General features: G+C 36.6%; 1 protein-coding gene across 1 annotated transcript; it reads left to right on the plus strand.

Moving 5' to 3' along the window:
- Window positions 1–13430: 13430 nt before the first annotated feature.
- PRDM5 (PR/SET domain 5) lies at window positions 13431–98460 on the plus strand (the record flags this gene model as incomplete). Its single annotated transcript, XM_084285991.1, has 14 exons — window positions 13431–13523; window positions 17914–17997; window positions 28840–28962; window positions 37719–37902; window positions 39602–39776; window positions 41276–41397; window positions 45107–45186; window positions 49959–50043; window positions 51338–51495; window positions 58043–58136; window positions 64684–64844; window positions 66505–66598; window positions 80051–80136; window positions 98296–98460. The coding sequence occupies 14 exons, from the start codon at window positions 13431–13433 to the stop codon at window positions 98458–98460; spliced, it is 1704 nt and encodes a 567-aa protein (XP_084142117.1).
- Between the last annotated feature and the right edge of the window lie 45719 nt (window positions 98461–144179).

The following is a 144179-nucleotide window of genomic DNA, read 5'->3' on the forward strand; positions in this document are numbered from 1 at the left end:
TAGCCAGTTTCATGACAACTGCACCAACAGCAAGATACTTTGCAATGTGGTGACAAACCTTGGTATTGAGGACAAGGAACATACATGAAAGAAACAGCCAAACAACAAGAACAGACACATTTTCTTTAAATGAAAACATCTTAAACGATGACCTTTCTGACAAACCACAGAAGTACCAAACATGCAGCCTTTTTAATAGCAATTTCATACTGGATCTTCGCACACATACCCCCTGGAAGCTTAATGCAGTCCAAATGTCTGTGCCTTGGACGAGGCCAGTGTTCTGTGATGGCTGAGTGAGCAAGTGCAAGTTTGAAAGTTATTCGGGCCAGTCTCAATAAGTAACTGGAGGGAATTAATGTTCCTTCTCCCCATTTGAATGTGATTTCTGCTCACTTGATGTTTTCTTTCTTTCTTTCTTTATTTTTTTTTTTTTTTGTGGGAAGGAAGTAAGGAATGGAGAGGGTACAGAACTGAGTGTGTAATCTGTGTCATGAAAAGCATGCCTGGAGTCTGAGTTGCCAGTGAGTTTGGCCCAAGCCACCTCTAGCTCCTACTGATGCTGAGCTGCTGTAGCACTCATTATACTGAATTTGGAAAAGGTAAATGGTTTGGTTTATGATGCCTAGAATGTTGTTTGCTTTGTCCCATTATATAAATACTGTAAACTGGAGATAGAGAACAAGAATCCTGTGGGATGATACCATAATCATAGCTCTTCCTTCTAGACTATTTAAACTAGTAGATTTCTTATGCGGAAAGTACTTCAGACTTATTTTCATGAATTTATTGAACCTTTTAATTCTCAGTTGCTAACAGGCTTTATCAAAGGGATATATCGGATCAAATAACAATCTGGTTCTTGCATGAGGGGGTTATTATGTGATGTTAATCTGTTATAACCATATCTATTAATAACAAATTTTCAAAAGCCAACTTGAGAGCATTAGTTAGATTAATTGCATTCAGCCAAGCATAGATTACTAAGATCTGAAATCCCTGCAGTGGATGAATACTTCATCTGTGTCTATAAATGTTTGGCTTCCAACCTTTTGGGTTTTTCTATTTTTCCAATAGTTTTTATCATGGTTTAAGATTAGTTATTACAAACAGTCTTCAAACTTCAAAATTTCTTTAGAAATAAACTATGCTTATTGCCTTTAAGTCCATAAAGATGGAAAACACATGAGGTCAAAAACACTTGAGGTCAGATGAAAATAACCACTGCTATTCTTATCTGGTGGTGTTTCATCAGAATTACTGTCCTATGTATCTATCCAGTAAGTTTTACTGCAGTTTGTTGACCAAATGGAAGCAATGCACAGTCAAAAGCTCTTGTGCAAATGACAAAATTGAATGACTCCAAAGAGAAAGAAGTAGTTACTTCTGAAGAAAGCATGAGGAGAGAAATGGATACTCTGCTTCTGCTGCTCTTTGCTGGGAGTTCTGTTTAAATGTGTGCCTGTGCCTACATAAATAGGATGGGTGGCGTCAAAAATCCACTGCTTCAACAGGCAGTACCATAGCATCAGCTGCATACCAAGTACCTTGCATCCACTGTGCTTCTTTCTCTGCCACTTCTTGTTTAGGCTCTCTTTGTGCCTTAAGAATAACCTCACTTAGACACAGGTTGGGAAGAGCCGCGTTTGTTGTGCTGTATACTGTGACACTGCAGGTTGTTTTTATCCATATGAACAGGACAATGAAGCATGTTCAGCATGTAATTTGGCCACAGCCATGTTGTGAAATGGCTAATTATGGTTACTTCTAGAGTGCAGACAGGGCTTCATTCAGCCTTTCTGTGATGAATTATTATAGTTTGTCCAAACTTTCATATAGTTTCAGAAAGGGCATATTGATGTCTTGTACCTCCTGAAAGACACGCTTTTAAATAAGATGCAGCTGCATTGTATTTTCAGTCCATTCCCTTGCTGCTTTATGAGAAAAGATGACTAACTCATTTACAGCAATACTGAATAGTAATAACTTAAAATTTATGGGGCACCCGGTGTCTAGATGCCTTAGGGTGCCTGACAGGCTATAACTTAAAACATAGATTTTAAAAAAGCAGTGTGATTTAACACAATAGAACTGACACAGAAACAGAAACCCTATTGTGTGATTAAACAGAACGGTGTCCCACAAACAATATCAAACCCAAACCCTCTGTAGCCTGACCCAGAGGGGTGCCATTGTTTTCTCTGAAATGTCAGAGAGGAGTACACACTTGAGTTAAGAGAAAGCACTCATATAGGCAGACTTCACACATGGTAAAACAGAAACAGCTACAGCTTTGGCCTGAACTGTAGGATTTGTTGCCCTTGTTAACCCAGGGTGAATACTTCAGTATGGAAGAAACATACAGTGGCAGACATCTTTCAAAGTTATTTTTATAGCTATTATTATTCTTTGAAAAGCATACTGTCAAAATATACTTGTCCTCCTACTAAACTAATTTCTATATGTATGGACATCATTTTTTGAGTTGGTACTTCTCTACCAATTTTAGGTAGTTACGGAACTCCTTCAAAAGTCATTGAGCAGTTTTTTTTATCTATACTTGAGATCCACTTGTGTCCCAACATATGGGTTTAGAGGGTTCTATCAAGCTTTGTCAGGTTCTTGCTGAAGAGCAAGAGTAGTTCCTGAGAAGTTCCACGTGAGATACTTTTCATCAATTAATCTGCTGTTGCCAGACTTCTACTTTGTGAAGCCAAGTAGACCCATAAAGTTTAGACAGAAAACTTTGTCAACAAGAGTTTTTTTTGGTTTGGCTCATTCTGCCATTATTTCTAAGGAAGACAAATATTTCTTTTACCCATTCTAGTTCTGAAAATTTAAAAACAACAACAAAAAACGATGATATTGCCTTAAATCCTTCTATTCCTTTCAAGATTGAGTAACTTCACTATACGATGTTAAGCCACATAAAATAATTGTAATACAACTTAATCTTTGAAATAACTTCTGGCTTTCTTTATTTTCATTTCTTTTGCTTGTTTTCTAATCTGTTAGCCATTTTACAGTTGATCCTTGTAGACCTTGGCAACACTATCTGAAAATCATTTGAGGTGGAGTTGTACATGTGATTATTGCTTGTTACATCTTTTAGAGTAGGAAAGGATTGTCCTGAAGGTGTAGCCTGACATATTGTATAATACAGAATTGGAAATAAGGCTCCTACAGTTAAGCAGATTATCCTACCAAGTATTGTGGAAGATGTTCTTCTGTAAATATTCTTTTTAAATAACAATAGGACTGATGTTTGTGATTTTACTTGATATTGTGACTGTATCCATGGGGGTGTTAGTCTCTCTATTTGGGCATAAAGTTTCAACAACAGTGCATTTCAGTCTTATCTGTCACATATCCTAGTTAAATAATACTAGCAAGAAATGCAATGCCCCCAAAAGCGCTGTAGCTAGAAATGTACATATTACAGCATCAAAAAATACTTGATGTACAGTGAGATTTTTAGATCATGGTTATTTAAAAACAAGCACTACTTACAAAGCTTGATAGAGGATATAAGAGCACAAATTAATTTTACAGAAATTGATGCTATTCAGTGGGCGGTCATAAATCAGAATGGCTGTTGCTGAAATGCATTCCTCTCAATGTTATAACACTTGTTTTTAAATATTGTCAGCATACCATCTAGTACTTAAGATGCATGAGGATGAACAAGCATTGTTAATTCCAGCAAGCATTGGGTTGATGTAAACCTCTGGACTATTTCTTTTTTCAAGCATATACAGCACAGCTCAACTAGTAGCATGCAGGTCTGTTTCTCTGATCCTATATTCTCAGCTGGTTTGACCTTGAATTCTGAAAGTTTTGGATGGAATTACCAAGTACCCACAGTGTCAGATAAAATGTAACATAGAACAGGAAAGTATTTTCAAATATCATAGTGTAATGAAAAACTAATTCCTGACAAATGTGTTTTTCTTTATTACGCTCTGTTCATCCTAAGCATAAATGCATGTGGTGCCAGATTCTTCCCCCTTCCTCCTCCAAAAAGAAGGCATATGCTGGTTCTTAAGGCTGATAAAGCAACTCATGACCATCGGTATTGGTGAATCTGGATAGCTGGATCTGTTAAGGCCTGTAGGTGGAGAACTCAGATTTATTTTAAACTTTTGTGTGTAGTACTGGCTTCTGTCTCTTCTTTAAGAATACAACATGTACCTGGATGGAGTGTGCCAAAGACTTACAGTGAAGAACTCACATCCCTGTCACCTATTCATGCACTTAAAGCAGCAAGATCTTTGCCTCCTTCCAGAGGACTCGTTACAGCACTGAGTAATAAGTGTTTCCTGGAGGAATATGCCACCAACTAGGGAGGTGATTTCAGTGGAGAACAAGTAGACAGGCGACTGAAAGCAAGTAAAGCACTAAAATTGGTTTAGAATAGCTTTTGCATATTCTAAAGTTACTGGCTCTCACTTCAGTGTGTGCTCTAAGGAACTATATTAACTATAGTATCTATAAATTGATTTGAGATTGATAGCAGGAACTTCTCAGAAATATCTTGTGTGTATGTGACTGTTCTCGAAGGATTTAAAAATATTCTGTGTAGCACTTTTATGACACCCTGCATAGCAGAGTATTAAAGATTCAGGTTGAAGTGGAAGTCTGAATATCCAACATGAATATTCACGTGGCAGACATGAAAGGTAGAGGTCACTAGTGAAAGCAGTGAAGTCTGCTATAAAAATATTAACAAACCACTGTAAGCTCATGGTACAGTATAGTCAGCTGTCTTCCTGCTATGGGAAAACCCAATGTCCCGGCTTCTGCATTTTGTTCAGGAATGGTGGAAAAATACCTTAAGTGTTAAGGATTTTTGAAAGTTTTATAAAGAATTTATAGTGTGGTTGAACTATCAAATATGAGTTAAATTATGTGCATACAGCAGGTACTGAAAGGGAGCCTAATGTTTTTTTTTTTTTATAAATGAAAATAGTTATATACAGCAGGAATCAATTGATGGCTATTAGATTAAGATACCTCAAGATGAGGTTGCAAGTAGGAGAGGAGTTATGTAAGTTTAAGGCTTAATGCTTCCAGAAAGGACAAGGTCTAATGGGAAATAGGGTCTGAGAAGGCAAGACCTTTATGCAATAGGAAATGTATGTGAATGGTCAGCATTGAAGGAAGTAGCCTGCCCAGGAGAAGCTGGATCTGGAAAGTCACTTATTAGAGATCTGATCCTGAAGGGTCTGACAGCAAAACCATGGTGGGTGAGATGAGTATAGGAAGTCACTCCTGGGCTGAAATAGTATACTACTGAGTTGAGGAAGATGCTTTTAGGACATTTAAGGATGCAATTTTTAACTTTCTTTAAAGTAGCTTTAAATGCCTTTGAAGGAGATTATTATATATCCACTATTATTGTATATTCAGAAAAATTCAGGTGTTTAGTCCAGAGAACAGAAAATCTTCGCTTCCTCTTCTGAGGCAATATTTACCAGACTTCTGATCAATGTCTACTGCATCTGGACTTTTCTTCTCCTTTGCTTTTCTTATCCTCTAACTGCTATAGAACGAAATTAGATATGCTTTCCATGATTTTACTTGACCAAAACATGCAGGTACTTTGTCCTCTAGTCCCCTTTCTAGAAACACGATGTCTCAAAATGAGGCAGCTCTGTTCTCCAGCTGAGGCTGAACCAATACTGAAGATTATTTTACATTTTACCTTGTGGTGGTTCATTCTGGAGCGTACAAACAGGAGCATACCTGCGACTTTCACAATAGCATGATAACTGATTAAAGTTTAGCATAAGACCCACTATTGCTTCCAGATCTTCCTAAAGAGATGCTACTTGCTACCTGTGCAATTGTATTGTTCCCTATTCCTGTTGCTGATGAGTTTTAGTTATCTTCTCAGTATTGAACTGCAACCTGATCTTTCAGATCACTTGTCAGCATAAAGGCAAATACTGTAGGGCTTAGGGTAGACCTGTGTGATGTATACTAGTTTAAAATCTAGTTACTGATGCTCAGAGAACTTTCAACTATTCCCTACTAGCTCTTTAAACTTCTATCCTGTACTGCTTACATAAACCTGTCACACGAGAGAGCAGGAAAATCTTGCTACAGTCCAATAATATTATGCTTGTTTTAGCAACATCTATATGATGTAGAACAATTAAATGGTTATTACTTTGAATATCACTAAATAACCTGAATTATTAGCTTAATCCAGCACTGATTCACTTAAATCTTGCCTTAAGGTTTTATAAACCCCAGTTTAAAAACCTCTGAAACAATAGGAGCAAACACTTAATATGCGGTCAGCTTGAGAATGGAACTGCAAACACATGTATGCATTTAAATATATTCAAAGAACAAGGAGCAAGTTCTTAATACTGAAATCCTGGCCCTGACTTCTAGGACTTCAAGTATCTGAGAAAGAAGCTTTGTCAGTAACTGTCTTACATGCAAAGACCAACATAAGTTGGAAAATCAGTCTTGCCATTTAATGCTTTCAATTATCTTGAGTATTGCAACACAAGAAGTCTGTATTGGTTTACAGGAAAAAAAAAAAAAAAACAACACACAAACACAACAAAACTTGGCATTGATTGGAAGAAAGATTTGGGGAAATAATTTTTAGGTTGAAATGTTTATTGAATTCAAACAGCTCTTAAAGAATTCTTGTAGGAGAAAAAAAGCCACAAAAAAGAGCAGTCCTTAAAAATAGTTTTGAAAGGAATCTTCCTCAGCAAATCAAAGTACATTAGTGAAAGAATAACTTAGGTTTTTCAGAAACCAGGAAATGCAGACAAAACAATTACTGTCAGAAGTGGGGAAAGAAGCTGAGACACTGAGTAGATGGGTCTTGTTGTCATATTTACAAAAAGCATATTTAGTTGTTTAGGGAAGTAAATTGTCTTCTAAGAGATTGAGTTTTTTAATTGGTAGTGTAACATATGGTTTAAGTTGACTCATGTCAACACAACTTGTTCCAGGTACTTACAGCCATCATGCCTGGTGATTACTATTAGTAAGGGTGCCATTGTACCTGAGGAAGCGGGGACTTTAAAAGCATACACATCTCTTGCTAAGCTCTGGTAGTTAATTTGCTGTTTGATAATTTTATCAAATGTTTAACAACAAAATTTAGATTTAAATCCAATACTTGGATTCTATTTTCAGAAACAGAGTTGTCATGTGTATGCACTGGTATGTCATGTGAACTAAAGCAGTATGAATTCACATTCTGTTTGTTAATGTTGTATATCAAAATCACTGTTAATGGTTCAAAATAGCCATGTATATTTGGTTTCTTTGGATAAAGAAGTAGTCATTTTTTTTATTTTTTTTTTTAGGCTGAACTCTGTATAACTCTAACTCACAAGAACAAGAAACCTGAGAGTCTGTATACTATTCTTCCCATCTTCCCCTCAAATAGTCATTACATAAGCTGGAAGCTTTGCTTCCTGAGAACTTCTGTGTAAAAAAAAAAAAAAAAAAAAAAAAAAAAGGAGCAAAGTCATTCTTCCATCCTGGTCTGGATACTGTGGTGTAGAAAGTTTGGGAAGTTTGCGATGAAAAAGAACAATGAACCTACACAAAGTTAATGAACTTGTACCTAGTCAGAGAAAGTGGCTTGACAAATTCCAGGAATATCTGACTACAACCCTTGCATACCTGGTCAAAGCTAAACATTATTTGCACACTGGAAAAGTGCAGATAGACATAAATAAAGGCAGGCTGACAGTATTTCAAGTGTTCTCCTAATGGGCTACCAGGTAGCCCAAGGTTGCTTTTAAAGTGTTGCTTCTGTTCTAACAATGTTGGAGGGAAGTGGAGGAGGTTAGAAAAGAGATGCATAGATCCAGGAGAGAAGCTTTCAAAACAGCTGCTGCAAATGTGATTAATCTTCAGTAAAGAAATATCTTGTGCAACAGTAAATGTAAAAACTGGGAATGGAGAACCACTATCATGAATAACACCCCTTTTAGGATCTCTGTCAGCTGCCAGAACCTAATAGCTGTGGATGCTGCAACAGCTAATACTCTAATACTTATGGATGCAAGGAACTATTAAAAGGATAAAAGAACATTTGCCTTTCTGATTTCAGTCCAGCTGCTAGAAGGGCAGGAGGAGGTGAGGGAAGAAATGTGAAGTCCCTAAAAACTTCTAAGGATGATACCATACCATCCATCTAAACAAAGAACTAGCAATTAAGAGCCATCCCTTCTTCTGGAGAACAGATTTTTTCCTCTAAGCTGTGGAACACTTCAGGGGCTGGCATGTTTACTTCTGGAATCTTGAAGATTGCTTTGGCTTTAAATCTTTTTCTTCTAAGAATGTGGCATGTTGATTTCTTAAGCATGACCCTTAATTAGCTGTTCCTTGGGTGGGGGGAATATGGTACCATGCTTCTGGAATGATGTTGCAACAAGTATTAGAACTCCAGACAAGTAACTCCTGCAATTACTTTGTTTGTCACAACACATGGATTTCTTCCATGGAATTTAATTTGGGATATAGCAGCTTCCATGACTGGGAGAGCTTTCTCATGAAAATACATTACAGGGAAGTTATGTAAGTGGTTCCTGACACTATCAGACTTCAAATCTGGAGGTTGTTGGATGCCCCAGTGTTCTTCCTTGATGCTGGATGTAGGTCTAAACATGTAACTACAGAGTAACATAGAAGCAGTGGCTCAACATGTTTGGTTTCTCTCTGTGCTAGACTGTGGATGAGTTGTAGGTCACTGTTTGCATTTGGGGGTAGAGTTGGGGGGTCTGTGGTGAAAGGTGTGCTTTTTCAACTGTTCAGCACTGTGTAGGCTGTGGATATGCCCTAGAATAGGCCATATGAAGCTTTATAGCACCATGTTAACCTAATCATAATTAACTTGATGAAGGGACAAGCAATTCAGGAACTAAAAAGTAGAGCAATGGGGAAGCACCAAGTATGAAGGGCATTCCCTATTTGGTCAACTCAAAGTACATGACCTACTATATAAATTGTAAGCGTACCTTTATTTAAGAACTAAGATTACAACAAATGATGGAATTTTGGGGTCCCTCGCTACAAGAAGGACATGGAGGTGCTTGAGTGAGCCCAGAGAAGGGCAACGAAGCTGGTGAGGGATCTGGAGAACAAATCTTATGAGGAGAGGCTGAGGGAGCTGGGCTTGTTCAGCCTGGAGAAGAGGAGGCTCAGGGGCGACCTTATCGCTCTCTATAGGTACCTCAAAGGAGGCTGTAGCGAGGTGGGGGTTGGTCTGTTCTCCCATGTGCCTGGTGACAGGATGAGGGGGAATGGGCTAAAGTTGTGCCAGGGAGGTTTAGGTTGGATGTTAGGAAGAACTTCTTTACTGAAAGGGTTGTGAGGCATTGGGATGGGTTGCTCAGGGAAGTGGTGGAGTCACCATCCTTGGAGGCCTTTAAAAGGCATTTAGATGTAGAGTTTAGTCATGTGGTTTAGTGGAGGACTTAGTGTTAGGTCGGAGGTTGGACTTGGTGATCTTGGAGGTCTTTTCCAACCTAGACGATTCTGTGATTCTGTAATTTAAACTTACAAGAATTAGCATTCCTTTATGTTTATAACAGCTCAAGTTGAATATTATGCCTTTAATGTAACTTTGTGTTTCATTACTCACTCTTACAAGGTGCAGGCTAGAATCAAAAATGCTTCCTATTTTTCAATACATTACTTCAGAATGGATTGTTTTTAATTGAGGTATATTCCTCAGATTTTTTGGTCCCCAACAGTTCATTTGTCTTATTCAGTTGAAATGAATACTAAAACTATCAAAGCATTCTTCTTAAAAGAATTAGGCCAATAAAAATGGAACCCAGCTGTCCCCTTGTATTTCTTTCCATATTTTTTGCAATTATATTTTGTAAATAGCAACTGAAGTGTTCAGAGCTAGTTTAAAAATGCAAAACAAAAATGGTTATGCTAATAATACTCTGAAAGAAAACATAACTGTGTACATGAATTAATTAAAACTAATGAATCAAAGCAGAAACACTGCAAGTTATAATTGCAACTGGGAAAGTTGGAACTTACTTAGGGAGTAAGTCTTACTTCCCTAAGACTTTTCCAAAAGTCCTGTGCTGGCATGATAGAAGTTTGGGGGGGGGGAGGGAAGGGTAGTGAACACTCCAAAACCATCCAATCAAGCTTGTTCAGTGGCTGCTGCAAAGTCCTCTTTTCTGATCTTTAAACCTCTTAGCTCGGTTAATTGAAATGTGCTTTATTTATCTAAAATATGGAATACACTCACTACATTGCCAGGGTACTTCTGAAGATTACAATCGAATGTTACATGCAGTGGAACCAAAAACATGTGAAGTTCATCCACTTTCATGCTTGTTCATGGAGGAACGTTGAGATTGCAAGGAAGGGACTCACTGAGCTTGCCTACACCTGATTGGTATTAGGATTTCACACTGGAAGAAAGTCATTTTTAATAACTTCTATATGACTTTGTGCTGTTACTTCAGCAGTGCTTTTTAAATACACTGGATTAATTCCAGTTCACAATACTAGGTAAAAACCTGTGTGTTTTATATTCAAACTCTAATCTCCACTGGAATCTCTTCATTGTCCTTTTCCCAGGACTCTGGCTAAAGAGAGAACTGGTATTTGAAATCTCATGGGACCCTACTGAGTATGCTTATTCTTATTATATGAACAAATAACTTCATCTTGTGCACATATCAAAGCTGCTTTCTTTCTATTCTTGGAACATCATCTACTGCTGTCTAGCCCAGCTGTGGTAGATCAACTTCCTTGAGCAATAATGGTGTTGTCATTAATACGGGCTAAGGAATTCTGCACAAATAACTTCTGTTTTCTCTGGGTGAGTGTGGTTTCTGCATGTGACTCTTGTCCGAGTTGTGCACACAAACCAATTTTCTCAGGCATTGTTCTAGAACATGAGTGCTACCCATCAGCACAGTTAAGCCACCTAGGCAGCACTGAATAGCCTTGGCAATGAAGTTGGTTATGTCCCTGAGCTCAAACATTCCTGGATTGATTGTCACCCTCAATTGCACCTGTTTTAGTGCAAATGCAAAAAAAAAAAAAAAATTTGAAAACAGTTAAGAATTGCCTTGGTAGATGTTTATGCAGGAGTTGGAAACTTGAAGATAGCAAATCATTGAGTGTGGTGATTTGTAACTGTAAATAGACAACACTTTGACATAGTGCAGCAGATATTTGGTGTCTTTCAGAAGAAATCAATAGGTCAATGTGGATTGCTGTGCATAAACGTAAACTGTTGATATGAGATTTTTAGGAGGTGCACACAAAGGCTTACTTCTCAGCTTCTAAAAATAAAAAAAGGCCTGGACAATGGGTTGACAGAAGTTCCCCCCCTATACTTTGCTCATTAGAGCCTTTACTGAGACAGTAGATAACTATCTGTTCCATGCCATCTGGCAGCTGTTTGTGTGGAGTTGGTCATTTTGGAGATGACTTTGCTATGACAGCAAGAAAACTCCTTTTGTTGTTGTATGCTGCATCCTCAGCTGAAATACGTTCATTACAGAATGACAGCATGCACCAAATACAAAGCAGTAATACTGAAACTTAGAGGTTCTACATGTTCCACTCTTGCCTGACTAACAGTCAACATACACTCAGCATGATATGATGCCTTTCATCTTTGTTCTGACTGATCTGATTGCTTTGGGTCTCTGAGATACCACTCTTCTTGCAGCTGCAGATAGGATGAATTAAAAGAGCTGTTAGCATGTCTGCTTAAGTAGCATTGTCAGTTCTATGCTCGAGAAGGCTGACTCTATCCTCTGCAGTGCCCCTTGTATGAACCAGAAAAGACAAAACCAATAGCACTATTTATAACACCTTATGGTCAACATGGCTGACTAATTAAATTTAGAAAAATCTGTAATGGTGTCTGGGCAGTTGTGAACATCCAATTAATCTGACAACACCCATTATGCTATGAAAGGAGAAACTGGTGTGTGTTTTGCCCAATCTTTCCTATTCTGTTTAAACTGAAGGAGATACAACTAGCTGCATTTCATGTTAAAATAATTATGGGTGAAGTTTCTAAATGAGAATAGTCTTGCTTACTTCAAGAACTTAAATGTAAATGATGTAAATGGACTGCAAAGTGTGCTATAGTATTTCTGTGACCTTTTTAAGGTGAAATATGACGTGCTTTCAAGCTCTTTCTTTTGAGAAGAGATACTGAAGATTTCATAGAGTGAAAATTAATTTTAAAAATATTCATAGCCTTTGAAAAAGGTCTAACACAATAAAAATGATGTTAGCCTTTTAATCTTACATGTACTAAGATTGGCCTCAACTAAAGAAGGCATTTTATAAAATGTTAAGTATATTTAGCTACGCATATGGAAGCTTTGGGACTCAATCTTAAGCTTAGTTAAGTTTTGCTATTACTCTTAAAACTGAAATAGTAGGCCTAGGTAACTTATTTTGTATCTGTTCAGTATAGTTGTTTTTGAGGTATTACAGTTCTTATTTTCATGGCTGTAGAATTTGATGGCCTGGACTCTGTTAATTTAGAAAGCCTAGGTTTTAAAGTTTTGTGTTTGATTGCTGTTTTAATTCTGAATGCTATTTCGGACCATGTTTGAGTTTCCCTTCCTGTTGTTGAAGTTGAGCCCTCCTCTAATTTACCAAAGCAGTTGCTCATGTACTGAATGACATCATATCATACATCACTGTACGCATCTGTGTATGCAGATGTGTGGCTGAGGATACACATAACAAAGGTAGTTTTTTTAAAAGCCATATATCTACGATATGATGCTCTGTATGTACCAAGCACAAAATGGCAGTTGTGCATGTATTTAGGGAAACCAGGAAGTAGTCAGAAGGAGCCTTGTATAAGGACAGCCCTGTTTCTCCTTTTTTCCACTTTTCCCTACTGTCTGCCTACGGACTGAGAAGTTTTGCTATTGCAGAAACCCACTTAATCCAGAAAGATGCATGCTTCTGTACTGATGTTTACTGTCATCTTGTCATTAAAATTCTGTGCATTTTTTCATTCCCTCCTGCTGCTACCACCACAAGATTTCTGCTATGCTTTGCTGGCGACTAGAAACTTTAACAACTGCGCCTCTCTATGCATCTGATAATGCCTCTGGAAGAACACCAAGCCTAACCCCGCCTGAGGAGCTCCCTCGACGGCGCGAAGCCCCCCAGAGCTGCCGCCAACGGTCCCCAACCGCCACTAACGGTCCCCAACGGCCGCTGCCCCTCGGGCGCGCGCGCCCCCTGCCGCCGCCCGGCGGGTGCGGGTGCCGGTGCCGGCTCCTCCCCTCGTCCTGCTCGGGAGCCGGGCGAGCCCCGCACCCAGCCCCTCGTCCTGCCCCCTCCCCCGGTGCGATGGAAGTCCCCGGGAGCCCTCCTTCTCCTCCTCCTCCTCGCCGCTAGCCGGCGGCGGCCCGGCCCGGTGCAAAATGCTGGGCATGTACGTGCCGGATAGGTTTGCCCTGAAGTCGTCCCAAGTGCAGGACGGGATGGGGCTCTACACGGCCCGCAGGGTCAGAAAGGTGGGTGATCGCCGGCACGGCACGGACCGGCACGGCACGGCCCGGAGCCCTGCCACGTATCGCGGCGGGGCCGTGCCGCGCTCAGCCCCGCTCCGCTTCCGCCCGAGCCCAGCCCGGCCCAGCCCGGCCCGCGGAAGGGAAGCGGGCGCCCCGCGGGGGTCCCCCCGCTGTGTTACTCCCCTCGGGGTTTGCTCAGAGAGCCCCCGGCCCTAGGGCTCCGCGGGGCGGGCGGTGCAGGGTAGCAGTGCGGGCCCGCCGGGGGTGCGGTCCTGCTGATCCAGCCGCACCGAGCTCATCTCCCGAGCGGGCCCTGCCCCGCGGTGCCGCCTGCCTGCGGTGAAAAACTCTTCGGATTGTTTGAAACCACAATTAAAACTGCTCAGGTGGCTTGCTCCAACAACTTCTTCCAACCGCTAGAGGCATACCTAAAGTTACAAACCCTGCAGTAGCGTGCCCTCCCAGTTATGTGTGTTTCACTTTACATCTTTTTCCAGGTTTTGCTTCTCACAGGGTTGGCAGGGCTGCCTGATTTTTCTGTGCTATTGTCCACAGGGCTTAGGCACCTTGGGGAAGGAGTGCCTAATCTCTAAGCTGTTCAAAAGGATTAATAGAGGGCAGAGGGTCCAAGCTTTTTATCAGTTAACTTATTTATTTATTTATTTATTTTTTCGTTGATGTTCTGAACATTCATTTTGAAACCTTTGGGAATTCACACAGGAAGGAAAATTGTACACTGCTGTCATATATCAATCCCTGGACTCTGAAATAGAATTAACTTTACGGTGAAACTTACTGAAATTGACACCTGTGTGTCAATATCAATGCTGAAGGTCTGAGTCCCCTTCCTTTACACTGTTGTACATTGAACCATTAGATCTACATGCCAGGGAAAACAGCTTTTCCTTGCCAGAATTGCTCCATGTTGCTTTTGAATTCTCTTTCTGTACGGGCAAGGTATATGCTGTCAGAGCTCTGCCGGCATAGCTGTGCCAGTGTGAGCTCCTCGTAGAGTATATCCTAACAAAACTGAAATGTTGCAAGTGGGACATGTTACATGTGGAACATGGGAGGAAAAGGTGGAGGCAGTTACAGTAAGATCTGTCTGTGTTTCAGGAGTATGTCATGACAGTGTCTGTTATAGACTTGGTTTTTGTTTGGCGTTGAATTCTCTGTGCTGGTAGCACCAACAGTTGTGGTATGCGAAGCCCTGATTAAAAGTCTATGCCTGACAGACAGGCAGACTTCCTTCAGTAGGATGAGGAAACCAGCTTCTGAGTTGTCCTTTGGAAACCAGGCACTGCTTGGAACAGGTATTCTTAAAAATGGTTGAAGACCTAAGCACAGTGTGTGGCCATAGCTGCTCACAGAACAGCAGATGTGTAAACAACACAAATGATGCATTGGATATAACCAGACCATGTGTTACCCTTTTCCCATGGAAAGAAAAATCTGAAGTGCTCTCAATGTTTCTTCCTTTCAAGTAGTGAGGCAGCATTACTACACTTTGTTTATAATACAGAGTAACTAATAGCTGTCAAATTGTTAAGTAATACCTTGGAGCTCTGGGATTGGACGGAGATGTTGAATATGGCACTAATTGTGAAATAATATCTGTGTTCCTGAGTAGCAAATACTGCATCATTTTCTTTCTGTTGTTATCACACAACTGCAGTTGTCTTAACTGGAAGTCAAATAAATTTCAGATGATCTTATAATCAGAAAATGCCATGTTTTCAATCTGTTGTCTGTAGTTACAAAAGGTCGAAACTTTCTGTTCTGTTACATTAACAAAAGCTGTAATTCTCTTGTATTTTTTTTTCTCCAACAGCTTGCCAATGGCTACAGAACCAGTGTCTTAAGACTCTTGGTATAGTCATGAGAGAGAGCTACTACCTTTCTTAGTGTTCTGCTGAGTCTGGAACAAGATTAGTCACTGATGCTTGTTCAACAGCAGCTGTTGGAAGCAGCTTTTTGACATTTGAATGATGTGCCTTTCATATCTTCAGTCATTTCTATGGTTGACTTTAGTCTGTGCTGTAAGTTTTGAATTTGAGAAGAAGTCTATGTTTTTGCTCTCTATATATTTATATGACATCATATTAATTAGCTAGGACTAATGAAAATACACAAGTGAAAAAAAATAATCTTAAAGGCTGAATTAATAATTACACTTATCTTCACAGACTTTTGTGTTACAAGACACCAGATTTTGCTGTGTCTCGTTTCTGCTTTTTGTCCAAATTTGAGAAGCTATAAAAAGTGCTTAGTAGTTTGAATCACCTCCGGTTCATGTTACATTTACTTTACATTACTGGTGGGCATCTTGCCTTTTGCTTTCTCTATTGTTTTGAGCTTCTACAAGGGCTTAAGCATATTGCAGGAGCGGTTTTATGAGTTTGGAGTAGTTGACCTAAGAATGACGTGTGGTATTTCTTGTTTTGAGTAAGCTTGCCCTATTAAGCTGTTGCTGTGTTTCACCCCAGAGGTGACGTGTTGTTCAGTGGTGGGTAAAATTAATCCTGTAGGTACTTCATATGTATGTAGGCATCCTTTGGATTGTGAGGATGAACGTATTACTGAGGTGGGGGTTGTGGAAACTTCCAAAGTACTTAAGGAATAAATTCATCTTTTTTTGCCCACTTAAGTAGTGCTGTTCTGCTGTTGAAGAGAGTGTAGGAGACTAGCTGTTTCAGGTTCCTTATTCGTTAGGTCTTTTAATTATTTCTCTGTTAAACTTACAGAGATTTTTTCTTTTTCTTTCTATAGAACTAATCTAGGTTATAGTCAAACAAGCTTCTTTCATCTTGATCCTTGCTATGAGTGATGGGGGGTTCTGCAGCTACAACCATGTCCGACCTCAGAGTCCAGCAGCTGTAGTGAGCTAGTTTCTTGTTGCACCAAAACTACGTGGTGCTTTGTAAGTGAATGGGAAAAAGCAATTCAGCTTGGTGTGAGAAGTCTCTCGAAAGTGCCTACCTTATATTTGCTGAGGCTAGAAAGGACCATATATCTCCAGAACAGAATTCCTCTGCCACCATCTTCCTCCTTTGTAAAATGATGAAAGTTGGTATGGAGATCAGTGAGAAGTGAAGGAGTTGAAGCCACACAGTGCTAATTTTTACTCTCACTGCCTATGTCTGTATCTCCATTGGTGCTCTGGGCTCCAGTCATTGTCTGGTGTTCTTGTCTTTTTATCTCCTTATTCTCCTGGTCCTTCAAATGGAATATTTGTTGAGCACATTTTAATATAATACTCCTCTAGTCTGTTTCCTTGTTATTATGAAATGTCAATTTTCTGTTGTCTGTTACTTCCTCAAATTTCATTTTAAATATATTATATATATTTAATCTATTTACTTGGTTGAGGGATCATCCTGTAAGTTTTCCGTTCCACCTTTTCCACCTTTTTTCTCACCACTGTACCTGTAAGCAATGAAGGAGAAGGAAAAATATGTAGCAGGCTGTTCCTGGGATCATGGAATGTGTCAGGGGGAAGGGGCTTCTGGACAAGATCAATCCTTTTGTTAGCCTTAATGTTGTATTTTTAAAGAAACTCCAAAGTTACTTTTTATTGTACGATTATAACCTGTAATGCCTTAAAGTATATAACATTTTTTTTTATCTTAATATTGCATAAAGGAACATTATGTTCTGCATTCCAATTTATATGGTTTATCAGTGCAAATAAGAATAAGGGGAAAAGCGGCTAGGCCTATGCCAGGTGGAAGTCCTAGTTGCAGAATTTACCCTGCTGCTGGCATGAAATCTGTAAAGGGAGGGAGAAAAAACAACAACTTTTAGAAGAACATAGCAATGGATGGTTTCACGATGTGTATTATGACTAGCAGGTGGCATAATATTTTAATTTTTTTTGAAGGCTTGAATTAATTCATAGACACGTGCATATTCCCTCATTTTTTAGACAAGTCCCTCTGTATGTTCAAAACTTCAAAGTTATTTAGTGTTTTGATTTGTGGCACTTCAAAAAGTAGTGTTGCAAATAATCCTGCAAATAAATCTAATGTAAACTTTGTGTTTGCCAAATACTTTGGACTTAATGGGATGTATATTGCAAGGTACTTCCTGAGAATCTTATAAGAAATGTAAGAAATTTGACTTGTAAACATGACCCTTATTTAAAATCAAGAAAAATGCTGTATGCCAAATGGAAAATTAGCATGTACAGGAAAGGTATGGTTTTAAGAGATTCTCTAAGCTATAAAAAGAATGGGAATGACCTTTTTGGCTGATAGTGGGCTTCCAAAGCAAAACTGTCCTTTTCCACATGAAACTGAAATTGAGACCTCTTCTGGAGTTTGGAATTCAGATTTTTTTTTTTATTATTAATATATCCCCTCCTGATTCATTATCTTTTATATTCATTCCATAGGGTGAAAAATTTGGCCCCTTTGCAGGGGAGAAGCGAATGCCTCAGGAACTGGATGAGGACACAGACTGCAGGCTTATGTGGGAAGTGAGTAGTCTACAATGAGGACATCACACCTAGCAAAAAGTGCTCCTGGGATTATATTTTCATTGTAACATTTATGTTTGTTTTTGTTAAGGCTTAAAGATACTGTAGCTAGAGTATCTTATTGATGATATTAGAGTACACTTTTTGTATAGGGATATTGACAGGGAAATTACTTCTTTTAAAGGATAAAGAAATAACAAATGATAATTTCTAATCAATGAAATATGAAACATAAAAATGTAACAGCACTGGAAAATTGTTGAAAATTGTGAGAGTTAAAAATGATGAAAGTAATTTGCATATAGGATTGTATATTACTGAGGTTCTGGCTTATGTTTGCTAACATGTCAGGTCATATAAAGCATTCACTGCTGTGATGCTTGTGCTAGCATTTGGCAATTGTAAGATAAGTGAAGTTTTTGTATTGTACTAACATTTGTAATTCAATGTGTAGTTACGAGATCTTTAGCAAAATAAAAACCTGGTGCTATGGGTAGATGAAAGTACAGGGGGTTTCAGGGCTCTTCTAAAACACACTAAATCTTGTAATGAGGTCCTTAACGTTTGTGTCATAGCTGTGTTTGCCTGTAGCAAAATTCTGTCTGGGTTTACCGGCTGAGGACTTCACACTTTGACTGAAAAATACTTGAAATAACATTTCAAACTTGCTGTAAGCACCTGCTTTTCAGTGCTTCTGTTCCATCTTTGTAATCTGTGATTTCTGCTCTAGTTCTTTGAATAGAATTCATTTATTTCTTTTTTCACCCAAGCAATTTCCATTGAAAGCAAATTTAGTCCTCTTCTACTCTGAGAAAGGGACTCATTTTCAAGTTTCTCATATTTTTGTGGTACATTTTTTCTGTTGTGTGGCACTGTACAAAAAACACACAGGTTTGTCATCTGTATTAAAGCACTATACATACATTTATGATGTATGTTTATTCCATATATTTATATTCCAAAATATATTTGGAAAAAATAACCCTTTAGCATTAATATTGCTGAGCTCCTTCTAAGGAGAGCATGGTACTGATACGGTATTAGAGCTATAAATACATTCTACACAGTGGAACAATGTGCGAAAATGCTAAAAGCCAACCTTGCTAAACAATTTCTATCCAGCGATAGAGTGGAAAAATACTCCTTGATGAGTATTAACTCAAGTCTTTGAATCTCTATGCCTTTATTTTTCCATTTCCCCTGGAATCACCCTATTTTTTTTTGTCTCTTTTATTGTTGTTGTCTTTTTTATTTGGAGATGTGTCCAAAAAAACTATTTCCAAAGAGATGGTGTAGATAGTTCTTTCCCCTGAGTCCTTTGGTTATGTACTCAGAGCAGCTGTTTTCATCTTGTTTGTTCTCAGCTGAAAACAAAACAATACCAACTACTTTTGTTATGAATGATTGCCAAGTACAGTACATGTTAATATACCCTGCCCTGTCTTACTTGCCTTTTCATGATGTTTCTGCAAGATATTTTAAATTAATAAAATACTTGAGCTAGAACAAGGTTTTTAGAAGGGATGGTGAGTGGATTATAGGTGTGAGAAGGCCTTTAGTTTAGGTTGGTTAGCAAGCCATATGATTTTCCAGATGCCTCATTGCTGATGATTAAATAAGATTTATCTATTTCTATATGACAGAAAATAAAAGGGAAATGCGTGTATTTATTGATGACACTAATATGACCCCTTCGACAGCAAACCAGAAAATGAGATTTTTATGAGCTGTTCTAAAACCTTTTCATAATATCTTATTGTAACCTAGTTTTGAGAGCCTTGAAAAGATTCCTGCATACCAAATTTTATGACTTCCTGAATGTTTGAACCTAAGTTGTTCATGTTTACTGAAGTTGATCTGAACATGAGCTTTATAATATAATTTAAATCATGCTGAGAGTAGTCTTAAGTTGAAAATTGAGACCAGGAATGCAGAAAGTAAAAAGTAAAACAGTCCAAGTAAATGGTTATTCCAGAGACTGTGGGAGGCAGTCATAGCAACCAGCCAAATTTGTGTGTAGTCAGCTGTACCAAATATATTAAAAATAATTAATATGATGACTATTGGATGAAGGCACAGTCAGCCCTGAACTCACAGTCTGACTGCAATCAAAAAAAAAAAAAAAAAGCATTTTCAGGGAGGACACCTTTAGAAAGAAGGCTAAATAGTAGAAGCTTTTCAATAGGTCAAGTGAAAACGGACATCAGTGGAGAGTTTTTTTTTCTCTGTATGTGATGCCTGTGTTCTTAGTTTCAACTTTGTGGAACAGTTTTCTGCAAGGAAGCTTACCACATGAATTTCTAGTTGCATAGACTAGTGGTCTGTAATGTGGTCTATTTTGAAGAAGCTCTTCCTATTTCTGTAAGACCAGCATTGTGAATTGGCATCTGTAAGATGTCACATTGACACAGAAATGTGCATGTGTTTAGCGACATGGTTTAGTGGTAAATTTGGCAACGATGGGTTGATGATGGGACCTGATGATCTTAGAGGTCTTTTGTAACCTAAATGATTCTCTGATTCTATGTTATGTTTTTATTTGGTCTTTGGAAAAACATGGAACCAAAAAAGAATTTATCAGGTCCAGTGATTTCGTTAAATACAGTTCTGAGAACATTGGGGTTTGTGTTTTGAATTAAATATAGCACTGTGCTACTGGTCTGCCTGCAAATTGCATAGTTCTGAAGAAATCAAAGGTTTACAGTTTCTCATTCAACAGACTCCAGGTTGGGGAGGGGTCTGAAACTCAGGAGTATTGCATCTAGATGTTTACCATTAACAACAAAAATCATGTTTTCAGCTAAACAAAAAAAAAAATAGAATGCAGAAAAGAGAACTTTTCTTTACATGGTTATTTGAACGAACATACATTTTTAAATTTATAAATGTTTAGAAAATGGTTTACAGAAAGCAGGCAGTGTGTTTACTGCCTTCAGCAAAGACGACCATCTGCTTATTTTTGGTAATTTTTTTTCTTCTCTTGCCAGGTGTGCATGGTAAAATGTTTGCGTTTGCAGTTGTGAACATTTTAAAGTAGTATACATGGCACCTTGAATGTTTTTTAAAAATTTGGAGGCAATTGCAGCATAAAAAGATGGAGTGCATCATGTGGATGGGCATTACAGGCATCTTAGGTGTTACTTAGAAGTTGGTAGGACTCCATCTGGTAACTTATCCAATGATTAGGGGCTCTTTTTTTTTTTTTTTTTTTTACTAATACTTGTATAGCAATGTGAAATTTGTTATTGTGGCATATTTAGTGATGTGCTGGTTGATATTGAAGTAAAACCCCCCTGTGCAGTAGCAGTGAATGTCAGGTATTTCATCTTACTGTGAAGATATTTTATAGAGTCATTGAATAACTTGAGTTGGAAGGGACCCACAAAGAGGATCACTGAGTCCAACTCCTGGGTCTGCACAGGACCACTCCAAAATCAAACCCTATGTTCAAGAGCATCGTCCAAAGGGTTCCTGAACTCTACCAGGCTCAGTGCCATGACCACTACCCTGGGGAGCCTGTCCCAGTGCCCAACCACCCTCTGGGTGCAGACCCTTTCCCTAACCCCCAGCCTGACCCTCCCCTCTCCCAGCTCCATGCCGTTCCCTCGGGTCCTGTCGCTGTCCCCAGAGAGCAGAGCTCAGCGCCTGCCCCTCCGCTCCCCTCGTGAGGGAGCTGCAGGCTGCCATGAGGCCTCCCCTCAGCCTGCTCTGCTCTGGGCTGAACAAACCAAGGGATCTCAGCCACTCCTCATACATCTTCAGATCTCCAGAGCCTTCACCATCTTTGTAGCCCTCCTTTGGATGTTCTCTAATAGTTTTGTGTCCTTTTTATGCTGTGGTGCCCAAAACTGCACACATTGCTTGAAGTGAGGCCGCACCAGCACAAAGCAGAGCAGGACAATGATTTCACTTGACTGGCTAGCAGTCATGCTTGATGTAGCCCAGGAATATTTGATTTAGTTCAGTGACACCTTGTGTGTTAATTCTCAAGAAGATAATTCGTGTGTGCTTTGTGTATGTATAAATGTTTTAGGTGGTGGGTGACCAAATAGGTTCATGCCAAAATTCATCTAAGCTTAAATATGAAGTGAATTGCCACTTAATTATTTGGCCTGGGAAATTAAAGGTGACTGTGTTGTGGTTTGGCTCTGGCAGGCAGCTGAATGCCACCCAGCTGCTCACTCGCTCTCCCTAGGTGGGCTGGAGGAGAGAATTGGAAAGGTAACAGTGCAAGAACTCACGGGTTGAGATAAAGACAGTTCACTAGGTAAAGCAGAAGTCGTGTATGTAAGCAAAGCAAAACCAAGAATTTATTCACCCCTTCCCATTCAGCCACTGACAGGAAAATAAGGCTCATCATGAGTATCAGTTTCTTGGGAAGACAAGTCCCATCACTCTGAACATCCCCTTCTTCCTCCTTGTTTCCCCCAGCTTTTATTGCTGAGCATGGTGTCATTTGGCATGGGACGTCTCTTTGGTCAGTGTAGGCTGTTTGTCCTGGCTCTGTTCCCTCTCAGCTCCCTGTGCACCCCTAACCTCCTTGCTGGCAGGGCAGCATGAGAAGCTGAAAAGTCCTTGGCTCTGTGTAAGCACTATTCTGTTGGTGTGCTATCACTACTATTTTCATCAAAAATCCAAAACACAGCATTGTGTGAGCCTCTGCAAAGACAATTAACTCTGTCTCAACCAAACTCATGACACTGCATGTCTGGTGACATCACTCCCTAAATAAATAAATAGAAACTCCAACTTATCTCCATTGGTTACAGAAACTACAGGAACGTCTTGGCCACAGTGGCCAAAAGTGCCTCAGAACCCGATAGGTGCTAGGCCAGCATGGTCTGAACTACAGCAGCAGACCTCAACTTCTGTGGATATGCCCCTTAATTTAGAGGAAGTAGGGATAATGTCCCATGTCCTGTTTAAATACAAAAACAACAACAAAAAAGTGTGATATCATCTATTGGTGACTAGGCTTTTGAGGTCTATTCCTAGCTCTTTCACTGATTTCTCTTGTTGACAATAAGCACATCATATAATCCTTGTATGTCTTTGTTGATTTATGAAGGTGACTGAGTCCTGTATTATTTAGGGGTGGTCTCACGAGACTTAAGAGCATTTTTAGTTTGGTACTCTTAGAAAACCAATTAAAAAAAAACAAAAAAACAACAACAACCAACCAACCAAACAAAACAAAACAAAAAACTACTGGGCTTGAGTTCAGGCCTTGTTAAAATAGTTTTAAAATCATTTCTGGATTGATCACTGTAGCTTGAGGACCCTAAGGAACGCATCTCAAACTAACTGGATATTTTTTATTATTGAAAATTTGAGTTAAAGCTAACTGTATAGAAACTGGGCAAATAACATTAAAACATGGAATTATTCATATAGGCAGGTGGCAGGTTCAAATGTTACAATTTTTTAAAGAAAAGTATGTTCACTAGTATTATAGGATTGGTCCTACTTCACTGAATTTTTCAGTCCTGTAAAAATGTTTTGCTTCTATTTTAAATGTTTTATAACTATTTATGGAAGACTAAAAATATTTAGATGTATGGGGAAAATGCAGTAAGTTGCTTGCAGATACTTTAAGAAAAGCTTCCTTAAAGCATTTTCTACTTCAGTTTGTAGTATACAAAAGTGTTTTCCATTTCCTCCCTTAGAAAGATATCCTCCATTTTCCAACGATTTCCTGCCATCAGTAGTTGTGGTAGGCAGGTTGTCCTGAAGATTCTTGGAGTGGTTCACTGACTAGAAAGGAATCCCCAGGGAGCAGACTGAAAGTTTTGTGGCAGAATGAATCCTGTGTACTTTTCCAGGTCTCATGTGGAGTAAGTGGTAAGACTGTGTGTGAATCCTTGTAAAAGAGGGTTCTGTGAGATAAAGAAGGTTAAGAAACCTTAGTTTATTCAATATGGGAGTTTGCTGGTCATGCTCCAGAAAGCTACTTTCTGAGTCCTGGTTCTGTGGGGTAAAGAGCTAAATTAGTAGTAGTATCTTTAAGTTTCTTGAGGAGCATGTAAGCAGGTTGACGCTGTCTTCCGTTTTTCTTCTCTTGCTGTTTTAGCTAGTGCAACTGCCGGGGCTGGGAGGAGATACTGAAACTACACAGTAAGTTTTTCATGTTTTCCAGTGTCACCAATTGGGGATGTAGGAGGGAAAATTCCTTATTGCTGTGGCTTGTAGAACCAAGTTGGCTTATAGTACAACATCTGTCTTAGTGACAGCCATCTTTGATCCTGTCTTCTTCGAGGTCTAAACAGATTTACAGGTAGAGCCATGTGAAAGCATTTTTGATTGCATTTGTTGATGTATCTTCTAATTAAGTTGATTTTCTTGTTTGATAATCACAACACAAGGCAGAAGTATGACTGAACAGGCTGTTACTGGAGAGGGCATCCTTTAGGACATATTCCAAACTTCATTTCAATTCATTAATAGTTCAACTTGGGTGATATTTAGGTACTCTTTTCAGTTTGAGGAATATATTTGCAAAGCAAACAGACTAGCTCTTGTTTGTTGTTGTTCTTGTTTTTATTTTATTTTTTTTTTAAAAAAGAAGATACTGATAAAGTTTGAAATTTCTTACCATGGTGCTCAAAGACACATCTAGGAAACTCACCCATTCTCCCAACCAGTGAAAAAAGAATGGTAGATGTCTAGTCCATGTTAAGTATGGTATTTTGACTGTTTTTCTTGTGTTTTCTTCCTCACATCTGTGTATTTAATGCAGCATTATTTCTTTATGAGGTGGAAAAAAGCAATAGGAAGTATAGCAAGTTTTCAAGGAATTTATTGTATTCTTATATCAATAGTTTCCTTATGTGTTAAGTCTTTGCTTTGTGTTTGATATTTCTTCATGAATTGGCAGAGAATAAGAAAGCACAACTGAGATGATTGTGTATCACTGAAGTCAATATAAATTATCGTTACATAATTTAAGGATCAAACAAATGAAGAAAACTGGATGAAAAGGGAGGTAACGTAACGTATGTTTTTTATAATAGGGTCTTGATTCCGTTTCTAATCCAAGACAAGATATGATGGAAACCTTTACAGGATTTGCATAGTGGGCCTCTCTAACCCAGTTTTTGGGTTGCTTTAGCTAAATCACAAAGCCATTAACTTGACTTTAGTTGCTCACAGATGTTAATCTTCACTGCAAACTATTTTCACTCAGAAAATGTGAGGTTCTGCTCTGTGGTTATTTAGAACTGAGTGATTATTGCAGTATAATAGATGCAGAACTTCTGTAAGGCTTTGGGAAGGAGAGCTGTTTCGGAGGTAAACGCATCACTAACGTGTCTTTTTTGCATGAAGTTTGGTTTTGCTTTTATGATTTACACTCATTCTGCTCAAGTTCCTGGTGGAACAACAGTTCCAGCAGGTATTATTTCTCAGTGGAATTGTCAAAGAATCACAGAATGGCTGAGGCTGGAAGGGACCTCTGGAGTTTATCTGGTCCAACCCCCTTGCTCAGGAAGGGCTACCTAACTCTGGTTGTCAAAGACCATGTCTAGGTGGCTCTTGAGCATCTCTTTCCAAGGATGGAGACTCTACTGCCTCTCTGTGCAAAGTATTCCAGTGCTTAGTGTTATATAATATTATTTGCAAGTGCATTTAAATATATAAGTTTGACACTTTTTACTCTGGTTAATTGGTGTGTTTGAAAGTAAAACAACTTTTAAAGTTCAAAATATTGGCATCTTTTCATGATATGTCCCTTTTAAGATAAGTGTCTTTGGAAGAATAGTATTACATTTTGAAGACTTATTTGTTTGGAGAACTACAGCAGTTTTCTTGTTTTTTGTTTTTGTTTTTGTTTTTTTTTTTTTGTTTTTTTTTTTTTTTTTTTTCTTTAATCTGAGAACAACGTGCTGTCACCAGCTCTCATGCTAATGGAATACAGTTTTTGTTTCTAATGGTATCTTTAAAGTTTAGGTAATTTAATCAGTCATACTGAAGGAATATGATATTGCAACCATTAGAAATAAATACAACAAGAATGTGGGCAATTTAAATATAAAGCCACGACGACAATCTAATTTTGATCTTGCACAGCTGAAATCACCAGCTCTTAGAAAATACCTACTCTGGACACTTCTTGTTGACAGATGAAAATATGTTCCTTATTTATATAAGTCATGTGGAATTTGTGTGACTCTATGACCTTTTTTCATGTGTCTCTATCTTTTATATCAGATTTAAATGATTTAAAACAATACCAGCAAGCCTCTAGCAAAGTGGCAGCTATATTGTTTCAGCAGTATTTCTTTCTGTTTTAAGGGCAAAGAGTGACTTAGAAATAGTAACCTAATTTTAACTATTATTTTCATGTTGTCAGCGTAAGCTGGAATTTTGTCACAGTCATAAAAATTCTATGGATCTATAATGATACCCAAAAGCCTCTGTTAAGAAGATGATGTGCAATTCTTTCTTCAAAATGGTGGCTAGCAGGGAAAAATTGCTTGATCTAGTGTTAAAACTATCAGTAAGTATTATCTGGGGAGGTGGGTTCTACTACTACTGAAGTTCTGGAGTGGAAACAATGGGATGACTCATTAGTTAAAGCTGTCACATTTACATCTGTCTTCAGTTCTGCAGGGCAGTTCTTTAAAGTGTCTTCTTCACTTAGTGAGCAAAACCTGAGCATGTTTGTTTCCCAGGCTAAACAATTTACAGCCCTTCACCTATGTAGTATGTTAATTTGTTATTACTGAAATCATCTCCTATTCTGATACAGTTTCAGCTAAGCATAATTTAAAACTGACCAACTGTTCACTGAGGCTACGTATTTATATGTCCTTTGGATGGGCATATATGAAGGATGCTCAAGTGAGCTGTGGAACAAGATATACGGGATAGATTGATGCAATTATATTGATCCTTGTTCTGAAGATAGTTCTCAGGAAGTGTTGGGAGTATGGGGGAAACACCAAAAAAAAAAAAAACAACCAACCCTCAAACTTCCAAGACTTGAAAGGGAAACAAGTAATACAGTTTTTAAAAAGTGCTTTATAAGTTTCTGGGACATTTAGGATTGGTGTGGGACAGATATGTTAGAAGCAAATTCAACAATAGCAAAACCATATTTGCTGGATTTGGAATTTGGAAGAAAAGATGCATTTGGTGATAAAAGGGTAAAGAACATCTAGTGATGGAGTGGTGGGATTGGAATGGAGACAGAATTGATAATTCAAGGTTGGGCTTGTAAGTTGCTTGAACATTTGCGAATTTCATAGAAGGGGGAAGCTGCAAACAAATGAAAGTTGAGTTCAGATTTAGACATACTCTGTAATTGTTTGCAGTTAAGATTGAGATTTCTCTGGAGATGTGAGACTAGGCAGAAAGAGTTGGATTTAGGATTTAGCAGTAAAAGGTGAAAAGGATCTGCTAGAGAAAGAACATAATGAGCAAAGGACAAGGTAGTCTAGAAGGAGATCATAGAGCCATAGAATGGCTTCGGTTGGAAGGGACCTTAAATATCATCTAGTTCAAAGTCCCCTGCCGGGGCAGGGATGCCACCCAGTAGACCAGGTTGCCCAAGTCCCATCCAACCTGGTCTTGAACAATTCCAGGGATGGGGCATCCACAGCTTCTCTGGGCAATCTGTTCCAGTGCCTCATCACTCTTTTAAGTGAAGAATTTCTTCCTAACGTCTAATCTAGATCTCTCCTTTTAGTTCAAAGTTCCCTGTGGTCCTATCACTATTTGCCTGTGTAAAAAGTTGTTCTCCATCTTTTTTATAAACCCTTTCATGTATTGAAAAGACACAGTGATGTCTCCCAGAGCCTTCTCTTCTCCAGGTTGAACAGCCCCAGCTCTCACAGCCTTTCTTCACAGCAGAGGTGCTCCAGCCCTCTGATAATCCGTATGGCCCTCCTCTGGACCAGCTCTAACAGATTCACATCGGTCTTGTGCTGGGTGGTCCAGACCTAAATGCAGTGCTCCAAGTTGGGTGGAGGAGGGACAATTCCCTCCCTTGACCTGCTGGCATGCCTCTGTTGATGAAGCCCAGGATGCAGTTGGCCTTCTGGGCTGCAAGCATGCACTGCTGGCTCATATTGAGCTTTTTGTCCACCAGAACTCCCGAGTCTTTCTCTGCAGGGCTGCTCTCAATGAGTTTTTCTTCCAGTCTGTGCTCATGTCCGGTGTTGCCCCGACCCAGGTGCAGCACCTTTCACTTGGGCTTATTGAACCTCATTAGGTTCTTGTGAGCCCACTTCTCAAGCTTGTCCAGGACTTGGAGGCAGGTAAGTTTATAACCTTAATCTGTAGGAAAGTCATCAGTGACAGGCTGAATGACGGGAAGTATGAGAATAATTAGATATACTGTGGGAGTAAAATGCTGGTGTCAGAACATGTAAAGGAGAAGAACCCTGAAGGGAAATCTGGAGAAGGGATGATAGGATTTGAATGGGAAAGGACTTCTCAGATTTTCTCACTTTCTGGCAAGATAGTAAACAGAGGTGGACTTAACAAAACGAAGTGGGAAGAAAGAACATGAGCGAAGTGATCATACTGTCAGATGAGTGAGACCCAGGAGTCAGTCATAAAGCAGAGAGGTTTGTTTAGTAGAGGAAAGGCTAAGAAAAGAGACTGGGACCTCAAAGGAAACTGACCCCAGTTGCTGGATTTGAGATGCTTATGTATTTTTAGATGGATAAATGCACTTATATAGAAAAACGTGAATGTGCAGCACAGCTGTGAGTACCTGTTGAAAGCAAGATGATCTTGCTGACACCAGCATACTTTAATGTTTTACTTGTTAGTATATGTTCAGTAGATATGCTAGATGGTAAGTTTTAATTCTGTGTTGATTTTTTTTGAATGTTTCAGGTTCGTGGCAGTAAAGGTGAAGTCCTTTACATCCTGGATGCAAGCAATCCACGCCATTCTAACTGGCTGCGTTTTGTCCATGAGGCTCCGTCACAAGAACAAAAGAATCTGGCAGCCATCCAGGTAGATTTGGTGAATTCCTACCATTTGCTTCCTGTGACTAATTTGTGAATTTGATCTCCTATTTGATCTTTGTCTCTTGCAATAAAATTGTAAGATCTGAGAAACATAGCCATGCTGCTTTCCTTTTCCTACATTTTTATTTTTAAAGAAGTGAGCACTCGTGCTTAAATATGGTACTATAAAAACAAGATTGGAAGACTGGCAAGACAGTTATTGGTTAGAACCTGGTGTTCTTTGAAAGATTTGTATTAATTGACTGAGATGGAATTGCACTGAGTAACTTACACAAACTATTTCTCCTGGTTTGTAGTAAAACAAACAGTTTACATTTAGAAGAAAAAATGACATCCAGTCATTCATTCACTATGCTAACAGAAGTTTAAATTTCTCACTAGACCCTTACTCAGTCAAATTAAGCTTTTGCCTGAATACAGTTTTTTGTCATGGTGGGATTTAAAAATATTAACTACGTAGGTATATACTTGACTGAATCGAGATGAGTGGTTTAGAGGCCTACTTGTGTTTCATGCTGAACTCAGGTATGGACTTAGGAAAGTAGTCATGATTTTACTTTATAGTTTAAAATTTAACAGAACAGTGTGACAAGTTTGAAAGCAAGCATGGTGCTTAAATTATTCCTGTAAAAAACAGAGAATTGAAGGATCTAATTATCTGATAGGATGATCATACAGTGCTTAACGATAAATTAATAAAAAAAAGATTTTTCTTTTTCTAATCTTGGCTGCAGATCTGAATTTATCCAACTCATTTTTACACTTTTATATTTGTCATTTGCAGCATTCTGTGGTAATGAGTTCCGCTGTTTTAATTACATATTATGTGAAACATGCTTCTGTTTTTCTTTTAGCAACTTCTTAATTTCACTTGATTCTCTTTAGTCTTTGTGTGACAGTGAATAGTCACTTTGTTCAGTATTTTATGCCATTCTTGATTTTATAGAACCCTATTATATCTGTTCCTTCTTATTTGACAGCTCTTTTCTTAAGCTGAGGAGTCTTAGTTTGTTTAATCTCTCATTTTTGGAAGCATTTTGTGACTTTGCAGAATGGTAGCAAAGACAGACATATTTTTCTAGTTATATATACTGTCCTTTTAGAGATTATAAAAGAAATGAACTATCTGCATATTTTTTCAACAGTTCAGTAAAATAATTTCTAGTCCCATATATGCAAGAATTACATAGCTGTGTTATTTTCTCAAAATATGCATTTGCCAAAAAAAAAGCTGTTTCAGGTTAATGCAAGCTATTTGTTAATGTAATCCAAATCTCCATTTATTTATTTATTAGTGTTATGAAGGGGAAGCATTAGGAAGATAGTAAAAGGGTAAATGCTAGTTAACATTTCTTAAAATTATTTCTCTGCTTTTTCATATTGAAATGACTTTTTTTTTCTAGGATTTTCCTGCAGATCCTTGAAAAAAAAAAAGAACTAAACAGTTTATTTTGAGGTCTAACAAAAATATTATAAGATGTTTCTCTCTGTTGAGAAGTAGAGTTTAAACAATGTTTACTTCTCTTTGCTGAGAAGAGAAATGTTTACTTGAAAAAAAGTAGTTAGTGAAGATCCAGCCCGTAGTTCTGTAGAAGGTGCATACTGATGGCTGTCAACACTGGTAATTTCAATTTCTGTGTTGATGACTTGTTGGCTCCTTAAATCTCGTATTCGCCAGAGGGGCTGTTTGCTAAGTACGATTTTAAGCAAGCACTGTCCACTGCTTCGAAATACCCTTGTATACCTTGTTTTTGCCTCCCTCTTCATGTCCAAGTTGCGCGCCTTTCTGTGACTTTCATTCTACTGTTGTACTACATCTGTTCTGCCTAGCACTTATTCCTTTATCACAGTAGTTGAATGCTACTATTATCAGTGGCATCATGTTGGTAAATCTGACTGGATATCTGCCTTCACTTGATTTGGCCTCCTACTTTCTGAAGCTCTAGTTTTACCGAATGCTGGTCTATGGTGTACATGTGCAGCTTTATTCCAGGTAATCTCATGTGAAATTGAAAATTCAAGAATGATCCTCGTAGAAACCAGAGATCTACTTCTGTCTTCCAGACCAACCAGTTTCTCTCCAAATAAAAATCTTCACCAGTCTCTGGTGCTCCATCAAATATTGATGGATGAATGTGACTGCAATTTTGCTGCTGGTGTTGTTTCTTTGGACCTTGTTGCTGATCCTGTCTTAGGTCAGTGTGGACAGCTTTATCATCAGCTTATCCTGTTGGCCTCTATTCTGTCATCTTTTTGTGATCTCTTCTGATCTTTACATCTAGGCTACAGTTTAATTTAAAGTAACATAGGAAAGAATGTTCACTATTCATCCATGCAGCAAATACTCATCAGCCTTGACCAAATGACTGTTTTGTTGTGCTTTTCCATGATGCCTGTGACAAGTCAATGGTTAATTTAGTATAACCATTGCCTGTACAACTATCTCTTTGTATTTTTCCTTCAGCTGTTGTCTTTCTGTTATATCAAGGCTTTACAGATGAAGATCTTTCAAATGATTTGTTGTCCTGCTTATAGAATTAAATTTGCAAGGTCCTCCTCATCCATGGTCGTCAGTTCTAGGCATTAGTCAAATAGATGTTATCATGAGTGAATAGGCAGTGTGATAACAAATTACAGTCAATGTTGACAAATGTAAAGTAAGGTTCACAAGAGGGAGCAGTGTGAACAAGTAATGTTCGTTATTTTAAATAAAACACTCAGTAAAATGACCTGAATTTTTGAATAAAAGTCTTAATAGAATGTCACATCCAGTGCATACCAATGGTTTTTTGTTAGTGAAAATGATTCTTTATTTAAAGAAATAAAAACAGACTATTATGTTGGATTGCATAATGCTATATCTTGTTTAGTATGTGTTTGGTGCTTTTTGCATGTCTTTTTAAAGGATCGTGCTGGAGTTACAAGATGACTTAAAAAGAAAAAATGTGCCAAGAGTATTAAAGTCCTATAAAAACTTCCACAAAAAAACATATGGAAAAGTTGAGAGTAGGAAAAAGAATAAACATCAGTATATACAAAGTGATGAAAAGTATTGCGGAGGCAAATTTATGAATGCAAACAAAAATTTTTAAAATTATCTCATTATTTTTAAAGGACCGTCGATAATCAGCTGATAATATAACTTGTGCATTCTCTGTGGGTGACCTTGAAATTATGTGTGTGTATGTACACATGTATTTAATTACACACAATGTGAATAGGTATTACTTGTATTGAATAAAGCTAAAGATGCACATATTTCTTTTCAGGGTTTGGTTTCCCTTTAGTAGATAGAGGTGCAAATCCCAAAGCTCTGCTATTCCTTCAGGCAAAAAAAAAAAAAAAAAGCCAACAAATCCTTCAGAATTTTGCTTCCACATTCCCTGTCTTTATGATAGGCAGATTTAAGGCTACTTGTTTCAGTAATACTTTGCTTTATGAAATCAGTAGGCAAAATGATACTGGAGTATTTCCAGTAATAGTATCCTTTAATTTGCATTGGGAGTTGCCTGCTTGCCACAAGGATGATGAAATTATGTTTTAAAAAGAGGAAAAAGTTGTAAGTTACATGTATAAAGTTGCTTTAGCTTCATTATAATTTTGTGGCTGCAAAAAAAAAGTTACATTGCTGAACAAATACCTAAGATAATTAAAAGATGAGTAGAATTCAAACTACAGATCACTATATCAAACAAAATCCTAATCCTAAACCAACTGAATGATCATGCATTATATAATTAAGTAGAGTATGTCTGCATAGTTTTAGAAAACTAACTCAAAAGAGTAAATAGAATACTTAGAGATGGCTAGAGACTGTGTTCTAACCAGCACATTATAATTACCGTTACGAAACACAAAATTCTTCTGGACACTTTTATTTTGTGAAGACTTCCTATGAGCTTGTTTGGAATTTAAAAAAAACATATGATTTTTCGCTCTCAGTTTTTCTGCTTACTCTTTAAGGTAAAGTTGTACTACTGAATCTTGCAAATTAACAGTGATTAAAAATATTTGACCAATGTTTATGATACTAACCTGTAAAACGTGGAAAATAAACGTTGTGTGCTTCACAGTTGCCCTTTTAAAATTTTCTAAGAGACTTTGTATGAACTAGGAAAAAAAAAAAAAAAAAAAGGTGAATGGAAGCCAAATGATTCCTTCATTTTTTTTCTCACTGCTGCTAATTTCCACTATTTCTGTTTCTCACTATTTTTCTTTCTGGTTTCCAAATACTCCAACAGGAGATTTTTGGTCGACTGTGAGAATGCTTTCTAATCTGATTGTTTCACTCCAGTAGTGATAACCATTGTAATCTCATGTCGAAAATGAAGTGATCAGCTCACTGTTTGCTGCCTAGTGCTTGGTATTTAGTTTAAAGGAAAATGAAGTGGATGCATGTGCCTCAGTAAACCACATCCTGGGGTTGACTGGAAAATATGATTAGCTCATTATAGGTTAATTGTATACAATGATCACATTTAGACCTTGCACAAAATGCTTCCTGTGGTGAAAAGACAACATAGAGGGCCTGGGAATTATTTGAATGTGTTTCTTTTTCCTTTCCTTTCCTGTAATGCAATGCTTTCTTACTAAAACCCTAGTTCTGGTAAGAGCTTTTGGTGGTATTGTGGAGTGCATGCTGGTCTCTGAGTTCTGTCACAGCTCAAGGGTGGAGCTGTGATGTCTGGGTGTTCTTTGACTTGGAACACACAGCAAGTATTTTTAACAACTGTTGTGTAAGTAGTGCCAATATGTGACTGCTGGAAAAGAACGGAGAGGTTGGAGGGTAGCAGCATATGTACCATTTGTTTTTCTCAGCATTTTGCAGTTGAATTGATATGTACCATTTGTTTTTCTCAGCATTTTGCGGTTGAATTGCTGCAGGGTTCTCTAACTTATTTCAAGTAGTAATTGAATGAGTTAATCCTCTGTTATGTTTAAAGTAGCTTTAGGATTACAACTTTTGCATTAAGAAAAACTGTATGAATTCTAATCTATTTTGCCCTGGGCTATTCTTATCTATTTGCTTATAAACATGACTTGTTATATGGAGTAAAAATGCATTGTAATTATCATAATCAAAGGGAAATGGTTCCTGTCAAAAATTCTGCAGTTTTCTTTTTTCAGTTTTTAGAGTGGTAGAGTATTATATTTTCAATATTCTTCTATCCAGAATGTATGCACTTATCTATTTGTCAGTTGTAATTTTATTAAACACTCTCTGCTGGAGATTACTATGCAAAAAAGGTCCTGTTGTTGTTAACATGAAAACTGTTTTATAAACAGAATCGCAGCCAGCTAGAGCTTTAAATTCAAATATTATTTCATTAGCAAGCAGGCACTGAGATGGTCTGATGTAGCTCAGAAAACCATGAGCTAGAATAATGATTAGCAAAAACTAATGCAAAGAAGGATATTTACTGTGAAGTGATAGAGTGGTTTAAATCATGTTTCACAAGTGTGACAGAGGACTATTAGTATGTGAGAGACAACGCTATAATAAGTGTAGTAAAACCAGACTATCCAAAAGCAAGAGCGAGAGAAGATGCAAGGAAAGCAAGGACAAACTGTTTTGTGAGCGCCTGAAATTCATTTCGAATATTACAGAGGAATGATTAATTTGTTATGCAATGTAAGAAGTAAAATTAACATAGTTGTTGGCTTCCCCTATGCTCAGTGGGGAGAACTCAAAAGTCTGCTTGATTCTTAATTTTTTCTTTTTCCAACAACAACAACAGTCTGATTCCAGGGTGATAGGTGTTTATCTGCTCTTGAGTACACACTATCCCTGTTCAGATACTGTTGCTGAAGTGAGATGATCCTTTCCATGTACTCCACATCTGGAGTCATGTGTCCAGTTCTGGGCTTGTTATTCTGAGAGACACCTTGCTCCTGCAGAGAGTCCAGTCAAGGGCCACAAAGGTGATGAAGGGACTTGGAGGCTCAGGAGTGATCTTATATATGTGTGCAAATACCTGAAGGGAGGGTGCAAGGAAGATGGAGCGAGACTCTTCAGTGTTGCCTTGTGACAGGACAAGAGACAGTGGGCACAAACTGAAACACATAAGGTTTCCTCCAACCTTCAAGAAACTTTTTTTTTTTTTTTCTTACTGGCACAGTTTGCCTAGAGAGTTTGTGGGTTCTCCTGTCTCTCTTGGAGATCTTGAGAAGCTATGGTGCTGGCCAAGCCTCTCTAGGTGTCCCTACTTGTGCAGATGTTATTCTGATTGTGTCTTTCCTGGCACAGCATGCCCTTTTTGAACTTTCCTATGTCTGGGCTTGTGGCTTTGCCTTCCTCTGCCACCCTTCCTAAGGAATCACCTCCACACGTTTCCTGGTGTGGAGTTTCTGCCCTCACAGACCTTGCCTAGTGCTCTGGCAAGTGGGAAACCTTGGAGCTGCAGGCAAAGATCAAGGAAAAAGGAGCATGTTTGTTTGGAGAGCTACCAAAGGAGAACTGGCAGAACACGTAGGCTGAAGAGCTTCCTTGCTGCCAGAAAATGGGGTGTGGAGAGAAGCCAGCTAATGCTGCTTTAAGAGCAGTGGTTGTGGGCACTTCGTAAAGATAATGAAGGTTTGGGTTGGAGTCAGCTGATCAAGCCCCGGAGAATGGAGAGGCTCCATTCTCACTTGGGTAGTACAAGCCTATTTACTTCCTCCTCCTCCTGTATTTTCAGTTTTCATGAGTGATCGTGATCTGCTTTGGATGAAACAGTAGGATGGGGCTGTCAGTGTTTGTTGGTCCATATTGCTTGCCAGCCTCCTCTGTTACAAAGCCCTCCTCTGTTACGAAGCATACATATTCTTAGTAAATGTGAGGTTCATTAAAATTATTTGAAGGATGTTTTACTACTTTCACTATGTCTTCTGTGTATGTGTGCATGTAGATAAATGCACTTCATGCAGGTGCTGCTGGTGGGGAGGGAGAGATTTAAATTCCTTTGTCTGTGGTTTCTGGAGAAGTCCCATTGCAGCCTGAGGAGATACTACAGTGGAGGTATATCTGTTTTAATTAGCACTAAGAATACCAGACAATTAGCATAGCTGGAAAACCTGAACAAATTAGCTTTGGAGGAGGAATGAGCTTGAGTTGTGTGTTAGATTGGGTTGGTATTAAAACTCTTTTCAGTATGAATGCAATCCAGGTTACTGAGGCATTGAAAGTCCTTAGTACTTCTTTCATTATTATTATTATTGACCAAAAGTACACAAATGGGATAGAATCAGGAGGATGCCTTTTGACATGAATAGCCCTAAAATACATCCCAGATGCACACTGGGGAGTTGTGGAAAAGGTGAGAATGCAGCAGTACTGAGGTGAGCTTGGTTGTTGGGATTCATGCACTTGGTCTAGGTAACGAGAATTGTTAGTTCTGGTTGCTGTACTCCCAGATTGTACCATCTTGTGGTGCAAGGTATGTCCTGTATGATCTAAGTGAAAGGAGCACCATTTGGTTCTTTAATTAGTAAACTTTTTACCTGGGATACATGCATTTTTTTTGTAAGCTTGTAATAGATGTGGGCTGCACAATCTGTTTAAAAAAAAAAATGCCCAGTTTTGGTTTCAAATGCTGTTGGTGAGATTAGAAATAAAAAGTGGTTTGTCCTAGAAGGAAGCAACAGCTACAAGACTATTGAATTAAATAGGTTTAATTGTTGTGTGACAATAACTTTTTTAATGTCTAACAGACCTTCTAAACAGGATAAATACTAAATCCCTGTTGATAGTTTAAATTAATCTTATTATATTACAAAAATTAAAAATCATTATCTTGTCCATGCGCTATGAAGCTTGGTACAAAATATATGGCTAGAAGTACTATTAAAAAGATTCAGTTAACTTCTCTGGATGTTAATCAGATAAGCTTTAAGATTTATGATACAACTTGGAAGTCTTTGTTACATAAACATGTGTCTCCTTTTGGTGTTTTGGGGAGCAACCAAAGCAACTTGTTCAAATAGAGCAAAAAAAAAAAAAAAAAAAAGCAGCTTCATAATAGCAGTTTAGGAGGGAGACAGCTGTTTTTGTTACAGCTTCTACTCTGACCTGCCTTGGTAACTTTAATTTAACATTATCAAAATTGTTAGCTTATGTATCTGTTTGGAAACTTTTTTAGTTATTGTGGAGAAGGTTTTGGACCTTGTTATTATGTAGTTTGATCTTCAGCAGAATCTGAGCTGGATCCTTGGCCTTCTGTGATTAAACCACTTGATCAAAACTCTGTTAGTTTAAAAGTGCTTTTAATAGACCTGCCTGCTAACTTAACAGTGAGGGTAACTGATGAGGGTTGAGTCTGTTGATGAAGAGAGCTGGGAATCCAAAAAATGTTAATAATCAGTACGAAAACCTGTTACTGAAAGCTGGATTGTAACTCACGCAGCCAATAGATGAGAGAGCTGAAGCTTATTGGTTATTTAAATTTCATTGTTTTTCTAATAATCGTATGTTGCATTTTCAAACTCTGAAGTTCTTGTCAGGCAGAGTGTGGCAAGAGAAGAGGACTTTAACACCTTTACTTTGGTCTAGGCTGCAGTGCAGATTGGAAGAGCCTCCTAGGTGAGGTGAGACTTATTTCCAGAATACAAAGGCACTTTATCCATGCATTGGCTCTTCCATCTTCGTGCCTTCTGGGGAATGGAACTAACCCTTCTATAGTTCAGGGCTAGTATCAGGGTCCGACTTGTCTCTAAATTTTACTTTTGACACAGTTGTTCATTGCTTCTACTTGTGGTTTACAACAGGAAGGGGAAAATATTTTCTATCTGGCCGTGGACGATATTGAAACAGACACAGAACTTCTGATTGGTTACTTGGACAGTGACATGGAAGAAGAGGAGGAGGAAGAGGAAGAAATAACTGTTATCCAGGAAGATGAAGACACTGGCAGCAATAAAGAAGTGCAACCAGCTGGTGAAAAGAATGCAGGTGAACAATATGTGGCAAATAGTCTAACTTGAGTGCTTAAAAGTAGAATCATAAGATCATTGAATAGTTTGGTTTGGAAGGGACCCTTAAAGATCATCTAGTCCAAGCCCCCTTACTTGGGCAGGGAAATCTTTTGCTAGATCAGGTTGCCCAAAGCCCAACCTGGCAAAAACATGGCAATGTTTCCTGGAATGGGGCATCCACAACTTCTTTGAGCAACCTGTTCCAGTGCCTCACCACCCTCATAGTCAATAATTTCTTCCTTATATCTAATGTAAACCTGGCCTCTTTCAGTTCAAAATCACTCCCCTTGTCCTATCACTTACTTTACCCCTGTAAAAAGCCTTTTCCATGTTCCTTATAAGCCTTACTTAAGTATCAAAAGGCTGCAATGAGGTCTCCCCAGAGCCTTCTCTTCTCCAAGCTAAACAGCCCCCAGCTTTCTTAGCCTTTCTTCAAAGAAGAAGTGCTCCTCTGACCTATAGGCCACACTTCTTTTAATGCAGCTCAGGATACAATTAACTTTCTGAGCTGTAAGCACACGCTGCTGGCTTACAAACAAATTTTCATCCACCGGTTGTCCTGTGTTGTCTCCTCATGGCTGCTCTCAATCCATTCGTCCCCTGCAAGTAACAAGGAAGAAAGACAACACTAACTGTATGGGACTGGGGAACTGGAAGGCTCCCCAGGTTTACTCTGAACTTTTGTATGATTTTTATCTTATTTTGGGATGGGTTGGGATTCTTTGCCTAATATGGGGAAGCCAGTCCTCTGAGTTACTGCGAGCAGTGAAAAGGTGAACACAGATTTCATGACAAGTTATGATTAATTTTTTGAACTAAAAGAGTTCATCTCACATAACTGTAGCCTTATAAAAGGTAGGTTTACAATCTAAGCAAGAGAGAGAGGTTTCCTGTGTAATAAACCTAGAGAAATAAGTCTTTCCCTAAAGGAGTTCAGCTGATCCTGCGGTAAGATGTCTAAGAAGGGGTAGGTGACTTGAGCTGCCTGTTGAATTCTCAGCATGTGTATGGATAGTAGAGACAACCTGTGTAACCTGCTTAGACTAACAGCCTAAGTCACACCTAATGCTTTGTATCTATTTTCAGTTATGTTGAGTATAGTCTTGTGAAGATAGACTGTCTATTTGGAAGGAGAAATAGTAGTACATCTGTCACCACTACTGAGATGGCAGTAAAATTCAGTAATTTCTTAGAAAAATTACTTTTCCCACACCTGTGAGAGAAGATGTAAGACCATTATCTGGAAGAGAAAGGTAGTTTATCTGAAGTCTTCCTCTTTGCTTTAAATGGTATTTGCTTATAATAGATTTTTGTCTCACATCCCTGTTCAAAGTGAGTCTAGAATCATTAAATCAGAGAAGTATGTCTGCACTTTATCTGAGCAGTCTAGAGGGATTCTAGTCTCTGCCCCGACAGCATTTCAGAACCTGCCTAACAGCAAGAGAATGAGCTGGTATTAGATCTTTATTGTGTAATATGAAGTTTGTAAACCTCGGTTGAAGAGAACAAGGTTGCACAGGCATACGTGTGTGCAAATTTCACATTGAGAGAAAATTACCTCTTATGAATTTCATGATGCCATTTTGCATAGTCTGTTTTTGGCAGAGCGTCTCTTAAAGTAACCAAAATATTCCCTGAAAACGATTACTTTTCTGTTTTCTCTTCCAACCATGCAGATACCCTCATCTGTAAAGAGGACCATGCATGTCCAAACTGCGAATCCAGTTTTGCAAGCCAGGAGATTCTAGCTGAACATCTCCAGACATTGCACCAAAAACCCAGTGAGGAAAAGGAATTCAAGTGCCGAAACTGTGGAAAGAAATTCCCTGTTAAACAAGCTCTACAAAGACAGTGAGTAGAAAAAAGAGTGTTTTTCAGGGATCATCTCATTCAATCATTTATTTCTGTTGGCTTAATCCCAATTTAGGCTTTATTTTTTTCTACCTATTTCTGTCCTCACTCTTTTCTTATTAATTTCTTGTATTTGTTGAACACTTCAATTTGAATAAGAAGGTGTCACTAATTTTTAATCTCTCAAAATTACATACTGTAGGTCAGATTAAAGCTACTGGTTGGTGCAAAACCCATGATCTCCATCAGTGGACTCGCAGTTTAGTAGATTCAACTTTTTAACTGGGGGTGTCATTACAGAATTAAACTAAGATTTGGAAAAAGCAAATGATATTTGGAAGGACAGAGAAAGGAAAAGCAGTGCTTTGTGTTGGTTTAATTAAATAGTTGGATGGCAAAAACCAATACAAAACAAAAGAACCCGTAGCAGATGGGAGACTTAAGTGCATCTTTTTTACTCTGTCCTTGGGTAGTGTAAATATGCAAATTGTCACTGAAGTCATATTCCTCACATTATACTTTTGTACAAATATATAACCCTTTTTTCTTTTGTTATCTATATATATTTTTGCTTGTGACTAAGTAGATATATTGCTTTTTATTGTAGGTAGTACACTGGTTGCCAAAGTATCTAATTATAGATAGTACATTTAATCTAACTCTTTCATATCAGGAGACTCATATTATACAATGCGATTAATACTGCTCTTGTAAAGAACTGCTGATGTTTCTTACGTCTGAATAGTGTTAACGTATCTTAAACTGGCAGTTATTTATGAGCTCTGTGTCCTTTCATCGAAATACATAGCAGAAAAATATTTGGTGGAGGTAATCAAATATTTTCTATTGAACATTCTGTAGTGGAGTTGAATTTGTGTAGTATGGCTAGTTAAGTAAATCTTTGCATCATGCAAAGTAAAATTAATGTATCTGAGGATACAGCAGTATGACCTGAACTCTTGCTGTTTATGTATCTGATGAGTCCCACTAAATTCCAGGAGACTTCACATATTAAATAGATTACTCATATACTTAAATGTTTGTAGTTTGATCTACAAGTAGTTTGTAGTTTCTGGCTACTGCAATTCTGTAAATTGTAGAATGTCCCACTCATTTTTTTCTTTTTTTTTTTTTTTTTTCTTTAGTGTACTTCAGTGCACAGAGAACATCAACCCAGGAGACTCTTCAAGAAGCTTTCAGTGCTCTGTTTGCAATACTTCCTTCAGCTCAGAATCGAGGTTTTGTGTCTGAGTTACTGGACTGCTGTTGTATCATTGCTGGCCTCCCTTTGCATGTTAGCTTTCAAGCTTGTTAGTGTATGTGAATCCTAACAGTGAAAGAAGTCAAATGCTTTCATTCTTATTTGCTGTAAGTAATGCATGAGGTGGCCTTGGAACTCTGCAGTGCAGCATGTGTTAAGCTCAGAGTACTTGCTGTGTGTCTGGTTTCTGCAGATACTGCTTCATGTGTTGTTTTTCTTTGCTGGTTATCCCGTATAGTTACGAACAGCACAAGGAGGCATGCAGAGGGGATGCCAGATTCATATGCAAGGCAGATGGTTGCGGGAAGAGGTTCAAGAGTAAGGATGCCCTGAAAAAACATAAAGAAAATGTTCACAGTGGTAAGAAACAGTTTAATGATTTGGTGTTTGTTTGTTTGTTTTTTTCTCCAACACCTCTAACATGTTCCTAGCCTTAAATATGCAAATCAGAGTAAACATTGTCTTTTGGTTTCTTTTTTAATGGATTCATTTGTACCAAAAAGAAAATTAAGTAGTAACTAATTGCAAGGGTAAGTATTCCTCCTCCCCTAGGGAGAAATTACTGTATACCAGATGAATCATTAGTCTTTTGCAGAAAATGCAATAGGAATCTGAGGAAGTTTAAACTAGGCAAATCAGAGATAAAGCAAAACAATTCGGTAGTGAGGAAAATCAACCACTGGCACAAACGGCTGCAGGAAGTGGTGAGTTCTTGATCTTTTGGTATTTTTGGGATACAATGGGATGTCTTTCTGGAAGACATGCTTCACAAATGATTAGGCTTGATGAGGGTATTGCAGGAAATTCTATAGCCTCTGTTGTGCAGGAAGCCAGATCAGACAATTCACTAGTCCATTTAGGCCCTAGAGTTTTTATATCTGTGCACTGTGAATCAATAGTTTTCAATCAAACTTCACTCTGTTTTCATGAAAGGGCAAAATGCTTCTCTCAGGTCCACAATGCAGATCTCAGTTCTGTCATTCTGCTCTCTCTGCATGTCCCCTCTCAATGTCAATGGCAGATCAGTATGTGTGGGGACAGCAGAATACCAGAGTGCAAAGAAAACAGTCTTTAGTTGATGAGAACACTGAGATGCTTTGTAAGATTTTCAGTACATGAAATCTTTCTTCTGCCAAACTCTTACAACATACAGAAATCTTTCCATAACAATTTTTATAAAAAGATTATCTTTCTTTTTTTGGTATCAGTAAGATTATTTTTTTCTCAGCCATGTACATTGTTATGTTTAGGCTCAACTTTGGTCAGTTATGTGTAGGTATACAAATTCCACACTTAGTCTCTTGTATGACCACTCCAGGCATGACTGAGGTTATATGTCTGAAGGATATTTTTGTTCTCCCTACACACTGAGCAGAGCTTTTATTTTGTCACTTGGAAGTCATAGAAATCACAACTGGTGTCAGCTCAGGAAGAGCCTACTAATGTTGAGGGACAATTTTTCAGTTCCTTTATGCCTTGCAATACGTGGAGGCAAGGAACAGTAGAAGGGATTGCTACATGTGTAGTCCATTATGCAAAGTTATGAACAGAGGCATAGGTATTCACTATCACCTTCCTTGCCTCTGGGAGATTCTTGTTAATGCTTTTGTAAGTTAAGGTACTAAGTTTATTCCAGTATTTATATGTGTATCAATACATGTCAATACTTACCACGAGTTTTATAATAGCAAATACAGATGTGAGATGCAGTACGTACATATTACTATAAAGTATTGAACTGATTGACAGGGTACATTGTAGTGGAAAATGTACCTTGTATTATGCTTTCACAGTCTGCTCGCTACACATGGGCAGCTTTCTTCATTATCATCTTTCAGTTCTCTGATCCATTGTGATAGTATGACCTAAGCTGGGTGTACTGATTTTACATTCAAAGTCTTTGAAATCCTGTATGTTCTTAAAGCCTGCTATTAGATTCTTTTATTTCTTGGTACGAAATATTCATTGGAAATAAAATTCTTTATTTGGAAATAAAACTGTGGGCAATAAAATGGTCTAGAAATGAATAACATTCTTTACAAATTCCTCCATTAACAGCAGGCTATGGTATATCAACATGAGATATGCTGCCTTTATTTTCTAGCTTAGTTGCTTTAGTTTTATCCTGATCAATCATCAACAGAATGGAAACACTGAAGACTAAGACACATTTTGCTAGTCCCAAAGGGCTAAGAAATGCTAGTGTTTCTAGTTACAGTCCCCATAGGTCATTTTTGATTATGTGTCATTTCAACACATTTTAGCCAAATGTTATGTATATAACTTCATTCAATTTTTTTTAAAGTCATTTTATTTTAATGATATAAATAGTAAATGTCTTGTTATCAGTCTCATTTGAAAGATGATACTTTTGCAGGAGAAATTACAGTTACTAAAGCAGCATGAAACATTCTTTCTGGAATTGCAGTGCTTGCATTTGTGCACAGTCTTGGCATCAATGGATGGAAAAAATACCAATTAGGAACATGTGTTACGATTGTAATTAATCAAAAGACCCAATTTACCTCTTATGTTAGTAAACCAAAGGAGTAAATTATCTGCTCATATCATGTGCCAACTAACAAGATGCAGTAAAACATGGCATGAGTTCTTAAGTGAACCTAGGAAGAACGGATCTGTTGTTCAGGACAATTCCTAGTATCCTGGGTGATTTTTCCTTTAGAAGTCTCAGGAACCACTCAGCAGTTTCCTTTCAATTATGTTTGTAAGTGAGAATTTGGTGCAGACTGATTTGCAGCCACAGACAGCAGGTGTGGTTGCCTTGTTTTACGTCATGCACAGAAGATATGAGGGCACCTTCTTGAGGCATCTGTTTGGTGAGGGCTCTCAAGACCAGCTCTATTAGCCATCTTTATTTGACCATTTTGTCGATGTGTATGCCTTAACGTGTAGTCTAGAGTAGCGCTTGGGATCTTACAGATCACCGGTTTAGTACTAAAATAGATAAAATAGGAGAGCGATTGTCATTATAATTATATAAGTTCAGTATTTTGGAAGGGAAGACAAAAGTAAGGCCAGGATTAATTTTTTCTTCTTGAAGATTACTCCCAAGTAATAATCTGGAAAAACAAAGAATCAACATCATTAATTCTTTAGGACAGCAGGAACAGGAAAGATATACAATGCTGAGAGTGAAAAATGGAGCTGGAAACCATCAATAGGTTTGTTCAGGATCCATAATTTGTCTCTGAATAAACAGTGCTTGCCTCTCTTTGGTTCGGATTCCATTCCTTTTAGTGTTCAATGTAATGTGAACATTTTTTACATAAGCTATGAAATACATGTATCTCGCATAGGCATGTAACTATAAACAAAAAATTAGGTTTGTGGTGGCTTTACCTTGTGATAGTTTTGTGGGTTATTAAAATTAATTTCAAATGACAAATAATAGACAAGTCCGATTAAATGCTTTGTCACTTCTTAAAGCAACTGTGAAAAAGGTAGAAAAATGTATCTGGTAGAGGATCTGTAGGTTGGTTTGTAATTTACATTATAGACCAGATTTGAATTTGTGATCTAATACACATTGCCTATCTTGTTCAGTTAAAGACCATTAAGGCTATGTTAGTAGAATGCTTAATGCTTTCTGAATAGAGAAAAATGGGAAATGGTTGTTTGGGATCTTTTTTGTCATTGCTGCAGTAACTTCTTTCAGGAGTGTTTCTGTTAAAGCTATAGTATAAATTTTTAGAAGATGTTGGTTGAATTGACTTCTGGAAGAATTCAGCTGTTCAGTTATAAAATGAATTATTCTTAGCTGTGAATTGTGCTCTTCATATTTGATTGGTTAACGTGTGATAATATCTATATCAAGATTTGTTTTTTTCTATATTGTTCTAGTTTTCTTGCTTTACATTCCATTAGTAACTGGCTTGTTGGACACCCACAGAGAACTCCTGATACTGAATACTTTCAAGATGGGATACAAATGTAAAAATCTTATGTCAATGAAATGACCTGTGAAAAGTCACAAACTCGGTAGAAATATTTAAGTTCTTTCTTAGCACTTCCTTTTTAAGATGTTGGCGGTATTTTGTTTTTGTTTCAGGAAATTCTAGGAAGAAGCTGATGTGTTCAGTGTGCAATAAGAAATGTTCCTCAGCAACAAATCTCCAAGAGCATCGAAAGGTCAGTGAGATGAAGGCTAACCCACAGCAGGCTTTGATTTCACTAAGATGTAAGACTGTGGTGCCTAAGTAACTTGAAAGGTGCTGTAATGCAAACCTTTGACTAATCTCTGCCATAGTTACAAAACCAATTTGTTTTGTTTTGGGTATTTATTTTTGTAATCACAATTGGTTGCACTAAAAATCTTTCTAATGTTGTAGTGGATCCTTTACCAAGTGGAAGAAAAATGGTTGTGCTTGTTTCATTTGTGCTTTCCAATGTTAAGTCAAAGATGCATGCTGTTCTTTAGCATTCTTAAACACTATAGATGTAAAAGTATGTAACCTAACTAAGGTGCACATAGGCGTTAAAAAGCAACAAAAAGCAGTCAATCTTTCTTATTACCTTGTTGACATAACAGTAAGATTGTTACTTGTAATTTAGTTCTGAGGTAGGAAAAAAGAAGTGCTTTCTCAAAAAGTAAATTTGTAATGCTTTTTTGTTTTGTATATAATTTATTACTAGAACAGGAAGGGTTAACACTTCTAAAAGCATCTATTAGAAATAAGGGGTTCATACAGAAGTACAGATGGACTATGAATATGAGATTCTGAGTCCATTATACCCAAAGGAAGTCCCTGCAAGATTAATTTGATAAATCACTAAAACCCAGGAGATCCTGTTTTTCCAAAAAGCTACATTGTATTGTTTATCAGATTAACTGTAAGTCTTTAATAATGCCCTGGTTATAACCTGAATCCTTTGAGGATATAGATGATATCAATTAAAATATGTTGTTGCAAAGGAAATGATGGGGCCCCTCTTTTCTCCCCTTCCCCCCCCCCCCCCCCCCAACCCCTTGTCTTACATTAATACACCCTGCATTTCTTGGCTAATGGGGCTGTAATTTGTTCCTCCTCAGACCAAACTGTGGTATGCCTTGCCACATGTTATTACTGATTTTACACGTCAGTGCACCTTATAGAAGGTTCCTGAAAATGTAAAATATCATGGTTTTGCATGTCCATTTTATGAAAACATGTTTCTTCATAGTGTAGACGCTCTGATACAAGCTAATAAGCTTTTCAAATCGCATGGATAGTAGGCCAGTTGTGTGCTTACTCATCTTAAGAATCACCATGAAGACTTTTTGCGTAAAACTTTCTTTCCTCTTCTTGATTGGCTCCTGTTTTAAGATATACAGAAAACAGATATTCCAGATTCAAACATCTCCATCACGCAGTGAAAGAAATTGCTTGTAAGACTCATGTCTTCTATTATTTGAACTACTTTGCTTTTGTACGAAGTGGGGGGAAATCCATCAGCAACATCGCCAAAGATAGTCAAGCAAGAAAACCAGTAAGAAAACAATAATACATATAACAAGGAGGAAACAGATTTCTTTTCACTCATTTCCTGTCAACATAAAGAACTAAAACTAGGAAATAGAAAGGTAAAGTAAAACAGAAAATAAACCTGAAAACTGGAAGAGAGTACTGACAGAGAAAGAAGGTAAAGATGATGACTACATGAGAGATTGAGATCTGTTTACTGTGTGAAGACAGTCATTCAGATCCCTATATTTCACATCATTGTTGATTTAAACTTATTTTATCTTTCTGCATTTTCCAGATTGTTTGTCTTAAATGTCTAAAGATAAGCCCTTTCTTTGTCATTCACAATTAAAGTTCATTGTCATCATCTTCTGTCCCTTAATCATAGCTTCTTGTTTTCCAGACTGTTGCTTGTGCTGTGCTAATTTTCAGTGACTTCACTTTTTTTCTTTATCAAAATACAGTTAAGGAAATGTTGAGCTGTGAAAGAGACCCCAGGAGATTTTCATGCCCGTTTCATTCCTATTTGGTAGAGTGGAGTAAGCATGTACCTATCATCCTAGGTATGCACCATCTCAACTCCTAAAGAGTTCCCCTGAAGAAAATTCTATGACCTCCATAGGTATCTTTTTGTATTCTGATTTTGAAATGTGCTCATTAGTCTAGTGTTGTTTTTTTCTTATGTCTTACTTATATCTAATTCTTTATTGCAAATTGAGTTAATTATTCTTTGTCTTATCCCAGAGAATGCCAAGAAAAGTTCATCACCATCTTCTTTGTAGCAGATCAGCACACTGCAAAATTGTTATGAACATCCTTTGTCTTTTCTGAATTGTATAAACACAATTATCTTAACCTTTCTTCGTGCACCTGTTTTCCCAAACTATTTAATTTTTTGAAGGCATTTTCTTCCTGTTGATTTTTTCCTTTTTACCTTCATGCTTGCTGAAGTCAGCTGCCCAAACAAGCAGAGCCATGATGCTTAGTTGAGACCTTAATAGTCCCAAGTAGAGGAGAGTGATCTGGGGACCGTGTTTTTTAACAGCAGAATCAAATTTATTATTCATACTTTGTTTGGAATTCATTATTATTCTCTGTAGTGGTCCTACTAGTTTCTTTGATTTATCCATCCTAGATACAGAGTGGTTTTTGAGCTTCTTTCACTGTGTGGAAATCATTTTGCATTCTGTTTTTGTACTCATTAGGCATTACGATTCCACCCGGAACAGTGTCATCAACTTTTTTTTTTTTTACTTTATATTCTGAATATATTTATATTTATACTCCTAAATTACGTATGCTAATACAGTCCTTATCCTGCACGATGCTTACAAATCTTCAACAACAGTTATGGTGTTACTATGTTCCTGCTTATTATTGTAGTCATCAGTATCTTTTTATTCTCCCATCTGTCTATATTCACCTGTTTTCTTTATCTTGTCCTCTAATTGTAAAGTGACAGCCTTCCACCTTGTAGTTATTATAGTTGGGCTGTAACATTATATGGTAATGAAAAATAAATTAAAATAAAAAATACCAGCAACCACAACTCAGCAAATGCAATACAGGTGCTTACAGAACACTGGGTGAAGGAAGTGTCTTAAAACAACGGCCTGTATGAAATGCAGGATTACTTCTCTGGTAAGACTTGTTTGTGCTGTTGCCTTTCTGGATTTCTTTGCAGACTTCTTAGAAGAATCTGTAAGATTCCATTAAGAGACATGCTGCAATGTGATCTGCCAGAGAGAAAATTACAGAGCTGAGGAAGAGCATACTGATCTGCTTGAAGAGATTTTATGAAGAAAACTTGATTCATTCTTAACTTATGGTCCTTTCTGCCTTATAGAGGGGGACTTCATGCAAAATCATGCTGAGGAGAATCACTCTGATGTGTTAAATAGTAGACTTAAGAATACCTTACAAGTTATTTCAAGGAACTGTGGCAGGGGGATTCTGATATTACTCGATTGCAGAGCTTACATGTAAACTTCATTCAGCAATCTAAGTCAAAGTCCAGATCACTTTGGAAAGGGTAGAGTAGTAGATTGTTTGTGTATGTAAGAGAAATTAACCTGAAATGCAGCTGGGTAAACAGGATATTTCAAATGAATGATCTTTACTTGTGCTTAACACCTGGTTCTGGCTAAGTATTTGGTTAAGCATCACTGTCCAGAGTATGCAAACTTACAGAGATTGCAGGAAATGGCATAACCGCTCTTTAGAGCAAGGTGAATGTTTTAGCAAACTAAAGTTAGTTTGGGAGTAGCAGAATAAAAAGCAGCAGAATAAAAACATGGTGAAGCAGCATTCTTACGGAGAATCTCTATTTTTTTTCTTTTGTTTTAGGTGGAGGTCTTAGTTGATCTTTTTTACTATGCTGTCCACAAATGTTTTTCATTAGAGTGTTGCACTGAACCTTTAATATTTGTTATTTTTAGCTGCTAGATTCTCCTACAGAAGGTTTGTGGAGCTCCCCAGAAACGTTTCATGAAATGTGATCTGTGCCAGGAAGTTTTGCTGTCTAAGGCTGTAGTTCCAAAAGGCTAAAAAGTATGTTTAGTTGTGCTGTGACCAGGTCAAGGTGAGGCTGCTGAAAGCAAGTGTAACACAGGGGAAGGTGAATGATAACCTGGACAGGGTTTGCCATTGTAAAAAGTACTTGTGCTGCGTGAGTTGCCTCTGTTCAACAGATTAAATAACAAAAATGGTGAAGTCATTTCTTTTATCAGTATAATTACCAGTATAATTACTCTGACTTTGATTTTTTTTAAATAATTTGTTTTTTTCTCATGTTCTATAGCTGATGGTAGATATTGCCAACAAAAAGGGTACCTGGTTGTTAGCCATGTATGCAAATATCCTTCATGCATGCCTTATGTGTATGTGCTATGTCTGAGAGTGGAAATGTACTGAATTGAATGAAACTAAGACCTGCTAAATTCTACATAAATGTGTCCTTCAATGGTTTGGTGGAGCACAATCATTTTAAAACCACACCTGTATTTAATCAGGTTCTCTTTTCTATGAGTAGAGATAAATCCTAATAGAGTGATGGTGTTTGTATTTTGAAATTATTACAGTAGTTATGAAGTAGTTTTGTGTTGTTATTTTTACTTATGGCAGATTTACTAGAAGGAAATGTTCTCAAAAGGTATTCTGCATCTGATTTTTAAGCTTTCACATTAATCATTTTAAATGGATTGGTTATTATGATTTTGCATAGCCTTTGTTTCTGAATAAATTTTAGTGATTTAAAAAAAAAATGATCATGAATACTATTTTTTAGAGATACTGTTGTTCATTGGGGGACTAGCAAAGGGGATATCACAATATCTGTAGGTATTAGTGTAGTTGATGGCTAAGAAATAGTTATGGTCTGTTAGAGAATTTCTGTACATGTAAGATGTGCGATCTTGTTTGAGACAGGTATTTAATTATCATTAAATGCTCATTTTGCAGGTTCATGAGACCTTTGAGTGTCAGGAATGTGACAAGAAATTTATTTCAGCTAACCAGCTAAAACGCCATATGATAACTCATTCAGGTAACATACAAAATAACACAAACCTATATATAATGTGTTACATATTTAGTGTATATTCAGTTTTACCTGAATTGCTTTCTTATAGAAGGTTTAACAAATTAGTTCTGTGTTGTCCTTGGTTGTTCAAGCAGGTCGTAGATTGCAAGGAAACCATCTAAGTTACTGTTTCGAAGCCTTTCAAAAATCCAAGTGTAATGTAGTGTTCTTACACCTGTTGCTGCTTTGTCAAGCTATTTTCTCATGCTAGTTGGCTATATGATGTCAGTTAGCTGGGATAGGGCAAAAGATTGTTGCTTGGCTTATAGAGGAGGTGAAGAACTAGTGAGTGGCATTTTATGTTGAAAAGAAGAGGATGGGAGCTGAGGTATGCTGTCAGGCAGAGATCTGTGATGAAAGGGGAAACATTCATATATATTTATTTATATATATTTAGTGGGCTCATATATGCACAGAGCTCTCAGTCAGAGGAAAACAGCTCATACCCCACACCATTTCGTAGCCCACACACAAAAGTTTCATTGTGCCTGTTTTCTGCCAGAACAGGTCGCTGTGAGCAGGGAGCTGCCTGTCCATAGGCTTTGCAGTAGAACACAAATTGGCTCTGCCAGGATTTCTGATCACTGCAATCTAGTGAATTTATATCTTTCACCAGTGATTAGAAACATCAACCAATACAATGGAAACACAAATGTTGTTCTGTCAAATACATTAACATTTTAAAAATGCAGGTTTTTACAGCTGCAGAGGCTTGTAATTGAACTGTTTTCTTGGTATCAGTCCACACCAAAAGCTCATTTCTTGTAACATAATCTATATCTCAGAGGCTCTTAGCTTGCTTTTGACATTTTTGGATGAGCATTAATGTTGCAGTCACCAGTCAAAGCATAAAGGCCTTTTTCATAGCAATTTTTGGTTTTGAAAGCTAATATGTATATTGTTAATTAAGTTTTAAAACATTTAAACTGTCATGCCCTCTTTCACATTTGTAATCTGGAAACAGGGTTTTCCTCTTTGAAGTCATTCTCTTTTGATTTAAGCTAATTAATCAGAATTTAGTTTTAGCAATGATTATTGCAAAGAATGTGCCAATTTCTTGAGATACACCATGGCTCATCTTTTGTGAAGTGACATAACTGTCTAACATAAAGGGCATTAGTTGTCTTTCTAATTGGTTTAATCTTAATTGGGTTGACTTAATTGCAAAAATCTCTCTGAGGAGATGACTGTCTCTGCCTTTCATCTTCTCCCCCTGTATAAAACAGGAGATTAAATGTCCCCCACTCATTTTCTACAGAAAAACGCCCCTACACCTGCGAGGTTTGCAATAAGTCCTTCAAACGACTTGATCAAGTGACTGCACACAAAATAATACACAGTGAAGATAAACCTTATAAATGCAAGCTTTGTGGAAAGGGATTTGCCCACAGAAATGTTTACAAGAATCACAAGAAGGTAAAGCACTCTGCTGTTGTTGTTTACAGGTCTGCCAGCCTCAGATTTACAGATTTTTTTTTCTTTAAATGGTTGAACATTAAGCTCTGGCATGCTTATAAACATGGGATTAAAGTATTGGAAAATGTATTTTTTTAGTGATTGTTGTTATAAGCAAAATCTCAAGATAATAATTGTGGTTAGAACAAAATAAGTGAAATAAGAAGGAAATCACACTTGCTTGATTAAAAGCATCAAATAAATTCCCATTTTGACTTTTGTTTTTTGTTGGTTTTGTTTTATTATTTTTTTAACATTAGTATCTCAAGTTAAATTTTAAACTGATCTAAAATCTCTTCAATTTTATTTTTTAAAATACCACATTTGAATAAAACTGTAGTCCTGTTGCAGTCATTCCTAGTTGTTAGACTTATCAGTAGATGCTTACCAAGCTATACTGGATTTGCACTGAGTAGTGTTCGCACATTAAAACAGCATCAGAAGAAACATTACCTGAGAAATAGGCTCCTGAAGGGATGCTCTGCTTCTGTTGATTTAAACTCAAATCTGCTTGACCTAATTTTCATAATGCTTGTCATTAATTTTAACATGGGTTTATATTTAATGGCAAAGCTGTATCCACAATGGCTGTATCAGAATTATAAAACAGAAGAAAATCTCTATTTTTGTGCCCAATATTTGGCAGTATTTTATTTTTATTTTTATTTTTAACTTTTCCCTTTTCTTTCCCCGTTTTGATGAAGCTGATACACCCACACTTACAAGTCTTTTGCAGTTTGGCTCATGTTATATGCCATCTGGGAATTTGGCACAGGATCTTTGCACTATCTCTTGCACTTTCAGCAATGAATCATATTAGAGTAATAATAATGCCTCTCATAGGGTAAATGGTGATGACTCTCTAAAACAGAAAACAAGCAGAAATCTGCTGAAAGACAAGATTCACTCCCATATATGTTGTGGTTACATCTTGTGAGATTCTGCCCCATTAAAGTCTAAAACACAAATTGGATATATTCTAAGAAAATATATAGAAAACTGGACAGATACTTCTGTATCTTAAGTAAATAGTTTTTATGTGTTTCCCATGTTAATTTGCAGCTGATGACTGATGGGGAATTTTGGCTGTGGGTGGACTTTGGGATAAGTATGAATAATGAGCAAACACTTTGACCCAATTCATTGTTCAAAACAGCAGCACCATTAACATAAGCAAGGATTGCATAAAAGAATGCCATAGAATTGGTTCTTGTGTCTGTCAAGGATTAGAGACTCCACATAATAGGAGAAACATTAAAATTTAGACAGTGTTAGCAAGTATCTAATTTTGACAGAATTCTTTAAAGCATGTTGGAATACTTATTTTCTGAACCTGTTTGTACATAGTCCTATAATGAGAAAAACTTATTTGTGTCTTTACATAAAGTTTACCCAAACAGTTGTGCATATTCACCCACCTACATTTAGGTTTCTAATTTCACTTGCTAAATGAAGGGATAAGACTGAGAGACAGGACTTGATGTAGATCTCCGGAATTGCTTTTCTGAAACACCTATGTTTTTACTGAGTATAGAAGTTTTAAAGATACTGATTAGCAGAACAAGGTATCTAGGTTTGGCCTTAGCTGTCCCTAAAATCTTCAGTCCAGTAACATATCTTTAACAAAGGTAAACAAGGAGAGGTGGTAGATAATAGAGGGAAATATAAATATGTATACACAAAAAAAATTGTAAGGTGTAAGCCAAGCATACATTAGTTTGTGATGCCAAAATAGTTTTAAGTGCCATTATTTTGGCAGGGCTGTAATACTATGGAGGAAGAGAGCGAGAGTTCTGTTGCTTGGTCACAGAAATGATGAACCGGTAAGAGTAGAAATGTAAACTTTTATTTCTCATACTTTTGCGTATTTGTTCTACTCAGGTTTTTAATGAGTCTTCAGGTGTGTACTCCCTTAAGACCACACTCTAAGTTTCATTTTCTTCTGAAGCAAGAAAAATTGACCTCAGTTATACTTGAAATTATAAGTGCTTTTTTGTGTTATTCCTTTATGGAAGCTACTTGATCTGTTTGTTTTCTTTTTTTTTTGTTGGAAATATCAGAATAAAAATGACATTTGGCTCTCACAACAGATGCTTTAAAATATTTCTCAGATGTAAGTGAATGGTCATTTCAAAGGTACAGAAGGAGATTAGTTCCTTGCATTTCGCTGGAAGATAGACAGTGGTTTTGCTATGAGCACATCCACTCTGTTTAGTGTTTAGTGGAGCGCTGGGATGTGAACCCTAACTTAGTACTCATTACACCCTTGTAGGCACAGATCTGAGAGGCAGGAGCCGTTAGTCTTTTTGTGGTATCACTCTGATGGACTGCTGCTGCACACAAGCACTACGCTGCTCTGTGTAGGTGCATGTGAAGCTTGCTCTGTCACTTGCTTGGAGATAGTGTTATGCAGTGTGGAAAGAGCTCAAATGTCTTGAAAAAGCTCAGACTAAATCACTGAGTGGTCATGGGAAGAATATGATTCCATTTTTTGTGACAAAGTGTAAGGATTAAAGTTGTGTTATTGCAGTGGAAAATTCCACTAACGTTGCATATTCAAAAGTAGTTGCGCAGGCGTAACAGTGGGAGGGTATGTTAAGATAAGCAAGTAAGAGAAAGAGAATGCTATCTGAAATTAAGAGATGAGCACAGTATTATGTTGTGTTACAGATAAAAGTAGTCACTTTTCATTTAGGACAGACTGGATGAATGTGAATATTCTGTGCCATGTAATGCAGGTTACTTCTATACAGGACAATGCGAAGTTTTCACTCCATCTGCTACTTTGCTATGTATAGAGGATGAGTTTAGAGAATAAAATATGAGGAAATGACAGTGAGCAGAAGTAGGTCACCAGACATGGGATTTTAAAGGGTTTATGGTTAATCCAGTGATATTTGGTCCTGGGGAGCATAATGATTTAAAACAATTGTGTTCCTTCATCTTCTCTGCTGGGAATGGGTAGCCTTGGGCTGGGTTTGAACTTCCACAGATGCTACTGTAGGAAAGGCTGCCATGAGATATTCCTTAAAAGCCCATCCTTAGTGGCTTTGATTATATGACTGTCCAAAAAGTGCACTGAATTCTTCTGAAAATGGCCATCTGCAAATCTTAAAGGGTTGGAGGTGCAGGCTTTTTGTGGAATGATGAGTTCATTTTGTATGGTTTCTGATGACAGATGCCAGTGCCCATACTGTATCCAAATGAGCCTAATCCAGCATCTATAGTTTCTGTACCTTTCAAAATACTGCAATCAGTGGTATCCAACAGAAAATAAGGAAATTAGAAAATAATTGTTTACTTGATTGTAAAGTATTTAAGGGGATATAAACATGGAAAACAACTTAAACAAGTGTATTTAATTTTTGTAATCAAATAGAATCATAAATTGTGTTTTTCTACATAGTGAATATGCAAGTAGAGGGAAATGTATATAATATAGAAGGAGTTTTTGGTTTTGTAGTGTTGTTTATGGTCCTACTGGCATTTTAACAGTGGAAATGTTGATTCAGCAATTTGGATCTCCTCTAGAGGAGACAACAGTAAAAACATCCGTTTTGTGTTTGTGCTTTATTTTCTGTTCTCCAGCATGCTGGGAATGTCTGGTGAAGAAGTAGCACAGCATAAAGTAATGGTATTTTTTTAGTCTAGATAGAATCTTTCTCTTTGGGCTGTGATTATAAAGAGTTGCAGTACTGCATCCAAACATTTAATGCATTTCAAGGCTTAGCTTGCTACTGATGTACAGAAAAAGCTATGGATAGTTTAGAAAACTGTCTAAAGCTTCTATTTAGTGGTAGAACATCAGGTCACTGAAGCTAATTGCAATGTTAGCAATATGTACTGCTTATATTCTACTCTATTTCAGGTTGTAAAATGAGACTATAACTTACATCGTTTAGTTTGACCACCACCTTTTTCTGAATTCTAATGCTGCAGACTTCCATACTGGATGTTTCATCATATTTGAATGGAAGGCGATTATAGAACTCTCTCTCATGAGAGCAACTGCAGTCCATTTTTCCATATGCAAATCCAGAGCAGTCTAGTGCATTTTGCAAGATGCTGCTGGGACCCCTATCCAAAAATAAAATCAGTTATTTAATTGTATGAGCATAGTCTATTGCTTTGTACTGCTGTGTACTTACATGTAGCTAAAAAACAAAGCCTAATTTATGTGTGCACTGTGTACCTGCTACCAGATATGTACATGTATCCTATTATATAGCAGATTGTTTGGCTATTTAATACATTATGTCTCTTCTAGCAGCTTTTAGTAAACTTGTTAGCTATTTTTTAATATTTAATGTAAGCTTGACAAATGTACTGGCCCACTTTTGGGATTTGGAGTTCCTGTAGTATAAGTGTGCTGCTCATAGTTGATCCCAGGCTTGCATAACTAAGTGAAGAGGTTAGACAATGGCGTTGACACATGCATCTCAAAGTGCATGTGTCTTGACAGCTGACATTTTTCTGCCCCTTCTGTGACTGAATGGAAGCTCTCTCTTTTCTGGAACCTATTAGTAGGACATAGGAGGACGGTATTAGAACTAATGTGTTTGTTTGCGGGGATACCTTTGCTCATTAAGATTTTCATGGCTTTTTGTAACACGCACAGCTTGTTTCTGGGCTTTTCACAGATGGGGCAGATGAGATGGGATATCTGTGTACCCTTGCATGTGGGTATGACTAGTTAGACATTTGTAGTGAAGTTCAGAAATGTAGGTGAATTCTTGTATTTTGGTCAGAAGCGTAGAACTGGCAAGAGGACGCTAAGAAGGAATTATATGCAAGTGACTGTGCTCTTCAGAACTATCACTCAAGTGTTCTAAAACAGGGCATTTTTAAAGTAAATGACATGAAATTTGCGCTCGTGAAAGGTGCCAGATTGACAGCCCTAGAGACTGAACCCTTCTATTTATCCACAGAACAGGTACAGCACAGACAGCAGCACTGCGAGCTTCCCCACAGTGTCTCGTCAATATGTCTCAACCCTGTTCTGGAGGAACCACCTATTGAGGTGAGAGGGTAGTTCAGTCTCTTCATGTCCTGTCAATCCTTGGCCTGACTGCTGAGGTTGCCAAGCAGGTTGTCAGCTAATGCAAACTGTGATGTAAACCTCTAGCAGCTGGATTCAGCAGATTTTATATGACTTGTAATATATTCCACGTGTTTGACAGTGCTCCGCTTGCATTTTTGCTTTAAGTGACGTAGGCTTGGGGTCAAAGAACTCACTTTGAGTCCAAAACCTCCGTATAACATTGCAAGTACTCTAATGTTTGGCACTGTTATTTACATGTACGTGAGAGGACGTTTGTGTTAAAAATCAGTCTTGTTTTGAGGCTGTGAATTTACATGTAAGTTACTACACTGGCTCCCCATAGTCCTTTTTTTCCTCCCCATTTTAAGGGATAGCTATAAATGTCATAGGGTATTAGGAAGTTTTCTTCCAAAAGCAGAAATGGATCATATGCACATGTACTATGCTAGTATTTACCACTAGCCTACAAAATTAATTAATTCTCCTGTTTTCGTACATACTACAGAACGTTTACTGTCCATCCCTTTTTCCCCTTGGCACATGAGTTTCCATTTAAGGTTTTTGCAAGCTAATACCATGTTCAGACACTGATGCTTTAAAAATGTGCTTTCCTTTACAAAAAAAATAGTAGGAAATTGGGTAGATAAATTGTATAGATTACTTTACTATCTATAGTGGGATAGCACTCAATATCACTAGGAAATGTGGAGAGGAAAAGGGAAATTTACAACAGTAGGATGAAGCTGGATGTTTCCCAAGCTCAAGAAAAGAAACATGCTTCTGCAACTCTGCAGTTTGTGAGATTCATCCAAACTTAGCCTTTTATTTTATTTATGGCTTTGAAGGCTGTTTCTATTTTTCTCTTTTTGAAGGCTATTGAGACTGTTTCTTAGCTATGGTGAAATTTTATTACAACAAACAAAAATCTCAGTTTTGATGCTTCTGTGTGTTTTTTGGTTCTTTTAAAATATGAAGTTCAAACAAGGATATGCAAGAGTAGTCTCATGATTTGAGAAATTTTCTTTGCCAAATTTTAGACTACTATCTTGAGATAATCAGATTCATTTTAATGTTAACATTAACTGAAAAAAAAATCAGGATTTTGTGCACACCTCTTTAAGGTTTTTATTTGTATTAGTGAGTATGTAAGGCCAGTGTTAGTGCTGACAAAGAAATAAACTGATCTTGTAGTTTTTCTCCTGGTTATTCTGTGTATTTGTTTCTATTTACATGCATGTGTCTTATAACACTTCTGAGGACCGGGTTGGTACACTAATTCAGTAGCTGCTATGCTGACTTCTAGGATTCAAGATGATGGCAGAATGATTGTTTTAATTCCCTGTCCCCTGATACTTTAACTTGTTATTATATCCCCTCCTGAATCCAGTCTGGAAAATTAGCTATAATTACTGTAATGACAGCTAATTGATTTCCCTGAGCCTCTAACATGTTGTCTTTCATCTGCAGACCCATTCTGAAGAGAGACCATTCCAATGTGAGGAATGCAAAGCTTTGTTCCGAACCCCATTCTCTCTACAAAGGCATCTGCTAATCCATAACAGTAAGTACTAAGTCAGAGAGGAAAAAGAACTTCCTCGCTTCTCATAGTTGACTGAGAAAAACAGATGTATGGCACCTTGCTCTAATATACAGCTTGCTATGTTAAATTAGTCTTAAAATTGAACTCTGACCCTGGGAGTTAGAAAATACAGAGCCAAATTCAAACCTTGCCTTTGAATGCACTTACATGCAAATCCAAATGCACTGTAGAAAATGTGTCCATGCTTTGAGATCTGATGATACTTCTTTCTGCGCTAAATGTCATAGTAGTACTTAAATTTTAAGAAAGGAGAAATGGAAGTAAAGATAAGTAGGTGGCTTGCTCAGCTTTTGTAGGTAATCCATTTCAGAGAGACTGAGACTGAGATTGTCTCTTCTGTGCCAGTCCAGGCTTCACTATAAGGTAATGTTTCCTGCCCGTAGCATATAACTAGCAGCCCAGAAGAATTCCATGGCCGTTTTCCCTCATGAGTAATGTGTTCTTGGCAGTCTGTACTGTTTTTTAAATGACTGTTTAAAGATTTATTTTTATGGAGTTTTCTACATCTAATGTTTACAGAGCCCTAAGCTGCCACTCAACTATGTGATTGTCAGCAGTTTAGATTTTAGAAAAATATTCATGATTGAAAATTATTGTAGCTTAGATGGCAGTGCTTTGGTATGAGGAATATTTAGATTGGTATAATTTAAAAGGTAGGCTTTCCTCTCTTAATCCAGTATAACAGTGTTTATGGTAGATGAATTATTAGACTGGAGTGCTTGGCTTCTTCTTTTATAATTATCTTCTAAACCTACCACAATTTCACAAAGCACCGAATTTTGTAAAATCTTTATCCAATGTAAAACATTAGAAATGTTACAGAGGGAGGAGGGAGTTTGAAAATGTTCAGTAACATATGTATTCCTAAGTTCTATGCAGTGATAGGTGGATTAGGTGGATATGTTTGCAGGCTATCCAAAAGCAGTATTTTACAGTGTCCAGAATTTTCTGCACTGGTAAAAGGTAAAAGTCCCTATAAAAACATGCTTTACCTGTCACTCCCCTTCCCCCCTCCCCCCAAGGAGTGTGGGAGCTCAGGAAATTTGAGGTCTTTGAATCGGACGTGATTTGTGGCTTTAGGTGTTCCTGAACCACCACCATTTAAGCAAATACAAGTATTTCAGCCTGTGACCTAATCAGTCCTTCCTTGCTGCAACAGCAGTCTTGTTGAGGAGCAAAGGTTTTTAAAGTTAATAACTTCTTCTGCCTTATTAGGTAAAACTGTCTCCAAAATAAGTCAAAACATTAAAGTAGTAATGTTTGGTATGTTTGTTTATCACAGGGAAGATTGTCTCTTCTTGTTTTTTGCAAAACAAACAAACAAAAAAAACACAACAACAACAAAAAACAACAGACCTTCTTACCAAGTAGTCCTTAATGCAACAGAACATGGGCCAAAACCTTTATGGTCATACTGCATCTCTATCATCCTTTTATAAAAGAAATGTTGATAGACCAATAAGCAAAATTAAAAGTGAAAGTTATGACTAGAAGAATCTAGTTCTAGTTCAGTTCAAGGCTGTGATTAAAAAAAAAATAAAAAAATAGGTCAGCTAGTCCAAGAACTTGTGTTCCAGGTGAAGAAATATAGAACTCTTCTCCTGATGACATAACTCTGAAATTGACAGGTTATGTTGGTATGAAATAAAGCAGATTTATAGGCATTGTCCAGCTACATTTGGGAGATAGTGCCTCTCATAGCACTGAAACATACCTTTCTTTAGAAAGGAGAGAAAAAAAAACCCTCTCTAGATGTGTTTGGCTGGCTTTACTGATCTGTGCTGTAGGAAACAAAAACTTGTTTGTGAAGCTTGAAATCTCTAGGAAAAAATGAAGTTGAGCCTGCACGATACATTCCTTTTAAATTCAGTATCCCATTGTTTTAGAAGGGGGCATGCTGAAGAATGATATGGAATGCCTTAAATGTTATTTTACAAACTTAATTTTCTATAAGTATATTTCATAAAGTTCATTTTTCAGGCATACCTGTCTTGAAATTTGCAAGACACAAGACATCACGCATATAATTTTCCAAACTCAAGATTAAATATACCGGTTCATGAGGCCATAAGAGATCTGGCTGACAGTAATGAGAAACTCAAAGCAGTTTATTGGGTCATTCGGTTTTCTGGAGCTGTGGAGGCACACATGAAGGGGAATTTATCTGTTGAGAAAGACATCATCCTTTTTATGTATTTGTTTTCTAGTGTAAAAATCTATGTGCAGAACATTTGATAGTAAGAGAAATAATAATTAGTTCATTTTACAGGGCTTGATGAAAGTGGATATTGAACATTGCACTTTTCAAATAAAGCACAAGTAGCCCTGTTTTTCATTGTTTTTTTTTTTTTGTTTGTTTTGTTTTGTTTTTTTGTTTTGTTTTGTTTTTTATCATAAAGAGAGCACATCAGTGGAGTAGAAAAAAACAGTCCAAGGAAAGACATTCACGTTATGATATGTACTTCTGAGGAAAAATGCTGTAGGATATATTATGTCAGGACTCTGCTTCCGTATTTGGAGGCATTTGCAGGTACTGATATCATAGTTTCATGTTAAGCACTACTTAAAAGTTTTCCTCCTTCAGTGGTTTCAAGAACTGAAGTCAATGATATACTTTGTTTGTTTCCACTTTCTAGAGTGCCTAAGTCTGAAGAGAATATGTGTATTTTTTTGTTAATGTTCTATTTTGTAACATCTTAATCTAGCACAGTGCAAACCTATTGACTGAAAATGCAGAAAGAAAATACTTTCTTCATTTCTTATACATAGATATTCAAAATTATTTGCTACCTTTAATAATATTTTTATCTACCAAAGGCAGTGGAAAGACTTTGGTTTTTGGCAGTGACAAATCTTGAGCAACCAGCATGCTCTTACGCTTACTGTACGAAATCTCTCTTTTTATCACAACATGAGATACCATGAAATAAATTGTGTAGCTCTGTTTTTTGCTGCAGTTTTTTACAAGAGGATTTTCAAAGCTGCTCAGGGAATTTTGATGCTCATGTCTTGTTGTGACTGATTTATACTTTTGCTTTATGCCATTTAGGAACCTTTTGAAACTCTTTGCAGCTAGTATTCTTTATGAAGTTTTCATGTGTCTTTGTTTATGGTTTGAAAAAGAGAAGGAAAAAGGCCAAAGACTGCTGAACGAGCCAACTGTGAGTGGGGATAGTGTTCTGATGGCTCTTCTATAGTGAGGTATATAGTTTGTGATTAAAAAAGGAAGTTGAGGAGAAACAATGATAATTTGCCTTTATCTAGTACAATGTTTGAAGAATAAATAATAATAATAAATAATAATAAAAAAAAAAAACAACAACAAAAACACTACTTTTAGTCTTCCCATCACTTTGTTGAAAAATTTTGCCAAACTGACACCAGGATTTGGCTGACAGAGCTGTGTATAGTGGAAGATTATTATAGTGTGTACACAGGAGAGACTAGTTAGTTCTGACTGCCTGGCTTTGGAGGACTTTTATTTGAAAAAATGGTTGATCTTTTAATACTGTATTATTTTTTGTTGTTGTTTGAAAGTTATTTTATCATAATAGAAGTGCAGTACTGAAAATTACAGGAAAGGTTACAAATAGAACTGTAAAATAAAAATGTTGAATCCTCGTGAGACTCAACAAATGTCAAATCTTGTCATAAATCATGATGGTAAGTGTATGGACATCATACAAATATTTTTTACTTTAGAAGACATGGTAATTTGTTCAAATGGTTTGGTATTGCTTCCTTTTTTTTCTCAATTTGTTTTCAGGAGCTAAGTTATTAAAAGAGAGACAAAGAAACATATAGGCAACTAAATGAATTCAATAAGTGTATAAGTTCTTATGAGAAGTAAATTTCAACAGAAGTTACTTGAATATTTTCCCTTTGTTGAAATGAAATGATATTACGTAGTAAAAATAGCAATGACTTCACTTGGTTAGCAGGGCAGTCTCGTGTTCCCAAGACGACTCGCTTTGTTAGCAGTGTGGTCTCATGTTCCCAAGATGAGAACAGAAGAGACTCAATAGGCAGTTAGAAGCAGCATAAGTGTTAATCCTCCACATAAAGGCATATATCCTTGTTGACCTTGAATTTTTTTCTGAATAGCTAGACTGGAAGTATTTTTAGGGTAAGACAACATATACTCTTATACCTTTTTAGCATTTTCTTGCGTTATCCAAGACAAATCTGCCTTCGTTTCCAAACTGAAAAAAGAATGAGCAGTTTAGGGGCTGGGGAGAAGACAACTGTGGCTGATTTACGGGGGAGGGACGCAGCTTATCTGGGCTTTGAAATGTCTGCGGGTACTTGCGGCACCACTGTTTATAAGCTTCGCTTGTCATAGAATCGTAGAATATCTGAGTTGGAAGGGACCCATGAGGGTCATTAAGTCCAACTTCCTAGGTCCCCAGAAGACCACAAAAAAAAAAAAGGCTCATGTGTCTGAGAACGTTATATAAATGCTTCTTGAACTCTGGTAGGCTTCCATGACTGCTTCCTTGGGGAGCCTGTCCCAGTGCCCAACCACCCTCTTGTTTAAAAACTTTTTCCTGATATCCGGCCTGACCCTCCTGTCACACTTTCAAACCATTCCCTCAGGTTCTATCGATGGTCAGCAAAGAGAAGAGCTCAGCACCTGACTCTCAGCTCCCCCTTGTGAGGAAGTTGTAGACCACAATAAGGTCTTCTGTCAGTCCCCTCCAGGCTGCACAATCCAAGTGACTTCAGCCGCTCTTCATGTATCTAGGCCTTTCACCCTTTGTTGCCCACCTTTGGACACTCTAAGTTTTGTGTCTTACATGTATACTGTGGTGTCCAGAACTGCACACAGTACTCAAGGTGTGGCCACACCAACGCAGAGTAGAGCAGGACAAGCACTTCCCTTTCCCAACTAGCAATGCTGTGCTTGATGCACCCCAGGATATGTTTGGTCCTCCTGTCCACAACGCGTGGTTCATGCCCAGCTTTCTGTCAATCAAAACCCCCACATCCCTTTCTGCAGGGCTGTTCTCCATTTTCTCATCCCCCAGTCTGTATGTATAATCAGGGTTGCCCCTTCCCAGGTGCAGGATCTGGCACTTCCTCTTGTTAAACTTCATATTGTTGGTGATTGTCCAGCTCTCTAATTTGTTCAGATCTTCCTGCAAGGCCCTACCACCCTCGATGGGGTCAACAGCTCCACCCAGTTTGGTATTGTCCATGAGCTTGCTCAAAAAACCTTCAATTCCTTCATCCAAATAGTTCATGAAAACACTGAAGAGAAATGGTTCTAAAATGGAGCCCTGTATATGTATTACTTATATGTTACTTATGTGTATAATAATATGCGCTCACTTATGTTATCAAGAAAAAACATTTTCCAATGCCTTGGCATCAAATGGGCTTTAATATGCAGCATACTGAAATCAATTTCCATTCATATTGGCCTTTGGACTTGCACCAAGACTAGGATTATTTTAGCCTTTTGTTGAGCCACATCAAGGAAATACGTTACCTCTATATGTATATTGTTGCTACTAGAAAAAGTAGCTTTTGCATATAAAGACTGTGTCTTACTCAAATGTAACAGGAGGTTGCAGCTCAGACATTTGTCCTGAAAAATAAGAAGTGGATGATAGTCCTGAAATTATGGTGGTCTTCTTTTGTAATGCACTTGTTGCTAGGAAAACTTTTTTTTCAGATATAGGCACGTGATTTCCAGTTTAGGCTGTGGTTCTGGAAGTAACCTTAAGCACCACTGATTTCTGAATGAATGTTGCAGATGTTTATTAAGATGTATTCTTAATCAAGAATTTAACAAATAAAAAGAGGACATTCTCTTCTGCATTTACAATAGCAATAAAAAGAAGGTTTTTGCAATGATTTCTCTGCAGGATCACATATCTTGTTTCTTTTCTGAAAACATGAACATGGATTTTCACAATATGATGTTTCTTCCGCTCTCTGAGATCTTTAGTTGAATTTTGAAACTCTTAGTAATATTAATTATGTCTCTGTAATAAGCTTTAACCATATTACTATAGTTTGAACAGCAACTATAACACTTAAAATTTTCATCTTTGTCATATGAGTTTCTTTTTATTGATGTGAATGAGAGGTTAGTCAAAGCATGTTTTTTTTTTTGTTTGTTTGTTTTTTGAGAAGTCTCTTGAATTCAGGAAATCTTGTAATATGTAAGCTTCAAAAAATGAAATCTTGTTTTTTGTTACCATAAGGAGAGTCTGTTATTGGAGGTACTGATAAAACCTGTGGTCCTTTTCACAGGTAGCCATTTTGCCTTTGGCTATAGAGCTTAATCTCACATTTCTGGCTATGTTATTGCCAAAACTACCTTCTGCTTTCTTAATTTCCCAGTGACATTATTATCTGATTTGGTATTCCTTCTTTTTCTGTTCTTAGAATCTAGCTCTTCAATTATCTTTGCTGCTTTTATTCATTTTTATGAAACAATACAATTTGTGTATTTCCATAGAAAGTTGGTATCTTTAAACCTTGTTTTCTTCTTTATAAGGTGAGAGGACCTTCAAGTGTGATCATTGTGATGCTACTTTCAAAAGAAAGGACACTTTAAATGTTCATATTCAAGTTGTACATGATGGACATAAGAAATACAAGTGTGATCTCTGTGACAAAGCTTTTGTGACACCCTCAGTCCTGAAAAGTCATAAAAAAGTGAGTAGAATAAATTCTTTCATATTTACTCCTTGTGTATCCTTAAGATTGTGGCTAAACACAAAATGCCTAGATGCTTCTGCGTTGCTGACTTCTCAGTATAAAGCTGTGTTGATGCTTAATACCCTAAAGTGCTTAATACAGTAGTGGTGTTATTGGTGGTATCCAGAATATGCAAGAAGGCATTAATTGTTAGGAATCAATTAGTAGCTGTCTGTCTGGTATCCCCCATTGCTGCCGTTAGATATGTAAGTGTTTTCTAAAGAACCCTATCCTAATCAAGGTGGATTTAACATTCATATCACTGATGTAAGGGAATGAAAATTATGTAACTCCATCCAGTATTGAAATTATATCTTATTTACTTTTTCTTCAGCTGCAGCATGATATGTATCATGTGAAATAAGGTTTTTATAATCTAATGAAGAACTTTACAGAATTAAGAATGTTCTATGCCTTTCATTAAAAGAAAAATAAAACAAACAATTATTTCCCTATCTAAAACGAATTGTGTGCAAAGCTAGAAATCCAGATTGTTAGCTGGACATATAATTTAGTTTATTTTTGTTCCTATCCCATTTAAATTAACAATCATAAATGAAGTAATCCAAAATACTCCACTATAAGATTATTCACAGTTATAAGGAAGAATTATTCAATAACCTGAGAAATCTTCAGAACTTGGAGTTGAAAGTAGTGTGAAAAATGAGAACCCATTCATGTAACTTATTTCAAGGTGGTCTTGCTGTTGATCACACAGTGTAGATGGGAATTTTTTTTTTCCTGTTTGAAATAATATATTTTTTAAAGGCACTCTAGCCGTAAAAGTTTGATTTCAAAAGACTATCTCAACTTTTGATTTAGTTAGTGACAATTACAATTACAATATTCTTCTCATGATCAATTCTGTAAATATAGTCTGATTCTAATATTTATTAGGAACAAGACAAGGACCAATACACAATTTGTATTGACGGAAATCAGTGAGAACTTGTGGTTTGGAGGATTGCTGTCTCTCATATTTTGGGTAAACTGATGTCTGTGATTCATTCATATGAGACAATGTCAGAAATAATTTACACAAATCTCCATAGAAACAATTTGAAGCTCCAGTTCAAGTTCTGAGTGGGAAAATTGTACTAGTTGAGATAAAACTCTTTAACTACATTTAATAATGAAATAAAATTCTGAGACAGTATAAACTTTTAAACAGTATTTCCATTTATTTGGGTTACTCTTGCTGGGTAATCAAATTATTTTCTGCTTTAGACACCACTGTCAGAGAAATAAAACTGAAATTTGGGTGGCTTACTCTTTTAATCATGAAACTAGACAAAGGTGAATTAGGCTTTTGTAATAGTGACTATATGGGAAATTGTAAACTTGCAAACTGGAAAAAAAAAAAAAAAACAAAAAAAACTTTGCCATTAATATGAGATTAGTTTAGAAATTCTAGAAGAAATTTGAAAGAACACTTTAATACCTGAGAATCTCTGCCTGATGTGATGGAATAAAATACAAAACGGTTGTTGGAGAGAATAGTGGTTGTTGTCAAGTACAATTAAACTGTTCGTATTTCTCTTATTTCAAGGCTATGTTTTTTCTCTTACTTTAAGGCTATGTTGAGATTTTCATTCTTGTCTTTGCTTGCCCCTTTCAGACTCACACAGGAGAAAAAGAGAAAATTTGCCCATATTGCGGACAGAAGTTTGCAAGCAATGGAACACTGAGAGTTCATATTCGAAGCCATACAGGTACCGTGATATTTCTTATAATCAACAGGGAAAAAAAATATCTAACTGTATTCCAAGGTGTCTCTAAATTTGTCTACAAATGCTCTGTCTAGCTACAAAAAGAGATACAAATTTATAGGTAGGCTTAACACACTTTTCAGATGTTTTACCTGCTTAATGTATTAAACCAGATTCTATTTTGAACTGTAATTAGGTATGAATATATATGTATATGTGAGTATTTACATGAACATACACTGTGAGTTCATTCAAGTCTGTGGTTTCTAAGATGTTTTAAAACTCTAATCTCATGTTATTGTAACTTCTGACCTTATCATGGCCCAGACATTACCCAAATTAGAACGTTCTACCTTGGGTGCATTCTATTGTAAATAATTCAAAATGTATTTTCTGTTGCAACATCCAAATCATTCTGCTGTTCTCTTAGTATTTCTAGGTCTGAGTTATGTAACAGAGTCTGTATTGCCACCCTGATTGCACTACTTTTTCCCTACTATTCGTTACATATGTGCTTCTGTAAAATCACTGAAAATAAATTAGTCATGTTGTCATTTAGATAGGTTTCATTTTCTGAGCTTGTGTTTTCTTTTCAAATAAATGGCAGGTAACTGAAAGGGGTTTCTTTGTGATGATTTGTTTCCAACATAAAATGGTATCGATCTCCTTTTGGCAGCCAAAGCATCAGTTTACACAGAGTCTTCCTGTGACGTTTCATTCACTCCACATAAGCAAATTTGGTTTGTGGGGAGATGATAGAATTGGGGTTTCTAATCATTTGGCTTTCCTCTATGTTTGGCAAGTCTTAATCACTTCAGTCTATTAGGACTGCCTGTTGAGATTACAGGTCTTTACTAGTTTGAAATATTTTACAGTTTTAGATTTGACTGCCCCAGCTAATAGCAAATTTCACAGTCCTGTTGTCAGGATAAATGGCCAAACTTTAGCTCCTCTTCTTTGCTAAGTTCCATGTTTGGAATCTTTTCTCCTCATAGCAGTTGTTTAATATGTGCATATAAGTTTGTGTATAAGTGTTCTGTGCAGGTAGTTAGCATGTAGTGTGATCATAGGCACAAAAGACACTGAAGGTCCAAGCTGCTAAGACACAATCACAATACAACAGTTCTCTTCTGTGCATTCCTCCTCTTTATTTTTGTTCTTTCTCCACCTACATCTCCATCTTCTCAACCCTTTCAAACTCCTTCCTGCACAATCTCACCTGCTATGTCTTTCTCTTCAGTCTTCTGTCCCCTAAGATGGAATTTGCTCTTTTTTTGTCACTTCCTCAAGATGCAGAGGAGGGAAAAAAAACAAAACAAAAATCTCACTCATGGAGCATGTCGTATGAAGACTGAGAGAATCCTTGGGGAAATGTGCCTGTTGGAAGGACCAACCTGTTCCTAACCTGGGCTGTACTTTAAAGAAATGCATAGGTGGGAGTACAAAGAAAGCAATTTGATAGTGTTAGTTACTCAGCACAGCAATACAGACTTCTGGGTCTATGACTGCCTACTTTTTTATTGTGTTAACTTTTTTCAGAAGATTATTTTGTTTATGGATATTTCTTTACCTTCACCTTACCATCTCATGAGGATACTATGTTATTCTTTAATCTTCTATTTTTGCATACTAGACTTCCATGAAAAATTAGGATTGTTATAGATTTTCCAATGCTTAAGGGAATATCAAAATGTTACTCTAATTCTGCAATAAAATCTCTGGATTCACATTCCAATGTGTTTTGCAGGCAAGTCTGCTTTATTGCCTTTAGTAGTGGGGTGCCTTTTTTTTTTTTTTTTTTTTTTTTACTTCATGGGCCTTTTTCTGAAACTACATCAATTTGCACAGTGCAGAGAGGCCTTAGTTTTTCAAGCTGATAGTGCAGATGGCTTTTGGGAAAATGTTTTATAGCTGTCTGAGTGAAAATGCTTTTCACACATGTGCTGCTACCAGTTGCATTTAATGTTTCAGCTCTCTCAAGCTGGTTTTCCCAAAAATAGGAAAGGCGAATGAGGTGAGTTCTGTGAAACCACACACCAGAGACCTCTAACCTTGAGGGCAGAGACTTGCAACATTTTTAGCCATTATTATGCAAGAAATAGTACAATGGCATTTTGAATTTCTTTCAAGTAGAAAGGCACTGAAGTTTTCCAGTACGTTTGTAAATTGAATATGGCTGGAGAAGGTGCCTGGCCAGGAGATGGTACAGGCTGGAGTTAACAGAATGTGCACTGTGAAAAGAGCTTATGAAAGAATCTCACTGCAGAAGGAAATTTTCAAGGCTTCTTTATTCAACAATCTTGCAGTACCCTTTTTAAAGATAGTTACAAATTCGGAAAGAATGTCTTATTAAATACATTTATAATGGTCTGTGTGATAAACTTTGATCCTTCCAGTTGCTATGGTGATGTCGATGTTTTTGATGGAAGGATTTGTGATTTGCAAATCACAAATCTGCAAATTTTTTTTTTTTGGGGGGGGGAATGTCATTCTCTTACAGTTCCTGACTGTTTCTTGATTATCCCAATGAAAGGTGGGAAAATGGGGACAGACAGAAGTGACTTCTTTGTGGTTAAAAAATTTGCTAAGTTACATGGTGCAATACCTTATACTAGGTTTAGAGAAAAAACGCATAATTAGATTATTAGATTTATGTTGCATTTCAGGAGGGATGGTTTTGACTTGTGCTGTGACTACAGACTTCAGCTAAGTTGTTCAAGATCATAATACATGCAGACCAACCACCAGAGGAAATTGCTGTTCAGTGTGGAAAAGCTGAGCTGTATTCAGTGGGCCTGATTAAGAATGGGCACAACTTTCTGAGGGTTAGTTTGCATCATTTCAAGAGAAAGTAAGGGTAGTTGATGAAGGGAATCCATGTTATTTGGAAATAGTACAAAAAGCTGAGTGCTGATTTGATGTCTTTTAAAGTTCACTGTGTTGTGAAAGTCCTTGAAAACTTTTCAAGCGTTTTCTGAGAAATCTTGAGTTCATCAAACAGTGGAGCCACGAACTTGCATTATTTAGTGATAGATGTTTGGTTTTGAAATGTCGCAGCGTTGAATACTTCGTGCTCTTGATATTGAATAAATTCAGTGGTTTTGAATTAATCAGTTTAAAAATGTGGCCACCTTTTCTCTTTTTTTTTTTTTTTTTTTTTTGGTCAGACTTTAAAGTATCATTTCTAATTCTGAGCTAGAAGTGAACCAACCAACCAAGCAACAACTGTCCATTTGCAAGAGTTGATTCATGTTTTGAATAAGCCTTCAGCTGTGACCAAATTTTCAGTGCAACTAAATGGTACACCATAAGCATAAATATTGCAGGAAACTTCATGTTTTAAGAGATTAGGTTTCAGGTCCTGGTGCAGATGTTTGTGTTAGTGTATTTGCTGTGCATGTGGTCGGCTAGCCTTTATTAGCTACTTTGTATAAGAGGCTTTGCTCTGTATTTACAAAATAAGGCCAGGCAGAGTACTTTTGCAAAGAATTGTGCATCGATTTTTATCTTTTTTTTTTTTTTTAATTATTATTATTATTTATACGTCCTTTATAAAAGCTAAAATTCTTGTGTATCCTATTCATTCTGCTTTGGACATGTAATTTTGATATGCTTAATATTTCATATACAAAAAGAAGCTTTTATTCAATATGCAGCACATGTTCTTAAATACTGCTACTCACGGATGCATGCATGCTTCCTCAATAAGCAGTTTTATTCCCTCTTTTATCTTAGAATAAGACTCTGTAAATGAGCCCTAACAATACTTGGCCTTTTGCAGAAACTGAGCTGGTTTGGGGTGAGTGAACATGTCTGCATGTGCATGTATAAGAGGGAAGGGGTTGATGTTTGCATCTGAACCTAGTATATTGCTCTGTAATTCATCATCTGGGGTTCTAGCCTTAGAATGACAGAGACAGCTCTCTGTAGGTCAGCTGAAACACTATAGCACATTCTCCCTCTGCTGTATCCTGTTGGTTTACGACTTCTTAGGGTCAGAGGGAGCTGAGGTTAATTCAGCAAAAGAATCCTCTGACTGCGATATAAATTCCTTGGCTTGTTCATAAATTGTAAAAGAAGTTCTATGGACTGTTTCTTGGGATTGAGGACTGTGGGCCAAGAGGTTAATTACTTGCCTAAAGTTTCAAGCAGCTTTCAGTGTTAACGCTTACTGTCTGTGGTTTGTGCAGCTTTGCAGTTGCCTTATGCATAGGTATTTAAAACTATTAATTGATGTCTTGTGTGTGTGTTTGTGTGTGTGTACATATATAATTGTTTTGCCTATGTAATATGTATACATGTTTTTTTATCTGCCTGATACTGGTCTTGTTTCTTTTGTAATTATTTGTATCATAATCCCTTCCATCTTTGGTATGTATCACATCAAGTTGTAGAACAATGAATGTTGGGATGAAGTAGTTCATATTTGCACATTCTTATATTTTTGCGAAAAGGAAAGTGAGTCTGTTTTAAATGTAACTCTGTCCTTTCCATGCAATCTTTTTCCTACTTCATTACACAGGTATTGGTGAGGTACCACTGATGCTCATGCATGTCATTCAGAAAATGCTTGTGCATACAGACATAGATTAAAACTCAAGGACATGTAACTTTGTTTTGTGTCTATCACATTTAGACAATCTGATAAAAAGACTATAAAATAACTATAACTTCACAGGTCTTAAATGTTTTCTGAAAGGGTTTATGTTTTTATTCTACGCCATTTTACAGCCATTACTTAATGTGCCATTCTTTAATGTTATGCTCTCTGTTATGTGGAAAAGAAGCTTTCCTTTTAAGGAAGAGTTGAGAATGTTCTTTGGAAATTTACTTCCATATCCATGAACTTAAGATGATACTGTGAAATTACGTTAAACAAACAAACAAAAATCATTCAGACCATCAGCTTCCATATCATTCGTGTCAACATAGCTAGGCTTACGTTTTTCAGTTTCCATTTCCACAACTAAGTACTGTTTTGTAAGCTCATGAAAACATTTTATCATACTTGTCCCCTGTAACTTTAGGTGCTGATTACCTTCTTAAAACGTGTCTTCCTCTGCATTGAGAGCCTGATATAATAGTCCTGGCTTTGCCATTGTAGTCACACTTGTGCAATTTGATTAATTAGGCATTTGAACATATTTAAAATCATATTTAAAGTACAACTGTAAAAAACCTAGTTCCAAATTTTGCACTCGTGTCAAAATTCCTGAGTAACCAAACCAAATATTAATCGTGAAGTTAAAAATCAAAATCTGTGCTTATTAACAATAGCTCAATCATCTATGAAATTAAAATACATGAAAATAGTCAAAGGAAGTAATGAATTCAAGGAAGGAATGAATTCAAGTGATTCCTGCTTATTGCTGTGTAATACATGCCTCCAAAATTGTAGTAGGTATGCAGATGACTGTTCATTAGCGTACATAAGATATGTTTACAAATAATCATTCTAGAAAATGATCTGGTCTTTTGTATGTATACATTTATTACCTCTCTATATACTTACTGCCTCTAAATAATTTATATTAAATAAAAAAGATAAAAGGGAAGCTTTGAGGAACTTCCTATCATATCACGATGAAGTATGTGAAAAAATGTATCTGTATCTAGTCAGAGAACAGCTTGCAAATGACTGCAGATAGATTGTTTCTATTTGATGGCTTCTAGATGATCACTCTTTTATCTACTGAATTTAAAAAGGAGCTTGCATAAGACCTCAAAGGTGAGGATTCTGCATTTCTAAGCCTTTCAGTTTATACATCATTGTCATATTTATCTCCAGACAACAGTTAAATCTTTAAAAGTACCTGTGAAGTTTCATGCAACTGTCAGCTTCTTGTTGTCTGCTCCCATGAATGGATAAATGTTCTTATAATGGATAGATTATTTGAATGCTAGTGACATCTTTAGATGAATTACACCACATAACTGATTGATTAATATATATACTTTAAAAGATTTGGTTGACCTTAAGTCATAGATGTTAATGCTCCATTCATAGGGAAGGCAAATTGCTTAATTCCAGTGACAGATGCAAAGAATCAAATTGCTTTATTTTTTAAATTAAGCCTGTGGAGTTTTTATTTGTGACTAAAATTCTTAATACCAATATGCAACTGGTAAGACTGTATTACCTCTGTAGGTAATACAGGTATAGTTAGGAGTAAAGATAATAACTTTTGTATTTGATAAAGTTGTTTACTAGTCTTTATGATTTGTTCTGTTACGAATAGCTAAAACCTCAAGTATATGATAATCATGATAGGCCAGACAAATATTTTGACTGTAGGTCTAACTACTGCTAATCTGAATTCTGAGTAAAACTAAAACTTCTAAAGAAATCTTCTCGACTGTGAAAATATTGCTTCTCTGTCTCAAAGAATAAAAAGTACTTATGAGAGAGTATTGAAAGACAACATTTGTTAAAGCAATCTGGTTTTATTTTAAAAAGAATAGCATTAAGTTTGTTGTTGTTTTCTCCTTATTAAACGTGACCGTAGCTAGTGACTGGAAAATGCATTTGGTTGAATCACATAAAAGAAATTCTGGTTCTCCCGTTTGTCTATGAAGTGCACAAGTATTGGATATTGGTTAGGAAGCATTCAGAAGTACACAGGCTTTAGTGTTATTAATCATCAGAGAAGAAAAACAGAAATATTTGATCTCATCTTCAGAGTCTGCCAAGTTTGAATGTCATTTAAAATGAAGAATGTGAAGAAATAGCTCTAATTGACCTGTACCTGAGTACTGATTTCTGTTTATCTCGGGCAATAATTGTAGTCTGCACAGGACTATTCTCATACCAATCAGAGAATCCTATCCCCTTCTTTATCTGGTTGACTTTGAGTGTAGAATTACAGGTGTATTTGGTGTTTCTGGGTCTTGTCTCAGCTGACATCCACAAGTATTTTATCTTTCAAATCGTGAAGTTATTTAGTTCTTGGCATGAGAAAGCTATGCGTGTGTAGGTGCTTTCGTACTTTTAAAAGACTTATTTTGAGTGTTAAGTTTAATGGCTGAAAGTCAGGCAGGCCAGAGTTTTGTGTAGGCCAGATCACTGTGTTTGTCTAGTCCAGATTAGTGGTTTGGCTTGTAAAGAGAACAGCTAGCTGCTGCAGTCAGCCAAACTTCTTCATTACTGCACCATTATTTTCCATTCCTAATATCTCTGGTTAAAATTATAAAAATTCCTTAAGAGAACTTAAGCATTAAAAGACCTTAATGCTTAAGGGTATTAAATACTTTTTGAAAATGCTGCTCTGTATCTAGAAAACAGCCACCTCTCTACAAGAGGAAATTTATTACTCTGAGGAAGTGTTTGTCTTCTCAAAGGTCAATTTGACATGCTGTGCAGCACAAAGGTGATTAAATTTACTGAATATTTTCTTAAAGTGTAGATATTTAATCTTCTTTCAATAACTAGTTTTCTGGAATTTTCTGCTTCAAGATCTGTCAAAGTCATTTGTTTTTTTTTGAGTTTGTATGTAACTTAGTCTTAATTCCTAATGAAGTTAATTTCATTTAGAAGAAATTCAGTTCTGTGTATTTTAGGTTTCTTTGTCTCTGTGCATGTACATATTTGTATAATACATTTAACTGAACTTCTATACAGTTAAGGACACAAAACTCCTTTTCTTTGATGGGAACTCCATATACAGAGCACCAGCGGCTGAGGATAGATGTGTAAAGTTGTCAAGTGCTCTATGTGAACAGATAATGTTCCAAAGCATATGTCACAGATTATAATTTTGTTATATCCGTTAACCTTTTGCCCATCCTTACTTGCTGTTGAATGCTGTCATCACCCTAGATTATCCCTGACTAAAAAAGCACTCTTGCAATTCCTTTTCGGGGCTGCCCTGTTGATCACCTGGCACGGAGTGTTGCATGTGTGATCCAGATGGCCCCTTTGCCTCCAAATTCCTCCCCAGGTGAGCTGTCTTTATTCCACCAGAGCTGTGTGGTGGTGGATTCACCTTTCTTCCTCTCTCCCCTGCCCCAATCTTGTTAGGTGTTATACTTTAGCGTAAGCGTTCTAAACACAGACTTTTTAGAATAATACAGAGATGACTTTTTAGAATAATACAGAGATGACTTTTTAGAATAATACAGAGATGACTTTTTAGAATAATACAGAGATGACTTTTTAGAATAATACAGAGATGACTTTTTAGAATAATACAGAGATGACTTTTTAGAATAATACAGAGATGACTTTTTAGAATAATACAGAGATGACTTATTAGAATAATATAGAGATTATTTTTTTATAAATCGTTTTGTAATCCTTACAGTTCAATGTCTGAAAAAAAGCCGTACTTAGAAGATTATAAATGGCCTGGGAAAGATTCTGAGGGACAACGATATTGCCATAATTATCTATTTGCTTTTTAAGGAAAACGATTGCTTTTAAGTTTCATACATACATGTGGTCTGATGTTCAGTGCAGTCTTTTCCTGATGTTAGTGAATGTTGACCTAGACCAGTGGTGCTGAATACCCCAACTAATTCAGCAAAGAAGTATTAGTGCTTAAAAAAAAAAAAAAAAGAAAAAGGAAAACATTTGATAATTTCACTGTCTAATGCAAATTCTTTATCCCTCAATACAATAGTTCCAATAAAGTCAGAAAGCAAGAAAGTGTGTACAGGAAGGGAAGTGTAAACAATTGAGAATTTCATACGAGTGACCAAGCAAGCCATGGTCGTGGGGACAGTAAATATGACTCAAAATTACAAAATTAAACAGAATGAAATAAAAGTAATGGCCATATAAGATTTGAAACAGCTCTGTGAGACTGCTTCCAAAACTCAATGTAACAGTTCATTAAATGCATACTTTTGCATGCTGTTGACTACCTTGTTTGTGCCTCTGTCTCATTCACTGGTCTCTTCTGACTTTTGTTAAACTCTCTTCAAATTAGGACTATTTCTCCATTGCATGTCTGTGAAATACAGTAACCTTTTCTCATTTGATAGGAAGGTGTTTATCTCCTGTAAAATACATATTTTGTTGATCTTAGTCAAGGTCATTGTTTCAAAGTAATAACTTTTTTTTCTTCCATCAGGTTTCCACCTGATTTTATAATTAGCTTTTTTTGTGGCTAAATTAACTACAGGGACTGCAAACTGTATTGTGGAAATGGCAACATATAGGACTAATTTGCATTATTTTGTCTTAAAGTCTTTAAATGTATAGCTTTAGCTACTAAAAACTAATAATGAGTGTTTGGTTTTGTTTCTTAATTGCTTTGCTCTCAGAGGTGTCTGAGTTTGGGAAATCTGGGTGCTCAACTTACTGTAAGTATTGCCTTATTGCGCCTTTGATTACAAATGTCTCATAGGAAAGTGTCCACCTCAGGTTGAATTGGAATGGAAGAATCTGGTCTTTAGAATTAACATTTTATGCTCTATTAAGGTCCAATAAGTATTAGGATCTCAAACTAGAGATATATACACTTGAGAGAAAAAAAATATACCAATTCTATCATGACATTTTTTCAGATCAAAATCCCATATGGTTTTCCATCATGGAATTGTTTTTCATAATCCTTGTATTAGGGTTACATTTATTTTTATTATGTTAAAAGCTTTGTTTTTAGTCATACAAAATCTGGAAGTAGAATGTCTAGACTTTGAATTACATTAAATCCACTGCAATTTATCTAAGGATTATTTATTTGGGGTTATTTGTGCAGAAGTGCCATTAATGTGTTGAGCAGTTTGTTCTTGGACAGCAGGGATGTGACAGTCAGCTGTAACTTGAGGGTAATAAAAATGTTTATTAGGACATGTTGATTGGACAAGCTGCATTTAATATGTCTACTGGATTTTGATGTTGTAGTAAAGTTAGTGTTTAAATGTCTTAGTGAAGACTGCATATCATAGTCTCACTGTGGTTTTACGGCAGAGTTGTGAAAAATAGCATAGAAGGTAAGCCTTTTTTAAAGATACTTTCCAAATATGAAGTGTCAGGAACAAGGCTTAGTCATGTATCTGTGAATTAAGACTTTTTTCCACATTACCCATATTTTTTAATAAGTAAAATAATAATAAAAAAATCTTGGTGAAATAACACTAATTTTGAAAACTTTCATTCCAATTGACTCCAGTAAAAAGACATAATATTCAAAAAGTGGTGCAATGGTATACTTCAGTAGGATATCCTTGGAAGGATTTATTATTGCTTCCAAACATGAAGATGTTTCTATATTTTATATATATTTATATGTAAAAATATATATGTGTATGTTACAAAAATATAGTAAGAATAGTAAAATATAGTATGCATGTATACTAGTGCAAATAGTATAACTGTTAATCAATATCTTTTAGCATCAGTAACTTCACCTTAGGTGCACCCCCTTCTTAGATGATTTCATCTGTGGAGCTGCTTGAAACTGGTCTTTTTCAGGTATAACATATTGGTATGAAGTCATACTGTTGCCATCTACTGGCATCTGCTGAAAGCTCTTAAGACTGTACTCATCAGGTATAATGATCTCCATGGTTAATTTCTGAAGGACACTGTTTATCTGTTTACTGAGTTTCAGACAAACTCAAAACCATCCCTTGGAAGCAAAATACTTTCTTTTTAGAGAGACTTGGGTATGGACAGAGAGAGGGAGGAAAGGTGTAACTCCTGCCTGTAAACACTCATCTACTTACAAACTGCTGAGAGCTTTAGCTTCTACATTCAAAAGCCTTAAAACATAAAAATGTCTGCTGAATTAATTAAATATTTGAGCACTGACAACTGATGGAGTGCTTGAAGGACAAAGGTGTGGATTAAAGACATAAAGGGTCATGAGATAGAGTGTTATATTTCAAACTATTCAGTGAAAACACAGCTATGACATGGTGATTGTTCCTGTTAAAAAAAAAAAAAAAAAAAAAAGGATAAAAGCCAAATTCACATAATTGTGCTTACTGAGAGATGGCAGAGTACAAAGGGAAAAATATTTAAATTTTGCACATATGTTACTACTGAGTTGCTGTCATTGGGTTGTCTAAACAGTAAGAAAAAAGAATAGAATATTCTACTGAAGAGATTTTGTATCCCCTTATTACATCTTCTAATCTCTGCTGTCCTCAAGTCTCTGCACACCCTGTGACTATATGGAGATTTTATGTACTGCATTGGCTATTGGTTGATCAGCCTTAAAGTATTTGGAATTGGTCCTTCTAAAGAGCTATTTCTGTATGCTGTCTTCATTACATACCTTTTGTGAACCTTTGACAACTTGTTCACAAGAAGGAAAACATCCTGTATCTTCCCTCTGAGTAATCATGTAGGAACACCTCATGCAGAGAAAAGATGAAGAAAAACAATAAAATTCTCTGAGTCAAGATTAATATCCCTGTCAGAAGGGACTGTGGGGTTTTAAATGTTAATCTCTGTTGCTGCCACTCTCTTAAACTAAGATTGTTGGCTTATCAGTGAAAGATTATTATTTTTTTAATTGTGAAATATAATTTATCTTACCTTTTTTTCTGGGATTGAGTGTTTGTGTTTTTAAGTGTTCACAAGATACTTGAACTATGCTAATTCTCTCTGTATATGCAAAGGTTCTCTGTGCATTGACATGTCAGATGGAGCTTTATTTCATCTGTATTTTATACAGGCTTGTTACACCTTCAGCATTATGATTTTTGGGTAAAAAATTTGAATTTGTTAGTAGAAAAGTAGTTATGGTAACTTGATCGGTTAAATTGTGTTTTTGTATTTGAAACGTCCTGCAATTTGCCCTTAAAGCTTTGTATATAGGGAAGAGGGAATGATAGAGTGAGATTCCAGTACATAAACTAAAGAGTTAAAAATTGAAACACCATTGGGGAATTACAAAGCCTGAGCACTTATTGCAAATTATCAAACTAGTTTTAATTGTGTGAATCCGAATAGTTTGTTATTTATATTACATTGGGCTTGGTAAAATTAGCCAAATAAATGCTAAATGACACCAGTTTAATGAACTGTTAAACTAAATACATTTAAGATATGGGATGCTGCAAGGGAGATGCTAAGAGCCTTCTACTTTCATTTCAATTACAAATTGTGACAGAAAAATGTCAGAAACTTTCATAGAAAAATATTAAGTAGCTTTTAATGCAGTTCAGATGTTGCATTAAAAAAGAGTGAGTTTTATGTTTAATCTGGATTCCAACCCCCAGACTGTAACGGAATCATAGATTGGGTTGGGTTGGAAGGGACCTTAAAGATCATCTAATTCCACCCCCCCACACCCCCTGACGTGGGCAGGGACACCTTCCACTATACCAGGTTGATCAAAGCACCGTCTAATCTGACCTTAAACACTCCCAAGAATGGGGGCATCCACAACTTTTCTGGGCAACCTGTTCCAGTGCCTTACCACCCTTAGAGTCAAGAATTGCTTCTGAATATCTAATCTAAACCTATCCTCTCTTAGTTTAAAACCCTTGTCCTACCACTACACTCCCTGACAAAGAGTCTCTCCCCGTCTTTCTTGTATGCCACCTTTATGTACTGGAAGGTCACTGTAAGGTCTCCCTGAAGCCTTCTCTTCTCCAGGCTGAACAACCCCAACTCCTTCAGCTTGTCGTCACAGGAGAGGTATTCCAGCCCTTTGATCATCCTTGTGGTCCTTATCTGGGCTCTCCCCAACAGGTCCATGTCTTTCTCATATTGTGGGCCCCAGAGCTGACTGCAGTGCTCTAGGTAGGGTTTCATGAGAGCAGAGGAAGGGAATCATCTCCCTTGACCTGTTGGCCATGGTTCTTTTGATGCAGCCCAGAATATGGTTGGCCTTCTGGGCAAGTGCACATTGCCGGCTCATGTTGAGTTTCTTGTCATCGACTATCCAGGTCTTTTCCTCAGAGCTGCTCTCAATCCATTCTCCGCCCAGCCTATGTTTGTGCTTGGGATTCCCCAGCCCATGTGCAGGACCTTGCACTTGGCCATGTTGAATTTCATGAGGTTTGTATGCACCCACCTCTCAAGCCTGTTCAATAATGACCGGATATGAAATAAAAGTATTATTTGGAAGCAGTCAATGCCCAACCATAGAAGTGACCTTGTGCAGAATGTTGTTTGGGCAAAGGCAGTAGGTTTTTGCTTCTGTTTCTGTTTCTTTCTTTCTTTTTTTGTTGTTGTTCGTTTGTTTGTGTCATTTTTTGTTTTAAGTCTCTCCCTGAATATTCGTATCTTGCTAGGACAAAAATGAGCACTGAAAAGTAATACTTTGAACTAGTCCTGCAAAGTGCCCTCATGGGCCTTTTTTTTTTTTCTTTTTTTTTTTTTGGGGGGGGGGGAGTGATTTTCCAGATTCTTAGAACTCTTTTTGTTTGAATTGAGTGTGAAGACAAGAGCAGAAAAAAAAAGTACCTAATTTTGTCAAATAACCGTGCTGCAAGACCATCGTGAACTGAGGACGTACATGTATTTCTGGATTCTTATGCTTTTCTTGTTTTCAGGTGAGCGTCCTTACCAGTGTCCTTACTGTGACAAAGCTTTCAGCAAGAACGATGGATTGAAGATGCATATTCGCACCCACACAAGGGTAAGTGTAGCTTAATTGCTTTTGTGGATACTTTTGAATTGTCAAATGAATCACATATGAGGAAAAGTGAATACCTCCTGTTTACACAGAGATTAGGGTATACCAACTGAGTTATTTTATACTTACCGAAATAAAAAGCAAAGATTTAAGTCATTAACTATTAAATTCTGACTCCCTTCTGTATTCCGTGTTTTATGCTAAAATAATAGTAGTATGAACTTTCTTCCTGTAACCTGTGATAGTGTATAAGTACAAATGAATGTCTATGATTTGTTTCCTGAGAAAACAATAGTAACGAGGCTTCACCATGCTTTAAACTTCAATATTCAGTGCTTTGATTCTTACTGTCTCCTTAAAATCCAGTCACTGTGAGCTTTTAGAGAACTTTCCTCGTGCATGACAAACATTAAACTGGAAAGAACTTGGTGATTTAACTGAAGGAAAAATAAAAGACAAATTGCATATGTTTCTGAGATTATTCTTTAACCTCAAGTCTAATTTATCATAAAGGTTCCCTGCTTTAGGGACGACATTTGTCACTTCATTGACATTTACTAGAGGACAAAGGCGAAATCTCAGCCCCACTCAGCCTTTCATTCCTTTCTAGATGGAGAGCTACCTTCAAACAGCCAACTGTGAATTCCCTTATTAAAGGGTGATCTCCAGGTGAAATTAGACAGGTCTAAGCATTCTGTATGCAACCTACGTTTGACCACCCCTTCCACCATAAGAAAACAAACAAAAAATTAAGAAGTAAATCCTAGCCTTTGCTGGTAATTCCCTGGGAGATGTTACTGCTTACGAAGGTTAAGGCATCATGGAGGCCAAACCCAGCAAGTTCTTCGTTAGGATATGGGGAGGGTGAAAGTGAAGTTAGTGGTCCCCATAGGCAAACCTGCACACAGAATAGCTTTTTGAGTGCATAAAGGTAAGATCAAAGCTGTTTGTTTAATTTTCTAGCCATTTTACCCAGGCCTTGAGGGCATTAGCTGGAGGTTCTGTATGAAGTGGTAGCTCATGTACCACAAACTTTAGTTCAGAAGTAATCATTACTTTGTGCAAAGCTTCATGGTGTTGTATTGGGAACAACTTAGTCCCGTGTTATTAGTTGTTTCTGCCTCTTTCCAGCTGCTAAATCACTTTAAGAAGTGCTATAATTTTTTTTTTCTGTTATTGCTGTCCCATATTACTGTTTCTTCACCGGGAGAAATTTCATTGCTATATATGTTCTATATGGCTGTGAATGTGAGGAAGAGTAAACAAAACCTGCTCTGTAGTAATACAAAGCTTATTTTTTCCTGATTTGTCTTAGTGTGAGTAAAAACAACAAAAAATCCCATGTAGAAAGAAAATAGAGGGGAAAAAAGCGTAAGAATAGGCCATTAGAGCCCTTAATGATGCATCTCCATTGAGTATAGTGTTTTACAACAGATGATGATTTCTTCCAAAATACGTGATTGTGAGTGAAGCTAGAGAACTTTACAAACATTATCTTCAGTGCTTAAAAATGGTAAATTAACTGAGAGAGTTTACTTAGAGCAGAAGTGCAAATCCTACTGTCTTAGGAAATACACTGCTTCTTCAGCGTGCAGTATTTCTTGATAATTCTATATTTTCCCTGATAGTTGTATTTATCGGTTTTAGTTAACCACATGGTGCAATAATAAAGCACTCAGATGTATTACATTTACAATCAAAAATAAAGGGAGGGGGGAGTATTTCAAAGTAGAGATACTTTAATTTTGTTGAATGAAGCACTTAGAGTTGTTCTTCAGCTGAGTATAATTTTGTGGTATGTTTGTTGCTCTACATTGTGCTTGAAGCATAATTATATCTTGGAGAATTTGCTTTTTTCTTGTCGGCTTTTGGCTGCTCACTTCTACCTCTTCTATATAATTTGTTGCTTACATATATTCCCATATGTGATCAACTTTGGCCACCCTTTTATTTATATACATATAAATTTTATATATATATATAAATATATATATATATAAATATATATATATATATATATATATATGAAAAATAAACAATCTTTGAGATTTGCCACCTGGTTCCAAAATGCTTTCATCAAATTGGACAGGAAGGCAAATTGAGGACTTACGTTGATATGAGAATAGGAGGAAAAATAAAATTATTAAAGTACTACTTATGAATGATAGAAAAACAATTGAACCAATGCTTATTGTTTAGGTAATGGGAAAAGAGAAGAGTCAGGAAACCAGCTTTTATGGAGTGGATATTTGTTGTTAATTTATGTAGGTTTTATAATTAGGGACAGACATTTTATTACACAAAGGCAATAAAATCTGAGTTAAAATGTATCAGAGTGTACTGTAACAGTATTTAGTCAAAATATCTGTACAGAAAAAAAAGTGTTTTCTGTACAGCTCAGTTCATGACAAACATGATATAAGTGTTTCCATGTACTAGAACTATAGTGGTCATCTAGGTATGAACAGTTCTTATTTCAATTTTCTTTTAATTTTTCTAAGCACTGTAAATCTTTACAGTTATGCTACGTGATTTAAAATATGGAGGCACAATATGATTTTTTTAGACCTTGGTTTGTGGTTTTGCTTCTTTTTGCTGTCATGCTGCTTATATGCTACTCCTACATGAGTATGCTACTCCCAAATAAGCTTCTCTGTGAAGCTCATTTACATATAAATGACATTTTATATTAATTTATCCCCAAAAAAATTTTTTTCACTTTGCAGTAATAAGGCCTAATATTGAGAATGTTAATATTACTAGCTCATTTTAATAACCTAAGCCTGTCGCTATAATCTTGCTTGTCCCAAATTTTCCTCTTCTTCACCCTTCAATGCCACGTTGAATATGTAAATAGAACTGGATAGCTAAAAAGATTAAAATCCTAGTAGGAGGGAAAAAAAGTTAATTAGTATTATTAACAAAAGCGATATAAGAAAAAAACAAAGCTTATTACGAACTTTCACAGATTTTGAAGTCAGAAGGAATGGCTATGTTGAGTCTGTTCTGCAAAATGTTGTCCGTACTGTAGGATAATAAGCTGTGCTTTAATTGCTCAGATAAGTAAATATTAGTACAGGTACAAAGGAATAAATATACATTTTAGGTGGTGTGATTCAGACAAATGAAAGAGAGCAGAGTGTGGTGAAAGGAGGTTGGGTACTTGGAAGGAAAAAGAAGGGAGAGGGGGAGAGAAATTACTGAAAGGTAAATTGTAAAGAGACCAGTACTTACAAGACTTGTTATGGCAAAAAGATGAAGATTCATTTAATGTTTGTAGTATGTCGATGGTTGTCAGGACTGCAGCTGTTGGCCTTCAAGATCTATAGAAGAGGTGCTGAAAAACTTAAATAATCGATTCTGGAGTGCTTGGTGTTGTTTATGCATAATTTTTGAGATTTGCAATGTATTGAGAAGAGGAAAAAAAATAGAATCCAGAAAAATGTTATATACAAAGCACACACAAAAAAATAGAGCAATCCCCTTAAGTAAAAAGCTGTTTTATACGTACATTATATAGTAGTTTTGTAATAGCAAGATACGTGCCTTGAGGTTTCTCTGTATGCAGGGATTTGTTCAAAGTTCAAAACTGTGCAGTCTGAAATGCAGAGCTCTGCTATGTACTGCCTGTGTTCTCTCCTTTTTTTTTTTTTTTTTCTCTCCTTTCATTCCTTTTCATTTTTCTCTGTGGAGTATATGCTACCTGCTAGAGAAGGAGGTGGGAATGCTCCTGTAGTCTTGGCCTTTTGGTTATGTTCTCCCTTCACTCAAGTTTTGTGTATGTGATCATCAAGACGTGCAGAGATTAAGATGGCTTACTTTATTACATAAAAATATGTTAGGCTATCAACCTTGCAATGATGACCTGGACTGCCAGTTTTGAGCATTTTAGATCTTTAACTAAGAGAAATAGCTGAAATGAAAATTCTGAGCTATTGACGTGTAAGCCTTTTTTGGAGTGCACCCAGTCATACTGTAGCATCTCTCAGGTTCTCAGGGTGGTTGTGGTGTAGTTCTTCATTTTGGAAATCAGAGGCTACGTCTATGGTAATGAGTAATACAGTGCAGTACTAGATGTGTACAGTGAAACAGCTGTGGCTGAAGACCTCATGTTTATGTTGTATGTGTCTCAAGGATTTTACTGTGGGTTACGTGTAGTCTGGTCCTGTGAACTGAATGTACAATGGCATTCCCTGGTATGCATCTTCTGGTTTATTTTTTCCCAAAATTAATCCAGGTCATGCATTCTAAAATATTTTGGAAATGTGCACCAAAGGGCAGTAAGAGAGGACATCTGGGAGATGTGCTTCAAAAGCAAACACCTGATCTGCACGTGAAGACTGAAGTAGATTTTTTTCTAACTGTACTGTGCAAGAACTTTTACAGTGAAGGATTATACTTGTGCACTAATAGCTTGAAACTCCTCAGTATGATATTAATTCACTATAACTTGTTCCGTGATCCTAAGCCATTTAAACACAGGCTAAACTAAAGATTAGGTAATTAAAAATGGACCGTGTTTGCCAATGTTTACTTCTATCAATTCTAAGAGCAAGAAACGCCATGAAGTCAGACTTGAAATTTCTCTTTAGGGGTGTTTTTTTTTGTTTGTTTGTTTGTTTTTTCAAGACAAAAGATCATACAGATAATGGCTATTCCTTTTTTTAATCCTTTTATTTTGAAATTTATTCTTGCATACCTTCTGAAAAATGTCTGAATAAAAAATAAATTTTATACATTCTGAAGGTGTTTTTGTATCAACTAAACCTAGCAATGTGAAATTAGCATGATCCATAGCATTCTTCTTCAAGAGCTATTCTTGTAGATATCTTGGAAAAAAAAAAAGTCTTTTGATCAGAAAAATTGTAAAGTAGCTTAAATGTAATAATATGACATTCAACAAGGAAAATGTCATTGTAGAGATTAAATCTAGATATATTTTACCAGTGGGATTAAATGCCAAACCTGATCCTGTGGATCAGGGAAGGCTGCTGGAAAAATCATTGTAGAAAGTTGATTAAGGTCTGACAGCTGCTAAACATAGTACAGCCTGGGTGGCCACAGGTGTCAGCTCAAACTCTGGAGTAAACAGGAGGTAAGCCGAAACCCCTATTGATAATGGAAGGAGAAAATAGCAACCACTCAATATTAAAATTTCACCTGAGTGCTGATTTGCTTTTATAGATGTGTTTGTTTTGTTTATTGTATTCTTAAGAAGAAGAAATATTACAGCCTAAGAAAATGTAAATGAGGAACTAATTGAACTTATTAATTAAATGAATTTACAGGCCATATCAGCTTCCAACCTGTGCCCCAAGTAAACTTTAGATTTTCCCTAAGGCTTTATTCAGTGCTTGACGAAATATTTTATAGTTTGAGCTCTAACAATTACATTGCAGTATTTTCTCCATGTTTATGTTTGGAAATAATAGGTGCCCAGAATTACTGTTATGTCAAATTGATTTTTTCAGTAACTCTGAAAATGTAGCTTTATTGCATTGTTTCAGTTGAATAAATTGCAGTGATGGAAAAAAGTAGAGGCCATTCCCAAATGCTTTTTCATCGCTTGGATAGGATATTTTATATTTATACTTCGAAGGTGTAAGTGATATATGCCACTTTTATAGCTTGTTTAAAAAACTGATTTTTGATGGGTGGAAGGCTACTAGCTGTAAAGCTCAAATAATACATTTCTGGGTTAATACTTCAAAATTAGAGAAATTACAATGTATTGTGCATTTATTTGATGCATAGGTACCTGCTGTTTAAAAAGTGATATTGTTCATCACTTTTGATATACGTTTAAAAAAGCTCCTACTCTTCAGAGATTATATTAGAGCAAGTCAGGTGATAAACATGTCTTTTTGTAATTCTGTAACTAACTTTACTTGGCTATACTTGTAATGCTTAGCCAGTACTCTCTGTCACTAAAGCAAACACACACATTAAATGGAACTGATCAATAGATTGCAGCTGATGCTGTGTAGCTTCTGAAGACTTAGAATCAAGAAATATCCTGAGATGGAAGTGACCCACAAGGATCATCAAGTCCAGCACCTCACTCAATCATTCTATATATATGATCCTACGATTTTGAAGTCAATTGAATTCCTAAATCCCATAGTTAATATCAGTGGTGACCGAGAGAATTAATCTGACTGAAGCTTGTACATGTATAAATATGTCTGCATAAGCTGCAGTCATGTGAGTGGCTTCAGTGTAAAAATGTCCTTTTAAACCAAGCCCTCAAGGTCTGAATACAGTATGTACAAGAGTTAGCTAACCTTGAGTTAATTTTGAGTTTTGTTAATGAATTCTATGGGAATTGGTATAAGTCATGATGAGTAAGGAAATTAGACAGCATCCTGTTGAGTTCATCTCTTCAAGTCAGTGTTTGAGCTTGCTGCTGGCATAGTACAAGAAGCAGACCCTCCTTGTACTGGTCCTGGGTTAAATGGTCTCTCGAAGGCACGTATTTTTAACTTTACACAACCTCCTCTATTCTTCTCTTAAAACAGAAGACTGTAAAAACAAAATTTAAAAAATGCAAGAAGAATATTCATGATTGTTAATTTCACTTTTGTATTTCTTAGGAGGTTTAAAGAAGTCATGTGTTCTAGACACAGCATACCGTGCTATTGCCAAAAAAAAAAAAAAAAAGCCTTGGGTACTAAATAGTCTCCTATGAACAAGACTGTATAATGAAATAATATATGAGGTGTTGATTGCATTTTGATTTTTTTTCAATATTAGATTTTCTCTATATTTCCCCATTGGTGACACATGAGTGAGTTCCCAAACATCTGTCTGCCTGAGGATGATGACTTTGCCAGTACTGTGGTTTCCTTTGCATGTGAAATCTCCGCTTGTGTACAGAATATAGGTTTGAATCCCACTGCACATATATTTTCACACTTCTTTTTTATGTGATGTTGACTGATGATCTTCTTTTCCTGGTAGAGGGAAAACATATCATTTGTATTGATATTGTTCTTCTTCCAAGAGCAGATCAACATCTGTTCAGTTCTCATCATGGCTGATTAAATAGACCCTCCACTAAATCTTAGGGCAAAAATTATTTCTGCAGTTTAAAACAAAACAAACAAAGGAAAACTTTACAATTGATTGTAGGTAGCAAATAGGCAGAACTACTTTGGAAAGCAAGAAGTTAATGGTGTAGTAGAGTTCTACTAAATGCACATGACTAGGGCTTTTGAAGAAATGCACCTTTTTAGTTCTGACAGACGTTCCAATGCAGATGCATGTTTTTATGTTCACTACAGATGTTCTTACAAGAATATCATATTTTTTGAAAACCCAAAACGGAAGTAATACAGAATTTTTTGAACAAAACCACTTCTAATAAAAGTAACTTTTTCCACTTAAATTTGCCAAAATTATTTCACTATTGTTTCAACAGGAAGATTTCTGTACTTTCTGTAGCCACTGGAAATATTTTTGAAAGGATTTTACTTTTCAGCTGAGGAAGTGTGTATTTCTAAAGTGATTTATTAAGTCTAACTTTCTCTTACTTATTGGGCTTTAAACATTATCAGATTCAAAGCCCTACTACTTCTGTAGAGTTATAAATTTTCATCAGCCTTTGTCTTCCTGTGTCAACATTACTTCAGTAATTCAATGCAATTTTGATAGTTTAAGTAGGCCTCTGTCTGTGGGAGAGCCGCTTGCTTTAAGTTCCAAAACCCCTCCAATTACTAAGAGAATGTCTTGTTAGTTCTTTCACATTTTTCACACTTAAATACAAAACTAGACTCCATTAACTCGCACCATCTGTGATCTTAAGTGACTTAACCTCTCTTCTCAATGGGGGTTGTGTTGCCAGTAGTGATGACCTAGCAGAAAGTGTCAGTGATGTTTTTTTCCTGACATTAATCAGCTTAATGCTTGTTTTAGGGCTGAAATGTAACTAAACGTCAGCTATATAAGCCACCCTTGCTTCAGTAGGCACTTTACTGTCTTTTGTACTGTGCTATTTCTTAATACCCTGCCCTTCAATTGAGATGAAAGCTGGTCTTTATAAAATTGAGTGATATATTACATGTCACCACTTCATTGATAGCAAAATTACCCATCACTCTTCTTCAATATAGAAAAAAAAAAGTGTATATTGACACTGGAATTTGCAGAGGCTCAAAGGTCTGTTAACACAGCTGCTGTCTAACAGGTCTTCTTATAAAGAACTACCCGCTTGGCCTGGCCCTCAGCATGATCTGACGCTGTGTCTTGGGGGGGTTCCAGATGAAGCAGAAGGATCCATCAGGTTCTCCGGGACTTCTACTGCTTACTTACATTGCCGTTCTGATTTACTTTTGGTACAAGTTTGCAGTTACCAAGGCTGCAAGGTAGTCTGTGGGTTGGCTACAATGAATCATGACACCTGTGTAGGCTGTCGCAGGTTGGACTCTCCTTCCAGGCCCCTGACACCATGCTTTTCAGGCTGTTGTTTTCCTTTGTCTTCAGTTCACCTTCAGGTGGGACAATCAACTGAATGGTACCTGTTCTTGTCACTGTCTTTGATAAATGGCATGTCCAACTGTCCAAAGAGCGCGAGTGTAGTTTGAGGGGCACATCAACATTAATAATTAGTAATGAATAAAACAAAGTGTTACTAAAGTTAGCAAAAGTTTTAAAACATGAAAAGAAATGGGTGTATGTGAAATATACAGTTGTCAAACTTTTCAGCATGTAGAAAATTTAGATTGACTAAGTTGATAGTCATGTGACACTTAGCATTGTCAGTTTATCTTACCCTAAGATACTTGTAATTCTATGGATGCTTAGATATATGAGCATGATCTACAAGAAGAAATGAGCAATATTTGAAATTCTGACAGAAGTCAGAAATAAATCTGCTGAATTCAGGAGGATATTAAAAAAGTGGACATAGATTTAGATAGCTCTGGTATTTTAAGTATGCTCTGTACGTCAATTAAACTAAAAAAAAAAAAAGGTGCTAAAAAGGATTATTGAGTAACATTTCTGTAGTCAACAAGTTCACTTTGAGTAATATAAATCTGTGTTCACTGTAGTAAATTAATCAAAAAAGTAAAGGATGAGGTTTCCTCATTATGCGTTCAATTTTAACTTGCTCCTGTCACCTTGGAAAGAGTTATCGGAACTGTTCTTAACTCTTATTTATCTGATCTTGAGCTATATTTTATTTGGAAATACTACTGTCTAGATGGTGTTTTTTCTTGTCACGGCTGATGAACTCAAAAGTGGTAGTTCCAGATTGAAATTTAAAAGGTTACTTGGAGATGCTCATGCTGAAGTCATTCATGTTTTTACCTTGCAATCAGTTTTACCAGATTTACACAAACAACCACATGCTAATGCTAAGTTAATATACGTAACATATTTATATAGCTTTAAAGGGAGATACAGTCAACTACAGCAGCAGTTAGCAGTTCAAAAATTCTGCATTTAAGTATTTCCATCTGCTGTGGTAGAAGGATACTCTGTGCACATGTTCTATCAATCTGTTAAAGGTAGCATCTAATGGCCTTGAGAATTGGTCTTGCTCTGATTTCTTTCTAATGCAAAGCACTATTTACATAGAATTCAAGATAGTCATTTATGATTCATGTAGCTGAAGGCGGAGAAGGTGTGCACTGGAGAGAAGGCACTCTTCCCACAGTTGTTAAAATGTTGAATTTCTCCTTTTAATTTAATGAAGTAAAAATCAATGGAGATGCATACGTCCACATTAGTATGCCAGTTTTATAGTGAACCACCTTCCGGAATGGCAAGACTCATTGAGGCTCTCCTTTCCATTCTTTCCTTTCTTTGTTAAGAGGCAGAAAGGTTATAAATCCTGATCTACATATTTCTATTTGTACCTGGTATACTTAAAAATTTAATACTAAATCACTTCAGTATCAGCTACATCCTGTCTTTCTCGCTCTTCCTGCTCCCTTTCCCATTTATATCATCAATAAAAGAAAACACATGTAATCCTTTGGCTTTGCTGCCACCATAACCATGGTCTGGCAGATGCTTTTGAACACAGGGTAGATTTATAGTACTGGCAGTTGCTAACTCCTCTGAAGTCAAACTTCATATAATCTTCCCAATGACCTCCTGTTTTGTTGACAGTTAGCAGGTTTTTCCCTTTGCTCGAGGTTTTAAATTTGTCCAACTTCTAATCTCATCATTGTCCCTATTGTCCTTATGTGATGGCATTTCCATTCCTTCAGGCTTGTTGCTGTATTTAACTTTTTTTTTTTCCTGTGTAGATGTAGAGCAAAGTGGTTATGCTAACCTAGCATCATCTTTTCCATGCTACAAATGCTGCCTTTTCCAAGCATTAGTATTGTGCATTGGAAATTTGGTGTGAAGTAAAAAAGGGGGGGGGGGGGGGGGGGGCAAAGAAGAAGTACAGAATGTTTTATTTTGAATAAACCAGTCTGAGAACGATGTCGTCTTTGAAACCAGTAAAACGTTCTCTGGAGAGAAATTTAAGGCCAAGTTTTTTCTCTGGACAGCACTGTGTTTTTTTGTTTTTGTTTTGTTTCAGTTTTTAACTGAAATGTACACAAACAGGAATGAAGAGCAGCTTAATGAAGAGGGGGGTTGATGCAAATCAGAATTGTGTCTGCTGAAATCAGTGGAATATACAGATGTAAGGGATCTAAAATTAGATCAAAGACTGCTTTGGATATGTTTCATGCACTGCATATGTGAATTTGAATGTAAATGTCAAGGGAATAGTTAGATAAGCCCTTTTTTTGCAGTAAAGAATAATACAAATCATACTACTAGATAAGTATAACGTCAGGGAAGATATTCCAGCCCAGGTTTGTGACTTTAGCTTCCCAGAGTTCATAATGGCTATCTTTCCTGAAAGGAACCTAACCATTCCTGAAGTCTGTTTAACTCTGAAATGAGTAAGATAATCATAATCGAGTTAACTCTTCATTTACCTTTAGAACAACATGATAAAAAGGAAGCAAGTATACCTGGTACCGTTTGCAATAGTGGATGTTTTCATAGGTGTTTAAAGATGTGTATGTCATATACTTTCACATTTTTTGCAGAACAACCTAAACAGAGACAGGCTGTTTTCAGAGAACTTGCAGAAAATGTGGTTTATGTTGACCACAATGCAAAACCAATTAAGTGTGTGTTGCAGAAACCTGCTTTTTATATGACTTGTCCATACATTTCCTTAAAAATTATGGGCCTGCTCCATGAAGTCTTTCGTCAGTCCAACAAAATTTCCCAAGACAAAGTTTTTTGTGTATATGATCTTTTTTCTTTCTTCTCCTTTCTTCTTCAAGATAGCTCAGTTCTTTTTAAAGTAATATATTATGTTTTAGTCTATAATGAAGAGTTAAGGAAATTACTAAATTAAAATAATGATGAAAAAACACAAAGAGGATTAGCATGTAAGGAGAGTCTTAGAAAAGTTTATTAGTGGCCTCTGTTGACTATGTTGATGATACTCAGCTGGGCATCATATACTCAGGTTGTGTCAGCAGATATATTTGTCTTCCATCATGCTGAAATGTACTTTACATGATATATATAAAATTGAAATTCTTAAAGAAGTACTTTTCCCTGTGTGCACAGCTTATGATGTGGTTTTGATGAGCTAGAGGATTCAGCCACAGCAAGTTGAGTCATTTTGGTGATAGTGCCTTTTCTAGGAAACTTCATGGGAGGGCACTCTGTCATGACTTGCAACAGGAAGAGCTGAGATCTCTGTGAAGAGCTGCCTTAATGAGAGAGCTCGGGACGTACTCAGAACAGCACTGATTGACAGTCTGGTATATTACTTGTACAGTTGATGAGTACCTGGCAAGACTAAGCAATGTATGGAGATCTGATTGTCCCCTCTATACTCAGAATAAGAATTCAATGACAAGAGAATTTCTTCACTTTGTAGCTTCAAAATCTAACCTCAGTAACTCCTTCCCACTTACCTTTGGAAAACACAGTATCTCCCAAAAGACTATATAAGATTAATGCTTATTATTTGTTAATTCATGTAGTTAGCATTTTTATTGCCTATTGATTTTTTAGTCTTTGTTTTCAATTTAACCTAGCAAAAAATTTCTTAGTGTTTACTTTGTAGTCTAAAACACCCATCTTTAGAATACAAGCAATATATAATTAGAGAGCACAGAAAAAAAGTATTAGGAAAGTGTAAGCAGTATAATTGTTTGACTGAAAAAAGGTGCCTCTGGAGCTTCAAAATCTTCAGTGGGACAATGCGTAGTATCATAATGGTAAACTTTACTTTTAATTAATTGATTTAAATGTTGTTTTCCATGTAACTTTAGTGGAATAAAGGAGGAATTATGCCTTATATGTAGGTTTCTATGATTAAGGAAGAACTTTGAAAAAGAAAATCTATATAAGATCTATATAAGAAATCTATAAAATCGTATTCTGTATAAGTGGTATTCTGTACATAATTCTAATTATTTATATGAGGTCAGTGAGCTTGCAACTTTTATAACATCATGTGTTACGGTAGCTGCTAACCAATAGTTCTAATAAAAATACAGATGGCTTAGTTGCCATCTGCACTTTTGAGATTCTGCAATGAATATGTGATTAACCTTCTGTCACCACTTTTCAAAATATTTTTTTTCTTCTCCACAACAAGCTTTTCTAGCTTTTCTTTTACCCTCACTCCCTCCCCTCCCCTCCCCTCCCCTCCCCTCCCCTCCCCTCCCCTCCCCTCCCCTCCCCTCCCCTCCCCTCCCCTCCCCTCCCCTCCCCTCCCCTCCCCTCCCCTCCCCTCCCCTCCCCTCCCCGTGTTTGGAAACCTGGTAACAAACATGAGGTTTTTATAGACATCTTACTTGTCTTTATGCTTTAAGCTTTTGTGGAGGATGAAGGAAAATACATTGGAATTTTATGTTTTTGTACCTTTCACATTATGAAAAACAGACTTCCAAAATGGCTGGATTTGAAAGACTGGAACAGATAATTAATTCATAAGTGGGTGTTGAAGTGGAAACTGTCAGGCCACAGCTTTCCCAGCTTTCACTTAATCATTTGAAAATCGTTTTGTGTTGTTTTCACTGACTGTAATCCCGTAGAGAGAATATAAAACTTGCACCATCCAGCATGGAATTCCACTCCTTTAATGACTTGGGCTCTGTGTTGACTCACTTTCACTCACTTTCACTTGCTGTTGTCATTTCATACAGGAAAAGCCATACCAATGTTCTGAGTGTAACAAGGCTTTCAGTCAAAAGCGAGGCCTAGATGAGCACATGAGAACCCACACCGGAGAGAAGCCCTTTCAGTGTGATGTGAGTTGACCCATCCCTTTGTCTTCTTGACTTACATGCAGGAGCAAGACTTAATTTCAAGGAGAAATGGCCTCGTACACATTGGCTGTGGCATAAAGTTACACCTTTGGTTGCCTAGCTAATGAGAGACCACTCAGGCAATTTTATGTACCCTCTGCAGTTGCCAAGAGTATAGCGTACACTTCTATTTTATGGTTTTGGATCCCGTAAGAGTTATTTTCACCATTCTTAATGCAATTTAGATGTTGCAAGTTACAAATTCATGCTGTTTGGTTTCCCCTTAATTGTATGACAGGTTAATAGTTGGAGATTAGCTTATACAGGAAAAGTTATTAAATTCATTACATGGAATCTGGATACTTTTGATGTTTTTCAATAACACAAATATGAATTCAGAATTTCTGGGTTTTGTCTAATGAATTTTGGTGTGATATTTTCAACATCTGTTCATATGTTTTCATTACAATGAAGAAATCCTGAATGCTGTGTATGCTCGCAATGCTGAAATGCGGAATATCGTATTACAGTTCATAGATCACCGTCAAGTACCTTTTGATTGGTATGCCCAATCCTGTATGTAGTGTATCTTACAGCTTTTAGAGGGGATGTTACAGCTTTTAGAGGGGATGTATGGGGAGGTGGAATGTACAGAAATCATTGTGAAAGAATCTCATTCAGAATTATCAAATTACAGTATTATCAAATTGTACTATTTGCTCAAGGATTTAGCAAGGGCACTAGCACAGGGCATAGAATTATTATAGGTGCTTCATTTTGTGATTCTAGCTCTTACTGAATTAGTCACAAGGGAACCACCAGTTTTCAGTTATATAGTAGGTGGCTCAGTTTAAAGAGTTGTAAATTTGTTCACAAATTTCTGAAATGAAATATAAAATTAGAATAACCACTTGTCATGAAAGTCACAAGGCTCTATTAATTGATCTGGCTTTCAATGAAGTACTCTGGCAACATTTCATTGAGAATAAAATTCACTTAATGAAAAATTTCAAATACAATAGTAGCAGTTTTGCTAATGTCTACAAGATGGGAGATTTTTTGCATTCTTTTGGGATAATCTCATCCTGGCTATAGTACCTTAAGGATTTCTGTAATTACAAATCATTGTTAGTCACATTTTCAGCTTTCAGATTGCTGTGATGTTTATCAACTGTTGGTTAGCTTGCAGTGTAAAAGCAACTTTTCCCACATGGAGGATCCAAGACTGTTCTTGGATTCACAATATACTTTTTGAGACCAGTCAGAGGGTGTGTGTGTGAGTGCCCGTGCTATATTTTCTTACTTTTTTTATTTCTTTAATTTAATATAGGAACTGCATGAAAATGCACTTTCCTGCTCCAACTAACTGGATAGAACTTTTGTTTTCCCAAATCACAGTGTATCTTGAAAAAGCTGTAACCTGTGCTTAGTCCTAGTCCTCCTCTGAGAATTTTTATGTAGCTGCTATTTATTGGAGATTTTTTTATACTTTAAATTACTGTCATTTTTTGCTGAAATTACTCTTCAGCACTAAGCTTTGGCCAGTTGCACACCACAGAGATTGCTGACTTTTCAGGGCTGTGGCATACACAGCAGATGCCATTTACTATTTATACAACATTAAGTTGCCCAAAACTCTACAGTGCTCTTCTGCTTAATGCGTACTTGGATAACATTGGAAAAAGTTTTTTTTCTTCAATAGTTACTCCTGTTTCATCTGGACTCTAATTCTGATGATGCTAGGGACATAGTAAATATCACCCGGAGCAGATTGTTCCTCCAGAGCTGTCTTGCACAATGCATGTTGCCAGATGTTTCTACAGAAGCTACAGGAAAACCAGTAGTGGACAGGCTTTTTTTTTTTAAAAAAAAAAAAAAAAAAAAGTTACCAATGGGAGACATTTATTCCTGGCTCCCTAGCACTAAAGATTGCTCTTTACACTAGAATATTCCTCCTAACAAGACTTTTTTTATCTTGCTAAATGTAGTTGTTCTCATTATTTTATTTATCATGACTTGCGTGGTAATTTATGGCAACAAGTTCTACAAATTCTTAACTGTGTAGAGAGGTTTTGGGAAGGGAGAGCATGTCAGGTTACTGCATGGTCTCTTTGGTTCTTTAATTAACAGAAAGGTTTAATAGCTATTCCATGCATTATTTTTTGTACATCTACCATGTCCCTTCTTAGTCAACTGCTCTGGTTCAGATAGGTTAATTCTGGCCAAGTTATTTGCAGGACAACTTCCCATGTCTATAATTGTATTTGGTAGTATTTTCTGGATTTTTCCCCTTATTTCCACTGCATGTTTTAAGGGGCAAAGGCATAATACTGATGTATCCTTACTCATTATAGTAATTGCAAAAGTCTGTAAGTCTAATGCTCACCTACTCAGAATACCTCAAAGGTGAAAAACAGGCTGTTTTATTCAGTAATTAGCATATTCCTATATGTAATCATATATGTAGCCACACTGAAAAACAAAAGTCTTTCAGAGAACTGAGGTTTTTTTGGTCTTGTTTCCCACCTGGCATTAGCAGCAGTCATAGGAAGTATTCAGTTCTTTCTTTTAAATAATGCGTTGATATTTGCTGTCAGAATTTTATGTGTTTACTACTAGTACCGTTAACATTTACAAACAGGAACTGCCTTCAGTGCCAAAGAACTGAAGAAAGAAAAGCTTTGGCTATTGAAAAAAAATATATATTCAATGGGCTCAAGAATAGGCTTCACTTGACACCCCACCTCTCCCCACCCAATAAAAACTATTACATACCAGTTTGTTTTAGACTACATTTCTGCTTTAAATAGAAATTTCTTCCAGAGTGAGAAATAACTCCTACCTTATCTTCCTCTCTCCCTCCCCTCTCTCAGGCATATGTAACAGACATTACAAAACAGAATTATGATACATGTAAAAGTAATCCATATAGCCTGCTGAATGGAAGTGCTACACTTTATTTCTGTGGCCATTTCTTATATTATCAGTCATCAAAAATATTTTTAGAGCTTACATTTAATGAATCAAAGCCCTCACATCCCACTGATAGTAGTGATAATTTAATATTCCTATTTTAATGTGAAACTTCTAGTATATTTTGCATAGGAAAATGAAATAACTGAAATGTGGAAATATGAAATGTATATTTCCCAGTATGTTTGATTTCTGTCCTCTGAAAACCAGTCTGGTTTTTAGTGGAAGGCTGGCTGAACTTCAGTTGCCTCAGAGACAAGAGATTCTCCGGGGGCAGAAGGGTCAGGTACTGCCTATCCTGGTTTATTTCCAGTATAGTATTTCCCAGCACTCTGCCTTTAGTTGACCCTACACTTACTTTCAAATGTCAGTCATCCCCTCTGCTCAGTTAAAACTGATCGTTTTGACCAGATTGATTAGAGTTCCAGTGCAAATAAGCAGGAATGGCTGTAAATCTATAAAATGTCAGTCTTGCTTGTAAAACTTAAATGCAAAGCAAACTCCTAAAAACAAGATTGCAAGAGTACAGCACAAGGACTGGCTTCATCCTCTTGACACCTTCCCCTCAGATATTTATTCATGTTGATGAGATCAAAAATCTCTAAAGCTGATTGGCCTAATGCATCAGAAAAAAAGTTTTAGGCAATGTTTGCCCTGTTCCTCAGTCCCTTTTGCTATTGAAAACAGCTGGGGGAAGGTTAATATTGGTCTGACTGGCTCCTAGATTGGTTCTTTTTGTTTTACAGTCTTATGTTGTGACATTTCCATCCTATTCAATGTTTAAATTCTCTGTCTGCTATGGAGTGTTTCTGTAAGCTGCCTGTCCTCTCTTTATTAAAAATAATATGCAGTAATTGATGTAAGTTTTAAATTTATTGTAAGTTACCTAAGTGGAGGCTGGATTTGACATCTTGAATTCTATTTGTAATAGTAATCACATAGCTTTTTATAATTTTGAGGTGTATATAAGATGCACAGAACAAATACAACTTATATGTGTGTATATCCGTGATTGACTTCCTGACTTCCAGGAAATGTATGTTTACAAATACATGTCACTTTTAACATGTTTAAACTTGTGGGCAAGTGTGATGATAACGATTAGGTATATGAGTTCACTTGTGTGTATTTGTAGAAGAGAAATAGAAAATGGTGCTTGACAAAAGCAGTATTAAGACCCAGCCAATGAATGCTGCAAGTAACATTCACCATCATGTAACAAAAGAGTGACTGTTGCTTGGGGCTGAAAGAGGTAATTATATGTTTAGGGAAAAAACTTAGAGAGTTACAGTAGTTGTACAAAAGTTCTCAGTGTTACATCGTGTCATAAATTCAAAGTGTTCCATTGCAACAGCACATACAGTGTTCTTGTCTGGGGAAAAATTAGTTTGGGTACAAAACTTGCCTGTGGCTGTTGCCCTTTTTATGGTCATTGTATGGTTTTGCCTTAGCTGGCATAAAATACATATGCTGCAGGTCAAGACTATCCGTTTGTACAGTCAGTTGTTCTATTTGTCTGTCTTGCTTTTAAAAGGATCTGGTAGTCGCCCAGCAATTTCACTACCGTCTTAATACCCATGCAATTTTAAAACTTCATTTTCCAGCAGAGAGGTTCTGATGGATTCTCTCAAGTTTCCTCTGCATGGGGAAACTTGATTTTGTTTTGTTTGATTCCAAACAAAAATGTGTCTGTGGTATCACTGTTAACATACAACATTGAAAATACCAGACAGAGTAAAATGTTCTTTAAAATGTTCTATGAAGGAGTATTCTTCTGAAGACTAGCTCATTTACTGTTGCAGGTACATGTGGCTGTAGGATCAGCGATGTAAAATATGGAGCATTATACATTCTTCTAAGTTTTAAGAACACTGTTGTCTTTGTCTTGTCTTCTCTGGCCTAGGTTTGTGATCTGTCCTTCAGCCTGAAGAAAATGCTGATCCGACATAAGCTGACTCACAACCCCAATCGACCGATGGCAGAATGCCAGCTTTGCCACAAGAAGTTTACAAGAAATGACTACCTCAAAGTGCACATGGAAAATGTCCATGGTGAAACTGACAGCTAATTATGGCGTGTGTGAGAAGAATGGATCTCATGTTCCAAAATGTTCCACTTGCACATGTACAAACTCCAGACCTCTCACCTGACTACTAAGCATAGTCAGGAGAAACAACTTTAATGTGTTCACATGCTATTTTTCTCATTTTTTGTTTTTATCCTACTAGCTTACTAAAAAAAAATAATATACTCACATGCAGTAAAACATTATTTTGAAATAAATTTAAGATGCAAGAACTTCAGGAAGATTTTATCCTAGTTAAGAAAAAAAAAAAAAAAAAAAAAGCTTTAAATAAACTTTACTTTCTAAGTTTCCAAGGTTGTAATTGAGATATTGGTGGCATTACCTGGAAATCCTGGACATCTGAAACTGAATCACTTTGTCTCCAACTCTTATTTCTGTATTTAAGCCTCAACACTCCATTAAAAATCTTCAACTGGAAACCATGCAGAATTTGTCATTGTGATTGATTTTTGATTGTATCCAGTCATATTTTATTCAGAACTTAATGCTACATTTTATTGTAACATGACTTTGTCTCATTTTCTTTATAGCTTTCTCATTACTAGATGAAACTGATTAACTCGAATTGGTTCCTGAGATACTGTAATGTACGGGTATGGAAACTATGGAAATCTGTCAGCTTAGGTATTTCTGTGTGAGCATTCAGGAAAATTTACTACTTCTGGTTGCATGAAACACAACAGAAGTAGAAACTTTGAGCAATTTAGTGTAACTACTATGTTTGTATTCATCATTGTGACTGGGAAGGCAAGTGTTTCTGAAAGACAACCTGACAGACTGTCTTGAGCAGCTACAGTTGTCTAGTTATCTACAAGGACAGTAAAAGTGTAACTTCAGAGGTGATTGCATGTGAAATTCCTGAGATATCAGCACTTAATATTAAGACCATGTAATTAGTGAACGGTTCGCATTCATTTTGGATTAGCCAATGCTTTATAAAATGAATTTGTGTTGGGATATCTTGGTACCAGTTTTTATGGGAAAAGAGTTCAACTTTTCTGAACTGCAGTGGGGACAATTGAAAGGATCTGCATGACCCTTTATTTCACTTCTCAAATCTGTGTATCACAATAAATTTTCTACTCAGAAGAGCAGAAGCTTACAATAGAAAATGTTGCTTTATTTAGTCTTTAACGCTTCATTCATTCCCTGCTAATAGTTTGCATTCCATCCTTCTACATGGACATCTCTATCGTCGTGTTCAGTTTTGAGACCCAACACTGGGTCCCAATAGTAATGTGTTCCCAGATGAAAACTTTTCTACAAAAAATAAGCAGAACATGTTTTGTGTTTCAGAACCCAAAGAAGACACACAACTAATAGGGACAATTCTAAATACAGGATTTATAGACTGTTCATATTCAGCGTCCTTTCATTTTGGAAGTCTGTGACACCCCATGACATCTAACAGGTTTTCCTTGTAAATGGAAAAGACACTTGTAATTGTGGAATTACAGGTTACTTTTCTTGTGAATTACAGTATCCTTTTCTTAGGGAAAACAGGTCACTTGTAGCAGTTATAATAAAATTGATCAGGAAACTGTCACTGTATTCAACAGGAGAAAAACCTTCAAAATTATGTCTTTCTGTTTATTTCAGGAGTTCTTGGCTCAAGTTATGTATGACCAGTTAGGTTTTAATGAGCCAACAGCAAGGTTTCTGCAGGTAGAGGCATATCTTGTGTTTCATGCAGTTGGAGGTAATATGATCTCAATTCATAGTGGTGAACTATTTAATTGAGTTTACATGCAATGCAGACTTACCATTAGACAATATATTTATTTCTTTTATATTTCTTTTCTTTTTTATATTTCTTTTATATTTCAATATAAAGGCCGTACCTATCTTAAATAAACAACAACAACAAAAAGCACAACCCTTTCTCCTTTGAGTAAAAATTTTCATAGGTAGCTTCCACTTGGAAAAGATAGAGAACATTCCTTTCAGGTGATTTGGAGAAATGAGAAACTGAAACCTTGGTCTAAAGGAAATTCTTGCTTTTTGTGTGTGTGTGTGTGTTAGTATGTTTGTTTTGCTTTATTGACCCCAATGGAAAAAAAAAAAAGTTAAGATATTGAGTTTTCCATGTTAAGTTGCACAATGCAGACAGACATGAAGAGCTAGAGATATTTTTGAAATAATGTGTAGTCACTGCAATTTTAGAAGGCTGTGATTTTTTTTCCCGATATTGTATAATTTTATGCAGATCACAACATTCAATTTGTTCTCTTTATTTTTCCATTGCAGTTAACTGTTCTTGGAGAGAACTCCATCTATAGTGTTAGGAACAGCAGGAAACTCATGTTCCTTTTGCTTTCCATGCTGATCAGATGTACAGCCAACAGCTGATACAAATTGCTAATATGATATTATTAGCAAACACAAAAGATATTTATAATTATTTTTGTCAGCCTGATTTTCAAGGATTAGATGGATCCTTTGGTTCACACTAGCAAGTTATAATTAAAAATCAGGAAAAAAAAGGAAATAGGTTAAGTTAACAAAGGTATACTAGGCATTTAATGTTACTATATTTGAATGTAATGACATAGTGCAGTCAAAGCATTTTGAATGTTCTGCAAGTAGATTTGTGATGTTGTTATAAGAAAGTTTCTGGTGTATGTTTTAAATTGCGATGTTTAATGTTCTGCATTTGGATAAATATGTACCAATATTATTACTCTTCAAAGACCTCTGACTGGAATTTATTTTAACTTATAAAGAACTAGTCACATCTGGCAGAGCTGATGCTGTAACTTGAAATTATGTAAATTATTCTCATAGTCTGAAGAAATTACCTCATGAAACTATTGTGCTGTGAGTTGTTTATGACTGTTAGATTCACCAGCTGAAGCTCCATTTCAAAACAAAACAAAACAACAACAACAACAACAACAAAAAACATAACAACCACCTCCCTATTTTCTCTGCCTCCTTTCCTGCTTTTCACAAGTGGTTTCAGCAAGTGCACAAGATTAAGGGAAGAAATTACAGGAGTATTCCAACTGAGGAAAATAATTTCAATCTACTGAGAAGACATTTTTCCTTTATGAGGGCTGGGAAAAGTAAAGGAACTTTGAGTCCATACCTGAAGTTTATGTATTTATTTATTTACTTCTTTGTTTTGAGTTAAAAGAGGGCAGAAGTGTCTCTTGGTACTATCTTGTCACAGCAGCTTACAGGTCTTTCATTGTGTTGAATGATTTCAACTCTAGTTGAAATCCAGTAGCCCAGCCTGGGGTTTAAATTCTGGTTTATAAAAAATGGCTTCTGAGCAAGTGTAATCTGAGATCTGTTGATCTTTTGTGCCTGGTTTAGATACCTTTCACAAATGGACAAAGGTGTGCAGACTTCTCCGTTCACATCCTAAAGAGGTAGGAAACCTTGAAATAGCTCCCTATCTGAGACAAATACAATAAAAATACTATCATCTGTTGCTCCAACAGTGATTGGTAGTGCTGTAGATAGGTGTAATTCTCTCTAATAGAAGATGAACTTTTGACTGTGTAATGTTGACAATGGTTTGCCATGAAGCCAGTGCTAGTAGGCTAGCACTAACTCAGAATATGATAACAGTTTTGGGTGTAGAGCTGTATTCATAGAACATGCTTGAATTCCGTCAACTTATTTTTGTCTTTTGTGCATACTGTGGCACATCAAGAAGATTGAGTAGTTTAAGGATACACAGTAACAGCTGGAAGGTGGTCACTGTTGAACAGTTTACTTGACTTGGAAAATTATTTGCTAAAAATTAAAGCTCAGACTGCCAGTCTTAATTTTATTTAACAATTTTCTTTGAGTGTATTTTATCTCCCATCCTCATTCCATTGTAAGCTGCTACTGGATCTGTAATAGCCTGTGAACAAGAACAGAGAGCATAGTAGCAGTCTTAGTACATACAGAGGATTCACTGATAAGCTGCATCACTTTCATCATGCCATATTTGTTATGACCAAGTAGCATGTATCTCTGAGCTTTCTAACTTCAGCTACGTCTTGTGTTACAACAGGAGTGTGATCAGATGCTGTGCATGACAGGCAAATTGTCATCACCCTCTGGTGATGAAAGAAACCATGAGGAAATGACCACCGATGTCGCAAATGGGGGAGAGGACAGAGAGTTGAGGACCCATTTATGTCTCTGAACTCCAGATGAGGTAGGCAAAAAAAAATATCTTGGATCTCCATCACTGCTTGTGTTCTGGACCTGGTCACCTCAGGAAAATCTAGATAGAAATATAGAGGAACAGGGACAAAAATATAACGTGTTTCACTTGCTGGTAGAACTGTATGTGATTATATGTTTTGATGCTCCTTTTGAAAGTGATGGCAAGGACTTTGTAGTTTAAACAAAAAACCTCTGATCTGAGTGTGTGGCAGGAGTGGGAAAGAAGTGCGTTATCAAGAGGTATGTTCATTTTAAAGTGCAGCTTTCACCATGTTTATTGAATTTTGGTTAACTGAGTCATTCATCCTGCCCTGACTGTACAATGATCTGTTGTAACTAGAGTCAACTCAGTGCAGAGAGGGTTATCATTGCTATCAGTCTTTGTGTGTCCTAAGTGGAGTTTGATTTTGAGAAACGGCTTATGCAGTATATTTTAGAAATGTACTTGGGATGCGCTGTACATGCAAACTGAAACTGTTGGAATTCAAGTAAATAATTCATATTTGTACCACTCTTCTGCTATATACTGCTGAAATGTCAGATGTGATGTTTTTGAAGGAAACACAACATCTTGATATTAGTCCACCAGATCGTGAGGTCCTTCCAACAATTAACCCAAATAAAACTTAGAATTGGACATTATCTTTCAATTTTAATAAAGAGAAAACTAGTAAGAGTTGCCACCTAGGTTGTTGAAACAGTGCTATTTCACAACTGTTTGTCACAGGCAGGTATGTATGCATACACGTAACTGTTAAATAGGGCAGATATATAAAAGACAGTCTAGCATGAAAAGGTGAGATCACAGGTTTCTAGTGCTTTGAAGCCTGATTCTGTGTGTGCTCCTTGAAGTCAGTGAAGTTTAAGTCCTGGAATTTAACTGCATTCTTAAGGATTATCTTAACAGGATATCCTGCTAAGCAACAACTCAGTTCTGTAAAATACAAGTATAGATGGAAAGCAGTTGCTCTTTGAGTCAACAGAGACATTTGAGTGCATGTGAGAAATGAGTTGAAATCTCTGTCTTTAAAAATAAAGCAAATTACGTTTAGCTAAAAAGAAATGTAAATATAGCTATGGATTCTCAGATCTTTTCACTTTCTGGAACAATCATGAGGCCCAGAATAGTGGGTGTTTGAGGAACTCTAAAGAGTATGGCTATTATATTTTAGGATCTGCTTCTTGACTGCCGCTTGGACAAACTGATGCGTTTCTCTGTTTTCCTCTTTCTCTGTTATCAAGTCTTTCTTCCTAATTTGGCTCTAAGCTCTCCAACACAAATATATCTCTTTTCTGTTTATATAGGCATTTACAGTTCCCTTTGATTAGTTACTGTACTGAAAATAGTAATAAAAGGAACACTTCTTGAAAATTACTGACAAGGTAGTAGATCGTCCTGAGGAAACGGGTGTTTGAGGGCTGTGAGTTTACAGTGGCTACAAATAACCAGAAAATCTCCTGCTTTTAATTTGCCACTCCTTTAGTTTCAGAAAAAAAATATATGTCAGAAAAACAATCAGACAAAACTGATTTGAGATCACCAAATCTCAAATTCTGATACTGGTATCAGAATTGGTATCTCACTTCTGATACTGGTATCAGAACTGATACCAGTACGTGGTATCAGTTCTATGTAAGATTAGTATCGCATGAGAAATACGCATGTATCACAATTGGGCTGTGGTATGACCAAATACATGTCTAGTTCTGATGGTTCAGCTGTTGAGCAATACGCTAAACTTAAGGATGTCATTGATCATTTTATTCATAAACTTTAGCTGTAAACTATGTCATAAAATGAAACTGCCTCTTGGTGTGTTTTTGCAGCAACTAGCATCAGGTAGATCTAGCAAGCAATAAACTGAATAATTGTTTCATGTTTTTCTGCTTCCATTTGTTGCATATGGTAATGCATCCATGTTGTTTGCTGAACAATAATTGAAGCAAATTTGTTTTCATTTCTGTTTTTCTTTGAGAAGAACGTTCTGATAAAAAAGGGGACCATTAATAAAAGTTGTTTTTTTTTAATCCCTGTGTAAGGAAAAGACTCTAAGCTCTTAAATCCACAAGTTCATTTCCAGTTTGACAGCTGTTCAAACAAAACTGGAAGTGTATACTACAGCAGGTAATGTTTTGCTGCTGGATTAGATAGACCTTCACTGCAGCATTATCCAAATTAACTCTTTAGTACCAATATTTTGGTCATTTTCTGTGTCATGTCTTGCACTTCAAAATATTATTTAACAAATTATATGTGCCAAGTTCAAGGTAGGTCATAAATCCACTTAGCATTGAAGTTATTTTAAAAAAATTTCATCTCTGTTTCACAGAAGTTTCAAGACCAGGCAGTCCATTTGCTTTTATGTGTATATATATGATGTCTTTTCTAACAGGTCATTTATACTTCAATAAAACTCAGAAGGGTTATTCTCTACATCATCTACATCTGTATGCACTTCGTTCAGTTTCATAGTAAGTGGACTGGGGATTGAGTCTGTTGAGATGAAATAATAAGTGATGACTTAAAAACTGGAAAAATAGTAAAAATTTGAGATTAAATAGAAATTCAGAAAAGACACCCTTTGAGAAGAAAAATAAAATTGTGATTAGAGATTACTTTATTACTTTTTCTTCCTTCTTCTCCATCACTTAGAACAAAATTCTAAAAGGTCCTTTGAATAATAAAACTGTTTGAAAATTTCTATTTAAATTCAATTTAGCAAATGTAAAAGGAAGATGAAATATTAATTCAAGTAAATCTTCATTAATCTTTGCAAAAAGATGAGACACATCTTTTGTTTGTTTGTTTTTTGGAGCTTGCTGTTACTAGCCAGGGCTACTTGCTTTCCTTCTAGTTTTGAGGACAGAGTTTAGTTTGTAGAAACTAAATCTCGTTAGATGACATTAGCAGTTTATGTAGAGGAAATCTGCTGTTGTTTTGATTTTACAGTAAAGAATAACTTCTTGAATTGCTCAGATGTTTTGGATAAAGAGTCCCAAGACCTGTGCTTTCATACCTTTGTGTGCAGTTTGAGCAGCCTTGAATCATGCAAGAACCCCTTCTGTGAAATCTCTTCCTATACTTTTGTTTTCCAAAATCACTGTGCATGTCTGAGGGAATAACCTGTGGTTGTTTTTAGTGATGTGATTTAAGAGTCTTTCTCAAATAGGTCCAATATAAAGTTTCTTTTGCCTGGAGGGTAGTTGTAAGTTATGCCAAGCTGGTGAGGTTATCCCTTTCTAAAACATCTCCTCGCACAAGTCCAGGATATTTGTGTAGTTTGACAAGACTAAATTTAGCTCTTTAGTACAGAGGAAGATGAACAAGCTCTTTCTTGGAGCTGTAAAGGAGGTCAGCTACACTAACCTAAAAAACAAAGCTGCTGTCCAGCCCCTTACAGCGCAGCAAGGCTGGCTGGAAAGCAGTGACTTCTTTATTTTTTCTCTTTGCTTTGAATCTTTTTATCAGGTTAGTAATAACAGTAAAATAAATAAGATCTGAATATGGCCTCAGAATTCAAATGAGGATTAGAATAGAAAAAAGCTATGAAATTCATTATTTGGAGTTTTATTTTTGTTTTTCTGATTCTACAAATCAGTCTGTGGAAAGCAGGATTTCTGTGTCACTGCAGAACTCTGCAGGCTATTCACCTTATCACTGGAGAGGTGGCAAAGGGGTTGCCTGCTGGTTACGAGTTAGCTGTTCTCAGTTGGAGAAATCACTGTGATTGGTATGCAGGCCTAATGGTTTATTTTTAAACTTAGAGTTAACAGCCCATTGTTTCAGAAAGAAAATTGCTGTTTCTTTCCCCAATATAAATTAGTGCATTTGTTTTTCATACCAAAATGGTAGCTTGCTGCTGCTGTGTATTACACTGACAATATAAGTTATCTAAACTTTCAACTACAGTTGTCCTTTTTTTTTTTTTTTTTAATTGATAAGTCTTACAAAGAATCATTCTACTTACATTTAAATCTAGTAGCTACCAGTTATGTGCATGCTTGCAATGCATTGTGAACAAGGTTCTACTTTCTGACTCATTTATTAGTGTAATGCCTTCATCCTTTAGGGTTATCTCATAGTTTTTTGCCTTTTTTTTTTTTTTTTTTTTTGTTTTGTTTTTTGTTTTTATAAAAGTCTAACAATATAAGCCAGTATTTTCCCAAGCACATAGCTTTTCATCCAAATTAAAATGTCATCAATTAGCAAAAATATAGCTCTTAGCCAATAAACACCTAGTTTCCAGTTAAATGCTATAAAACAATATTTTTCTAGAAATAGAAAATTAATAATCAGATTCAAGATTCATTAGTCAAGACTGTAAATTGTTACTCCAGAGCATAGTACTAATCATTGTAAGTTCCTAGGAAGGTGAATAAATGCATTAAATCTCAGAAAACATAGCGTGTCTTCCCTAGCAGACTTCTTTTGTAGTTGTGGGTAGCTTCCTCTGTAAATAAAAAAAGCCCAGTCAGTAGTCAACTTTGTAATTGTGAGTTTTCTATAGCTAATTTTGCTGTTTCCTAAATTTAAGTCCAGTGAGGTCTGCTCAGGATATGGCCTGCTCTCAAGTCCACAGGAAATGATTCTTTTTAGCTGTAGTTCTGCATCAATAAAGGATAAATACTTAGATGTTTGGTTCAAAAGACATTTTCAGAAAGATAAAAACAACTTAAGAAGATGTTCACTCCAAAAGAATTTAGAGTTGTATATATGCAGTGCACTGAAAATGGCTTTGGCATTTGTCTTTGCTTTTTCTAAAAGCAAATCTGGGCTGCATAAAGTGACATTTTGCCACCTCTTTTACCACTCGGTAAATTCCTCATGAGACGTTTTGAGAAGATTCGGGCATAAAGAACAACATTTTCTAGAAACCAAGCAAAGTAGATCACAGATGAATCCTTGGGTCTTTATTGCTTTTCAGATTTACCATAGGTGAATCCACAGTTGCTGTAGGTTTTGGCAACCTGTTCACAGACACATGGAAAGCTTTAATCTGAAGATTAAACTTTAACTTCTTTACTGAAAGGATTGTGAGGCATTGGAACAGGCTGCCCAGGGAAGTGGTGGAGTCACCATCCCTGGAAGTCTTCAAAAGATGTTTAGATGTAGAGCTTAGGGATATGGTTTAGTGGGGACTGCTAGCGTTAGGTCAGAGGTTGGACTCGATGATCTTGAGGTCTCTTCCAACCTGGAAATTCTGTGATTCTGTGAAACTGAAAATGTTTTCTTGTTCTCAACTCATACTTTCTTTATTTTATTTTTTGGGGGGAGGGGAGGGAGGAGAAGGCAACTTGATTTATACTGATTAAAAAAAAAAAGAAAAAAGAAATGGCTATAGCTAATACGTACACAAGAATGGTTTTTTGGGGTTCACTGTTTAAAGTAGGCACAAACAGTATGTTTAAATTAAGATGTTCTTGTATGTATGCATGAATGTGCATAAACAGAACAAAATGTGCACACAGTAGGAAGGGGATGTCATAAATATGACTAAAGTTTTACACGATGACAAAACAAGACAAATTGGGTCTACCTTTATATGTGAAAGGATGAAAACCTGTTCTGCATATGAGAGAACTGTCTTTTTCTGCCTTCTGTCTGTGAGAGAAAAACTGACAGTACTAAGGAGGCCCTTCATTGATAAGGTTCATAGAACAACCTGATAATGAACAGGATATGGCTTCCATGTCCACAAACTAACAGAAGCATCCCTCTGTATGAGAAGACTTCTTCAAAGAGTGAGAAACCTTTGTGCTTAAAAGTACGTACCTGCCCAGCTTACACTGATTTTACTAATATTTCCTTGCATCACAATTTTCAGTACAAGACTATGTATGAGATTGGTGGCAAAAAATTAAAGGCAAATATGATGTAGAGGTAATTTATAAGTTGGGTGGCAACTTAGCATATGCCCTTTGCAACTTGGATAGTCGTAATTAGAGATTTGTATTTGTATTGACCCTGTGGCAGGGATTCCTAAAGTAGCTATGTACTAATGGAGAAGGGTGAGAAGTGAAAATAAATTGTTCATCTCCTAGATAATACTAACATTAGCAGAGGAGTTGCAGTGGGTAGGTTTCTCTTATGTATAATTTTGTTGCTTGGGTAGTGTGGAAAGGAGGATTTAAAGTAGAGAATCCCTAATCAAGTGTGTGTTTACCTGCTTTGAAATGAAGGGCCTCATCATTCTTGATACTGATTTTTGTACTGACTTTATACCGACTACATGAGCCAATTTCCCTCCTGGAATTTGCACTGTAGGTTCTGCTGGGTAGAAGAATGTCTATGAGTAAGTCCGTTTATGGCTGTAGCCCAAATACTTGAATGTCTTTTGAAGATTAGTTTTAGGCTTCCAAGTCAGGACAATTTTGTCCTGTCCTGTCAGCAAAGGGTATGAGATACTGTATGTGAGAAATGAAACTCTCCTGTTGCAGCTTTGTTTGAGTTGAGCTAGCTGTTGTACAAACTGATCATATCACCGCCAAGTTGAGGATGCTGGCTTCCTCTGTGTGTTTTTAAAGTCATTATATCATTGGCAGCGATTAATGACTTTCCAGCTGAAACCAGTGAACAAATATGAATGACTGAATTGTGGTCATTTTGATTATCTCCGGAACCAATGCAGGCCAGTTTCAGAACAAATGAAGAATTGTTTGAACGTGGTTAATAGGATTCATGTTTTCACCATATGGCAAGGTTTTATGTCTAAGTAAATGCAATCAGGAATTTAAATGCAATTATGAATTTAATTTCCTTTAGTAAGCGGTCAAATTCTCTTTTAAAAAACAAAAACAACAACAACAAAAGACCAACCAACCAACACCAAAACACACAAAAACGACATGTATTTCAGAACATCAAGGTCTTGTGCAAGATATGATATTGTCTAGCTTCTCTTTATTTTTTTGGCTATGTGTATATCTTTTTTACATTCACCACTTTACTTATTCTTCTGCCCTCTTGTGGATTTTAAATGTATTAAATACTATAGATTTATATTATGTATATATATTATATAATTTATTATATAATTTATTATATAATTTATTATATAATTTATTATATAATTTATTATATAATTTATTATATAATTTATTATATTATATTATACAATTAATTTATATATTATAAAACCATAATATTATATATTATGGTTTTAAAGCTACAGATCTTTGTAATGATCTTATGACTGATTTGCATTATCTAGGAAAAGATAGGTATGAATGTTCTACAATTTTGCTGTGTCTTCTTAGTGCATTTGACTAAAAGAACTGTTCTGCATACCCACTCGTTTCAGGATTTTTTTAGTTCTGGTTTTTAAGTTTAATATTTTATTTTTTTTTTTGGTACAAACTGGCATAGCTACCATATCTTCTACATTTTGTTCTCATTTTTTATCCCCCTACTGTCACACAATTGGTCTTCAAACATGACTGTCTCAGGAAACCATGAAATGAGAGATAATGACAAGGCATATGAAATATGAAATTTACTCAAAGCTTTGGGAACTTTTTCTAAGGTCATAGGGTGAATGGATCAGAGCCTTCTACAGCATAATGGTTTTCCAATACTACCTATGATTTCTGTCCAAAATGATGTTCTATCCAAATTGTTGCTGTGTATGCAGATCTAGTAAATTGCTTCAAAGCTCGAGTCCAAGGTTCACTTCCTGTGCTGAATACATCCAGGAGCATTAGTGTATGTAAACCTATAGTAAATAGTGCATGAAAATGGAAATCCAAGACCAGATACTCAAAACACTGCATACAGTTGGTGTTTTTCTAAGTTACTCAAATTATCTCTCACTTTCATTGTGGTTTTGGGTTTTAAGCCAGGGTAGTTTTGATTTTTGCTACAAAACTAAGATAAAGATATATGGTATGTTCATAGTGTTTAGCTGGAAACTGAAAAACTCAGCTAATGAAAAATGACCCATCAGTATCATTGTGGCAATATATAATGGACAACACAAAATAATTTAGATAACCTCTTCATATATCTTGTGAAATACAACAGTTGAATGATAAGAAAGGGCAAATAAATAAATAACATGGGGTCAGAATAGAGAACTAAAGTTTTCACTAAGTGTGGAAAGTGAATTTTCAGATAAATATGTGAAATAAGTTTCGTAGAAGGAGCTGGTAGTCTAGCACTGAAGTGCATTCTGGAGGATAATATAAAAATTTTATAATAAAACAGAGGTAAAGACAAAAGCCTGGTCTAGACCTGCATTTTTCCTCTTTAGTGTTCTACCACTGTTGCTGTCAGCAGTGCAACTAGAACAGCAGCTAGTGGTATGAGCAAGTTGTCACTGAAAACAGCTTGCATCAATTGCGCTATTTTATTGGAATCCTGTTGTCTTCAGGATTCACAGGCTTCTGGCCTACTGGAAAACTTCAACATGTTTCTAGTAGAAGCCATGAAAATTTGAGCAAAAGGGAACCCTAGAGATTTCCCTAGGCCACCATGGGTTCAGAGTGGGAGACCACAGGGGTTGCTTTGTCTGTGTTTCACTTTTGGGTAGTGGCACTTGCCACTGGTTCTCCCAGGCTCACACTGTCCAAGGTGCTGATGGCACCTGGGAGACATCGGACAGCCTCTGCACCGGAGAATCAGGGACCTGCCTTCTGGGAGCAGTGAGACGTCAGTGAGACCTTTCTTTTTCGCTCTGCACAACAGCACAGGTAAGAAATTGTCAGGGCCTATCTTGCTTTCTAACCAACATTGTAATGCCAATATTGTAATAATCTCTATTCAGAGGTGGTGTATAGCCATCACAAAAGTACAACTATTTGCATTTAGGTGTGAGTATACCCATTATTTTAACATTATTCTTCTGTGCTTTCATTTGCATCATTTGCATGATGTTGCGGAATATTTGTTCTGTTTTTGAGAAAGTAGAAAAAATATTGTAAGCCTCTGGAAATTTACTTCTTGTGGGTAACTGAGCTTTTATTATGTAGTGTTGTTGCCAGTTGTAGATATGGTTCCTAATGTCTGTATTTCTCTGGTCAAAAATGGTGTTTGTTTTATTTTGTTTTATTTTGTTTTTATTTTTATTTTTATTTTATTTTATTTTATTGTCTGTGGTCATTTTTATGTCCACAGGTGACAGCAGTGACTTAAGGGTGAGAAAAGAAAGTATGTTAGAATGTAGTTTTTCTGCAATAAAAATAATGCTTTTCAACTGAGGTTGTGTATATAAGAGTAAAAATATGTGAATATGTGGGCACTTACCAGCTTCCTTTTTTAATTGTATCATGGACAAGTGCTATCCATGCAGAATTATTACTGGTTGGTCCAGTAATTATGAGACACTTCTAATTACCCACTATAGTATTTTCATGATTCTGGTCTTGGTAACCAAAACAGCAAAAAAGTAAGAAGATCATAGTGTAAGTATTTGCTGAGTGCTTCAGATGATCAGAAAGGCAGGAAGTGTGGAAGGGAAAGCATAATTCTCTTGTAAGTGTGATAGTGTTCCTCATGGCATCTTCTGAAATGGGTCCCGTGCTTTTAAGGAGATGGATTCTAAAAACAGCTATCTAGAGGCCAAACATGATTTCAGATACTGTACCATTTATCTGGGTAGGAGAGAGAAAATAGTATTTTAAAAAAACTGATGTTGTGGGTTCACAAATTCTGAGTAGAAGCTCTCAGAAAGATAACAGCTATCATAAGATGTGTAAAAAGTCCTGAAGGCTGTCAAGGCTTGACTGAAAATATTTGTTTAATTATGTTGTGTTGATGATGTTGTTTTTTTTTTTTTAAAGTACATTCACCTCTACGCATAAAACAACCACATAAGAATTGAACACTGTTTTGATGATTAAGACTTAGTTATAATGGTAAGTTTGTTTTTTATTATGTTTTATCCTGCTCTGCTGCTCTTTAGTATATGTATGGGGATTTTGTACTTGCTACCTAACATATACAGGGATATGTGTTCAGCAGGACTCTAAGAAAGCATTTAAATACATGTCTGACTTCTGTGAGGGTCCAGAGAACTTGGATGCATTTAGAAAATAAAGAGGTGTTCAAACACCATCCTAATAAGGAAAGTAAGGATGCGAGGAACTGAAATTGAAGGCTTTTTTTTTTTTTTTTTTACATACTTGTTCTTGCTAAGTAACATTTTACTTTGTAAATACCTTGGGGTTTTTATAAAGTGCTACTTTGAATTAGTGAGAAAAACTTTTCCACATATTTTAGTCCTGACAACAAATTCCCTTATTCTGCCAACATAACATTCTCATTTTGCTGAAGAAAGCTTAAAGTCTGTTGCTCTTTTTTTTGCTTCTCAACTTGCAATTCTACTAAATCTTTCAGTCATTTCTCTTTACATCTTTATTTTCAGCACATTTAGGTAATCTGTAGGGTTTTAAGTTGTTTTAGCTTGGGTCCATTGTGAGACATTAATATATTTTTGACAAGGTACATGGTGTGGAACGTTTTGGTCTGTAACACCAATAAAAACAGATGGAGGAGCAGAGCCGTGTGTGACGTAAGGCACGCAAAAATGTGGATCTCACCAATTAATCATGGCATACTGCTGACAAATAAGTGACAGTAATTGATGCAACCCTTTGAGAGGCAATCTGGAACTACTGCAGCCTGGGAAAGCTCATTCATTTCTTTTCCTTTGCTGAGTTAGTGGTGAATAACAACCCTTTTTAATTGCTGCCCAGTGTTGCTTTATAAGGTAACACTGTCACTGACAAGCCAGGAAGTAAGAGTCTAGCAGTTACTGCTATCTAGCTAGATTTTGTCTGTGTTCTGTTTCTGAAAACTATTGATGTTTCCTATTTGGTGTATTGGCCACCAAAGGGCTGACGTAGATAAGTGTAAAATGCATTTGAGTATCTGAATGTGTTGTGTTAGGTTTTCTGCTTGTCAGATTTGTACAGGTTTCAGCTCATCAGTTTAATTATCAAAATGTTTTAGTTATGTATATTCATCTCACACTGTTAGGCCATAGTGTCAGGAATTCTACAGTGCCCAGCAGATTTCAGCAGTAAAATGTACTCTGAGTAAGATCTAACTTGCACACCATGCTTTGTTTTAGGTGAACTTGTCTGACTCAGAGTAAAGCCAGAAGGTCTTATGGCTGTAAGAAAATGTTTAGCTGTTTTAATAGGCAGTATGCCAGACCAAGGCAACATATATTCAAACCACTGTCTGCTGCTATGGTCTCCTTTGCAGAGCTTTTTTTTTTTTTTTTTTTTTTTTTTTTTTTTTTGTCAGCATGGGGAGAAACCGGGGCTGAGACCAGAATATTAGAACAAAGAGATATTTCTGCCGAATTTTCTCTCCAGTAGGCAGTGGTTGCTTCCATCGCATTGAACAAAATTTCCTTCTAGAGCGACAATAGCCTGCCTTGGTTATTACTGGAGTGAGGCCAGGGAATTTCACTTCAATGCAATAATATTTTTACAGCAAAAGAGCTGCTGAATGGGGTCTGCTATAGGACTATCATATTTGCTGGCAGGGCCACCTCCATCATGATTTAGATCTGCTGCCGTTTCCTTGTAACTATCAGGCAGGGCAAGATAATATTCAAATCCACTTTATTATTGCATATACTCTCTGATGGCTTCCTTTTTGTTTTTCTTACCTCTTTTTGGGTGTAGCAGAACAAGTGTCCCCAGCTCTGAGAAAAGGAGGAGGTAGCCAGAGGGGTGGCATAAACAACTATGTGGGAAGTAGTGTGAATAGGAAGACCATTGAAGATGTCCAGCTCCTTGCTCTGTGTTTCATTAAGCAGAAGTGCATTCAATCAGGTGACGACGTGGGATAAAGCAACCGGCTTAATGACAGACCACTGTAGTCTATAGGAATAATCATACTATAACAGCAGTTTTCTTGTGCAATTCTGCTGGCATTTTAAGAAGGAATATTTCCTCCTATTTTATAAATGTGAGAATTGCTGATAATCCAAACACTTCCATTTTCTGTCAAATAGAACAGGATCTACAGATACTTACAACTACCATGAACCAAGCTGGCTGCATCTGATTTGCCCAGCCTCTGTATTGATTCTGCAACAGAACAGAATGGAAGTCTAGACATTGATGTAAGGAGGGAAACAGAGGAAAGACACTAAGGACTCATGTGTTTCTTTACACTAGACTCCCTGGCAGTGGCACTGGCTATTTGGATCTTCCTTGCACTGCAGTTCCTCTGTGGTCCCAAATGACTGATGTGAAGAGCTGCAGAGAACTGGAAATGCTGCATGGAGCTGAGAAATGTGGATGTACTCACTTGCATGTGAAATGACCTGGGAGGAGAGGCAGCTCCCACATAGTCAGAGGGACTGCACCTACCTGTTGTCTAATTCTTCGTAGTCCCACAGTGCATCAGAGGGTAATGCATATTTCACATGGGGGTAAATGAATATGTACTGAAAGGCTGCCTATACTGTCCTGATTGGTTTTGGGCCTGTCACCAGGCTTGTGGCCAAGCCACAGAGCTACTGAAATCACAGCACAGAAACATACTGCTGGACCCTTGGCAAGTTGGCAACATCTATGAAAATGTTCTATGGACTCATCCACTCCAACAAGTTCTTTTCAGGTGATGTATCATTCTCCTTTTGTGCAACATGGACTTCAGTAATAAATGTCCATTCCTGAAAATAATTCATGATTTTGTGCTGACACTGCCATCAATCCATAAGCAGTACCATCTGTGTCCAGTCTGAAGGTTTTCAAAACATAGGTATGCCAAGAAAAGGGTAGTCACGAGGGCTTTATTCAGTGTTTAAAATCTTAAATCATTCTACTGAATAGTGTGCTTACAGTATTGACATACCCAAAAATAAGCCTGTAGCTAAAGCAGAGATGTTCGGAGTTTCACATCTGGGAGTGCCTATGGAGATGGCTTGTTCAAAGCAACATTGTGGGGGCTGGTCAATTGTAATTCCCACCTCGTTTATGTATGAAATGTAGATGGTCTCTTTTGGACATATTCCAGACTTTTCTGGATTTAACTTCAGTTTGCCAGAGAGCATTATAAATATATCAGGTTTTATTAAGCCCTTTTAGCATGCATCATATCATCTAGGCACGAAACTGAGTGAACCATGCTTTATTTTTCCGTGCAACTCATCGTCCAGCCTTTCCTTCTGGAAACACTCTAAATGACGCTTTACTTCCTTTTGTGAAATCTCCATCTCCTGATTTGTTTGGCTTCCCCCCCCCCCCCAGGTCATGCTGTTCTTTTTTTCCCCTCTTTATTTTTGCTTCTCTCTCTCTCTCTTTTTTTTTTTTTTTTTTTTTTCTTTCCATCTTCTGAGTTTCTAAGTGCTTTAGGCACTGGTGACTGAGCACCAGATTTTTTTAATTTTTTTTTTCTTTTTACTGCAATTTGGCCATATTTGTTTTCTGTAACACAAATTTACCTCAAATGACAACACAAATTCAGAGGAAACTGATGGCAATGTAAAGTAAATCTTTAATGGGATTTTGCTTGTTTATCAGTTAGGTACAAATCTCTTTGTCTCTAAATACAGAAAAATAAGTATTAAATATGTATTAAAAAAAAGTCTTGAGTGTAATTCCAAGAATTTCTCGGTAGTGGTTGTATAAAATGCTCTTATTCTATCCTACTGTGGAAGCTTTCTTTTCAGGTATACATACAAAATGCTTGCTCTGACTAGGCTTTGCTTTTTTTTTTTTTTTCTTTCCGTCTCTTGTCCCTACTGTTGTGCCTCCTCATATCAGATGTATGTGTACACAGTTTTGCCACAAAAATATCCAGTGAAAGACCTGAATCTGCATAGCTCAGCTATCTTTATTGTTTCATCTGTTTGACTCTCTAATGCAGCTTTAATGATTTTATACAACTGTTTTAAGTGAAAGACCCATCCAACCATTCCAACTCATCTTAATGAAGTTTAATCCAGTCTGCCACCTATTGACAAGATCCTTTTGACTCCATGTTTGATTTTGGAGTTAGTAGAAATAAAGGTGTACAGTAAAAGAGTGTCTTTTCCTCTCCTTGTGGCTCAGGTAATCTGCACCATTTCCCACTGCTTGCTGTGTTACCTGCCCAAAATTGCTAAATTAATTTTTTTTAATAGCTTTTGCGGTCTGGTAGCACAAATGCCTCAAGTATTTGTGTAGTTGTACCTGGAGGGAGAGCAGCAGTAATTCACAATTCTGTGGTACATGTGACTTGCTCTCTTAGTAGAAGTATGTACACCTTTGTGTGTGAAGAAGTCTGAAGTAAGCCTAGGCTATGAGAAGCTAGGCTATGGAAAAGCAATTTTTGTGGAACTTCAGGTAGATTTCCATAGTTTTGTGTATAAACTGGTGCAAGAATTTCTCAGAGATGGGGAGTAAGGAGATGAGACTCAGAAGGAACTCATCATTTCATCTCAGTTGGGGTGGTTTTGCATGTGAAATAGAGGGAACTGGTATTTTGGCTGTTGCAAAAGTCCTTGCAAATACTAGCAGTGTTTCACTAGAAAATTTTGCTATTGTGTTCTCAGTTTCACTGAGCCTTTTTGTATTTTAGTAAAATTCTTAGAGAGGTTTAGGTATGATGCAAAATTTGTTTCCCTAGTTTTTCCCCTCTTTGCCTTTTCCCTTCAGGTTATTACTGCTGTTACACATCAACTTCTCAACCCTTCTTTTCCTGGCTGGCTTTCTTTGTGTTTAGATCTTTCTCCAAGAAATCTGGAAAGATGCACTCATTTATTTTCCTTCCAAGCAGAAGAACAAAAGCGCAAAATGAGTGGTGTATTCCCTGCTGATTTCACAACTTGAACCAATATTTTTCACAGTGTTTATGGAAGCCTTCCTCCAGAGACACCTGCCAGATCTTGATCCCTGCTCGAAGCCTCACTGCTGTGGCTATGCACTGCTGTGGATTACTGGGATAAGAAGTGACCTCGGAAAATGTGACTGCAAGTGGTAAAAGCCAGGATGTTTTTCTGTAGAGTAAAGTTAACACTTCCTTTGCATCTGGGTTTGTTATGAGTAACCATACATGGTTCAAGGTTCTTAGAAAACTATTTTCTGGTATCTTTGACATACCTTATAATGTATTTCAAGCTTTGACAAAATGTGGCTGGCACAGTGTCATGAATGCTATAGCTATTTGACTGAGCAGCTAAAGAACTGTTCTTTTTAAATTGAGTTTTTCTAACATTTTCAGAGCTGCATGAATAGCGGCAATCAGCATAGTTAGGTTTGCTCAGAAGAACACTTGAGTCTGCGTGCTTGTGACTCTGGCAAGCCGTGGGACTTGGAATACAAGTACTGAGATCTGTAGTTCACTACTTCGTTTTTAGTTGTCTAATATTTCTGTATTTCAGTAAAAGCTGGGGTAGACCCACAAGTGTTGATGACAGAGGGAGATGTTCTGGCAGAGGATTAGATGTCATGTCTCTCTCTCACCTACCTTGAGGAACTAAAAGGAGCCCTTTGCATGGCAGACCCTGTGTAGGTTGCAGCCAGTGGCAATGCTTTCTTAACACGGTTAATGCCTGAGGAAACTAGCAAAGATAATAGCCAAGATTAAATGTAGCGTATTTATTGGAAGTATTTGTTTGTAATATTATGGTTTACTTGAAAAAAAAAAAAAAAAGATCCTACCTGTTTATTGCAGATTCTTTATTGATTATATCTGCTGGTTGTTTTTCCAGTTTGCATAAACGCTGCTTTTCTAAGTGTTGGTCTGCACGTGAGGGCAATGGGTGGATTTTTATGTGTATTTTTCTGTTCAGTAAAGTTAACACTTAGTCAGTAAATTCATTCTGAAAACCTTGTTTTCAACTTGGGATAGTGGTTGGGTGTTACATATACCACATAATAGTCAGCCTTTTCCTGTCCATTTCTACTTGATGTATGACCCTATGTAGAATGTGACTTTTCTTAATATAGCGGTCATTACTATGATGAAATACTTTGATTTGGGAAAAAATAATAATTCCTGAGTGATCTGTGAACTTAAAACACATTGAATTCCTATTAGAAATGTTACTCTATGAATTACAATTTTATTTGAGGTTATTACTACATTTACTGTGATCTTCTGCTTGACCTTAAGTCACAGCCTGGGCTCATGGTTTGATTTTTACCGTTTTGCACCTACAGGTTACTCCTAGCTGGTGAGCTACAGTTTAGATCAGTAGTTCAGAAGAGGATGAAAAATACTATTTCTAGTATCTATGGCTGATAAGTGAGGAATGAAATAATGAATTGTCCTGGCCATGCTCTGAAGTCTGTGGCAAAGCTAAAATTTGAAATTGTGTGTTCTGACTCAGCTATCAGATACAACTCCTTGCCTGGGTGTTCAGATGTACAAAACCATTTTTTATATACTGAGTAGTTTGAATGTCACCTAACAAAGCAAGTTCTCTTCTTGTTTTGACATGAACAACTGATATTTCCTCTTTTGCCCACAGACTTCATTAACTATGTGGCTTTTTTAATCACCAGGCACTCACCCAAAATAGCCTACACATTGTTCGAGTGTCCTTACTGGTAGGAAGCATGACCTTCTCTCTGATACTGGGCCACCAAAAAAGAATGTAGTAAATTTTAATGTGATTGTAACTTAGCCAGCATTTACATAAAAGAAAACAATGATCTTCTTGTTATGGAGATCATTAATGAAACATCAGCAGTGGTCTGCAAATGCTACCACGTTGTGATCCAGCTGAAAAAACAGCCTTGTGTAACTTGAGTACATTGCATAACACAGGAAGTGGAAAAACAAACTAAATTTTCAAGGGCTGTTTGCATTTTAACTAGAGCTGAATGAAAAGTCTACAGTGAATAACTTTTTGAGTAATTTAACTATTGTATCCTCTGAAGGTATATCTATGAGGCTGAATAAATTCTTCCTCGCCTGTTCAATGTTGCTATTTGTGGTGGCATTTTTCAGCGTGTTAATCTAACATATGAAATTCAAATAGCATAGAATTTCAGATACATCACATGGCACTGTTTCTGTTTCCTGTTGGGTAAGGGTATGAGTGCTCTGCAGCCAGGATTTGTAAGTAATTCAAAATTCATCTTCCTTGCTTAGTCAGGCATGTAACTTTGAAATTTACCAATTAGCCTTCTGAAAGATAAATGCAGTAAAACATGTGCTGTGATGGGTGAACTTGTGTTCAAATAATTCATGGAAGCATAATAATTTATAGAATTTTCTTGACATTATTTATCTAAGTATAGTTCAATACGTTTTGATGCATGTATCTTCCAGACAAACATTTCTCTCAGATTGTATTCTTCAGTTACATCTCACTGTAGAAAGGCAAAGTTGGAGAACTCAGCAAAATTTCAGGAGGTGACAGTCAATCAAGAAACTCTTTGACTATTTCTTACAAGGTCTGCCATTTTCAAAAATGAAAATTTCCCATGAGGATCAAGTATGGAAATAATCTGAATCTAGTTTTTGACGTCACAAAAATGTTTGTTAACAGCATTAAAAGACTTTCCCTGATATTCAGACTTCCCAGATCAGAGGTTTCTTTAGGATGAGTGGAAGCCTCTCTCTTTAGGATGAGGAAATACAGCCTATGGAAGTTTTTTTCTACATAGTTTTTCAAGGAAATTGCATCCAGGCAAAAAGGGTAGAAACCAAATGTAAAGATGGAAAAATCAGGAAAATTAACTCCAAAATGAAACTGTCCACTTTTGTTATGTGTTTAATGTGTTAATGTTAATTTAATTTATTTTTTATTTTAATTAGTTTATTTTATTTATGTTAATTTAATTTATTTAATTAATTTAACGTGTTAATTGAATGTGTTTTGTTATGTGTTATGTGTTTTGTTATGTGTATAAACAAACATATGCACAGAGTTCAAGAGAAGTATATTGACTTCTTGGTAGCTGAAGATCTGTTTCTCTGACCCAGCTGACGGGACACAGATATTACTGACCAAAAAAGGGTTGTTCAGCAATGACTAGTAAATTGAGATTGACTCACTTGTGAATTAATAATAGATAGAACAGCCACACTGTAAATTGCATTTTGTCTTTTATTAGTAGGAGAGGAGAGTAGGAAAGGGTGCTGTGCTGGCTTATTTTTGTAAATAGCATGGAGCTGTGAACTTTTAAATTTCTTCTATGTACTGAACTCAACAGAATTGCAAGGCATACTCTCATTATAGTTTCCTTTGTTATTATTAAAATTAATAGCCATCTGGTGAGCATCAGCTTCAATATAAAAAATGATGTTCTTTAGTTTGGTCAGCCTTCAGTGGATAAGTGAGAGGCACGAAGGATCTGCATTTTCTCAGGCGTTACTTGGCATTGGATATTTTCTGCCACCAGGATCTAAGGGTAATGGATGAGAAAGCACTTCACAATGGATATAATTACCATATTCCATGGGGCTGAAGTAACATTTGCAGCCCACGTTATCTGTTCAAACTCTGTAATACTAAATATGCATTAAGTATTGTGGTTTATTTGATCAACAGAACTCTCCCACCTCCCCTGTCCCTGCTCCCCAAGCCACAGATGGAGCAGTGGCTTTTCAATTGAGTGAGGACACCACAGGATTTATGGCTGCCTGGGGATTATTCTTTGGATTTTGGGTTAACTTAAAATTGGGCTATGTTTTTATAATTATTTTTTTCCTTTATTTTATTTTCCCCATGTGAAAAAAAATCTGTTTTTGATATATATTATTACCCATGTATTTAAAATAAGTGACAATATGCAAACTGTGTTTCAAATGGTGCAAGACTGGCCAATTTCCAAGCTGGGTTAGATTTATAGGATAACAATATATTGTATTGTTTTGTGCCAAATTCTTGGACTGATGTGACACTTAGTTAATTTTAACACACACATACAGACCCCTACCTATATTTCTATCTATAAAATTTTATGAAATACAGCAAGTGGCTGAAAGATGCATGTTTTTAAAGAGCTGATTGTTTAAGGGAAAATATTCTGACTGTGTGCCTTCTACTACCTTATTTGTTCTCTGTATTTCAGTGAAGTCTTGAGGACCTCATCTGTTGTGATAGGTGTACACGCATGAGAAAAAAGTGGTCTTTACCCCAGCTGCCCTGCAGCCAGGTAAAAAGGAAGAAACTGGAGTTGGATACACAGAACTAGAGAAAGCATTGTGGGTGCTTTGTAATATTTTGTTGTTGTTGTTGATTCTTTTTTTTTTTTTTTTTTTTTTACCTTTGCAACATACTTGTGAAAATAAATTTTCCTGTGCTTGTTGCTTCATTGCTTATGTCTCTCTTGAGTTACAGTTCACTCCTTGTGACATTAATGCTTCTGTTTATATGAAGTAAACAAGGTGTAATGAATTAAAGGTTTAATAAACTTATGTGGGAAACCAGACAGGACAGCTATGGAACCTTTGTGAAAATCTGACCAAGTTCAGGCCAAAGGTTTGTTTTCTGACATTTCTTTTACCATGATGTGGCTGGGAAAATTTCTAAATTAAATATATTTCAAGTATACCAAGAGATAAGCATATGCCTTTAAATTTTATTATTTCTGTACCCATCTACCAATATAAAGTATGCTTTTTTTTTTCCAAAGATCCCACCATAATAAGCTATTTCCGAATTCATTCAGATTTCCAGTATAATCTGAGGTGAAATTCATGTGGAATATGAAGAAATTAAGATTTTGTTAACAATGAATAAACAATATTTCTGCTTTCTGTAAAAGTAATATCTTAAGGGTACTGCTTTTGATAAATACCTGTCAGAGTTTACACCATAATCTCAGACATAACCTGATTATATCCATGTTTTGGAGAAGCAAGTTTCAACATTACTTCTTGCTCAAGTGTGGTTGTATGAGTCTGGGCAAGTCATAATTGAATGTGTTTGTGGCAAAAATGATTTGGTTACTAATTATCTTGGAGATTGTTTGATTGCATGTGTGCAAAATGTATATCCTACATATTTATGGGTGGATCTAGTGAACAAAGGTTATTTAAAATGTGGGTTCAATTCCACAAAATAAAAGTGGTAAATAGAAGAGAAAGTTTAAAGAAAATAAAAAGACTAATAAAGGCAGAAAATGTGGATTATTTTTTTTTTTAATTCCATATAGGTTGGGTGTTTTTGTTTTATTTTTGTTTTATTTTGTTTAAAAGGAACTGTATTAGATTTGCTGTGATTCTCTGGTGGTGTACTGAAGCTGTGTTTAATTGCTTCATAAACCTGGAAGGATGTTAGCAACAGAATTCCAGAGATGAGTAGAGTTTTGTAACTCTTTCATTGCTGATGGCACCTTACTCTTGACAAGACTGATCTTTTGTCTTGTGCTTGCACCCTGCAGGGTCCATGTGTTTGTCTTGTAACTTCCCAGGCTTCTTGCAGGCTGATTTGTATGCCACAAATTCACACCTATTCTTTTTATTCAGGATTTCAGAGAGTGGAGCTCACATGCTAAATTTGAGAAATTTGGCTTAAGTTTTGTCCTCTGGTATTTCTATTTTGCAGAGCCTGCAATAGAGGAGTTTGTTACAACCTAGGACGTGTCATTCCGGGAAGGGAGGGAAGCAGATGCCTCATTATTTTGAAGTGGCTGTCCAGGGATAACCCTGGAAAAACTGGTTTTATAACCCATGGCTCTGAAGCCTGGAGTGGCAAAGAAATGACCGCAGAGTTTGTTTATGAACCTTGTGCTTCTGGCACTCCAGCAAAGATGTGTCTTAAAAGTCCGACAGGTCAGAGATAATTTTCAGTAAAAAAACTTGCATTGTTTTTGGATTGCACTCACTCCCTTCTATTTGTTTTTCATGTCTACTCCTCTGATCATTCTCATGTTTCTCTATTTGCAAAGCTGAACAACAAAAGAAAAAACAAAAACACCACACAACTGTTTGCCACGCTAGGAAGTAACAGTTTGGAAATACAAAAATTAAAAATGGCTGCATTGTTTGTATTTCCTCTCAATTAAAATGTGATATTTTCATAAGTACAAAAAATCCTTTTTAAAATATATTTTTTTTTAAGAAAACAAAGGTATTTTCAGTGAAAAATATTGTTTGAGAACTGTCAACTACTGGATGTCTTATATCTTCAAGTTCAGTGGGATTGCTTTGGAAGCATGTATAATCTAGAACTTTGAATAATTTACTGTAACTACTTTATTCTGTGATCAGAGTCAGGCTGCAGTAATTGAAGCTGAAGCAGCTTAGCCACTAGAACTGAATAAGACAATAGGGGTGAATGTACTTCAGCAGAGTATAAGGGTTTGATCAAAGTTTTGTGTGTTATCAGAAGTAATTCCCTGTTGTAACAGGAGATTGCCTGCTGATATGCATGTTTTGAACAGATACCAAAGCCTATTTTCTATTATTTTTGCAGGAGGATGAACTTCTGTTCAACAGCCCATCCTTTAATAGAAGTAAGATCAAAGCAATGTCAAGCAAATGTTGCTAATCCTTTTGAATTAGTGGTGCAAGTTCATGAGGTCACTTGTAAAAGTGATGTAATATGCAGAAAACCTCTAAAAACTGAACATATGTTATATGTAAAGCAAGAAACAAAGTAAACTGGAACATTGAAATGGGACTTAGTGACATGCATTCTGTATCCACATCAAAGGTCTGGATGGAAGGCACTAGAGACAAGGACACAGAGCTGGTAATGTCTCTATTTTTCTGGCTGCAGCATTGTACATAAATGCACATTGTGTTGCAACAGTCTGAGCTTGTACTTCCTAGTTCAGGCTTCAGAAGGATTGCCAATAGTAGCACAGTTGCAAAGACTTGGATATATTTTGCTTGTTAGTTTGTTTACCTCCATGACCAAATATATTACATTTGTGGATATGGTAATACCATTTAATGAAGTCCAATGTATTAAATACCAGTTAAAAAAATATGAAATATCTTTTTTACAAAACAGTTTTTTGTATGTGTTGTGAAACAAGGGAGAAGAAAGATCCCGGTCAAATACTCAAAGAAGCTTAGGGAATTATGATAGCTAAACAACTACAATACTTTTAGGAGCTAAGCTAATCACAGCTTCAGTCACAAATCATTTTGTAATCCTTTCAACTATAATCTCATGGCATAGTGGGACTCAATCTTACTTGTCACTGCTTTTTTTGTTGGAGCAGCAGTATAAAAATAGTAAGTGAAGAAGGGGGTTCTGGAGTTCAGACTCCTTTTTTGAGGTGTTGCACTGTATTTAATACTGAACAAACAATTAAAAGATCGATGCTATGTCAGTTAAGAAATTACCTATGTTTAATGAATTAAAGAACAGTGAGAAGGGGACAGAAAAAATAGGAACATGGAGTTAAACCGGTTCCCTAGTTGGAATCATTATGTATTCTTACCAGGACTTACTAACTAGTCATATTGCTAAGGGGAAAAAAAAAAAGTCATTACTGATCTGTTTCTGTTTTGTGTTTAAGTACTGGATAGTAGTGACAATAAGCTTGCATTTAAGGCATGTCTCAAAACTGTGCTAATGTGCCTCACTATTTGGAAGTTAAGAGGAATGTTTGCTGTCTAGCTAAAGATACTATTTTGGTCTAGCAGGTTTAGTGTGTGAAAATTTGGTATTAAGAGATGCAGTTTTAAATTATGAGGAATACCTAAGAAATGTATGTTTGGAAAGCAGGGCTTTTCACTCATCAGATGTCTCTAAATTTATCCACTGCTTGGGAAGCCCACTGGAATTAGGTGACAAAGGAACCAGTATCATTAAGCTTTAGAGTAGGGTGCAGACACTGGTATAGGGTGATTGCAGGTTCTGAAACCTTCGTGCAGAGTGCGCAGCATTCCCCCCTCTAATCAGAAGCAGATACTCCCTTCCCAGCTGTCCCCTGTACTCTTGTTCACATTCTGACATTAGAAGCGTGGGCCAGGCAGTGAAAACCTCATTTCCCATAATATCTTCAAGGAAATCCATGGGATTATCACCACCTGTTACCACTGTGCAACGCTCAGATGCTGTTCCACTTTGCGAGGTGAGATAGAAAGTGAATGACAATTGCAAGAGTGGATGGCTGCAAAAGAGAGCTTCACAGGTAGGTTTTTCTGCCTCAGGATCAGTGTCTGGACATCTTGGGACTCTACACTTCAGTCCAGCTTCCATGGTCTCCTTCTGATGCTTGCTTTCCCTGTTTATTTTCCTGCTTCATCTTTTTATGACTTTTCTGGTCTCTTGGTACCTCACTAATGCTTTTTGCTCCCTTGCTTTCAAATTGTTTCCATTAAAAAAAAAAATCCCTGAATTTATTGTAACAGATCTGAACATGCAGCCTCTAATGCTGGTGAGACATACGCTGTGGGTGGGATCCAGTTGCCTATATTGTGCCCTTGAGGATGCCCCAGGGCAGCCCACTTGGCCTGCGTTTGCCCAGAAGGGCACGTTATTTCCTGGAGGTCCTGTCTTGTTTGTCAGCCTCCTGGAGACATTTTCACATGCCCTAAGGCAGCCAAAATGCCACCAGACGCCTATGTTTACACAACTGAATCTCACCCACAGTGAAACGCTGCAGTCTGTGCAAAAAGGTTGAGAGAAAGTTTCCTGATGACATTTTTTGGACAGAAAATTTGGGTTTTATTTATTCCTTTGTGCAATATATGCCTTTTCTGTGGGCAGAATTCCCGGTGAAGTCTTGATGGTTCAGCTCGCTCTGCACATGCACCCTGTCAGAAGGGAAAGAAACATTTTCTAACCAGTTTCATAGCAGCCTCAGCTTACATTGGCGACTCCTGTGAATTATTGACTCCTGTGAATTATTGCCGCTTAGGAAGCCTTGCATTACAATGCTATAATGTGCTGTTTGGAGCATCGTTTCCGCTGTTTGTGAATCCTAATTTGGGCAGAAAAATGGAATAGGGACAGTTAGCAGAATAATAAGTAATAGCAGGGATGTTTGTCTTCCTATCATAACTATATATTGTTATATCGGTTCATCTGGAAACTGAATGCTTTTTTTTTTTTTTTTTTTTTTTCCCCGTAGTGATCTTGGAGCAAGTAACACAAAGGTAAAGAAGACTTAAATGTTTTAAAACAAAAGAGAATATATTGCTTGAAGAATATGCAATCACTGTTCTGGCCCCCTTCCTTTTTGTTCTCTGCCTTGCCTTACACAGCCTTTGTGGATAATGCATAAGGATTTATTTAGAAATGCAGCCCTCATTTCTGTGATCATCTCCACATGGGGGCAGAGGTCCATCTGTCGATCATTTTGCTGGGTGGGGTATTAATTTTGAAAAGAGCTGGGTAAAAGACAGCTTACATGTTTTTGATATTTCTTCATGTGGTTATGGTGGCTTTTGCTGCCCTCCTGTCTTCGAGGAGGGGATTTTCAGAAATGCTCCATTGGCCAAAGTCTGTTCCAATTATAGGCATTAGGAAGACTCTCCTGGGTGCGATGCAAGTTGAGAAAGGACAATCATAATCATTCTTAAAAAAAAAAATAAATCTCATCAGACATAATTTTGCAGACAGCAGGTAGAACAGTTGAAATGGAACACACAGTGTGCAGGCTGCCTGGCAGTAGCTGTGAAGAAAACACGTGCCTGTATCCTTCACTGAGAAATGTAGTCATTGGTGTGCATTGACCAAGAGCTTGACAGTTTTTGTTGCTGGGCAAAAAAAGAGCAAAAAAGGAAACCAAGTACAGAACATATGCTGAGAACATAAGTCTTATAAGCAGATGACGGTTATTCTTTGATTTGTTATTTATCTACAGCTATTCTTAATTTCAATATTCTGTTGTCATTATATCCTAGTTGTGATCCATCTCATTACAATTTATTCCACAGCATGCTTAAACAGCATGTTACATGGTTGAAAATTATTGATGTAATTTATACAATATATCAGTAAAGGATGTCATTGTGGAAAGATCACCTAGGTGAACTGGAAAGGATAAAGTACATAAGAGATCTGAAAGTGTATTTTGTTTCCTCTCAGACGTCTTGTATTGGCTATGACATTGATTGTAGCACTTCTGTTTGCCTGGAGGGCACACTAGCAATATTTTACCTGTAGCATAAAAGGTAATATGGATGTAATATGTGTAAGTAGTGCATGTCCCCAAGGAGAAGTTTAAAAGAGAGGAAGTAGGCATCCTTGAAGTACTCATGTTTTTAGTTGAAATGGACAGGATTTGTGTCCATCTCTTATATCAGTGCACTTTAGTATTGCAAGCCTTTTGAATGATGTCAGTCCCAAGCAGAATATTTTTAAGAACTGCTACGAGATGTTATAAGGGCCATTCAATGCTATCAGATGCTTTTCTGGCAACCTATGATATGACAGTTGAAGAATATTCAGATATTCAGGCCTCAGGCATTAACTGTATTATTCTTTGAACACAGCTTTTAACACCTGATTTATGAAACCCATTTGACCTTTCTATGTATTTATAGAAATCTGGTAGTGCAGTCTGACAGCCATGGCTTTTTGCTACCTTTTGTAATTTACAGTTAGGTAAGCTATTTGCTGGAAGTCCCTGATCTGTTTGATTTGATTCTTGTTTAATCATTTTGGGGATTAGTGCAATTAGATGAGTTTTTGAATTGGCTTGGACAGGGCCGATACTGAATTTCTTCTATAGCTATTCTAGTATCAGCATTGTTTGGTGTTTACAGTTTTATAAAGTTGATCAAAAAGAAAAATAAGAAAAAAAAAAGGGCCTCATGTCAATGATAGTTCCTCTTTAATGTGATATTACATTTCATATCTGTTGTCTATCCTCTCTACATACATAACAATATATATCTCAGCTGTTTCATTCATGTTATTTTGTTAGTAAAATGGTATATTTATCGGTCTATATAAGTAAGTTTCTTAGTACAAGGATAAAGAAGGAAGGAGTTTGGGGCTTACAGATGTTTTTATTAATGAAGTAATGAAGTTAGTCTTCCAGTATTTATTTATTTTTTTGTCTGCTTCCTTGAAAGGGAGGAAGAAGTGATGTTGAATTTCAGATTTGCTCTGTCACATTTGTCTCGCAAAAAGTTTCTGCATTTGACTGGAATTTGCTGTGACAAATGTGAATAAAAGAAGAAGAGATAATTACTACTTCTCAGTAGTGAAAAATGCAATTGCAGAGTCAGTGCTACTGGCTAAATAAGCTAAAAGAGAGCCAAAAATTTGTTACTGCTGCAGAGTCTGGTTCTGGATGCCAAAATCAAATATGATCTTTCCCATTGGTATTCTGGTATAGTATTCTAATCCAGCCTAATTTCAGTGAAAACTGTGGCCTTTAGATTTATTTTGGTATATAATCTACATTTCCTGCTAAGCAAAGTTCCTGAGGAAGGTTGTGAGGTCCCAGTCAGAGGATGTTGTTCCCAAGTCCCAGGCTGGTTTTCTGCTTACAAAAGTGAACAAGATATGCTCTGGCACCCAGATCATTTTTCACTGAGCTTTATGGAAGTAATCATATGCTACCTGTGCCAGGAAAAAAAAATAAAATAAATCCATAATCCACATTTGACCACCCCTAGCAAAAGCGGCCCCAGCTATAGGTCCTTGCTTAGGTTTAATAAGCCTTTTATATCTATCCAAAGCCTGGAGCTGTTTAATGCAAAAGCTGTCAGGATTATTTTCACCATAGCGTGGCTAAGTTAGAAGTGGAAGATCCTAGTTTTACATCGATCTCCTGGAGAGCTTGCTTTGGGGAGTCTCTGGAATACCAGCTGGGATTTAAATCTTCCTTGTTTTGGTGACAACTTTGTCTGTTATCGGTGGAAACGGTCTCTGGGAATGGTTCCTCCATGCAACAGGGATGTGTTTTTTTTTTTCTTTTTCCCCTGTGGTTAATTGCATTAAACTGAATTAAGTATTAAAGCAGAGTTCAGCAAGGAAACACACACCTCTTAAAAAGGAACAGAACATTCACTCTTATTTATACCAATCTGCTCTGAGAACTCCTACTAAATGTTAAATAACTATTATCTTAGAACTAAGCATCTAACAACTTTTTTTGAGTTGTGGACACAGAGCATATTTGTGATCAGATTGTTGTGACAGGTGTGACTTGCAAGGTGGTGTAGCGATCAACATTTGGGGAAAGTGATTTTTATGTTCTTTGACCCTGAACAAATTTGCATGCTTACAGGGACCGTAGACCTACTGGTGCTGACAACAGATGGCTCAGAATGTTCTCAGAGGAGAGCGTGAAGTGAAAAGGGAGATAGATAATTGCTGCGATCATGCTGTTGGCCTGGAAGTCCAGAGTTGTTACTGGCTGTGAAATGATGCAAAGAAATTATTTGACCACAATGGACATGTAGTAGTAACAAGGTGAAGCTCTTGCCTTTTTCACAGAACTGATAGTGTTTTCAGTATTTCACTCTAAACCATTTGCTTAGGAGTGAATGCAAAATCAGAGTCCTTTGGTATCCAGTAAAAATGTTATTAATTCAGCTATTTAGCTGGGGTTGAACAAGCCATGCAAATCTGAAAAGGAACGTCTTGTGCATCACTTGTTTATGCTTAAAGTTTGTGCTTCCTCCCATTTGGCTTGGTGATTTTGCTGAATGTATTTAAGAAAGAAATATAAATGGTGTACTAGTGGAAGCATTTCCAGATGGTTCTGCGTTACAAGAGGGAATATACTCTGTGGGATATTTGTGAGAGGGTTATATGCCTATGTACAGAAATAAAGAGTATCCCTGTGGCTTGAAAGTACATTTAGCGTAGGCACTCACAGTAATCCACAGTATACAGCTGAAGGAGTGGAAGGCACTATGAAAGTGATGCTTCTTCATTGTTGCATATCTTCACTGCAAGTGCCTTCCTCCAAATAAAATTTGCAAGGAGACAGGAGATGTGGAGTGACAGTGCACTAAGGAATGCACTGCCATCTTTCAAGTCACATGGCAAGACTTCTGCAGCAGAATTGATCTGTTTTGCTTCTAATCTTATATAGGTAGAGCTGGGAAACACATACAAAGGGTATCAGAGAATAGAGCATCAAAAGAAAACTGTGATGTGTTGGCTTTACTAGCTTCCTCCAGGGTATTTGACAGAATCCATAGCTTCATATCTCATTGCACATGTTTAAATAAATATTAAAGACAAGCATTTTTCCTAAGATATGCTAGGGTACAACAGAAAGAATGTTAATGTTTTTGCCCCTGGCAAAAGCATTTAATGGCTGTAGTAATCATCTCCAATTATTTGTTACAGTGTCATGACTTTTTGGCTATTGTTTATCTAATAGCATTTAAACAGAAGCTTATCTGTGATAAGTTTTTACATTTTTATAGGTTGAAGTCTGTATGCGTTTAACATACATGCAAATTAATTTAGAAAATGGGGGCAAGACACAGATCAAAACTGGCTGTAAACTGCTGCAGACTTCACAACAGGGAGTTGGGCTTACATGGGTTTTAGTACTTCAGATTCCTTCCCAATCCTTTTATTTCTGATATAGCAATTGCCTGCAAAAATAGATCTTATTTCCCCATGCTAAGAAAGACCTAAGTGTTCCCTTTCTTTGAGAACATCCAAATTCCCTTAAGCAAACACCCAGGAATGTGTAATTATTTAATAAAAAAAAAAAAAAAAAAAAGCGCTACTAGGGTAATCCTGCATTCATAACCAATTCCAGAAAATATAGAGACAAATATGAAATATCCTCTCAGTGTAAAAATTTGGTCTCTAGGTAGATGTTTGCACTTGATAGATATTTGCATATGTACATATTTGGTAGATAAGCATTTGATTTGCACCTCAGATGTATACGTACTACTAAAAGGTAGGTACTTTTCCATCTTGTCTTGCAGCATTTACTGCTCTGTGGAGGTGACAAATGTATAAATCTCACAGATTTCTCAGGAAGAGAATTCTCAGATACTTTTGTCCATCCTCAAGGAAAAAAAAAAAGGTATTCTCATTCCTCTGTTGCTCATCCTGTAAATGGAAATGTTTCTTGGGTAAGTTTACATTTTTTATTGAAAATGCTGCGGGCCTTGTTCTGTGATATAGTTGCCTCCCTTCTGCCAGTAAATCCGAGAACCATTGCTAAATGTTTTCAGAAGTAAACCTCATGTCTTATCCTTGCACCTTTCCCTCTGGAGGTCAAATGTTTGTAGGATGGTAGGATGGGTCTTTAGGCAGGGAATAAGGGATGCCATATTCACAGCTGTGCAAATATCCTGTGCCCATGTGTGAAGGACACTTCAAACAGTGCACCCAGGATGTGCCAGAGTTGGTTCAAGATGGACCAAAAATAGATCACACTACTCCAGAGGACTGCCAGCCTGGGCAAATATCTATATTATCCTATCAAATATTATCCTAATGCAGATACAGCTGGTTATTGATCTTAATGTGGCCCAATTCTTAAGGTCAGTCAGTGAAATCCAAAAATGTAGGATGCAATTAGAATCATTTTTGTTGTTCTATTTTCATCCCATCATTTGCACTTTCTACTTCTGGTTGAAACAGCAGACAAAGAGCTGAACCTTTATGGAGAAATCTGCCATTAAAGGTTTTGGTAATGATCTGATATAAACAAATCTGTTAAAAATTGCTAATTAATTTATAAACAAGGAAGTATTAACAGAGGCAAAAATCAGGGAGAAGTTTAAAATAGCTAGATTGCCATCTTTTATATTGTTTGAAGAATGGACTAGCTATGTTCTCCCTCGGTCTTGTTTGCCTACTCAGGTTTTGAGGGAGGGTTGTTTTTTAAGTAAATTTATCCATGACCTGGAGAAGCCTTGGTGGAAGATTCTAAGATCATCCAAAGAGTTATTCAGACCCCAGGGCAATGTTTGTTCTATCTCTAAAAAAAGCCAAGATTTGGGATTATAGCATAGTCCCTGCCATAAATGTAGTGCTTCCTCTCTTTAAAACCATCAAATTAGGTCATACCACTGTTCTGTTCCTTCAACAAACTTTACAACTGAAACCCTTCCAGAAGGCAAAAAATTAAATTTCCTGCCTGAGAAGTACTGGGAGAGAAAATCTGCCTTGATTTCTGTTTCTCTTCAGAAGTCCTACCATTGGATACAAAAATGCCAATTGCACTTTAGTTGGTAATATTTGCAATGTGAACTATTAAATGAAAGATTTAATTCATCAGCTAATGGTAGTAAATCTTTTGATATTATATGCATTACTTTAGAAACAATTTTGTAAATCAAATTAAAAAGAAAAATTGCTTTGATTATTAGAAATGCATCTGCAATAACTCTGTAAGCAGTTCAGCCATATTATAACTCCAGACACATTCCTGTTGCCTGATTGTTCCCTGTGTAACAGTGTTTGTTGTCTGACATAAGAAGCAAGCTTTATGAGAATGAAAGACTTGTCTTCTGTATGTAAAGCAATGGCCAAACTCGAAGCATTGCAGTGATTTTGTAATTAGTGGCAAACCTTAAGAAATTTTATCATCAAAGAACAAGTCAAAGAATGATAAAAAGGTTCCATTACTGAATCTGATATAGATTTGCAGCAAAGTAAAAAGTGCTTTTCCAAAGCTGAAAAAAAAAATGCTAGATTTTCTAAAAATATTCCTTTAATTTTGATTTTGTGAAACGGACTTATAAAGCAGACAAATTGATGTCCAAATCAATTAGTGACATAATAGCAGGCACAAGTGTGGAAGAAAAAGGCTATTTTGAGTGATATTCCTGAAATACAGCAGGTACTGTCATTTTCATATTTGGTAGTTATTAACATTTTTGAAGTTGCCAGAGCAACTGATCTATCTCTAATGTAATGCAGTATTTGGAATTATGGTGTGTTTTTGCTTTGTTTATTTGTTTTGTAATCCTGTTGTTTAGTGATGAACATTTGCACATTTCTTGGACTTCTTTCAATAATTTACTAGAAGGTACTTTGTATGTAGGCTGTGAAAGGCCCCAGAAATTTTCTAGTCTGGGTTTACTCAGACAAAGTGAAATAAACCTCCAATTCAAAGGTATGACAAACACTATTTCCATACTAGTACTGTACCTTCATCACGTGACCTTACTGTTCGATGATTTGGCACAATGCCACAGCATAATTCAGTGATCCACAGAATATCATGATTCTTTCATGTGGAAAACAATAAAAAGCATATGTTATCAATTATACTTCACTATTTCCCTGAGAATTCAAGCACTAGAAATAAAAAACATTGTCTGAAGACTTTGAATTTCCATTAACCGGAAACAGTTGGCATAAATTATTTTTACTGAAATGGCTTACCAGCCCTGGATAATAAAGAAAAATAACATTGGCATTTCGTTGACTTTGTAGGTGCAAAATATGTCATGCTCAGAGGGAGCATAAAATTCCAGGTCGGGCAGTGGAATCATTTTATTGGGTATTGTTTGTCTTGGAGAAGTCTGGAAGAATGCGTTTCCTACGATCTTAATTTCTACAGCATCTCTAAGTATCATGATGATTTGTGTGATAAAACAAATATACTGGATAAGGAATATCATGAGAAGCTACAGTAAAAGTCGGACATAAGAAGAGAGGCTTCTAGAATAATAAGACTTTTGGTGTCATTGCAGAAGTGTAAATTCTTGCACAGGTGCATTAATATGTTGCAGGGAATTGAAAGAGTAACCTTTCATTATCATTTCTCTGAGATCTCTAATTGGGACATAGTTTTTCAGTACCATCTAAGGTGAAAATTCTGAACTGTATCTCGTGACAGTCTCTTTTGAACTCTCTCTGAGGGAGATTCATTCTTCAGGTGTATGTGAGTGCCTGTGAAGGCACAAATTGGTCTTAAGGTTTCAGCTAAAGAATGCACATAAACACTTCAGAAATCAAAGCTGAGCTATTCAAAGAAACATTTTTACTAGCAATGTATTTCCAACGCATGGCTTGGTTGGACCTGAGTTTTAGAAATTTCACAGCTGCACATATTTTAGTGCCTTACTCTCTGAGTATTTTCATTGTGATTGACTGTACAAAAGTCAGTTACAGTGCAAGAGAGGGCTTTTGTTTCTTTGTTTCTTGATTCAAGACAATTACTCTACAGAATCAGGACTCATGCTAATGTGGCAACATTTCTGGTAAATTGCAATCACTTTTATATTACACTGTTTGTCTTAACTCCCAGGATTTATCTTTATTGCCTACTATCACATTTCGTAAGTGGCTTTTTTCCTATAGTTTCTGTAAAAGGAACAACTCTATAAAAGCCGTAGTGTTTACTCAGATAGAAACTTAAGCTTAACTGATAGTAACTCTCAGAAACCTAAACATAATGCATCTGGAATTACCATGGTAAAGTAAGAAGTCAATAAAATGCTTGTTAACCAGAAATGAAAATAGGAAAGTGAGTTAACTTTCAGACTTCTAAATTTTTTACATGACAAATAGACTGTTATCCATGTTAAATATGACTTAATCATTAGGGTTGCTTGTATAATTATATACCACTTAGCGTTAGGAGTTTATGTGCCTGTGGATTTGCAGGCACATTTTTAGGTTTATTAGGCAATAGTTATTACTTTCTATTTACATTCTAGAACTGGAATTGCATGAAACAGAGAATGGAAGTTAGCCTTCAAGCATGGTGTTAAGTCTCACTGGATGGGTTAGCAAAAGAGGTGAACAAATTAAGTGTGCAAGAATGGCTGAAGTTCAGCAACAAGAGTAGAACTGCAGAATTTTGAAAGCAGCAATGTGGAGGAAGGAGTCAACATTAGACTGAAGTCTTTTATCTGTGGATATATGACAACTGTAAAAGTAAGAAATTTGCTGTTGATTAATTAAAAAAAAAGAAAAGGAAAAAGAAAAAAAAGGCATTATGAGGTCAAAGAAGCCAATGAATCCTTGAAAACTCCAGGTGGACCTCTGTCAGCTTCTGTTAGCATTTGTTGACCAGCAAGGCTTCATTTTCCAAGTCTTTTGTACTGCAGTAGGAATCTTTGCTCTGTTAAAATATGCTATATTCTAAAGCTGTGAGAGTAACAGTAGTGTAGAGAAATGTAAGTGGACAAAAGAACAGTGTCCAATGTACTTGAGATGAACAATTACATTTGAAATGTTGTTGTTTTTGCAGAGGCTCTTGTAGGAGTTCTGTGGATGCAAGAAGAAAGATCTTATCTAGAAGTTTGATGAAAGATTAATGGTGTCCTGTATGCTGCTGAATTTCTTTAGAAACAGCTGATTTTCAAGCCACTGTTCATGTTAGTTTAATGGAGTAGCCATTTTTCTGTGTCCTAGTAAAATACTGTGCCCATGATGGAGGGAGGTGGCACCAATGTACCCTGTGTTTTGAATTCAAGCAGAGCTACAAAGGTCTTTTGTCTTAGGGTCTCTGTGCACATCCCCTTCTAAGTATAAGACCAACTGCATAATCCTGGATGTATTTAGTGGTAGGAACCTGGACCTCTTCCTCAAAGCTCAAGGTCTATGAACCCATGTCCTGTTGTTGACCCTTGATGCTGGCTAAAAGTCTGGTCTGTTATCTCCAATGTGCTCTCTTCGAGAACAGGCCCTTGGTATCCAAATACACTTGTTTTGCCTGGTGTCATTTCCAGTAGCCTGTGGTTTGAATGGTGACAAAGTATCTCTTCTTCCTACTGATTTCTTCTGCAGCTTTATTCCCTTTTAATCTATGAAGAAGGTAAGAATACTGATCAGAACTTGGCAAAATTAGACTTCCAAGGCTGTGCCATAGTATGATTTTCATCCTTTAGTTATGGTTATGTGAAGGTGGGTGCATAGTTGCTCCCAACTCTTACATCTGAAGCAAATTCAGGCAGCACCCATCCGAATTATGATCCTGAGTTTCTTATACTTGCCTGCTTGCCCAAACAGCTATTTCCATCTATCCCCAAGAAAAGAAGAGGCACAGGTAATTCACCTGGGAGCAACACTTCTCCACACAGTCCCTTATTTGGGTCTGTTGACCCCTATGCCCAGCTGGCTTACCAGGAAGGAGTATTGCTCTAATGTGCTTACATTTAACTGGGAAATCATGAAGGTCTAAAGACCCTCCATCTTCCTTCTTCTGAGAGATGAGTGACACTGGTCTGATGGGAAATAATGAATTTTCTCTGCTAAGGTATTTGGAGATAGTTTTCCTGAAGTTAACTACAAATTATACCTACCTTCTCTGTAATAGTCTTAGTTTCAGCATTGATGGCCCAATATAAAAATGTTTTAACTGACATAGCCAAATTTAGTATAGTTAAGCAAACCATATGTATTTGAAAAAAAAAATAGAGTTTATTGTTATAAAATAGCATAAAATAGTTAAACTACCATATTTTTTCCAGGCATCTTTCATTAGAGAGACTGATGACTATTACTACAAATATCCCACAGAGTGTTCGATTATGCTGGAAGGAGGGTGAAAATGACATGCCAGAAGCTATGCAAGAGAGATGATGCACATTATTCTAATTTTATGAGGTTGTAGATCTTGGGAAAAGGAGAGATTTATAACGCCACTCCCTACAATAATTAAGAAAGTGTGTGTATGATTTATGTGTATGTAGTGGGAAGATGGGGTAATTTGCTGAAAATATCACAGAAAATAGAATCTCTGAATAAAAATGATCTGTGCGTTATGTGTTTTCTCAGGATACCTCAGAAGAACCCAAATATTCTATACTAGTCATGAGGTAAAAGTTCATTTTTCAAATTGAAAAATATCTTTCTGTGCTGCAGAACTCAGCCATCGTTTTCTCTTTCATTTCTCAGTGATTTGGTGCTAGCTAAAAATACATGTCATATTCAATGCCACAGAGTCTGAAAAACACCACTGATCAGCTGCCAACATAATGTTTTATAGATCTTGTCATCTTAATGTGAGCAGAAATTAGGTAGGGATTTTACTTTAAACTAAGTATAGGCCTGATTTATCAGGTCTTTTAAGTGTAGGCTTGTGGGTATTGCATAAATGTCAACTGCATATACAGATCTTGAGGTAGAGTTTGTTAAGGCAAGTTATTTAAAAATATTTTTTTTAACTGTTGATACTATTTTTTGTAATTTTTTCTTCCCTTCATTTACAATTACAGATTCATTGTTCAGATGATTATGTGGAAAGTGAAATAGTGCAAGCTATTTGAAACAAATATGAAGTTTGCTTTCTTTGATATTTTACTTTGCACTCATTCCAAGAACACATAGGGGAAACAAGCCCTCATTAAGAATAAAATACTATTTCTAGGGAAAGTTGCAGATAAAATCTGGCTGGTTTCAAGAGAAGGAGCAGGGACAGTAAATTAATACTTTATGTTCTCTATGTGAGCTAATGTCAGACTTTGTTGCAGGAATTCTCATCTGGCAACTTTTTCAACAGAGAAGTAGGTCTTAAGTTTTCTTCTTAAGTAGTTTCCATTTTCTACAGCAAAATCTGGATTTTACTCTGATCTTATTTCTTGTTGTTTTAGGCTAGCAAAATTCCACTAATGTTGAATAATATTATTTGTTCTAATACAGGATTTCATTAGAAAATTAAAAATGACACCATTGTGTCCCTTATATGTTCCATTGTTTGCATTCAGAGTGAACATCAAAAGTGCAGGTCTAATTTTTAGCTTCTTCCTGTACGGCATCAGTGGACTGCTTATTAATTTTGAGTCTAAATGTGAAAACTGGCTTCATTACCTTATTCAAAGTTCATTTATTTCGATGATTCTATTCTAATGGTGGAACACCCACTAATGGCAGTGACCTGTTGCCTCTCATACATGTAATTATTGTTAATCTAATACTCTGTTCTTAAAGTGTGGGAGCAGCTAGCAATCTGGGCTCATGCAAAAGTGTTTGGATTTTATTTATTTATTTTTGGTCCCCAAAAGACATAAGGAAACAAAAAATATCAAAAAAGGTTTTGTTTGCTAGCTTGGAACAAGAGAGCAGAGCAGAATTAAAACTGTGTGATATCTACATACAAATACGAAAATACAGCACCTGAAGAGTCAGTTCTTTCTAAAAGCATTTTAGTTTGTATGCAAATAATTTTACAATGTACTGTTTATCTTCTAGAGCAAAAATCTGTAGCTGGCGGATGCAGATTATAGTAATGTAGCTTTTATTTTATTTTAATTCTAGTATGGTAATCTAATGCAAAAAAAGAAATGTGCTTTTGCAAGTTAATTTTTTATGTTCTTTTCTAAAGAAAGTAAACATCAGTAAATGTGTCTTAAATATGTGATGTGATACTGCCCAATTTTTAAGTATTTTTAAAGTATTTTTCTTATGGTTTTGCAGTGGAATTATTTTTTGTTCATTCAAAAAAGATGAAACCTTACGACTGTTTTACAGAAGTCTGCTGTTACTGAGGTCTGTGTTATTTATTTTGAATTAAGTGTTCTAATATTGTTTGCAGAGAAGAAAATATACTATGGAAAAACTAGCTCCAATGCTTGAAACACATTCCAGATCATGCAGACGTACTGCTCTATCCATATTTTATGTGCCAGTCTGACCACTGGTGTAAGTTACCTTATGCTCATATAGTGTTTATTCTATAGAAATTTTCCTTCTTTACTGTGAGTAGCTCCAAGGTCATCTCTTCCACTTTCCCCCAGATATGGTCTTCTGCTGGGGATCAAAATCATTAAACTAAGTGTAGTCTAAAGATAGTATTTTTATGATGATACACTTACGTAGGTAGAGTTTTGCATTGTTTCTTGAGGCTTTTCATCCCCTGCTCCCCCTAATCTCAGTTTTTTACTCCAATTTTGTGCTGTCATAATGATATTGCTGGTCTTTTCCAGACAAACACAGATTCGTGCATCTGGTCATCTTTCTGGTTGCACATGGACAGTACTTACATAAAACCACTCTGGAGAGTGCATTTAAGATAGACATGGGACTCTTACATGGAGTTTGCAGCTGAAGGGTTTTTAAATCATCTTTCTATTTCCAGGATTGCTGTACATATTTACAAAATGGTAGAAGCAGCACATTATTCAAAAGTAACATTTGTATAAAGCCATGTCAAATGCATGCATGTTCTGTGTTTCAGTATGGCAGAGAAAGAGCTTATCTTCTCCAAGCCTCTGCAGTCCAGCTTTTCTCACAGTCATGTTGACTAAGGAAAGCCAGCAGTCAGAATTACTTTGCAGAAAGCAAACAAATTGCTATCAGTAAGAAGTTTTTGTTACAGGATCCCAGGACAGCCTTAGGACAAGAACAAGGCCTTCTGTGCTACTTGGAACAGGGATGCACGCACATGTGCATGCAGCTCTATGTAAGAAGCAAGGACACCAAGAACTAGTAAAGTACACATTTGGCTGCTTCTGTGAAATTGCACACAAGATTTTTGCTGCCAAGTAGTATTTTTTTTTCCTCTTTATGAATAAACTTCTAACTATTGCAGGTGGCAGACCCCATTTCTAAGTGTATATTTGTGTGTGTCCTGAGACATCAGAGGGAAATATCTGAGGTGGGGGATGGAACTGAAAAGAGACTGGAATGCTGTGCAGGTATGGTGAGATTGTTATGTACAACTTCTCTGAGACAGAGAAAATACTAAGAAGGGTGAGGCCTGGGGGTTTGTCAGTGCTGCATGAATGTGCACTTGTGGGAAAGAAGGATGTCTCATTGAACAGTCACATCAAAACAAGTCTGTCTCATTTCTTTTTGTTTATTTATATACGAGTTAAAAGTATATTTATTTGGACAGCTTGAAATAAACTCTGTTTTCTAGCAGGAAAAGTACAGCTAAATCCTTGCATACTATGAATTGGCACCACTGCACTGAAATCAAGAAAGCTTGTTGATTTATATCAGCTGTTGCATATTAACTAGAAAAAAAAATAATGTAGTGTCCAGATCCAAAAATTTTCAAGTCAGTTTTTTAGCTAGTATGTTTGGATGATAGAGATATACTGACAGGTATATTAGAAGAAAAACCTCATGATTTAAAATTAATTTACCGTGCCAGGTGTTTCTGATTGGCTTGTGTGTTGTACCACAGTAATCTTAAGTAATGCTTTCTTCATATGTGCTAAAGATTTTATTATTCAGTATTGATTCTGTTTTGAGTAAGAATATTGCTTATGCCTAATTTTGTGTAGAGAAAGTGTAGGCTATATATAAACAATAATTGATTAAGCTGGGATACAGTCTGAATCTAACCATAATATTAATGATACAAGAAGATGCAAACTGCTAGAAACTAGTTTCACAGCTTTATAGGGTTACTCAAAAGGACAGAAGCATTGCACCAAATTGACTGACTGATGCAATGCCAAAGCTCTCAAAGGGCAGACCTTGAATTGCCTGGCACAGGACTGTTTTGGCCAGGAGTTCAGAGCAGCACAATTTGAGGAAATTATCTGTGAGAAGCAGTGCCCCCTCCCTGCACCACCAGTTCAGAACTCAGGGGAAACCAGAAGCTGTTGGCCTTGAACAAAATGGATGTAATTGGTCTCATCTTTGGAGGAATAACTGTTTTTTTTAGCATGTTTCCTCTTTAACTTGGCAAAGAGCAGTACGTTATGGTAAGACCTTGTAAGACCACTAGGCTGTCTGTGGGTTGTTGCCCATCTTTCATATGATCCAGCTTTTCCATCTTTGATACCACAAATTTTTTTCTTCACAAGATAACAGGGTTACAAATACGATCTATTTCTGCTATTGAAATGATTCAATATCCTCTCTCCAGAACAAGTTACCTCCTGGGCCAAGAATGCTTCAGTTTAGGTGCATGGAGCCAGGCACACACAGCTTAGAGATACATTTGCCAGGATTTGGCATTCATATTTCTGTCTGATTTTCCTCCAGTTGTACTTTTTCCTATTCTTACATTTGCATTTGAAATGTACTCTGGGTCTTTTGCCTGTATCCTACACCTTAGGCAGCTTTTTAATGGCCCTGAAAGGTATAAAAGGCTTCTTGGTATAACAGATCATACAAACTGTGCTGCCAGAACTGACCCACCAGTGACAGCTACACAGGAGGTCTTTGTGTCTTTACATGTTTAGCTATAACTTCAGAGCATCTTTGTTTCTCAGCCCCTAAGAGAAAGGAATGCGGGTTTACAATGTCTTGACACCCATTCCCTCTTCTGAAAGATTCCCAGGAGTAAAAGAAGTCAAGACAAGGAGGTGTTTGTGGGGAAAGTATGAAAAATGTTATGAAAGGATGGCAGCAGCACCATGTCGGAGAAGGTTTAATTTAAACATGCCGGTGAATTACAAATTGCAATTTCAACCTCTTTTTATTCCCCAGGGTGAAAAGGAGAGAACTAATTCTCTATTGAAACAAAAGCTTTAAGCATAATAATCTATATCTGAGAGTAGGCATTGGGTTGGAGAACATCACTCAGCCTTTTGGGCCAGTAACAGTCTGCTGTGGCCACATCTCTTATGGGTCATATAAAGCATATTGAAGATGGGATACTGGGAAAAAAAAAAAAAAAAGGTCTCTCTTTCTAGAGACCTTGTAAACTGACAGTTAACTCTACTGTTCAACAGAAGTCCTTCTGACAGGTTGTTTAAGCTGAGCTCTTTTGTCCAACCATAGAACTGGTAGAGGATGACAGTTGTGGAGAGAATGAGTTTTGAGATACTCCACCATGTCAAGACTGTACAGAGTTTCACCCCAAAGACCTACTGCTGTCGTCTCACGGAAGCAAACACACAAACAAAACCTAACTAATATACCTGGAAGCTTGGAAAATAGCTTGTGATTACTAGTTATGCAAGAAAGAGGGCATTGGAATGGGTGTAAGAATTTTTGGTTAGATGGATTTTCAAACTTCAAGGAAAAAGTTGGGCTTGCATTTTGATTAAGGTTTGTTCTTTTAACTCAGCAATGTCCTTGTTCCACGTTTATTTTGGCATGCAGCTAATTAGTAATATGACTCTTGTCTGTGAGGGTTTATATAAAGTATCCCACATTCTTTAGTACCCAAAACTCTGACTGGTTTTAATACAGGTTGGTGTTACTGTTGCAGTTCATGACTGAGCTTCATTTTGAGCATCTATATTTAGCTACATAAGGCACTGCTGAGGGAGAAGAATCTGTCCAAATAATACATTTCAAAAGAATTCTGGTGGTGTGAAAGGCTGTGTTTATTGAATAAACACTGGTGGAGTAAATCAATGCTGGGTATAAAAATACGCAGTTCTTGTAAAGTATATGTTACACTAAGCACAGATATGTTGCATCTCTATTCCATCTTTGTATCTTGAGTGTTACAATCATATATGCTAGCTGTTGTGCGCTTAGAAACTGGGAAAAAAATCTATCAGGTATAACACAGGGTTTCGTGATCTTTTTAAACCAGCCATAAAAATCAGATGTACTTACAAATTTAAAGCAAAAATATCTCTCAATCTTAAGATTTAATGGATTCTTAAAATACGTTAGCAACAATAAATTCTACTCCCTAGGTTCAAAATGCACTTAATTGTAGTCAGGAATGGCAGAACAACCCATGCTCATCATTGAATGATAAATGGGATGGATGTGAACTCCTGAAATGCACACCGGAGTGTGACAAAATGCACCTGCACCACCGTTAGATGAAAACAGGTGATGAAACACCTCTTTCTAAGATGAAACAGCTCTCTCTAAGAGCTGCATATGAAGATTCCATTTCTGAAATCAATGAGATGAGTAAATTTTTATAGTATGAGTTGTAATTTAAATCACTATAATTTGAATCAAATCATAGTCCTATGCCAACAGTGATATCATTAATACTGTCAGTTTTTTAGTCCTTATCTGTATAAAGTCTAAAGTGGCAAATTCAATTCAATGTTAGCTGTAAACAAATGAGGATAACCTGAAACAATTCACTGGAAGTTATATATATGTTGGAATATATCCTTTTATTTTGTGTGCCATAGAAACAGTAAACATAATTAGATCTATACTTTTCCACCCAAGTGACTTCTAGAAATAAAAATGCACTCAGACAATAACACGACATGATTTACTCCTTGTATAAAAAAAACAAACTACATGTTCCTCTATTTCCATCTCTCTGAATTTCAACTGCAGACTCAAAAATGCATGCTCAAACTGGTGCAAAATAAAGGTACAGATTATTGTGCAAATGGAAGTACTGTGCTCAAGAATGCAAATTTAAAAAATAGATATAATCTCCATCCTTTTTTTTGTCCTTTTGTATGTCATGTATTTTATGAAGATAAGAATCTTCAGATTATGAAGAGATTAATACTGATTAATATATTTCATTATGCTGTAGTTCAGTGCACACATAAAAAAAAAAAAAAAAAAAGAGCCTGAAGGGTCTGGTCAATATGATACAAACCACTGCTCTGTCTCCCCCACTACCTTATTTTCTTATATGTAACTTAGGTTTGTTTCTGGAAGATAAAATCTGGGTTTAATTACACCTATGGACAACCCATGCAAAATAAGAAACAGCAGGAAGGAGGGTACTTTGGGGAGCAAAATATTTGGGTGAGCTTCCTCTTGTATATTTGGAGAAGCACAGTACTTGGATTTCTCTGAAACATAAGCTGGCTCTTCTTCCTCTCCCCAGAGAACCCGTTAGTAATTGGTGTGCAAAAGTAGTAATTATATTCAGGTGTTTAATCCACAGTATTTCATAGCACATGGCACTTCACTAGTACTTATGTTTTATCTTGGAAAAGTTATGTGAGAAATTAACTTAAACTGTGGGAGTCCTTGAACATACCT

Source organism: Netta rufina (genome assembly GCF_964035555.1).
Source record: "Netta rufina genome assembly, chromosome: 4".
NCBI lineage: Eukaryota > Metazoa > Chordata > Aves > Anseriformes > Anatidae > Netta > Netta rufina.